This window comes from Oryza sativa, chromosome 3 (assembly GCF_034140825.1).
Source record: "Oryza sativa Japonica Group chromosome 3, ASM3414082v1".
Taxonomy (NCBI): Eukaryota; Viridiplantae; Streptophyta; class Magnoliopsida; order Poales; family Poaceae; genus Oryza; species Oryza sativa.
In genome coordinates this window covers 33,613,082-33,744,972 of record NC_089037.1, presented here as the reverse complement: position 1 = coordinate 33,744,972, position 131,891 = coordinate 33,613,082, and the positions used below count along the sequence as shown (strand labels likewise).

The 131,891-nt window shown below is 45.6% G+C and overlaps 13 protein-coding genes, 2 long non-coding RNA genes and 1 pseudogene across 19 annotated transcripts; 7 read left to right on the top strand and 9 right to left on the bottom strand.

Annotated features, from left to right (window-relative positions):
* The first annotated feature begins 12,816 nt into the window (after positions 1 to 12,816).
* Positions 12,817 to 16,251, top strand: LOC4334367 (fasciclin-like arabinogalactan protein 16). The gene is made up of 2 exons (XM_015774940.3): positions 12,817 to 14,298; positions 15,867 to 16,251. Exons 1-2 carry the CDS (start codon positions 12,948 to 12,950, stop codon positions 15,938 to 15,940), a joined length of 1,425 nt encoding a protein of 474 aa, XP_015630426.1. The 5' UTR covers positions 12,817 to 12,947; the 3' UTR covers positions 15,941 to 16,251.
* Positions 16,252 to 17,678: 1,427 nt separating this feature from the next.
* LOC4334364 (uncharacterized) lies at positions 17,679 to 29,901 on the bottom strand (annotated as a pseudogene).
* A 1,137-nt stretch (positions 29,902 to 31,038) lies between these two features.
* On the bottom strand, positions 31,039 to 33,575 carry LOC4334363 (MD-2-related lipid-recognition protein ROSY1). The gene is made up of 4 exons (XM_015773113.3): positions 33,408 to 33,575; positions 33,205 to 33,306; positions 31,479 to 31,636; positions 31,039 to 31,322 (listed from the first exon to the last, which is right to left on the bottom strand). The coding sequence occupies exons 1-4, from the start codon at positions 33,508 to 33,510 to the stop codon at positions 31,215 to 31,217; spliced, it is 471 nt and encodes a 156-aa protein (XP_015628599.1). The 5' UTR covers positions 33,511 to 33,575; the 3' UTR covers positions 31,039 to 31,214.
* A 2,336-nt stretch (positions 33,576 to 35,911) lies between these two features.
* LOC4334362 (putative RING-H2 finger protein ATL71) lies at positions 35,912 to 37,230 on the bottom strand. The gene has a single exon (XM_015774618.3). The coding sequence runs from the start codon at positions 37,021 to 37,023 to the stop codon at positions 36,397 to 36,399; it is 627 nt and encodes a 208-aa protein (XP_015630104.1). The 5' UTR covers positions 37,024 to 37,230; the 3' UTR covers positions 35,912 to 36,396.
* Positions 37,231 to 40,273: 3,043 nt separating this feature from the next.
* Positions 40,274 to 41,426, top strand: LOC107276028 (uncharacterized). Its single transcript, XM_015774709.3, has 2 exons — positions 40,274 to 40,620; positions 40,778 to 41,426. Exons 1-2 carry the CDS (start codon positions 40,332 to 40,334, stop codon positions 41,170 to 41,172), a joined length of 684 nt encoding a protein of 227 aa, XP_015630195.1. The 5' UTR covers positions 40,274 to 40,331; the 3' UTR covers positions 41,173 to 41,426.
* A 19,638-nt stretch (positions 41,427 to 61,064) lies between these two features.
* Positions 61,065 to 62,247, top strand: LOC136355746 (uncharacterized). Its single transcript, XR_010740072.1, has 2 exons — positions 61,065 to 61,448; positions 61,839 to 62,247. It is a non-coding gene; the product is annotated as an uncharacterized lncRNA (long non-coding RNA).
* LOC4334359 (dnaJ protein homolog) lies at positions 62,025 to 64,922 on the bottom strand. Its single transcript, XM_015776635.3, has 6 exons — positions 64,685 to 64,922; positions 63,571 to 63,733; positions 63,346 to 63,484; positions 62,977 to 63,253; positions 62,673 to 62,871; positions 62,025 to 62,543 (listed from the first exon to the last, which is right to left on the bottom strand). The coding sequence occupies exons 1-6, from the start codon at positions 64,832 to 64,834 to the stop codon at positions 62,218 to 62,220; spliced, it is 1,254 nt and encodes a 417-aa protein (XP_015632121.1). The 5' UTR covers positions 64,835 to 64,922; the 3' UTR covers positions 62,025 to 62,217.
* Positions 64,923 to 69,026: 4,104 nt separating this feature from the next.
* Positions 69,027 to 76,885, top strand: LOC4334358 (protein IQ-DOMAIN 5). 2 transcript variants are annotated; one of them, XM_015776916.3, is made up of 9 exons: positions 69,027 to 69,198; positions 69,298 to 69,432; positions 69,913 to 70,149; positions 70,320 to 70,547; positions 70,685 to 70,798; positions 71,597 to 72,062; positions 72,212 to 72,249; positions 76,050 to 76,157; positions 76,251 to 76,885. In XM_015776916.3, exons 2-9 carry the CDS (start codon positions 69,328 to 69,330, stop codon positions 76,557 to 76,559), a joined length of 1,605 nt encoding a protein of 534 aa, XP_015632402.2. In that variant the 5' UTR covers positions 69,027 to 69,198; positions 69,298 to 69,327; the 3' UTR covers positions 76,560 to 76,885. The 2 variants fall into 2 exon arrangements, with proteins under 2 accessions (XP_015632402.2, XP_015632403.1); XM_015776917.3 differs by lacking the exons at positions 69,027 to 69,198; positions 69,298 to 69,432; positions 69,913 to 70,149; ... (2 more) ...; positions 71,597 to 72,062; positions 72,212 to 72,249 and adding an exon at positions 74,534 to 74,965.
* Positions 76,886 to 77,341: 456 nt separating this feature from the next.
* On the bottom strand, positions 77,342 to 78,845 carry LOC4334356 (syntaxin-121-like). Its single transcript, XM_015772952.3, has one exon. It carries the CDS (start codon positions 78,476 to 78,478, stop codon positions 77,486 to 77,488), a length of 993 nt encoding a protein of 330 aa, XP_015628438.1. The 5' UTR covers positions 78,479 to 78,845; the 3' UTR covers positions 77,342 to 77,485.
* Positions 78,846 to 82,351: 3,506 nt separating this feature from the next.
* LOC4334355 (uncharacterized) lies at positions 82,352 to 93,788 on the bottom strand. Of its 3 annotated transcripts, none has more exons than XM_066308635.1 (28): positions 93,384 to 93,788; positions 93,181 to 93,275; positions 92,974 to 93,073; positions 92,375 to 92,479; positions 92,133 to 92,295; positions 91,807 to 91,927; positions 91,646 to 91,730; positions 91,217 to 91,297; positions 91,018 to 91,109; positions 90,785 to 90,935; positions 90,359 to 90,445; positions 89,513 to 89,632; positions 89,277 to 89,408; positions 89,082 to 89,179; positions 88,880 to 89,003; positions 88,689 to 88,796; positions 87,965 to 88,100; positions 87,061 to 87,171; positions 86,896 to 86,959; positions 86,717 to 86,789; positions 85,984 to 86,160; positions 85,800 to 85,910; positions 84,941 to 85,111; positions 84,694 to 84,849; positions 84,099 to 84,332; positions 83,819 to 83,986; positions 83,497 to 83,606; positions 82,352 to 83,409 (listed from the first exon to the last, which is right to left on the bottom strand). In XM_066308635.1, the coding sequence occupies exons 6-28, from the start codon at positions 91,881 to 91,883 to the stop codon at positions 82,881 to 82,883; spliced, it is 3,195 nt and encodes a 1,064-aa protein (XP_066164732.1). In that variant the 5' UTR covers positions 91,884 to 91,927; positions 92,133 to 92,295; positions 92,375 to 92,479; positions 92,974 to 93,073; positions 93,181 to 93,275; positions 93,384 to 93,788; the 3' UTR covers positions 82,352 to 82,880. The 3 variants fall into 3 exon arrangements, with proteins under 3 accessions (XP_066164732.1, XP_015631968.1, XP_015631969.1); XM_015776482.3 differs by having other exon boundaries at positions 91,646 to 91,708; XM_015776483.3 differs by lacking the exons at positions 93,181 to 93,275; positions 93,384 to 93,788 and having other exon boundaries at positions 91,646 to 91,708; positions 92,984 to 93,073.
* Positions 93,789 to 94,321: 533 nt separating this feature from the next.
* Positions 94,322 to 101,311, bottom strand: LOC4334354 (cullin-4). Its single transcript, XM_015776935.3, has 17 exons — positions 100,773 to 101,311; positions 99,536 to 99,651; positions 99,115 to 99,461; positions 98,511 to 98,691; positions 98,293 to 98,415; positions 97,807 to 98,094; positions 97,234 to 97,359; positions 96,753 to 96,854; positions 96,609 to 96,662; positions 96,298 to 96,404; positions 95,995 to 96,055; positions 95,772 to 95,903; positions 95,540 to 95,677; positions 95,383 to 95,463; positions 95,207 to 95,287; positions 94,709 to 94,789; positions 94,322 to 94,622 (listed from the first exon to the last, which is right to left on the bottom strand). The coding sequence occupies exons 1-17, from the start codon at positions 101,149 to 101,151 to the stop codon at positions 94,509 to 94,511; spliced, it is 2,511 nt and encodes an 836-aa protein (XP_015632421.1). The 5' UTR covers positions 101,152 to 101,311; the 3' UTR covers positions 94,322 to 94,508.
* Positions 101,312 to 102,250: 939 nt separating this feature from the next.
* LOC4334353 (tRNA (guanine(26)-N(2))-dimethyltransferase 1) lies at positions 102,251 to 107,330 on the bottom strand. Its single transcript, XM_015772335.3, has 13 exons — positions 107,221 to 107,330; positions 106,978 to 107,139; positions 106,011 to 106,304; positions 105,419 to 105,506; positions 105,205 to 105,326; positions 104,798 to 104,937; positions 104,649 to 104,721; positions 104,282 to 104,370; positions 104,064 to 104,169; positions 103,743 to 103,955; positions 103,002 to 103,196; positions 102,794 to 102,871; positions 102,251 to 102,713 (listed from the first exon to the last, which is right to left on the bottom strand). The coding sequence occupies exons 2-13, from the start codon at positions 107,089 to 107,091 to the stop codon at positions 102,399 to 102,401; spliced, it is 1,827 nt and encodes a 608-aa protein (XP_015627821.1). The 5' UTR covers positions 107,092 to 107,139; positions 107,221 to 107,330; the 3' UTR covers positions 102,251 to 102,398.
* Positions 107,331 to 109,538: 2,208 nt separating this feature from the next.
* Positions 109,539 to 111,078, top strand: LOC4334352 (protein WHAT'S THIS FACTOR 9, mitochondrial). Its single transcript, XM_015772554.3, has one exon. It carries the CDS (start codon positions 109,675 to 109,677, stop codon positions 110,890 to 110,892), a length of 1,218 nt encoding a protein of 405 aa, XP_015628040.1. The 5' UTR covers positions 109,539 to 109,674; the 3' UTR covers positions 110,893 to 111,078.
* Positions 111,079 to 112,644: 1,566 nt separating this feature from the next.
* Positions 112,645 to 120,701, top strand: LOC4334351 (uncharacterized). 2 transcript variants are annotated; one of them, XR_001544070.3, is made up of 4 exons: positions 112,645 to 113,338; positions 115,296 to 115,496; positions 116,622 to 117,086; positions 120,293 to 120,701. XR_001544070.3 is itself a non-coding variant. In XM_015772557.3 (3 exons), exons 1-3 carry the CDS (start codon positions 112,766 to 112,768, stop codon positions 117,000 to 117,002), a joined length of 1,155 nt encoding a protein of 384 aa, XP_015628043.1. In that variant the 5' UTR covers positions 112,645 to 112,765; the 3' UTR covers positions 117,003 to 117,282. The 2 variants fall into 2 exon arrangements, 1 of the variants encoding a protein (XP_015628043.1); XM_015772557.3 differs by lacking the exon at positions 120,293 to 120,701 and having other exon boundaries at positions 116,622 to 117,282.
* LOC136355744 (uncharacterized) lies at positions 118,491 to 119,200 on the bottom strand. The gene is made up of 2 exons (XR_010740070.1): positions 119,024 to 119,200; positions 118,491 to 118,919 (listed from the first exon to the last, which is right to left on the bottom strand). It is a non-coding gene; the product is annotated as an uncharacterized lncRNA (long non-coding RNA).
* Positions 120,702 to 126,375: 5,674 nt separating the features above from the next.
* Positions 126,376 to 127,642, top strand: LOC4334350 (zinc finger protein GIS3). Its single transcript, XM_015773316.3, has one exon. It carries the CDS (start codon positions 126,428 to 126,430, stop codon positions 127,331 to 127,333), a length of 906 nt encoding a protein of 301 aa, XP_015628802.1. The 5' UTR covers positions 126,376 to 126,427; the 3' UTR covers positions 127,334 to 127,642.
* Positions 127,643 to 131,891: the final 4,249 nt, after the last annotated feature.

Sequence of the window (131,891 nt, the reverse complement as noted above, 5' to 3'; positions counted from 1 at the left end):
CACAGGAGTAGGGTATTACGCTTCTCAGCGGCCCGAACCTGTATACATCGCCCGTGTCTTGTGCTTTTTCCATTCTCGCGAACTTTCCACAGACTAGGAGCTTAGAATCTCACCCAGGGCCCCCGGCCGAACCGGCAAAGGGGGGCCTGCGCGGTCTCCCGGTGAGGAGCCCCACGCTCCGTCATCTGGCGCGCCAGGTAGGGGGCTCTGCGTGTGTTTTTCTAAGCTCTCGCATTCTTTCGTGTGCGCCAAGCTTTTCCTGTTCAGCCCAATGGCCGAACAAGCAAAGGCGCACAACCTCTCTCCGAGTGTTAGCGGTGACGACGGGGAGCCGAACCCACGCCGTCGAGCTCGTACTCCACCGCCCCCTCCACGCCAAAGTCCTAGGCGGGAGGAGGCGCTCGAGAGGGTCGAAGGATCCGCGACTTCGACATCCACGGGTGATGGGGAAGGGCGGCGAGATGGGGAGCGTCGCCTCCTCGTCTACGGCGACGGCAGCACGCCCCAGGGCGCGCTCCTACGTCACCCGCCCATTGTCCCTGACCCGGAGTCTCCAGCCCAACGTTGGCTGGACGACATGGCCAACTTGGTCATGACGGCGCAGCAGCGCCTAGATGCTGGTGGGCGGTCCTCCGCCACCAAGACCTCTGGTACTGCTACCACCGGCTCCGCGTCGTCAAGACGGAGGGCGCGGCGAGCAGCGGCCGCTGTTCGCTATTCGGCCGTCACTCCTTCGTCAGCGCCTCCGACCCGGGAAGATCTTCGTGGGGGGCCGGATGCCCGCATCAGTATCGAGCGCCGGCATAATGGCCGACGTGCTGCCCACGCAACGGAGGGCGCCTCCTCGTCCGGAGTGTCACCTCAACACGGACGCGGGGATCAGCCCTCCGTGCCCCCGGTTGGTGGTGTCGGCTGTAGAGCCTTTGTGGCGAGCCTTCGGAACGTCCGTTGGCCCCCAAGGTTCCGGCCCACCATCGCCGAAAAATATGACGGGAGCGTCAACCCCGCCGAGTTTCTCCAGGTCTACACGACCGGGATCGAGGCCGCCGGGGGTGACGACAGGGTCATGGCGAATTTCTTTCCCATGGCCCTGAAGGGACAGGCGCGGGGTTGGCTAATGAACTTGCCACCCGCGTCCGTCCACTCTTGGGAGGACTTGTGCCAACAGTTCACCATGAACTTTCAAGGCACATATCCGCGTCCAGGTGAGGAAGCGGACTTGCACGCAGTACAGCGAAGGGATGATGAGTCACTTCGCTCATATATTCAGCGGTTCTGTCAAGTCCGCAACACCATACCATGCATCCCTGCACACGCGGTGATCTACGCGTTTAGGGGGGGTGTGCGGCACAACCGCATGCTCGAAAAGATCGCCTCCAAGGAGCCCCAGACTACCGCAGAGCTTTTTCAGCTCGCGGACCGAGTGGCTCGTAAGGAGGAGTCATGGACCTGGAACCCCTCCGGTTCCGGTGTGGCAGCTTCGGCCGCCCCCGGATCCGCTGCTCGGACAGGGCGGCGTGACAGGAGGAGGAAGAAAAGGTCAGCCCATTCCGACGACGAGGGTCATGTCCTCGCCGTCGAGGGTGCTTCGCGGGCCACCCGAAAGGGGAGGCCTGCGAGCGACAAAAAGGAGGCCAGCGCTCCCAGCAGGGAGCGCCCAACCGGCAAGTGGTGCACCGTCCACAACACCTCCCTTCACGACCTCGCGGACTGCCGTGTAGTCAAAAGTTTGGCTGAGCGGACGAGGAAGTGGGAGGAGGAGAGGAGGCAGGAGCGCCGAGAGGGCAAGTCCTCGGCGGTTCCTTCCGGCAATCGGCGAAGAGAGGCCAAACAGAAGGCCCCCGCCGAGGACATCGATGACGGCGATGATGACCTGGGTTTCCAAGAGCCTGGGGCCACCATTGCCACTGTCGATGGGGGAGCGTGTGCTCACGTTTCTCGCCGGAGCCTCAAGGCCATGAAGCGAGAGCTTCTGGCCGCGGCCCCTACTCATGAGGCGACGCGCCGGGCGCGGTGGTCGGAGGTTGCCCTCACCTTCGACCAGACCGACCACCCATCGTGCGTTGCCCGGGGAGGACAGGTCGCAATGGTGGTTTCCCCCACTGTTTGCAACGTGAAGCTGGGGCGTGTCCTCATTGATGGGGGAGCAGCCCTCAACATCCTTTCCCCCGCAGCCTTTGATGCCATCAAGGCCCCGGGGATGGTGCTCCGGCCGTCCCAGCCGATTATCGGTGTGACGCCGGGGCACACTTGGCCGCTAGGTCATATCGACCTCCCGGTCACCTTCGGTGGATCCGCCAACTTCCGCACGGAACGGGTGAACTTTGATGTGGCGGACCTCAGTCTGCCCTACAACGCGGTCCTAGGGAGGCCCGCGTTGGTGAAGTTCATGGCGGCAGTCCATTACGCCTACCTCCAGATGAAGATGCCGGGCCCCGGTGGCCCCATCTCTGTCCATGGCGACCTCAAAGTCGCGCTCGCTTGTATGGAGCAGCGCGCGGACCACCTCGCCGCTGCGTCCAAGCCCGAGGATGGCGACGAGAGGCTTGGCACCTCCGTCCCCGCCGCCCTGAGGCAGCGGATAGTCACGTGCGATGAGGTCCCGGTCAAGGAGGTTGCCCTGGGCGACGGCCCGTCCAAGACCACACGAATCGGTGGTCTTCTGGATGGCAAATAGGAAGACGCGCTCGTCTCCTTCCTGCGGGCAAACGCTGACGTCTTCACATGGAGACCGGCGGATATGCCCGGGGTCCCCAGGGAGGTGATTGAGCACCGTCTCGCCGTGCGGCCGGGCGCAAAGCCGGTCCGGCAGAAAGTGCGCCGGCAGGCCCCGGAACGTCAAGCTTTCATCCGCGAGGAGGTGGCGCGACTTCTGGAGGCCGGATTCATCCGCGAGGTCATCCATCCGGAGTGGCTGGCGAACCCGGTGGTCGTTCCCAAGGCGAACGGCAAGCTTCGGATGTGCATCGACTACACCGACCTTAACAAGGCATGTCCTAAGGACCCTTACCCCCTTCCTCGCATAGATCAGATTGTCGACTCCACAGCGGGGTGTGACCTTTTGTGTTTTCTAGATGCATACTCTGGTTACCATCAGATTCGCATGGCTAGGGAGGATGAGGAAAAAACTGCGTTCATTACCCCCATAGGAACTTATTGTTATACGACAATGCCATTCGGGTTAAAGAATGCAGGTCCTACTTTTCAACGTACTACTCGAATTTCTTTGGGTAGCCAAATAGGACGTAATGTTGAGGCTTATGTCGATGACTTGGTTGTGAAGACCCGCGACCGAGAAACTTTACTTTCAGATCTGGCGGAAACTTTCGAGAGTCTCCGCTCCACCCGCATAAAGCTGAACCCCGATAAGTGCGTGTTCGGTGTACCTGCGGGCAAGCTTCTCGGGTTCTTGGTCTCTGCCCGAGGCATTGAGGCCAACCCCGAGAAGATACGAGCTATAGAACGGATGCGCCCCCCCCAGCAAGCTTAGGGATGTGCAATGCGTCACCGGTTGCATGGCCGCCCTAAGTCTGTTCATATCGAGGCTGGGAGAGAAGGCGCTACCCTTATTTAAGCTCCTCAAACGCTCCGGGCCGTTTACCTGGACGGAGGAAGCTGAACGTGCCCTCACTCAGTTGAAGGCGTATCTTAGCTCTCCCCCAGTTCTGGTCGCCCCGGAGCCAGGTGAACCCTTGCTACTCTACTTAGCGGCGACCCCGCAGGTAGTTAGTGCGGCGTTAGTTGTGGAGCGCGATGAGGACAACCCTCATTCCGCGCATCCCCACCCTGTGTTGGCTTGGCCCGGGAGAGAGCAGGGAGGAGAGGCTCCCGAGCCGAACGGTGGCCCAAGGCCCCCGACGACCGGAGCTGGCCCTCTGCCCGCTTGTCAGACGGTGCCAGGTGCCCCCGACCCCCAGGATGGCCCGGGGGCCACTGCGGGAAGGCCGCACCTATCGCCCTCTGACCCCGAGGTTAACCCTGTGCCGACTCGACCCGGGAGAGAGCAGGGAGAAGAGGCCCCCGAGCCGAACGGTGGCCTAAGGCTCCCGATGACCGGGGTTGACCCTTTGCCCGCTTGTCCGACGACGCCAGGAGCCCCCGACCCCCAGGACGGCCCTGAGGCCACTGTGGGAAGGCCGCACCTGTCGTCCTCCGACCCCGAGGTCGTCAGCACAGAAGACAAGTGCGCCCCGCGAGGCCGCTTGGACGAAGAGCGCCCCAGGGATGCGGCCCCTGGCGAAGAGGATCGACCCCACCGAAAGGTGCAGCGGCCCGTCTACTTTGTTAGTGAGGCCCTCCGGGACGCCAAGACCCGATACCCTCAGGCCCAGAAGATGCTTTACGCTATTCTGATGGCTTCGAGGAAACTGCGCCATTATTTCCAGGCGCATCGGGTCACGGTGGTTACGTCTTACCCCCTCGCCCAAATCTTGCATAATCGAGAGGGTACAGGACGGGTGGTGAAATGGACAATTGAACTTTCTGAGTTCGATTTGCACTTTGAACCACGTCACGCTATCAAGAGCCAGGCCCTCGCCGATTTTGTGGCAGAATGGACCCCGGCTCCCGAGCCCGTCTCAGTCCCCGAGGCCAGCTCGGGCCCCTCGCAGCTGCCTCACACCGCCCACTGGGTGATGCAGTTCGACGGCTCCCTGACTCTTCAGGGCGCCGGTGCGGGGGTCATATTGACCTCGCCGAGCGGAGACGTCCTCAGATACCTGGTTCGCCTTGACTTTCGGGCGACCAATAATATGGCAGAGTACGAGGGACTCCTTGCGGGACTCAGGGTGGCAGCTGGACTGGGGATCCGCCGCCTCCTGGTGTTAGGCGACTCCCAGCTAGTGGTTAACCAGATCTGTAAGGAATACCGGTGCTCTGACCCACAGATGGATGCTTACGTACGCCAAGTACGGCGTATGGAGCGCCATTTCGACGGGATAGAGCTTCGGCACGTGCCCAGACGGGATAACACGATTGCCGACGAACTCTCACGGCTCGCTTCCTCGCGAGCCCAGACCCCACCGGGCGCCTTTGAAGAAAGGCTTGCCCAGCCGTCGGCGCGACCTGACCCCTTAGGGGAGACGGACGCGCCTGACCGGCCCCCGAGGCCCGTCGGAGTCCAGGCCTCGGGACCCGAGGGGAGCGCTCCCAGCTCCCTTAGATTGATTGCTTGGATCATTGAGATCCAAGCATACCTCACAGATAAGACTCTACCCGAGGACCGCGAAGGAAGTGAACGCGTCCAGCGCATCTCCAAACGCTACGTGCTGATAGAAGGGACCCTCTATCGGCGCGCGGCTAACGGAATCCTCCTGAAGTGCATTCCTCGGGAACAAGGCGTCGAGCTTCTTGCTGATATCCATGAAGGCGAATGCGGAGCCCACTCCGCCTCGCGCGCCTTGGTTGGCAAAGCCTTTCGTCAAGGTTTCTATTGGCCAACAGCTCTCAATGATGCGGTTGACCTGGTCCGGCGATGCAGAGCGTGTCAGTTCCACGCCAAGCAAATCCATCAGCTGGCCCAGGCACTGCAGATCATACCACTTTCATGGCCGTTTGCTGTCTGGGGACTCGATATCCTGGGACCGTTTAGGCGGGCCCCGGGCGGGTTTGAGTATCTGTATGTCGCGATCGACAAGTTCACTAAGTGGCCCGAGGCTTATCCGGTCGTCAAGATCGATAAGCACTCCGCACTTAAATTCATTAAGGGCATCACAGCCCGGTTTGGGGTGCCTAACCGTATTATTACGGATAACGGCACCCAATTCACTAGTGAGCTTTTCGGTGACTACTGCGAAGACATGGGCATTAAACTCTGCTTCGCCTCACCCGCCCACCCCAGAAGCAATGGCCAAGTGGAGCGCGCCAATGCGGAAATCCTCAAAGGCCTTAAAACCAAGACCTTCAACATCCTCAAGAAGCACGGCGATTCGTGGATCGAGGAGTTGCCAGTAGTGCTCTGGGCAAACCGAACCACACCAAGCCGAGCAACCGGGGAAACGCCTTTTTTCCTCGTCTACGGCGCGGAGGCGGTTCTCCCATCCGAGCTCACCCTGAAGTCCCCTCGGGCCACCATGTACTGCGAGGCTGATCAAGATCAGCTTCGCAGAGATGACCTCGACTACTTGGAAGAGGCGGCGCGCGGCCCTCCGAGCCGCACGCTACCAGCAGAGCCTGCGGCGCTACCATCAGCGCCACGTCCGGGCACGATCACTCTGCGTCGACGACCTCGTCCTACGCCGCGTCCAAACACGTGCTGGATTGAGCAAGCTCTCACCAATGTGGGAGGGTCCGTATCGAGTGATCGGCGTCCCCCGACCGGGCTCCGTTCGGCTGGCCACGGGCGACGGCACAGAGCTGCCTAACCCGTGGAACATCGAACACCTTCGTCGCTTCTACCCCTAATGGAGTTCGGGTGTCAGGTTTCGGGCTCGGGCCAACCACGCACCCCCTTCAGGCGTGCAGGGTTGGCCGGGGGCTACCACATATGCATATTTTTTCTTCTATCTGTATTTCAATAAAAGCATTTTCGATTTCCTAAAGGCTGTATTTGTGCTGTTGTTTCCTTTTGAAGAATCTTGACTTGAAATATGTCACTTGTGCTCAATCCTGCCCTCGGGGGCTCGGGTCGGCTAAAATCGCCAAAAGGGGCCAGAACCGAGCCGTGCCCCGGGGCGTGGTGAACTCCGGGGGGAAATCGGCAAAAACCCACAATCGGGTCACCCATAACCCTCGGTCACCACGCTCCCGGCCTGGCCAGTCTCGACACGTGGATCTCCCCAGGCACTAGCCCCGACCCGCGCCTTTTGAGGACTGGGACCTGGGCACGAGCCCTTAATCAAGTTAAGACATAAAAGGACCACGGCACAGATCATCCTCATCTCATACACATAGCAAAATGAAATTGACACAGAAATTTCTTTATTTTGATTGCAGATTAAGTTAATCTATACAAAAAGGAGGCCCGAAGGCCTTGAAAGAAAGAAAAGAAGAAAAAACTGAGGATTGGCGGGGGCCTGGGGGCTCACTCCGATGCACCCGGGTCGCCAGCCTCGTCGCCACTGTCGCCCACACCGCCGTCATCGCCCTCCTCGTCGGAGTTGAGGGCGAACGCGAGCCGAGGGGCCGAACCCTCGAAGCTGTGGACGATATGGTCGGCGGCATCCCGGACCTGCGCGCGCGCGCCGTCCTCGGTCCCGGGAGGGAACTCGTCCAGCGCCGTCCATGGGGAGAAATCGGGGTCCCTGGCCTGGTAACTCGCCAGTACGAGCTCCACCGCTCCTCGGGCGAGGTCCCTCGAGGATGACTTAATCGTCCCCTCGAGCTCCTCGGGGAGCCGCTGGAGAGTCCCGGCCATCTCCGAGAGGCGCTGGGCGAGGCCCCCCTGGTTGGCGGCGTACTTCACAGTCCGCCCGCCCCAGAGACCCGCCTGCCGCCCGGCGCGGTCTAAACGGGACACGGCGTCGCGAAGCATGCTGGGCCCTATCTCGCCTGCCAGGTGAAGGGCCTCGACCTCCCCGGTGGACGAATCCAGCGCGCCCTGCAGATCCGCGATGGTGTGTTCGGCAACTGCGAGGCGGGCGGCTAAGTCGCTGTCGCCCGTGGCCGCCCCGCCGCTACGCGCCCTTGCATCCAGCTCCCTTGCCTGCGCCTCGAGTTCAGCGGCCCGCTGGTTCAATGCGGCCCTCTCGGCGCGGGCACTTTCCAGATTGCGACGCGCTTGTTCCTCTTGCGCAGCTTCGCGGAGGGACGCGCTCTCCGCTAGCCTCTGTGCTGCGGCCTCGGCCTCCTCGAGGGCTCGCTCCCGCTCGGTGAGCGTATCCTCGCGGAGGCGGAGTGCGGACTCTTCTTCGGCACAGGCAGCTTCGTGCACCGCCAGTGTGACCTCCCGAATAGCAACGGCGGCCTCGCGGTCCGCCAGGTCCCTCTCCACGACGCAGGCACGCTCTTCCAGCGCCATGGCACGGGCCTCAAGGGTTTCTTCGCGCCGCCGGGATGCCACCTCGGTCTCCGCCGCCCGCCGTTCTCGGGCAGCGGCAGCATCAAGGACCCCCCGGGCGGCATTGAGCTTCTTCCCTAGCTCCGCCTCCCAGCTCCCGTATTGAAGGCGGAGGTCGTCTTGCGCCTCGTTCATCACGGTAGTAGCGATGAGGGCAGCCCCCCTCTCCTCCTCCACCTCCCTGGCGATCTCCCCCAGCATCTTCCGACGGGCTTCGAGCTCTGAGACGTGCCGGCGGTGTGCCTTGCGGCCCACCTCCACCATGGCCTCCACCGAGCGACGCCCCTCTTCGACACGTGCCCATGCGGCGTCGAGCTCCACCCGCTCTGCTTGCAAGGCCTCCATCTGGGCACTTAACCCGTCCAACACCGTGGTGTTAGCAACGGCCAAGGCCTGCAGAAGAGGCTCTGCGCTCAGTGGGGCAGCAGAAGGCGTGGGGGAGAGCCGCCTCGGTGAGGATGCCGCGCGGCTCGGCCCGCCGATGGACGTGCCGGACTCAGGGATGTCCCCCGGACCTGGCTTGTCCTGAGCGTCGCCCGAGGGAGTGGGCCCAAGCGATGCGCCCGCGGCCTCGTCGCGAGCTGCCTCGGAAGTCGTCGCCGCCTCGGCCTGGCGAAGTTTGGCCTCCTCCCGAGCGGCTTCTTCAGCTTGGCGAGCTCGGATGGCCACCTGGGCGGCCTCCTCGGCTTCCCGTAGGCGATCCGCGGCTTCTCGCCGGTCAGATTCCCGCCTCCGAGCCTCCGTGGTCGCCGCATTCTCGGCCTCAGATTGGCCGGACTTGAATTGGCAAGAAGGACGCGACGGGATCTCGCTGAAGCAGAAGAAAAGCCAGAAGACAAACAAGATGGGTGAATGAAAACTTGTGTTGGAAGAATGAATATAGCCACAATGGGCGTGGGACGAACCTGCGAGGGGGTCGGTTAAACGACCACCTTGGAGGGGAAATGAGGTTTCCCCGGGATGGTTCTGTCCCCCCATCTTGCGGAGCCGTTTCTTCTTCCGCTCCCCCTCGGGCTGCGGCGTCGGCGCGGCCCCCTCCGGGCGCCTGCTGCTGACACGTGCCGCCCCGCCCCCTCGGGGAGGAGATGGGGAGGAAGTACCCTCTTGCTTTCTCTTCCCTCGGGCGTCGGCAGGGCGGCTGCCCCCCGAGCCCCCATCACGGGGACCGGAAGCACAACCCCCTCCTGGGGTAGATTGATCTCCCTTGCGGCTCCCGCTCGCACTGTCATGGCCCTTAGGAGCTCGTTCCTCTGAGGCCCCGACCGCCATCATGATGGACAGGATGTTGGCGCGATCTGGATCGCTGCAGAGGGGGAGGACTCCTTGGGGGATGAGGGATGCCTCCGCGGAGCTGAGATTCAGCACCCGTTGGATCATTACCTTGAAGTCTTCGGGGACCCAGTCCCATTTGACCCCCCGGTGGGTCCTCATACAGTCCTCGGACCCGGTGTACTCCCAGGCGCCCCGGGCGCGCCGCTGGAGTGGCGCGATCCGGCGACGAAGATAGTCACCGAACACCATGGCCCCTGTGAGCCCCTGGGATCGCAGGCCCGCCAGGCGGTCGAGGACGGCGTCGTAGCCATCTCCCAGATCTACCGGCGCCCGCCAGTTGGAGGCCTGCGCTGGAGGCTGGCTCGGAAGTCGGAGGCGCGCTTCGTCGGCGAGGGGGGTGTAGAACCAGTCGCTCTTCCAGTCATCCCACTTCTTGCGGAGGACGCAGGGAATGTAGCGGTTCAGCACCGGCCCCCGCGGCTGGAAGTAGCAACCACCAACCACCGATGGCGGCGACACCGGCTGTACGGTGAAGAACCACCGGAACAGCCGAAGGGATGGGCGCACCCCGATGAACATCTCGCACAGGTGCGCGAAGATGGCCAATGTCATTACCGCGTTGGGGGTGAGGTGCGCCATCTGGAGATCGTAAAACTCCAGAACATCCATGAAGAAAGAAGAAAATGGCGGAACCAGCCCTGCCATAGCAAAAGGGAGGAAGAAGACGGACCGCCCCGGGTAGCGTGGTGCCGGGCATCCCTCGCCCAGCGAGACTATCTCCCGGCCGGTGGCAAATTCCGGCATGAAGCGGCGCGGCAGCCCGGCCTGTCTCTCGCTCACGATGCGGGAAGGCGGCAGCACGCTACCGTCAAGCGGAGCGGAGCCCCGTGCCATGACGCCGGAAGAAGAGATGTTTGAGAGCGAGCGCGTGTGGCGAAGGTAGGGCACAGGAAACAAGGAGTTAGGGCGCAAGCGGCGAAGACAAGGGGAATAATGGCGAGAGGAAGGAAGCAAATCTCTTCCTCGGCGACTTTATACCCTTGCCAACGCTGTGCCCGGCTCCTCGTTTCTCGCGCCCACTATCTTGCCCCCTCGTTTCTCGCGCCCACGCTTCCACTAATCCCATTCGCCCGTTTGCGGTGCATGAGGTGGATATGCGGCTGTGGCAGTCGAGATGGAACATATCGTGCGCGCGTTAATTACGCTCGCCGACCGAAGCGCCATCACCATATCTCCAGGAAAAATGAACCGGCTTGTCCCGATTTTTAGACCGGCCCCACCTGTCACCAGGCCTTAGGAAGTGGCGTCACGCCCGACCGCTTCCCTCGAGGAGGGCGATCGCCCTGGCATAACGCCGGGGGCTACTGTCGGTGACATGGGACCGGGAGTATCATGACTTAGAGACTTGAGGCAGACACGATCACCCACGTGGCCTAACCCCCTCGGGGGGGGGGTCGGGCCCGAGGGTGATACGGCCGCCCTTCTCTTTGTCTCCCCGAGGGGTCGGACCGCTCCCGTCTCGGCCCCGAGGGCCGAGGCGCCCCGACCCCTTGTGGGTTTTGCGCCGCGTATATGGGGTAGGTGAGCATAGCGGGGCTCACCTAACCGCATTTATTGCGGTTTGGACGAGCGCGTCACGCCACATGTAGCGCAGTATGACACGCTCATTTATCCGGTCTGTGACCGGTCACAGATCGGTCAGATTGCGGGTTAGGAGGCAACAGGCGATCTGACACACGCCTCGCCCCGTCCCGTCAGGATGAGAGTCTCTAGGCACTCGTCCCTAGCCGGAGCCAGCGTGCTAGCTCCTGGAGATGGCACGTTGGTCCTGGTCAGATATATGCTAGGCTTTATCCCAACCATTATAAGCAAGACGTTGTATGAAGAAGGGCGAACATGCAGATTGCTAAACTGACACGTGGTGGACAAAGGTGACCGGTCTGTGACTGGTCTGACACTGGTTATGTCGCCGGAAGACAACCGTGTTCCCACGTTGCACCTGCTTCCGGCGGAGTGGAGGTAGGTATGGGCCGTCCCATCAGAAGGGTCACTCGGGCAGCAGCCGTTGCAAATCTCCGCCCATTTATGAAGGGATGACAGGGTGATCCCCGAGGTCAGACGAACGAGGACGCGTGGCCACACTCAAAAACAGGTAGTGTTTCAGCTTCCAAGAGAAGGCAAGCCAAGTTTTACTATAGATAGGATGGGCCCCCACCCAAAAAGAGAGAGGGAGAAGTGGTGCATGTGGTATCCCCTTGAGATATAAAAGGAGGACCTTGCCCACTTAAGAGGAGAGGCTGGAAGGGGGGATGATCTGGAGAGGAGATCCCACGAGAAAAAAAAAAAAGGAGAAGAGGGTTTTTAGAATAAGAGCTCTCTGGCTCTCCAGCTCTTGGTAGCTTCTTCATACACAGATCCACCAGAACACAGGAGCAGGGTATTACGCTTCTCAGCGGCCCGAACCTGTATACATCGCCCGTGTCTTGTGCTTTTTCCATTCTCGCGAACTTTCCACAGACTAGGAGCTTAGAATCTCACCCAGGGCCCCCGGCTGAACCGACAAAGGGGGGCCTGCGCGGTCTCCCGGTGAGGAGCCCCACGCTCCGTCACACATATTTCGTCATTTAAGTTTTTTCTTTCTATGGTTGGTTCTTATATGTTTCTAAATGTGAAAAAAAAATTGTTGGACATCTCTTCCCTCTACACTATAGAGGAGAAGAGAGGAAAAATGATGGGGGAGGGGGGGCGCCACCCGCCCTCCCCCACCACTTTAGCACCGTCCCACCACGTCGGCAGGAGGACGGCGCTAGAGTGGCTGGCGCTGTCCAGTTGGATCACGGCGCCAGCCATTCTGACGCCAAAAAGGACCATTTTAAGTTTTTTTAGGTCTATTTACGAAATAAGTTTTTTAAAAGGACTAAATTATGAAAAATCCAGGCACGCCTGCACTGTGTCTCCGTGCAAGGCAGCGCGCGCGGCAGAAAGCGGGCGAAACCCGCGGAAATATTCGCGGCTCGGCTTCGCGCTGCGCTGCTGGGCGTCTGGGCGGGGCACGGCGAAATGTTGCATACGCCGCGCGCGCGCGCGCGAGCCGCGAGACAAGGCGCGAGCGGCGGGCGACCGAATGCCCCCACTGCCCACACTTTCCTTGCTTACGGCAGGCGAACCTTGTGCGCGCGCACGCACGCACAGCTGCACACCGACACTTGTTGCTGCTGGCCCCTCTCCACGGCTCCACCCGCCAGCCTGTGCCGCCGCTGCACGCTGCCCCCACCAACCACGGACTCTGCGTCGTCTTCTCCTCTCCTTCCTCGTCTCGCGGTCTCGCCTCGGCCTCGCATCCACTATTCCACTTCGACAACCCTTCTCACTCTCTCTCTCTTCACTTATAAGCAAGCTCACACACACCTCACTCTCTCTCTCTCTCTCTCTCTCTCTCTCTTCCGTTGGAGTAAAAAAGGAGGGGAAAGTGAGAAAAAGAGGAGAAAAGCTCACACCACCCACCTCCTCCATTACTAGTTTACTTCTCTTCTCCTCCTTTCTCCCCCATTCCCCCAATTCATTCCTTCGCCGAACCACCAGAGTGGTGGAGAGTAGCTAGCAGAGTAGCAGAGCGGTGGGAGCAGCAGCAGCCGTAGCCGCATCCGGAGAGATTCGGGCAGGAGAAGCCGCCGCAGCGATGGGCGCGCCGGTGCGCGGCGCCCTCGTCTTCTTGCTTCTTCTCGCCGGCGCGGCCGCGGAGACGGCGCCGGAGGAACCCACATTGCCCTCCGCCGCCGCCGATGGGGCGGCTAGTAGCGGGACAACATCTGGCGCTGGTGCTGGAACGGGAATCAACTCGAACTCGGTGCTGGTGGCGCTGCTGGACTCGCATTACACGGAGCTGGCGGAGCTGGTGGAGAAGGCCCTGCTGCTCCAGACGCTGGAGGACGCCGTCGGCAAGCACAACGTCACCATCTTCGCGCCGCGGAACGAGGCGCTGGAGCGTGACCTCGACCCGGAGTTCAAGCGCTTCCTGCTCGAGCCGAGGAACCTCAAGTCGCTCCAGTCGCTGCTCCTCTTCCACGTCCTCCCCGCCCGCCTCCCCTCCGGGTCCTGGTCCGCCGTCTCCCACCCCACGCTCTCCGGCGAGGAGGTTGAGCTCGCCGCCGCCGCCAACGACGGCGCGATGCGCGTCGCCCACGCCGCCGTCACCCGCCCGGACGCCGTGCTCAGGCCGGACGGTGTCATCCACGGGATCGAGCGCCTCCTCGTGCCGCGCTCTGTCCAGGAGGACTTCAACCGCCGCCGCAGCCTCGCCGACATCTCCGCCGTGCTGCCAACTGGCGCGCCCGAGGTTGACCCGAGGACGCACCGCCTCAAGAAGCCGGCGCCGCCCGTGCCACCCGGCGCGCCCCCGGTGCTTCCGATCTGGGACGCCATGGCCCCCGGCCCATCCATCGCGCCGGCGCCTGCCCCTGGACCGGGCTCCGGGAAGCACCACTTCGACGGCCACAGCCAGGTGAAGGACTTCATCCAGACCCTCCTCCTGTACGGCGGCTACAACGAGCTCGCCGACATCCTCGTCAACCTCACCTCGCTCGCCACCGAGATGGGCCGGCTCGTCTCCGAGGGGTACGTGCTCACCGTGCTCGCGCCCAACGACGAGGCCATGGCGCGCCTCACCACCGACCAGCTCAGCGAGCCCGGCTCGCCGGAGAACATCCTGTACTACCACATGATCCCGGAGTACCAGACCGAGGAGAGCATGTACAACGCGGTGCGGCGGTTCGGCAAGGTGCGCTACGACACGCTGCGGCTGCCGCACAAGGTGGTGGCGCGCGAGGCCGACGGCTCAGTCAAGTTCGGCCATGGCGAGGGCTCGGCGTATCTCTTCGACCCGGACATCTACACGGATGGCAGGATCGCAGTGCAGGGCATTGACGCCGTGCTGTTCCCGCCGGATGACACCAAGACGGCGCCGGACACGGCGCCGGTCAGGAGGGCGCCCGCCGTCACCGGCACTCGCAAGAAGAACAAACTCCGGAGAGGTCAGCCATTCTCTTCAGATCTGAACTTGCATTTTCTACTCAATTATTAATCGTGCAAATCCGCCATAGAAATTTACAGTTCACAACCTAGATTGGGGAGGTTAGGAGATGATTTTGTTTATGCAATTGCTTAAGTCAATGCGGGTTGATGCTAGTAATGTTGCCAGTGTGAGGGTTTACTCTTCACCGGTAGGAACAGGTAAGTGCTACCGGTAAGTGTTCTGATCGTAGCGGCGGGGATTAATTAATTAATCGATTGGTGGGTGGTGTGTACTGGGCGGAATAAAGACGAAGGCTTAGGCATAAAATAGAAGCAATTAGGGTTATTGCCGTTCTGAATGGCATATGGCCTGTCGGTGCCCGTTTGGGCACTTGCTACTATGTGGTCAGTAATACTACCAAAGTTGCAGTCATTCTCTTTGGTGTCTATGCACTTATACATTTTATTCAGGCCATTACACATAGCTGGCTGGTCTGTGATATTAGCACTGGATTGTGTACTGAAACATTAGAATTGTGCGTGTGCTGGTGGGTTACTGTCTTTACCATCTCTTGATACTGTACCTGGGACTGCAAGCAAGAATTGTGCTCTGCCCGTGACACATGAGCAACAGCTTTTCTTTCCCCCAAAGCATCAAAAGGCTCATGCTTAAGCCTTTGCCACATCTTGTTACTAGAGTTTGGTGGAATGGTAGTAGCCTGATTGGATTGGTTATGGGTTGAGGGATGGCAATTGCTAAACTGTGTGCCTTTGTATGCGAATGCTGCTGATGTTAGAGCGAGCTATTTTTGGACTATGATTGGTGAAAACAAAGACAGAAGTAGAAAACCTACATATGTATGTTAAAGATAAAATTTTGTCTTAGATGTATTTTTCTATGATCTAGGTCATATATAGATAGTTAAGATCAATCTAAATCCCCTCGATTTTCCTAGACCTGTGCTCAAAAAGTATGCCAAGCATCTATAAGTTGTCATGATCTGAAGAAAACTTATGTTGATTTTAATCTCAAGAATTAGATGATAGTGAGCAGCAATATATATACTGCTCCATAGAAATGGTTGGGTGGCCACGGATTGTGGATTCGTGAGTAAGATAAACTACCCTGGTGCCTGTGAACCTTGATCACTTGGTGATATTCCTTTTGTTGATTAGTTCATTTAGGTGTGCAACGTGGTGTGATGCTGATTATAGAACTATATGGCAGTATATTTCTTGGGTATTCATGACCTAAATTTTCAGTTGTCTTGTGATTTCGACATTAGATATTGCTATTGCCTGGTCTAGATTATTTGAGCTTATTGCTTACTACTTGTATCCTTTGAGTCCAAGCTACATGAAGCCATTGCCACATCTTGAGAACAACAAAAATGCCAAAAATTTTATAGGCACCCAATGTTGAATTGACAGGGTATCTAATGATACATAATCTAACATTAATCGTCTGACTCCCCAGCCTCATATTCTTCTAGCTTTTTTTCCCTTCAGTATAACACCAGTGTCGTTATGTGTTAATCACACATTGATAATAATAATCTTATGCTTTGTTCATTTTAAAATACTGCAGGCAAGTTGTTAGAAGCAACGTGCCAAATGGCTGGCATCCTTGGTCAGCGATTGCGATTCGCAAGCTGCCAGTAGACGGCGAAAGATTGATCTCATGATACCGAAACACGAACTAGAATGAGGTGATGGACTGTGCTGGAGCCGTCCACATTACCATTTGTTTTTTTTTATTTTTATTTTTGTTTATTATTACGAATAATAAATCAGGTGGGGAATGTAATCTGGTGGCTGTTGGTGTCTGAAAAAAAAAAAGGCAGGAAAATGTTCATACTTGAAGACCGAGATCTTCTGTGTATAGGAGCGTTTTTTTTTATATTTTTTTCCGTCATTTTTTCTTCTTTTTCTGTTTTGACAGAATGCCGAGTAAACAATTAAACATCACAGCATCCTTGGTGTTAAAGCTAGTAGTAATCAATTCTGCATCTTCTATAGATCTAATCATTTATGCGAATCTTATTCTCTGAAGATTATTAGGCTATGATTTGTCATTTGGACGTACAGGCCTGCATTATTCGTTCGGGACAGCGGACTAATCAGCGTGAGAACATGAATACACGATGTACCTGCTGAACTATAAACTATAGATGCTCCAACTAAGAAGCAACGACGTCGTTATTAATGAAATAAAGTGACAGCTAATGTGAATCGTCTTCGCCTAAGAGCACCCGCAATGATAAAGTAAGGTGCTCTCTATAAAATATAAAACATGTACATCTCAGCAATAGACTAGATTAATAGTAAACCACCTCAATAGTATGTCTACATGGGTATCTATAGCTCTCTAATCTATTGCTTCGTTTTTCTCTATAGACTATCTCCAGTTTAGTAGATAGCTTTGCTCTCTCTCTTCATTTAATCTTTTTCAAGTAGGAAAATATGCTGACATATATATCTTATACAGAGCCTATAGATAACCATTGCGGGTGTCCTATTACCACAGCATCTCTACTACTCCCTCCGTCCAAAAGAAAAAGACAAACCCTGGGTTTCCGTATCCAATGTTTGACAAAAGAAAAAGACAAACCCTGTGTTTCTGTATCCAATGTTTGAATGTCCGTCTTATATGGAATTTTTTTATAATTAGTATTTTCATTATTTAATACTTTATACGTGTTGTCTTTTTAATTTTTTTCATAATTTTTTAAATAAAACGGACGGACAAACGTTGGACACGGAAACTCAGGTTTTGTTTTTTTTGGACGGAGGGAGTAGTGGCCTACTACAACTTATATGAGGTTGCAGGTTGCTATAATACTGTACTAGCAAGGAAGCATAACTTGCCCACCACTGCATCAGGTGATCGCCTTGTAGTGGTAGATTCATCTTCAGAGAGTTACAGTAAACGCTAAACACTACTACAACGTGCAGAAGGTCAGAGTCTGGTGGTGGTCCCGGCAGGACGTGCAGCGCAACGGGTACTAGTCGTAGCAGTCCAGTAGTATCTCTGCATCTGCGCCCGTGGGCGGGCGGATTGATGGGCAAAGCGACAGTGCCACGGCCTCCGAAACCAACGTGCCGCTCCGCTGGGAGAAAGAAGTGGAAGTAATAACCCAGGAAGGACAAAAAACGGCTTCATTTCACGTGTCTGCCCTTGTCCCCCACACGGCGTTTGCCCTCGCGATCGGAGCTCCGTTTTATTACGAGCGATTGCGCGCTTTGCAGCACACGCCGCGCGGTTGGACGGTACAGCGCGTTCGTCCGCTCCGCCCGCCGAAAACACGGTAGCACACGGCGAAATCACGCACCAGAATGGCATCGCGCGCAGGGGATCGAGGGGGCCAAGGATTATCACATGAACGACGGTGGCGGCGAGGAACGAAAAACCTCTCTTGTATTTTTAACGTCAGAAGAAAACAATCGAACCAATGACCCAAGAGTGACCCACCCCCCTCTACGCCTGTACGTACACGCACATCTCCTCCAGCCATTTTTTTCCCCGTTTCGAAATTACCAGCCCTATGGAAGACAACATATCGATCTCGTTGTCGTCGCCTCTACAAGTGTGTGACTGACTCTAGTGGCTGTTTCTCAAGACATCCTCAAGGCCTCCCTGAAGCCGATGCTGAAACTGTTCTGCAGCCCGCCGGACTTCTTCGCCGGGAGCCCCATCGTCGGCTTCTGCATCATCGCCACGAACTCGTTGTAATCTATGCGACCATCCTGCAAACACAAGGCACGAAAAAGAACAGCGAAAGTTCCGTCAGATCAAGCATTTCAGGCAATGTGATTAGCTAGCTTCGATCAGAATGGAATGGAAAAGTAGGTTCTTTTTTTTTTTTACTGACGTTGTCTTCGTCGACTTCTCTGATCATCTCCTCGAGCTGAACGTCTCCCAAGCCGAACTCCTCGCAGGCGAGCTGCAGCTCATCGGCCGTGATGTAGCCGCTGCCGTCCTTGTCGAAGTATTGGAACGCCGCGAACAGGTGATCCTCCCGCTCGATCTTGTTCATATGCAGAGTTGCAGCGATGAACTCACCGTAATCTATCGTGCCGCTGTTATCTACATCTGCCTGTAATAATACCATTTCAGAATTCAGATACAAATGCAATTTTGATGTTTTCGACCAGTAGAGACCACCGTAAAAGTACTCGACGGAATTGGTAGATTGCTTAAGAACTTACGGCTTGCATGAGTGCGTAGATCTCGGATTCTTGGAGGTTAGCACCGACTTTTTTCAGACCAACCTTGAGTTCTTCGAAGGTGATCTGTCCACTGTTGTCTGTGTCGATCATCTTGAACATTTCTTTCAGGCCGGCGATTTCGTCTTCAGATAGGTTCTCTGCAATGACCTGGAATCAACAAAGGTATCAGGACATGCAGGTAAGTATGATTGAACCATTCAAGATGAACAACATTCTCCAACTAATACAACATTGGATACTTATTTTTTAAAATGATTATGTACTGTATCTTGCATGAGCTAAACTCCAAACAGATTTTCCTTTGGTGCATGAGGACAAAAGGCCAACGACAAGATGGTGCTATCCTAATATTGGGAAAATATTTCATAGAGAAATCAGAAATATAGTAACAATTTGTGTCCAAGTCATACTTACCCTAAGAGCCATCTTTTTCAGCTTATTCATAGCTGAGAATTGCTTCATACGAGATAGAACAGCAGAATCCAGGGGCTTGTCAGGAGCCAAACCACCAACCTGGACCCATGGATGCCCTGAAAAGATGATAATGCCAAGTAAATCAGACTGCACTGTTCATGGCCTGCAGCCCTGCACTACTAAAATAGCTAGAAAAATACATTTAGGAATATATCATGAAAATTAATCAAGTAACTTACTTAAAACTTCATGAGCTGTCAATCTCTTCTTCGGGTCCCTAACAAGCATTCTCCTTACGAGATCTTTGGCACCTTCAGAGATGCTAGGCCATGGTTCTGACTGAAAGTCAAGTCTACCATGCAAAACCTCTTCAAATATACCCTGCTCGTTCTCTGATTCACAACAATGGAGAGCTTAATTAGTACAAGAGTTCGGATCAAAATACATCACATTTTGTCACGAAAGTTAGTATAATTGTTTTGTGATTGACTGAAAAATCAGCAAAATTCTTACCTGCCCAAAATGGCGGCACACCACACAACAAGATGTAAATTATCACACCAGCGCTCCAGACATCTGCCTCTTGACCATATTTCTTTTTCAGAACTTCTGGCGCGACATAGTAAGGGCTACCAACAACATCAGTGAATACTTGACCTGGAATAAGAATGGCATATGAGTAGAAACCCAATGGAGAATGAATTCATCTGAATGATATGGTAGCAGACTGCAGAATGGTAAAGATATGCAGCCAAACTTTTTGCAGAACTTATGCAGAAACAAATGGTGTTGAAAACTTTGAAATGTAGGTAAAGGAAATTAAGTTCTGAAGCATAAAATCTCACAGCAGTATTAGTACTATCATAAGCACAATAATGCAGTTGTCCCAAAAACAAATGCTGAAACTCAAGAACTTCAGATTCACTAAAGATCAAATCAGTACATGAAAGATTAGGCCATATTCATTCTCTACTTATCCATAGATGCAGTGTGATTTCTTGAATGGATTGGAAATCTTGTTTGTTATAACAGTTATAGATACTAAATTCAATGCGCCATTCTGGAAAAGAAAAAAGGAAAAGAAAATGTGATTCGCTCACCTGGGCGAAAGAAAATGGAGAGACCAAAGTCAATGGTCTTGAGAGCGGCCTCCTCCGTCTGGTCGGCGAAGAGGAAGTTCTCGGGCTTGAGATCACGGTGCATCACGCCCATGGAGTGGCACACCTCGACGACGCCGACGATGACCCTGGCGAGCTCCGCCGCCTTCCGCTCGGTGTAGTGCCCCTTCTGGACGATCCGGTCGAACAGCTCGCCGCCGGCGCAGAGCTCCATGACGAGGTGCACGGCGACGGCGTCCTCGTAGGCGCCCCTGATGGAGATCACGTTGGGGTGGCCGGCGAGGTGGTACATTATCTGGATCTCGCGGCGGACGTCCTCGACGTCGTCGTCGGTGACCAGCTTCCGCTTCAGGATGGACTTGCAGGCGAACTCCTTGCCGGTGGCGCGCTCCACGCACAGGTACGTCGTCCCGAACTGCCCCTGCCCGAGCTTCCGCCCCAGGCTGTACTTGTCCTTGAGACTCTCCGTCTTGCGCTTCAGCACCGAGCCGACGAGCAGCCCGGCGCTGGAGACGCGCTTCACCGGCGGCACCCTCGGCCGCGGCCTGGCGGCCTCGCCGGAGTCCGAGCCGGCGCTCGACTTGGAGGCGTCCTGCTCGGCGGAGGCGGTGTCCGTGGTCGAGACGATCTTGACGTGCTCGGGGGGCTTGTTTTGGACGGCGAGCGGCGCGTCGGAAGTCGGCGGCGGCGGCGCCGGCAACCGGCCCTGGCCGCCGCCGTCAGGGGCGCCATTGGCGCCGGGCAGCGCGTCGTCGCCGTCCTGGCGCGCCTTCCAGAGCACCGTGGAGACGGACTGGAAGAAGCCGTTCTTGCTGATGCTGGGGCCGACGCACGTGTTCCCCATTGCCGCCGCTCCGAATCTTTCTCGGACACCACGCCTCGATCCAACAAACACCTTCGGATTACGCCGCGAATGTCTCTCCCTCCGCGCGGCGAAGCGCAACCGCGCCAAGAGACGATCTCCCCTCCCGCTCGGAGTAATCACCGATCACCCCCGGATCACGCGACCAAATCAGAATCGGCGATCGAACGCGATGCACCCATCGAAGTCAACGCTAAGCTCTCAGCACAACCGAGATCGTTCGCAAATTACAATCTCAAAAACTCAAAATCGCAATGCGGAGATGGCAGATTGGGGGCAGGAGCTAGCTGCTAACTACGCATCAAGGATCACGCATTCACGCTAGCTCTAGTGCTTCTAGTAATGGAGCTGGGAGCGAGGCGGAATGGTTCAATGAGGACGAAAGGGTTGGTACGATGGACCACTTCTAGCTGCCGGCGGCAAGTGGAAGAAGAAGAAGCAGTCAAAGGCTAATTGCAAGAAACCAAGATCGCTCAAGGCTAAAGAGAGAACAAGAAACTCCCAATCCAACCAAATTAACACAAAGGCGAGCAGCTAGGGGTATACCACCAAGTACAAGAACCGATGGAAAGGAAGGATAAGAGGAGAAGAAACCTGTGACACCTAATGGAAAGAGTAAACAAGAACTACGTGACAGGGGGTACGAAGAGAGGAGAGGAGAAAGAAAGGAACAAAAAGAAATCCACGAGTAGGAGAGGTGGTTAAGGAAGGAGCAAATGATTTAGACAGGTTTTCATTTCCATGGATCATGCGGTGACTTGGACGTGGCACGGGAAGAAGGGGAAGGAAGAGGGCGCGAAGTGGGGGCGCCGAACGCGGCGCGGGGGGGGGGGGGGGGGGGGGGGGGGGGGGGGGGCGGGGTAGTTTTTTTTTTTTTGCGTACTCTTGTGTCGTGTTGTTTCCATGTTTCTTCTTCCTTGCCCAACTACTTGCCTAACGCGAATGTGATCGCGAAAAAAGAAATGGCAAATGCGAGAGCGTAGAAGGGGAAAGCGCGTGTGGCATGGTGGCCGACCAGGTCGTGCTCCTGTGCAAAAGTCCAAATCGCATCATCACCACCATCCAAGAAGCAGTGTAGGTAGAGAGGGAGAGAGCATCACTTCACACGCGGCAGGTGGCCGGTAACGTCCCAGTCACACAACGGCCTGCGACATGCAACGCTGATTCTACTAGTTGATTATGGTTTGTAAATTCAACGTTTGTGTTGATAGGTTTTCTGAAAGAACTGGTCAGGCACATTGGATAAAAAGAAGTCGTTTCTAATGGAGACAAGACAGCGTGGAGTTAGATATCACGGAACAGCTCATATAATACCACACTAAACAATAGAAGAAAACTAAACTACATTGAAATGTAAAGCACGCAGGATGTAAAACTCAGTGGGATTCGAAGATTGATAAACTAGGGAGATTCTATACTAGGGAGTTCTGGGCATGTCGGATGTAAACAAAAAGAACAAATACAACAGTGTACATTACACTCCGAGCCAAATATATCGGAGGCAAATAAGACAGCAGATGCGCAGGGAAAAGAGAACAAAATTACACCTCGGGATACACTTCTTTTTTGTTCTATTTTACACTCCAATAGCACAGGCATACAACAACATGCAATCCGGCTTTGCCAATGAAAGGAATAATTGAGTGGTAATACACTACTGACCTTGGGGTTTACAAGCCAGCCGGGTGATGCTGCGAAAACTGTGCTGACGCTGGAAAATTTGTATGACCATACGAACCATGGTCGTAGTCCCGCTCTGATGATCACGACATGTTGCCAGGCAGATCCAAAATGGCACCATGAAATGCACATTTGAACAGAGCGTCTTATCTTTTCTTTGGGTTCCTTTTGACCTTGATCACCCTTCTGCTAGATTTGTCGCCGCCTCCGCCACCACTTCCCAAAGAGAAGTTCCCACCCTGAAACTCTAGGCTACCACCGGCAGGCGGGAATGCCGCATTCTGCTGCATGGAACCTTGTTGGCCCCCGAACTGGAAAACTCCGGCGGACGGGACTGCTGGAGCACCAAATACTGGAGCAGCGGGTGAACTAGCAGGCTGCCCAAATGGTGAGGAACCAAATATCGGTGCTGGTGCTGGTGCTGCTTGGTTAGTGTCATCTGCCATGCTGTCTTCGACATTCATCTGATCATTTCCAGGAGATCCCATGCCGAAGGATGTGTTGGCATTTGTCATCCCAAAAGCAGGCTGCGGAGTAGATGAATTCATGCTTGCTGAGGTAAATGAAAAAACTGGAGCTTGTGAGGAGAAAGCTGGAGATGACTGTGCTCCAAATGAAAAACCTCCTCCTGAAGAAGCCGATTGGCCAAATGTAAACATGCTGGGAGGTGATGAACTTGAACCGAATGGGTTACTGAAAGCAGGGGATGATGAAGCCGTAGAACTGGTGCTGAACATACTTGTGCTGGCCATAGTTAAAGATGACCCAGCAGAAGAGCTAGGAGATGAAAATGCGAATCCACTTCCAGGGCCAGAGAAAGTAGTTCCTGATCCAAATGGTGAATTACCAAACAAAGACCCGGATGAGGAAGTTGTCACTCCAAAAGACACAGTTCCAGGCCCAGACGAGGTTCCAGCTCCAAAAGACACAGTTCCAGGCCCAGATGAGGAGGTTCCTGCTCCTGCTCCAAAAGATAAAGCCCCAGTTCCAGATGAGGAAGCTCCCGCTCCGAAAGGCAGAGCCCCAGTTCCAGATGAGGAAGCCCCCGCTCCAAATAACAGAGCACCAGTTCCAGATGAGGAAGCTCCTAATCCGAAAGACACTGTGCTAGGCCAAGATGAGGATGCTCCGGTTCCAAAAGATGTGATCCCAGAACCAGTTGAGGCTGTTCCTACTCCGAAAGCTACAGATCCAGACCCAGACGAGGAAGCTCCTGTGGTAGTGGTCACAGTTTGAAACGGTGAACTAAACTGAACAGGTGAACTCTTCGATGGCTGCGACATTGTGCCCTCTGACTGTGGCAGTTTGCTACCAAAGATCGTGCTGGTGGCAGATGGTTGGGTGGTACTGCCATCAACAGATGTACTGAAACCAGCAGGTTGAGCTGGGGAATTGAACCCAAAAGTGTTGTTTCCTGAGCTCGAAAATGTAAAAGGTGCTGTTGAGGCAGAAGTAGTTGAGGCAATTCCATCATTTGAAGCTGCAACCATAGAAGATGAAAATGTTGCTATGCTTGAGAAAGCAGAAGAGGATGTGACTGGAGAACTTGAAATATTTGAAGAAATAGGAGTGGTACTTAGATTTGATGATGCCTTGTTGGCTGTATCCTGGGCAGTAGATTTGGCTTCAGCTATAGCATCCCCAGTACCGAACAATAAACTGCTAGCTGGCTTTGCCACTGTATTTGTACTATCTGATTTAGTTGCTGCCACCATTGAAGTGCTTGAACCAAAATTGAATGTCGGAATTGCAGGGATTGGAGATGAAACAGGTGGGCTGGTACTGGATGGAGCAAATGTGGTCGATACAGTGGATGGAGCCAAGCTAACTTCAGGCTTATCAATTGGTGTTACATTTGATAACTTTGATGATGATGGCAGTGAGAAACCATTGCTCAGGCTTGCTGTAGTTGATGCAGCAGATGCAAAGTGGAAAGGAGCAGCCGAGGGTAATACCTTATCTGATGATTTATGGACATCTTCTGTTCTTTCTCTTTCATTACCTCCCTCCAAATTAGTGATGTCCAATGTTGTGGGCTTGGTGACACTAGAAACATAAATAGCAGAAAACATAAGCGGTTACTCCATAGATAGAAAGCAATTCTACACTACAAAAGGGATATCCTATTTTAAAGCCCTGTTATGTTATTTTCCAAAAAATTCCTCCAAACAGCAAATAAGTAATCAAAGATTGAAAAAAAAAAGGAATATCCTGATAGGCTGTACATGCATTTCAATTACATATTTACGATCCATCCTACTAAAATAACCCTTGGAATAAAATGTACCATCTCTTAACATGTATATACAAATTATGACCGAGTTAAACAAGAGTACTGTACAGGATCTTCAGCCTTTACATACATGTCATGTCATTGTGAGAAAAAAAACCATAAGGGACTTCTCAAGTCAATAGCTAGAATGAACATTCTTTTTAGTAGGTTATGTGTTAGTAACAAATGAATTTGCAAGCACTTGAAGAAAAACGAATTTGCAAATACTGGGTTGTCTTTGTTTTATAGTTTTTACTCTTCCTCCTTCCAGAAGATGACCAGTGCAAACAATTAATAAGGAGAAAAAGGGAAATAGGGAGTGCCAAGAAAATCACCTCTCCCCAAGTCTTGCTTCTGTTTTTACATCAGCAGTGTTTGTTTGTTCTGAATCTGGTGTACTGGACTGCTTGAGACCAAATATAGAAGATGATGCACTGATCAGCTTATCGTCTTTATTTGAAGCAAGTGGCAATTGTGACACAGAACTCTCCAGAAGGGTGCCAGAAGGTACATGTGGAAATTTGAAACCATTGTTGTTGTCTGAAGGAACATCATGAGTAGCCCTGTTTTCAGGGTCATTAGGTGAAAATAAGCCTAATGGACGGGCATCTTTCAATGCGGATGCTATAGGCTTTTCACTAACTGGAGAACTGACAGCCTTCTGCACTGAATTTGACTCAACTTTTTGTTTGAATAAAATTGGTTCAACTTTCTGCTCCTTCTTCAGATCAATTTTTTTATCAGTTGTCTTCACCTCAGTCTTGCCCATTGAATTTTTCGATGGGATAGGAGCCTCCTGGTCATCATCAAACTCTGGTAGATCCTGCAACAAAAAAAGGTGATAAAGAATAATCTCAGGACATGAGTGAGCGTTTAATATAATTCGAGGAACCAAGAGTAAACTTTCCCCATACCTCAAAAACAGCCATTTTAAAGCCCGGTTTGCTTGATGTAGTAGCGGCAACTGAAGATAGAGCAACATTATCAGACCTAATGTCTTTGTTGCCTAAATCCTTAAATGAATGTGACAGAAGTTTTGATGATCCATCTTTTCTCAGCTTGTCTTTACTCGATGGTGAACCATTCAGTTCTGGATCAAGGGAATGCTTAACACTATCCATAGGTTGAAATTTCTGGGAACTACTAGGGTCACTCGTCCCGTTTGGCTCATTGCCTTGCCTAACAGGTTGTTTTGACATGGAGCAACTTGCATTCCCAGCAGCAAATTGTGGAAGAGACAGCTTCTCTTTTGGTGATGGGACTATTATATTAAGCTGCTCAAATATCTTTTCAGCCATCTTGTTTGATTGAGGTGACGCAGCAAGAACATTATCACTTGAAATTTTACCATCTTCATCATTCCTACGTGCTTCTGCAGGTTCCACAGATTGACCCGTCCCCAGCAATAGTCTTTTCGAACTAGGTGAATCCCGAATGGGTGAACCGCCATCGGTCAAATCTGAACCAATTGTACGGCTGGGAAGAAAGTTTCCTCGCGGGCTCGAGCGAGCATCTCTAAAAGTAGACATCATATTTGACTTTTGGCGAATCCTGCGTATGGGACCAATAGATCCAAGCTCATTCTCCAATTCGGCACCTCTTCGTTTCAAGACCTGTTAGGGAGACATAGGAATAAGAGAAGCTCTGGTATGTCTAGTTTAGATCATATATCATGGAGAATGTTCTCAGTGGTGCAAACCCTGCAAGTCTAAAGATGTTGCCACGACACAACACACTATCAAGTCCATGATGACCAGCACTTTATACCACATATATGCTTTGCATTTGCAACGATACAGACATATATAAGAAAAAGAAAAGAACCTCAATAGCTAGACAGTTTATTCAACCGTAACACCTTCTCAGTAACATGAACTTGTTCAACTAAGTGTATAGCAAATTTAAAATATATACTGTATATAATGCAGTATATGTTTCCATAAAGTGCTAATAAATTACCTGCCTGCAGCCAGAAACCAAACTATTAGCCCGTGTCTGAGATGATGAAAATGGTGACATATTTATATCATTGGAAGAGCTTGGTCCCTGTGAGATCATTGTTAGAGCATCATTATACTGAACAAGAAAAAAATTCGAGCGCCAGTAATCAGTATGGCATGTTGAGAACACATGAAAACATGGCTGAGAATGATTTGACATTATGTGCAGTAAACACAATACCTTAAAGAATGGGGAACAGGACATTCTATATATTGCTGACCGCCCATGTAATCCTGGAGTTACATAGCCATTCACAGGAAGCTCAGAGTTTTCATTGCTAAATTGACTCAGTTCTTGCACAAATGGTCCTCCAGGTCTCCTTCTATCATAGGCAATGTTGCTTGCTTCTGCCTTGTTCTTCAGGAGTACTTGGCTCCGCAAACTGTTTGGTCGGTTTTCTTTCGAATAACGGGAATTCATATATTGCTTTGCGAGCTCTGCGGGTGAACTAGCACCACAAACCGGATCCTACAAAATAAACAGAAATAAAATTAAACACAGACTAAAGTTCCAAAGGAAGTTGAATAAAAGGACACACTTGCTTGCTTTTTTCCTAAATAAAAACACTGAAAAACCTAAGTAGCAAAGCTGCAATATGGTAGTTGGATGGAGCATGGAAACGAAAGGTAAAATCCACTGCCTTTTATGCATGTAACATGGGAATTTGTAGGAATTGAATCCAACAATCATATGGCATACCAACACTGCAAAAAGGGCCGTTTAGCTGCACATATCCTATATAGCTAGCACTTAAACATATTAAAAGGTCAGTAAAGAGCTTTGATGCACAATCAAGCCTAAAAAAAATGACAGATCCAACAAATCCAAATCAGCATTTCTCAGCAATTAATGCAGCATCTAACATGTGTGCACCCGAAAAATATTTTTGCACTCACGAGTTCAAGTAACAAGAAGGCTACTTTAGGAACTACAGCCTACCTTGCATTAAAAGAATCAGACAATAAAAGGATTAAAAGAATCAGACAATAAAAGGAGCTTCCATAATGGGAAGATGGCAAAAAGGGTAATACAGTATATCAGTTGGCATTAGAAACAAACCAAACCAGCAGACTACAGATGCCTCAGTACCAACAACATAAACTTTCAGTGTTTGCCAGGTATGATTAAATTTTCTTTGTTGGCTCGAGGAGATTTATCCAATATCCAGAATTCATGGACTAGCATTTAGAATAAAAAATATTCATGACCAAAAGAACTACTTACATCAGCAGCAATAGAATGATCTGCAGCCATCCCATGTGATGTGGAGCCTCCTATACCATCCATTGTATTCCTTGCTTCATTCTTATTATCAAGGTTATCTGCCGGTGCAGACAAATCAGACTCCACAGTTCTTGCACGCAGTAAGTCTGTAAGGCGGTCAAACTCAACCCTGCTGATACAAAATCACATTGTCATTGGCAGCTTAAAAAGCACGGGACAGAAGAGATGCTGTCGTTTAGAATTTTAAGAGGACCCCCAAAAAGTTGACACCAGCAAAAAAGGAAAGAGAACAACAATGTTTGATCCTCCAACGATTGTCAACAGAAGAGTTGAACATCACAAAACCAATATAGCCATTACACTGGGGGTAAATCAACATTGTTTGATACCTCACTGGTTAACTAAAAAATCAGTTATCATGGAAGTACCACTTCAAGAAGATTAATATGAAAAATACTTTCCTTGTGAATGTTTTCCTCATTAACAAGTGCTCTACTTCAGACAATGCCTTATTGTCCGATGCACCAGTGGGGTTCTTCCCTTTCTCGAGGATTGGTTTTGAACCCTGCATCAGATTTTGTTATATAAATATAAAGGAATAAAGGGTAAAAAAACACCAAGCGGAATATAATAGGTTAACCAAAAGTATAAAGCACAATTTGCCAAACAATACAACCGATTTTTTTTTTTTGCAAGCACTTGGTTATAACTTACAGTTTGTGTTGACTCAGGTAAGCCTTGGTTTGGCTCATTATTGCTTCCTGCATGCATGAAGCGACTATAAAATTAGTAACGTACTGCAGCACCAAGCACAAAATTATCAATAGGTAATACTACAGGCAGACAAAATAAGACCATATCATACTGTATTCTTTCCATATGGTTTTAAATAAAAATAAAAAGACCGGATATTACACTGAATTAAGATTGTTTTAAGTGGCATAAATACATTCATCATACTACACTTGATGTTTTTACCTTGGAGCATCAAATCCTTCTAGTCTTTGGGACAGACAAGCAAATAGTACACTGCTATGGTTTTAAATAAGAGAATGGGACACTCTGGTATGATTTAAAGTTAAAACACACAAATAGGAGGTGATGAAACTCCACACTAAACTTCCATTGTAGAACAGCGTCATTTTCATCACGAGTCTACTGCTCCATATCAAGGAGGATAGCAATTTTATAGCTAAAATCAATCAGACTAGAAGTAGGAACCAGCTAATCTGAGCTAAACCCTAGAACGCCCTGGATGATTGAAACCCTAGCGCAAAGCTAACGAGCACGAACCGCGGGAGCAAGCACGAGTCTTCCCAGATGGGAGCGTACAGGAACCACAGGCTCACCGGGAGGCGTGGACTTCGGCGGGGCCGGAGCCGGCGCAGGGTCGAGGCGCTTGCGGAACACCGTCGAGAACAGCCGCGCCGCGCCACCGGCGATGAGGCGGGACGCCGGGTCCACCAGCCTCGACACCCACCCACCACCACCACCACCACCCTGCGGCGGGTACGCGTCCTCCGCCTCCGCCGCCGCCGCGGCCGCCGCGGCGGCGAGGCGGCGCGCGGCGGCCGCGGCCGGTGGGCGTTCGTAGGGGGTCGCGGCGGCGCGGGACGCCGGGCGGCGCCGGATCTTCCCCCCGACGCCTCCGTACGGGCTCGGCTCCATCCCCCCGCGGAGGCAGAGGCGGTGTCGCGGCGCGGCGCGGCGCGGAGGCGAGGAAGCGAGAGAGAGAGAGGAGGCGCGCGGCGCGGAGAGGGAGGCGGGTTGGAGAGGGGAAAGAGAGAGGAGGGGTGGAAGGCTAGGGCTCTCGCGACTCGCGAGGAGGCCCGTGTACCTCGCAGCCCTTCCCTTTTGGTGCTAGCCGTAGGCGCGGGGCGCGTGCTGACAACGAATACGTATTTCGTACGCCCGCCTTCGGTTTCCTCAAGCTTAACTAACCGCCGCCCCCGGTTAACGTTCGAGTTCGAGTCGGGGCCGGCTAGGCTAGAGCCGTTACGCCCCACCAGGATTTTAGCGGGAAATTATGTGTTACTATTAAGTCGTCTCATTTAAGACGGAGAAATTTGAAGAAATTTTATGTACGAAAATCCTGTAAAATTCATATGTTCGAGAAAAACACTATATTTGTAGCATGTGTAACACTCCATCCGTCCTAAAATATAAACAATTTTGTATTTTTTATGGTGATTAAGATGGTCTTGATTGGTCAAGTTAAAAAAAGTGCGTGTAAGATGGTTATAATTGGTTAAGATAATAAGACTGGTGGAGAAGTTATATTTTAAGATAAATTTTAGAGATTAAGATGGCTAGTTGTTGTACTTTAGGATAAATTTTTAAAAATAGAACCGGTTTTACCTTATCGATTACAATTATTAGCTATTAGCTAGTAGGAGTTATTGTTACGCGTTGAGAACCGTTATCGACAATTTTTGAAGAAATTTGTTATAGGTGCCCATTGATAACACCGGGTATCGCGATAACGCAAAAACCCTGATAAGAACACATAAGTCTCATAAGATTCCAAGCATGTATGCACTCGCATTCACAAATAGTGTCTGTGTTATATCCGACGTCCTTACATGTATAAAAAACAGGTCAAATATCCAGAGGTGACCTGTAAATGCCGAGTTGCATGAAACAAAAACCATTCGACGCACGCGGAGCGGTCTACCTAAAATTTGCTTGGTAGAGCTAATAAGCATGGGCAAGTGCATGCTCCACAACAACCGCATGTCCGCATCCACCATGATCAAACGGCTGCCGGTTTTGTGCTTGTGCATTAGGGTGATAATGGCTAGTCAGCAAGCAATAACCTTGTCTAGCTGATTGGGTTTAGTCCCAACCATGACAGGTGATCGACGCTGACAAGCCATCAAGGAAATGAAGCAATGGTCCCATTTCAATTCTTCCATGAAAGCGACCGGACTCCACAGCCAGAGCAGAGAGACAGATCAACGACAGGGCAATGTCCAATCAAGTATACTGAACATAAGCGGCAATTGACTATAGTTATTGCATAACACCAGAAGTAGTAAGATGTTCAACTCAGGGAGATTAAACCGGCTTTAGTGGAACATGTTGTGGTAGGACTATGGGAGTTCTGCAAGTACATTGCTGTGACTCCAGCTGAATTTAGATGAGAGCAAGAGGTGAAATGAACCCGATGCTGAACCCAAACGAGATGCAGGTCAGTTCCTTGTTGCCGTCATCTAGTAGCCTCATGGTGAGAGTGTAAGAACCCTGCAACACAATATTATGTTAGAATGTCATACAGAAAGTTAGAAGTCATATAAGGACATGTTCTCTATCCCCTCTTCTTGGGTAGTTAGGAAATTCATTAACAAAAGAATATCTTCTTCACCAACAGAACTAAAAGCATGCTGCAGCTATGCTTACTGGTGGGGTGATTGATGGTAAAGTCTGTTCGTGCGCAAGCACGAATTCACCAGTTACTGGGCAAGAGGTCTCCTCACAAAGGTTGTGACTTTCTGAATGGACATGGAAAAAGAAGTACTTGACATCTATCACGAGCTTCCCCTTAGTGATGCTTTTATCTGGCAGCAGTCATGAAAAAGTCCCCAGTCAGTACTCAAAGGCAAGAATCTACTGGCGTAAAACTTTATAGTAGTAGCTTTTAAAAATCAAATATCATCATAAGAAAAGTGAGCTAGGAAGCATATATTTGTAATGTATCTTTGTATTAATTGAATACTCATCATTAACTTCAAATTATATGCTATGTTTGCTTTCCTCAAACAAATTACTGAATGAATACAGCCTCAACAACTCCTCAATTTTGTTTGGCACATAATGTCATGAAATATGAGCAAAACTCAAATATTCCCTATAAAGAAAGAATCCACGCATCTACCGAAATATAGAAACAACACATGGGAAAAGACAGTGACAGCAGCTGTGCTGCCAGAGCTTCATACATTCAAATATCCAAGCCTATGTACTGTAGTCATGCTTAAGCCATACACACACTTGACAACCATACCAAGAACTTTTGATGAATCAGTACTTCACTGAGTGTTAAGTGAGCAGTGCCATGATACTTGTCATGCAACAAACAAAGTTAGTAAAATACACAAAAGTAACCGACATGTCAAGTGGAAAGAATGCACACAACTTTATCGACTTATTGTTGGTTGATCTTTTTCAACTATAAACGGAGGTATTCTAGCTTTCCTCACAAGTTATCTAAATTAAGTAGACAGAATAACAACTAGAAACTTCTAATGTGTCAAATAGTCCCAGAATATTAACGGTTAATGCTACACTATGTCTAATGAGATGAATAAGTATTATGATGTTTACAGAAAACACGTGTTAATACTTTTGTTTTACTTAGTATGAAGTGAGAGGCCGCATCATATTTGTATTGAGCAGGATGTTGGACAAACAATATAAAGCTAATTAAACTAAGCTAATTAAACTAGGTGGACGGAAATTCCCTTGTTCTGTTGCTGAATTTAGACTTGTAGCTCAAATGTACTCTACAGAAAGGGATGCTTCTTGAATAAAATCGAAACAGTTAGCTTATCCTTATTTGTAGAAATTCTCTCCCCTTTGCTATCAGAGCAATTTAAGCGGGATCACAATGAACACGTGTCATAACAGTGCACAGATGATGAACTCCAGGGCACCCAGTCATAGTAAGCTCAAACACGGGCATCAACAAACAAGGAATGGGCATGAAACTATGGCAAACTACACTAAATCCAGCATGCATATACAGATGCACGCATTGTCACAATTTGCAAGTTGCAACCAACAAACATTAGGTGCTCCATCTGCAAGTAGCATCGCAATGAAAAATGCCTTGTGAAGGGCAGTCTTAACAGAAACACCTGCAGGCTGCAGCGCAATATTTCCATGTTCTAAGTTTCTAACAGCCAGCAGTTTGTTCTTTACTTCCTTACAACAAAAATTCCATCGCATGGTTGTACTGTTCTGCAAATTGGACCAATTCAATAATGCCAGTGAATGGACAGCGCTACAAAACCCACACTAATTTGACTCCCGATCCGACTACTGCATATGCCCAGTAAATCCCCCAACCGCATGACCGCACTAAACTGCAACCCGCCGCAGTAACAGATCGGTGCTTGGTGCTTACCCGTGGATGCGGAGATCTTGAAGGTGGCCGGCTGCCCGCTGACGACGGGGTCAGGGACGATCTCCACTCCGCTCACCTTCACAGGATAATCCCGCCCCTGCCCTGCAGCAACAAACCCCACCCCACCAAAAGCGGAAACGTAAGCTTGACACGAGACGGGAGGCGAGCGAAGCTGCGGACGGGAAGGGCCTCGAAGCACTCACTGCAGTACTCGACGTCGGTGGCCGCGGCGGAGGCCGGGAGGAGGAGGAGGGTGAGCAGCGCCGCGGCGAGGAAGACGGGGAAGCGGCGGTGGTCGGTCGCCATCGCTGCAGGTGCCAAAGCTCCGCGTGTCGCGACTCGCGAGGACTAGAGGATTCGCAGGTGGACACGACGCGACGCGACGCGACGAGGACTCAAATCATCAGGTCTCAGGTGCGTGCTGAAATGCTGATGGATGCGGCCTTCTCATGCCTGCCTATGGGCCTTTTAATGGGCCTAGTTGCTCAGGTCTACTCCTTGCCTATTAATTCCTAGTATATACTTATGAAATTTTATCAGATGTAAATACAGTACAATCATATTATAACTGTATCGTAACTTGCATGTAAATGCAGTACAATTCGTAATTTGCAAAGCGGACGCCGTGGGACTAAATATCCTCACTCGTGTGTGCACTATGATTTTTTTTCTTCCCAACTTGCAACTATTATTTTTTTTCTTCCCAACTTGCATAGAAATTGAAGTAATCAAACTAATGGTTCAAGATTATGTAAAGGTAACATATAAGTTATAGTTATACAAGTTCGAATGTAATTGTACTGTAATTATACAGTATTTACATTTTCTTCATGGAACATCGGGGGGGAAGACCCCACCTGAATTGGATTAAAACAGTATTTACATTTGATAAATATTTGGAAGAAAATTTGTCAATATATATAGCAAAATAGTGTTCCCGACTTACAAAAAAAAAAGTTTTGTTTTAGTTCTTGGCTGCTAGTTTCTTGTTGATCTCTTTTATTTTATGATTACATGGAAGATACATATGCTTATATTGGTGACTCGTGAGTGTCTTCAATACACATGTAAGAAATGGAGACCACTGATGAATCTGTGATCTCACTGGAATTTACTAAACTGTATCTACATGTCCGTAATTCTTCGTGATCTCTTTCATTTTTCCTTGGATGAAAACTAAATCCCCTGAGCTAGATTTTAATTTACTAATATTTCCTATTAGTTTCTTGTTTGAGTTAGTTCGATCATAAAGAATGGAAGAGAAGACTGTACACCAACGTTCAATTGTTTAATGTGATGTTACTTGTATTTTTGTATACACTGGGCTAACTAGATTTTCCTTCCTTCAGACTGATTGCTATTTTTTTAATATGTTAGATCTTGGGATCAGTTGGTCATTGTGAGGGAACTTTGGAGTAAATGGAGTTAGTTTTGTATTTCTCTTCTCTTGCTTGATTGGCCAGCTTGAAGCTGAATTGGATCCCGAAGTCACATGGACCTGTACTAGAATAATACAATGCGAGTGCACTAGTGCTACTGTGCTAGATTATTTGTTAATTATGTTTTACTCTTAACTCACATGTCATGAAAGCTTGAAAGGGACTAAATGATCATTATCAACCAAAGCCCGGTGCCATTGATGCAGGAATTGACACCGACGAAGATTGTAAGGGCGACTAGGTGCTTTTTTGGAATACGCAAGGAGCGCATTTTGTATTAAGAGAAATAAAAGTTATTTACAGTCAAAAACAAAGCAGCAGGGGAGCGACTAGGTGCTTCATGAATCATGAACAAAAATAAGATGGCTTCTGCAGAGAGCTGTATGAATTATGCATTCTGAACCACTCTGTCTGACATAACCAGGCTGCAATATTTTTCCTACAGGGAATGGCAGGATTTCCACCTGATGCTTCGATTTTTTTTTAGAATTTATTTCGTTTGCAAAGATTTAGTTTGTAATCTGCATCACAACGTGCAGACATTCCTTTAAGCTCTTGTTCTCCATGTGATCAGAGATGAACCTGAAAATGATCACAATCACATTCTAATTTATTCAGATATTCACAATATATATTCGACTATTCCGGTCTTCCGGACCAAATCTTTGCAAATAGATCTGTCTGTTCAAATGATGTCATGGAGTTTGGTGTCCAGATTTTTGCCCATGCCTAATTGTCTATCATACCAAAGAGCGGCACAGTGAGTCTTTTATATCATAGAAAGACTCTGCAGTGTGCAACATAGCTGAAAATGATTCCATAGCTTCTGTGGCAGGACACTGCAGATGTGAAGGTAATTTGCCTAATTAAGTTCTCCTTTTCTTTTCCTAGAAATTGTAAAAGAAACATCTGTTGTTGTCACTTGTTAGCAGAAAAAGGCTTGATGTAGATACGTCTTGCACTCTTGCCTTGTTTAGGCCAAATTAGCATTTTTCACTTTTGCTCTCTTTTCTTGAAGAGCATGCATCATGATTGGTATATCCGTTACTTCAAAGCACAAAGTAATGATTTTGGCGTAAACTGATTGACCCAGCAAAAACCTGGGGGAAGGAGCAATGTATCTAGGGGACGGCCGTATATAGGTTGCTGATGTCATCATTTGATATGCACCTAGTAGATCTTTGAATTAATTCATCAAGAGTACAATGCATGAGTGTTTGAACTGAGGTTAATCTGTTTACTGCATTCCATATCCTCATCAACCTCAATTTCTAGATAATATGCAAGAGCATTAATTAAAAGGATCTATTCCTTTTGAAATGTGCATCTTCAATTTTACAGATATTCATGATAGAATTTTACATATATAAAGCATTCTGCAAATATGTTCCTACTTCTTACTTTGTTTACACTCATCTTCGTTCTTCTGCACTAAGCTTGATGATATAAAAATTAGATCTCTAGAAGGTTCATCCAAATTTGTAATCCATACATAATCTCCCTCCAAAAATCCAAAGTGAATCCTAATTCCAAAGAGAATCCTATGCCAAACTTTGTTTATATCAGAAAAGAAAATCTACTCTGAACCCAAATTTACACCCAATTACCAAGAGGAAATTTCTAGTCCCTATCTTGAGGAATTCTTTTATGCATTCCATTTTGCAGAATACACAAATTTCATCCTCAAGTTTAGTTTTATATGAATAAGAAAAAAATTTTAAAAAATGAAAACCAAGCAAAGAACCTCCACGTGTCATGACGGCCTCGCCATTGCCAGCGGCGTGACCTCGGCGAGCGGCGTCGGCAAGGGGCTCGGCAGCGGCGACGTCCGGCAGACGGGGCAGGTCGGATGCTGCCGGAGCCACGGGTCGACGCACTCCCGGTGGAACAGGTGGCCGCACTCCGGCAGCATCCGGAGCACGTCGCCGTCGCCGTAGTTGTCGAGGCAGATCGAGCAGCAGCTGCACGTGGTTGCGCCGCCCTTCTTCGTCGCCGCCGCCGACGCCGCCTTCGCCGCCTCCTTCCTCGGCTGGCCGTACACCACCTCCGGGTACCCCTTGAGCGTCGCCTCGTCGATGCCGAGCTCGACGTCGTCGTGTTCGTGCCCGGCCCCGCCGCCGCCGCCGCCGCCGCCCCCACCCCCACCGCGGTGCCGCCGCGACGATCCCGCCGCCGCCGCTGCATCGGCCGCGGTGACGGGCGCGCGCGTGCAGAAGTAGGACGCGAGCGTGATGGTGGTGATGAGGAGGAGGATCCCGACGGACACGCCGACGCCGTAGCCGAACCCGCCGATGCGGTCGGAGCTGAACATGCCGACGGAGTTGCCGTCGCCCGGCGTCATCATCCCCGGCGCCCCAGGCGGCGCGCCGCCGCCGCTCATCGCGATCGAGCTTGATCAAGCAATGGCGATCGACGCCGAGCCAGCGAGTTGGTGGTGTCGCCGCGCGCGCGCCGCGGCTGAGCTCGATGGTTTGGTGCGGTTTTTGTTTGGATCCAAAGCGAGGGAGGGGGAGGTTGCGAGTGCGACGTCAACGCTTTTGCATGTTGCAAACACACAACTTGGACAGAGAGAGAAGGAGACGATGAGGTTGTGCAATGGTTTCGAGGTCAATGGCATATGGGCATATGGCCATGGTTTTTTTTATTTTTGAAAAAAAGATTCAAATATGTTTAAAATAAGATGAGTTTGTGTGTGATTTGCTGTGGCTTTGTTTGTCCTTGCGTAGCTTACTATCTGTCGAATTGTTTGGTTTGTAATGGTCAATGCAATCATGTGTGTGTTTGGGATTTGACTTTGCTTCGACAGGTTGTATTTCTCTTACGGTTTTTATTATATTCCAAAGTCGTGTGAAGCATACCGGCCATTTTGAGGAGTTTCGAGTCCAGTTTCTGCATTGCAAGCCAAGGTTTTATTTCAGTTGCAATTATAGTAGTCCTTTCAGTGCCTTGAGAACAAGGAATTTCTCAAGGTGGCATGTGAAGTACTATTTTCACTTTTTTTTTTGGTGAACGGTACTACTCCTGCTTCACATTACAACGACTTTGATCTAAGGCTTGGCCTTGATCGCCCTCGACATCCTTCACGTCGATGTAACAAACTCCGTAATTGGCTATTTATTTTTTCCCCTCTCTTAATGAAATTGGTCAATCATCCTTTGGCCGGCCCAGAAAAAAAAAAAGAGACAACTTTGATCTAAGGCCTGGCCTTGATCGCCCTCGACATCCTTCATGTCGATGTAACAAACTTCGTAATTGGCTATTTATTTTTTTCCCCTCTCTTAATGAAATTGGTCGGCCATCCTTTGGCCGGCCCAGCAAAAAAAAAAAAGAAGAGATTTTCTTGCTTGACCTGTTTGCAAATCGTTGCTTCCTTTGCATTCTAGAAGAATAGAAGTCACCTCTTGTATTGTCCAAAAAATAGTTTGTTTACTTATGAATACTATAGCGAGCACTTCTTTACAACTGAATATCTGATTCATCGCTAAATAACATCTTTTTCGCCGGGTTGAGTGAAACCACAGATGCTTATAAATGGTTTTGATCAGATACAGCGTAAACATGGGCAAAGATACCGACTTCAAATTTAGCAGGTTTCAGAAGTGAAGTTCAATGACAGCTACATATATACAAAGTCATCCAAATTGACACGAGGTTTTGCTTCACACCTACTCAAATCAAGATCAAGAGAAATGGACTGCTACTGCAGCAACCTTATTCCATCTGACCAACCGACTGGTACTTGAGAGCCGAACAATGGTTGCTCAGAGACAGATGTGTTACATCCTTCTTCTTTTTCTTTTTTCTGAATCTTTCTCCTCTGTTCTGTCTCGATGCAGATTCTGAAAAATAAGTTGAACCGCCGGCTAGTCAGGATGGAAGGTCAACTGCCAGAAGTATATAGGCATCATTTTATTTTGGGTTAGGTTTGGTTGGGTTGAATCGAATATGGATAATGCATTACTTGAGCAGCCTGCCTCCAGTGATGCCTTCCCTAAATGCGCCCCCGTGTTTTGGATCAAGCAAAGAACACTCATGAAAAGGTAAAAAGAAAAAAAATAGTAGTCACTCTCTCTCATGAGTCATGACACAGAGGCACTGCATTTCCATGGATAGTTTGCTTGATGGTACAAGAGTGCTTTACTCGGGGGGTGTTTAGATCTAGGGTTGTAAAGTTTTGGCGTGTCACATCAGGTATTATATAGGGTGTCGCATAGAGTGTTCGGGCACTAATAAAAAAAACTAATTACAGAATCCGTCATTAAACCGCGAGACGAATTTATTAAGCCTAATTAATCTGTTATTAGCAAATGTTTACTTTAGTACCACATTGTCAAATCATGGAGTAATTAGGCTTAAAAGATTCGTCTCGTAAATTAGTCGCAAAGTATTTAATACTTCATGCATGTGTTCAAATGTTCAATGTGACAGGGTGAAAAATTTTAGGGAGGGATCTAAACAGGGCCTCAGTAGATTTTCAGCAAATTTAATTTAAAATTATTTATCGATTTTACAAGAACAATAGCACTAAAAAATTATGTAAACCATCCAAATTAATTATCGCTCTTGTTTTGATATTCCACCACATAACCTATTTTGTTGCAAAAGCCCACTCACTCAGCACTGCCAAGTCCATCCCCTTCACAAACATTTGATTCAACCCATTTCTTCTGACATGGATTCGCAGCGGACCATATCAGTGTGGATAGTTATATGGCTAGCTATGAGGTTAGTTTGACTCAAGCTCGTCCTTAGGTTAGTTGACTCTAACCCGATTTCACCTCACAACCACATTTTATGAGACGATATGGCTGATAAGTACCACTATAAATCCACGTATGAAGAAAAAGCCGAATAGATATTCATGTATGTAGAGAGGCAGAGATAATTTTGACGTGGCAATGTTGGTTGGATAGGCTTTTACAATAAAATAGGTATTTTGGGATGGGGGAGTAATTTGCTATGGCAAAATTGTTTCAAGCATTGAAACGATGTTTAGCTGTCTCCCAAGTCCCAACTTGTACACTACAAAGAAAACTCACGATAGGGCAGCAGCATATCAGAAACCATTTGATTGTTTAAGCAGCATTATATATAGAAACCATTTTATTGTTTACTCATATCGCCCGTCATCTTGTTGCAGATTCATAGCCGCATATATCAAAAACCATATGATTGTTTAAGCATATTTTAGAAACCATTTTATTGTTTACTCATATCGCCTGTCATCTTGTTGCAGATTCATTCAAGGCTGTCAACGACGATCGAGGGCGTGCCGATGTACCAGCGGCCATTCATGAAGGGGAAGCTAGCTAGCTCTACATCCACTTCTCCTTGGAAATCCCTGACTCGTTGAAACAAAATCTCTTTCTGCTCTTCCTCCTGTGTGGTGGTGCTGCGTTCTTGACTGCTGTGTGAGACATTGTTGCTTCCTTGAGATGACGAGCCGTATGCCGTAGCAGATGGCACCACGAATGGAGCTGTCAATGCGCAATTGACTCGGCCGTGTAAGCATCGCGTCTTGGCCCCCCGGTGTCGCGATCAGAATAGCAAAAGCGTTAAATTAGACTTGGCAAGTGAACTTATTCCTGTTCTATATATACTCCAATCGGAGCAGCTAGTCGGCCGGGACGGGTGGGGAGAACTAGGGTTTTACTGTTCCTCTTCGATCGATCATCACTCGCCTCGCCCATGTCAACGGCGGCGCTGGTGGCGCGGCTCGCCCGCGACGTATCGGCCGCGCGAGACGCCGCCCGCTTGGCCGCGGCCGCCGCATCCCGCGCCGCGCGCTCCTCGGCGGTCGCGTCGTCCAGTCCTTGCGCACGCTCGGCGGCCGTCGTCGCAGCACGTCGCGCGGCACGCTCAGCCGCCGCCGCCGCATCTCGCGCCGCGCGCGCGGTGTCACGCATCCCGTCTTATAACCTCGACGACTACAGCGACTACGAGCCAACTCCTGCTCCTCCCAGCCCATTGCCATCATGTAAGCCAATCCTCCCCCATCTTATTACGGGCCTTCTGATCCGATTGCCATAATCAGGTTAGGGGCATATTAGGCAGGATAACTTTAAGGAACCAAATTGAAACTTGCAAGCCAATTCGCTGTTCTTGACAGTATTAATGTTGTGCTGTTGTGATAGATGGTCCTGAGCCAGCTGACGATGAGACGGACAAGGATTTTGAGACTGATCTAGTTGACAGTGTGACGGACAAGGATTTTGAATCTGATGAAGCCATTTGGGCCTTCTATGAGCGCTGGTGCAAGGCTTACGATAAGGAGCGTGACCATGCTGAGATGGCTCACCGGTTCAAGATATTCAAGGAAACTGCAGAGCTTGTTCATAGATCCAACAAGGATGCTCCAGAAGAAGAGAAACTATGTTTTGGCCCATACTGCGATGGGTTCGATGAGCAACAGAGGGCTGAATTTCTGCTTAAGTTTGGCCATTTTCACGGGATTCACGAATTTGTAGAGCAGTGGAAGATCGACTTCCCAAAGCCGCGGAAGATTGACTCCCCAAATCAATCCCCATGAATCACCAAATCTATCCTAATACGGGTAGACGGACCAAGTTCTACTTCTCTATCTTTATCTTTATCTCAACTATTATAAAAAATAAAGATGTTTTTGTCGGTATTTTGGCACGTGATCCGTATTTGAGTCGGTTTTTAAGTTCGTTTGCTTTTGGAAATACAGTTCTGTGTTTGAGTCAGTTTTTAAGTTCGTTTATACTTCTAAAAATACAAAAGAAGTCGTATAAGAAATTTCTTTTAAAAAAATGCTAACTTGAAATGAAAGTCAAACTCCTAGAAAAATGCTAACTTGAGATGCTCGACGCCTTCGCCACCGCCAAACCCGCTGGCACGAGCAGGAGCACGGGCTAAGGATTGGAGAGAGGGGAGGAAGAAGAAAGAGGAGGAGAATGACAGGCGGAATCCATTGGTTAATAGAGTGGAATGTGAATAGTATGTTGGAATAGAAGATAAATTTGACTCTCTAAATTTTTATCAGCCTGGCAATATAGATATTTAGAGAGTCAAAAATAACCACTCCGTTAGAGGCATCTCTAACAGCCCACAAACAGCTAGGGTTGAGTTGAGGGAGCCTGGAGCGCTTCCACCTCCAGCATCTATTCCCTTCGTGCCCGATGCCCGCTTCCACGCCGCCACTGACCGCTGTCCGCGCCGGCGCCACGCCGCGTCCGCTGTTAGCGCCGGCGCAGCCCAGTGCCGAGCCACACCACAGCGCCGACGCCCGTGGGTCCGCCGTCCGCGCCATCGCGGCGCCGAGCTGGGGGCCGACGACGTTACAACTTCTCCTTGTATCGCCAGTCGCCGCCTTGCTGCGGGACGTCGGCCGGTTGCCGTCTTGTCGCAGAGCCGCCGCCCGCTGTCTCCCGTCTGGCGTGGCGTCTACCGGTGCCCGTCTCCAGCTCTCCGCTCCCGGCTGCTTCATAAATCGATTTGTGATTCATGAATCTGAGAATGATTGAGTATGCACTTTGTAAATTGTGGTTGTTGAATGTTGATTTTTATCGCATTTATATTAAATTTGTACTTGTGTATCGGTTTTTTGGTGTTAGAAAATTTTAGCATGTGTTGTGAACCTACGAACTGAACTTACCCAAGGAAAAAAATTCATGGCTACTACACTGGCAGTCAAGAACGCAGCATCACCACATAAGAGGAAGAGCAGAAAGAGATTTTGTTTCATGGACCAGTCGGCGCAGAAAGATTGCTATATATCCACTGCTCCAATTTTGTTCATCTACTGGTCCTCTTCGATGAAGCAGTAGTATCCATGAAACAAAATCGGAGCAGCAGAAAGATTGTTATATATCCACTGTTCCGTCTCGGCCGATACTACTGCATATTAATGATATATATATATATATACTCCAATCGGATCAGTCGGCCGGGACGGGTGGGGAGAACTAGGGTTTACCGTTCCTCTTCAATCGATTATCCCTCGCCCATGTCAACGGCGGCGCTGGTGGCGTCGCTCGCCCGCGACGTATCGGCCGCGCGAGCCGCCGCCCGCTTAGCTGCGGCCGCCGCATCCCGTGCCGCGCGCTCCTCGGCGGTCGCGTCGTCTAGTCCTTGTGCACGCTCGGTGTCGAAACAAGATTTCGGCAATAATAAAAGGGGGTGGCTATCAAGCTAGGAAAGTGAATGGGTTTGGAGAAAAAGAATTTTATACAGGTTTAGGCCTTCTTATTCAAGAAGTAATACCTTACTCCTGTCCGGGGATGATTCCGCCGAGTATGTTATTGATTGTATGATTGGGAGAAAAAAGAAATCGTCCCGAGAGGAACCCGGACCCCTCCTTATATAGGGGAAGGGATCCGTAATACAAAATACAGTCCATATCCTAACGGAATATGGGATTACAGATAAAATACAATCGTAACCGACTAGAATCCTGGGTATTTTCTTGACATACAAGTTTAGAATCTAACCCGAGTCCTCATAAAGATATTCTATCTATATTTGGTACCATATATCCAGCTGGAATATAACCGCCATGTAGATATGGGGTAACCATAATCTCCACAGTAGCCCCCGAGACCTTCGCAGTTGACCAAAATAGTCTTCTCGAAACAAAAAACAATAATCTGAGTGCTTCAATTCAACTTGCTCCGGCTTACCGAGTGCTAGAAGACTGTGAAGGGCGAAAATAAAACATGGTGCATCGAGTAGATGCACCTAATTAGGTGTAACCCCCGACTATGTGATTAGTTGAAAAATTAAACATATAGTCAAGAACCGAGTGATCTTATATCGAAGCATGCATGGTACTCAATAAAATACCCAGCCGACTGCTTCTCACTTGAATATATCAAGGACAAAAAATATGAAAAGGGCCGAGTGATAAACACTCAAAGGTCCAAAAATAGACATGTTTGATAGGAATCCGAGTAAGAATCTCATAAAATGACCCATCAAACATGATAGAAAATCATGGTAATTAATGAGTCTAATAGCCTAGGCTGTGACCCTTACCATAACCAAAATAAGCATATAACATGCTGGGAGAATGACTACTAACAAACCAGTCATCTCAAATTAACCCAACAGCTTTCGTAGCCTAAAAAAGCTTACAAAAATGGTATAATACCTTTATGTTGGGCACCTTTTCATGTGCATCATAATAATTCCAAAGAATTATTGAATCGCGTTAAAAAGGATTTCAACAGCATCGGGCCGCATCATTGTGAGCACATATTGCCAAAGCAAAAAGCGCCTAAGTCCCTAGGGATCACAACGGGCCACGCTGAAAACATAATTGGGCTGAAGTACTGTACAGGCCAGGGCCCATTAGTACTCCCGATACCCTAAAAACACCGAAGTCCAAACGTCGTTTCGTCTTCCCCGCTGAGACTCTCGCCATTTTCCCCATTTCCTGCTACAGTACAAAATTGCGCCGGGCAAACTAGGGTTCATCAATCCGCTCCAATCCACCCTTAAAAAACTTCACGAAATCTCTTCCCGCATCCACCGCTCCGATTCCCCATCCCTTTCCAGCCGTATCTCGAACTAAATCAAATCATCAGTTCTCATTCATGGCGGAAGAAAGAGAAAGCTTCGAGAGTCAGTGGGCGCCCTCCGATGTGACGGAAGACAATCTGAAGGAGATGGTGGCGCACGACGTTCTTCCAGCAAAAGAGATCATCGGGTGGCGACCGGCATTTGGTGAGGCATTCCCGACCCCCGATACACACGAAATCGTGGTATTTGCTCATTTCTTCTATGGCGGATTTTCTCTTCCAACCTCAAGATTTTTCCGGGGTATTCTGAACTTCTACGGGATTAGCTTGCATCATCTGAATCCAAATTCCATAGTGCATATTGCCAATTTTATCCATGCCTGCGAAGCTTTTCTGGGCATTAGGCCTCATTTCGCCTTATTCCGCCGCATTTTCTTCCTCAAGCCCCAGCCAAATAAGAGCAAACCATGCGTCGTTGGGGGTGCTGGTTTCCAACTCAGGGGAACACTAAGCCAAAAATACTTCTCCATGCCCTTCAAGACCTCAAATAAAGGCTGGCACGCAAACTGGTTTTATGTTCAAAACCCCGAGCCTGTTCTTCCCGAGTACTCCTGTCTTCCTCCAGTTTATCGGGATACTTGGAACTCACTGCTAATGGGAGACGAAGCTGCACAAGCAGTAGAACTGATGGAGAGGATGATAAAGCTAAAAGAACAGGGCCTTCAAGGAGAACAGATCACCCGGCACTTTATCAAATGTCGGTTAGCTCCAATCAAAGAAAGATCTCGCACAGCCTTCGAATTTGACGGCAAGCATGACCCAAACCGTGAAGATCCAGATTCTCTTGACTTCAAGGTCATGAAGGAAAGGATGTATAAGCTCTTCTCAAACGCCATCGTTGTCAGCTACTCACACTTGCTGCCAGTCGTACCGTTCAATGCATTCAATCCTCCTCCACCAGTACGTATTCATACACTTCAATCTTTCTCAAAATATGATCTTGTTTTCTTGTTGAATCAGCTAACAATGAAGGATATTACATCCAGGAATTTGCTTTGATGCAGTCGGATCCCCCAATCGCTCAACGCCGATCTCCCCACCACCAAACTGGGCAAGGGAGCGGAGGACCAAGAATTCGGTCTGAAACTCAACCTAGTGCTTCTGATCCAGTCGGCCAGTCAGATTATCGAAAGAGGAAGTTGGTTCTAAGTGACGACGAAGCCGATGATACCACCAGGAGGCCTGAAGACCGAGAGACGACCAAGAAACTACCAAAACAAGCTACTCCAAGGAAGAAAACATCCAGTCGCCATGTGCCAAAGATCAGGAAGTCTTCTAGGTGCAACTCATATAACGATCTCTCTTGTATTGATACGCACCCATTGCGGCAATAATACTGATAATCAAATTTGCAGGAAACCATCTGATATAGACCCGTCTGGAAAAGACTCTGACCCGACTAACATGGGCACGAATTCTTCCAAAGAAACCGGGCCAACTGTTGGGGATCACCCGAGTGACAATCATCCGGCAACTGATAATGTAGAATTCGGTGATCAACCCCCAACTGGAAACCAGTCGGCCGAAGCCGAAGCCGGAGTTAATCAGGAGCCCCCGACTGGAAACCAGTCGGACGCAGGGCCAAGCCAAGAGATTCTAGAAGTCGAAACCCAAGCAGACAGCCCTCGCAGACAAAACGCGGACAATAACCAGAGATCTGGATCTCCTTTAAAGGCATCCGAATCCGCTCGTCCTCGTCCAGAAATCATCACGGGTAAACACTTTGTCTGAAACCATGTTGACCCAAATAACTCTGATCGATTGTCTAACCTTTGTCAGTGAATACATTAGGACCAATGATTGGTGATGAAGAAGAAATCCCCCGTATACAAGCAGCTGAGGATTCATGCCCTCCGATTCTGGTCAAGTGGTGGGATGACAACATGCAGCCTCAAGGGATCGTGATAAATAAGCAAAAAGAGGACGAAGAGTTATGCCTACTGAAGAAGGCACTTGGTCAGGCAACCCGCATTGTAAATGTAAGCCCTCTGGTACCTGATTTCAACCATCTTGTTTGCCATTTAATTCACGCGCTAATTAAACTATCTTGCAGAGGATTCATCTTAGGAACGAAGCCAAAACAGTAACCTTAGAGAGGTTAGTCCCTCATCTCGGAACCCTCGAAGCCACCAGGAATCAACTGCACGAAGTGAAAGAACTTGCTAGGAAGAATGAACATGATCTGAGGGATCGGATCGCTGAGCTCCAGGAATCAAATTTTGAACTGAGTGGCTCATCAAAAGGTACGCACAAACTCTGCTCAACTGACTCATACTGTTATCTTTGCAATCTTGATTAACCGTGATCAATGTAGTGCAAGCTGCCAAGATATCTCAGTTGGAGAACCAGATTCAAATTCTGGAAAGTGACAAGGCAGAACTGGCAAGACAAAGAGACCTGGCTTTAAAGGAAGTTGAAGGTATCAACAATGAATACCTCAAAAGCCATTATCCTCCATATGCTAACTTATTAATGTGAATCTGTTGATGCAGACCGCAAGATCAATCTCAAGCTCAATTCGACGTCCTGGTTGGCAAGATCAAAAAACTCGAAGGAACCCGGGATGAGGTTGCTAACGCTGCTGCCCCAATTGTTCAAGCGATGTTCTTCAATAACAACGGCCCGAGTGTACTTGATGCTTCTGAAATTTTCGACAAGCTGAGAGTTGCTCCGGATACATATTTCAAGAACATCAAAGAAGCTGGAAGTATGGGAGCAAGTCTGGCGTTGGCGATGACCAAATCTCTTTATTCGAGGGTTGACGTTGATGCCATTGATGGCTTTGCAGACGGGACGAGCGAAGAAGCTGCTCTTGACCTCATCAGCAATGCACAAAAAGCCGCTGACAAGATTGCTGCTGATGTAGTTGAGAGATTTCAGGACACCGATCTTCGACCGACTGGTCCTGATAATTCTGATGATGAAAAGACTGATACTGATTACTGTACCAATGATTTTGATGATTAATGATGATGGAGGCACAATTTGTACAATACTGATGAATTTATGCTATGCTTGATATCTTAACTTAGTTCCTGATTTCTTAAAAGTTTTTGCCAAACCTTGTTGAGCCTAAAACCCGCAAAAGTTGTTAAAAAACTTTCAGTCCTCATTGACTAAGCCAAGAAATCAAACAGGGCAATGATACATCAAGTAAGCAAATTGAATTGATAAAAATCACACTCCATTATTATTATAGTAGCCCCCTGACTGAAAACTTCAAGGAAAAACTTGAAGTTAGCAGTCAAAGAGGAGAGATACAAACGAAATGCCTAAGCGTAAAATCGACGAAGGTGTTCAATATTCCAAGAATTGTTGATAAGAGTACCGTCTTCGCGCTTGAGTCGATAGGAACCCGGCCGAGTGACTTCAGCAATTATGAACGGTCCTTCCCATAAGGGAGATAATTTATGCCGATCCTGTATTGTTTGAATTTTCCTCATAACCAGGTCACCGACTAAAAAGGCTCGCGATCGAACATTCCGATTATGATAACGGCGCAACCCTTGCAAATATCGAGTCGACTGAATTAAAGCTGCTTCTCGGGCTTCTTCTAGTCGATTGATGTCGTCTACTCGGCCCTCTTCATAGCCCTCCTCGTTGAAGTTCCGAAATCGTAGCGATTCAAATTCCACTTCACTCGGCAACATTGCTTCTGCACCGTAAACCAAAAAGAACGGCGACTGGCCGGTAGCCCGACTAGGAGTAGTGCGTAAAGACCAGAGTACGGACGACAGCTGATCTACCCACTTACCAGCATAGGGACGTAGCCGGTCAAAAACTCGTGCTTTGATCCCTTGAAGTATCATGCCGTTAGCGCGCTCGACTTGTCCGTTACTCATAGGGTGTGCCACGGAGGCGTAACAAATTTTAATACTGAAGTCTTCACAAAAGTCTTGAAATGCTCCGCCAGTGAATTGAGTGCCATTATCAGTGATGATCCGATTAGGTACCCCAAACCGATGCACAATGTTGATGAAAAAATCTCTAGCTTTATCTGCTGTGATCGTGATGACTGGTTTAGCCTCAATCCACTTGGAGAATTTGTCGATAGCCACAAAGAGATGCGTGTAACCGCCGACTGCCCTTTTAAACGGGCCGACCATGTCAAGCCCACAGACCGCAAACGGCTAGGACAACGGGATGGTTTGTAACTCTTGGGCTGGCAAATGAGTTTGTCTGGCAAAGAATTGACAACCTTCGCATGTCCGCACAATCTTGTCCGCATCGGACACAGCTGTAGGCCAGAAAAAACCTTGCCGGTAAGCTTTGCCGACAATGGTCCGTGCAGCAGCATGATTACCACAAATACCAGAATGAATATCCTTCAACAACTGTCTCCCTTCTTCCAAAGACACACAGCGCTGCAGTATTCCTGATGGACTTTTCTTGTACAGCTCAGTCTCATGAATAATGTAAAGCCTGCTGCGCCTGGAAATCCTCTCGGCTTCATTTTTGTCTTGAGGGAGTTCTTGTTTGCTCAAAAATTTTATAAACGGTTCTCTCCAGTCAGCTTCAATCATGCTTACGCCTTGAGCATCCATGGCTTCGACTGTCTCTTTTCTGGGCACGGTCGGTTTATAAAGATGTTCGACGAACACATCTGAAGGAGCTGCTTCCCGTTTTGAACCAAAATTGGCCAGTCTGTCGGCTGCCTCATTGTTATGTCGGAGGACATGGGTGAGCTCGAGTCCATCGAATTTATTTTCCAACTTGCGTACCTCTTGTCGATAAGCAGTCATATTATCATCTAGACATGACCACTCTTTCATGACTTGATTAACAACTAACTGAGAGTCTCCACGGACGATTAATCGGCGAATGCCTAAAGAGATTGCAATCCTTAATCCATGGAGTAGCGCCTCGTATTCCGCCACGTTATGGGACGCAGAAAAATGTATCCACAATACGTAGCTCAATCTTTCTCCAGTCGGGGAAATCAAGACGACCCCAGCTCCAGTGCCTGTAAGCCTCTTCGACCCATCGAAATGCATAGTCCAATATTCCATCTTTTCCTCTGGCATGTTTTCTTGGCACTCGGTCCACTCGGCAAGGAAATCAGCTAAAGCTTGTGACTTGATCGAAGTTCGTGGCTTGAATGATATGTTCAAAGACATCAACTCTAAGGCCCACTTCGCAATCCGTCCATTTGCTTCGTGATTGTGAAGTATATCTCCGAGTGGAAACGATGTGACTACCGTGACCGAGTGACTTTGAAAATAGTGAGATAATTTTCTGACGGTAATTAAGACACCATATAATAACTTTTGAACCTGAGGATACCTTGTCTTGGAGTCGGCTAAAACCTCACTGACAAAATAAATTGGTCGTTGGACTTTTTGAATATGGCCTTCCTCTTCACGCTCAACAACCAGGACCGTGCTCACAACCTGAGAGGTCACCGACACATATAACAGTAGCGGCTCTTGTGGATGCGGCGAGGCCAAAACTGGTGGAGTAGTGAGAAGTCTCTTGAACTTTTCAAAGGCTTTTTATGCTTCGGGTCCCCACTGAAAATTGTCAGTCTTTTTCAGCAGCTTGAAGAAGGGCATCCCCCGTTCGCCGAGTCGTGAGACGAACCGGCTGAGCGCCGCCATGCAACCAGTCAGCTTTTGGACGTCTTTTTGGAAGCTTGGCGGTTTCATGTTGAGGATGGCGTTGATTTTCTCCGGGTTGGCCTATATGCCTCTTTGAGATACCATAAATCCGAGCAACTTTCCTGACGGTACTCTGAAGATGCACTTTTCCGGGTTTAGTTTCATCCTGAAAGCACGAATGCTTGTAAAAGTTTCTTCTAAATCCGCGATCAGGTCATCCTTCTGCTTGGTCTTGACAACTACATCATCAACATAAGCTTCAACATTGCGACCGATCTGAGTTGAAAAACATCAATGAATCATGCGTTGATAGGTTGCTCCTGCGTTCTTCAATCCAAAGGGCATGGTGATGTAGCATTAGGCTCCAAAGGGCGTAATAAACGAGGTCTTCAAGCAGTCGGATTCTTTTAGTCGGATCTAATGATATCCCAAGTAACAGTCCAAGAAGCTGAGTAACTCGCAGCCGGCTGTTGAGTCAACCACCTGGTCAATGCGAGGTAACCCAAAAGGGTCTTTGGGACAAGATTTGTTGAGGTCGGTATAATCGACACACATACGCCATTGCCCCGTCTTTTTCCGAACCAGGACTGGGTTAGCCAGCCAGTCGGGATGAAGGACTTCCTTAATGAAGCCTGCTGCTAACAGCTTGGTTAATTCCTCCTTGATCGCATCCTTTCTGTCCTGTGCAAAACGGCGGAGTCGTTGCTTGATGGGTTTGGCGTCTTCCTTAACATGTAAAGAGTGCTCAATCACCTCTCTGGGGATACCAGGCATATCGGATGGTTTCCACGCAAAAATATCTTTATTATTTTGAAGAAAGGTGATGAGCGCGCTTTCCTATTTACAATCTAACTCAGCGCCTATTACAGCAGTCTTATCAGGATCGGAGGGATCTAAGGGAATCTTTTTCGTCTTGGCATCGCTTTCTTCGGTCTTCGTCAGCTTGGTTGCAGGCACTTCTCCCTCGCTTGTCGTGGTCGCAGCCAGTCGGATCTCTTCGCGGGCGAGAATAGTCTCGTGGGTTTGGGCGATCTCGCAACTTTCTTTGTCGCATGTGACGGCCTGCTTGATGTCACTTCGTAGTGATATGACTCCTCGAGGACCAGGCATCTTCATCATCATGTAGGTGTAGTGTGGGACGGCCATAAATTTAGCTAAAGCTGGTCGTCCAAGTATAGCATGATATGCTGTCTCGAAATCAGCAACTTCGAAACAGACATTTTTTGTGCGAAAATTTTCCCCCGTGCCGAAGGTAACTAGAAGAGTGATCTGGCCGAGTGGTGTAGCTGACAGTCCTGGGATAACACCGTGGAAGGGTGCATTACTCGGCTTTAACTCCGTGCGAGGAATCTGCATATCGTCCAGGGTCTTACGAAAAGGATGTTGAGTGCGTTGCCACCGTCGATGAGAGTTCGTCGGAGCTTGACATTGCGAACCACTGGGTCTAGTACCAGGGGGTACCGCCCCTGGTGGACCACTCAGTCGGGATGATCCGAGCGGTCGAACTTAATTGCTATCTCCGACCACCGAAGATATTGGGGCGTGTTAGGCTGAACCGCATTGATCTCCCGTTCTGTTAGCTTCTGTTTTCTCTTAGACTCATAAGCCAGGGGTCCGCCGAAGATGTGGTTAAGTTCTTTGCGATGATCTTGGAAACCAGTCGGGGCATCGTCTTCATCATCTTTGTTCTTTGATGTGCCTTGATCTCCGTCTGAAGGTTTACGTGCGTTCTTGACGTATTGCTCCGCGAACTGTTTGTAGACGAAGCAATCTTTGGCCACGTGGTTGGAGTTGGGATGATGCGGACATTGGGAGTTCTTTATCTTGTCGAAGGTGTTGACGCGGGAACGTTGTCAGGATGATGGAGAGGTGGTCGCCACAAGTTCTTCAGGCTTACGCTTGCGATCCTTGTGGTTGTTACTTCCACTCCCTCCTGCGGTCGGCGTGTCCTTCTTTGGCTTCCAAGTGGTGCCCGACTGTTTGGACGCGGTAATAGCATCTTCGGCTTTGGCATACTCGTTGGCTTTTTCAAACATCTGCTTAACCGTCCTGGGGGGTTTACATCCGAACTTGCCGACTAGGTCCTCGTGGCGAATGCCTTTAGTGAAGGCGGCGATGATGACGTCGTCGGTGATGTCGGAGATCTTGTTGCGTTGTTCGGAGAAGCGCCGGATGTAATCTCGAAGGGATTCTCCAGACTTCTGAACAACGTTGTAGAGATCAAATTGTGTGCCGGGGCGTTCAAAGGTGCCCTGGAAGTTGGCAATGAAGTGATCACGAAGTTCCGCCCATGATCCGATCGTGCCACGGGGTAGTCCGTTGAGCCAGGATTGGGCGGAGTCCGCTAGGGCCACAGGTAGATAGTTTGCCATGGCCTTGCTGTCTCCTCCTGCTGCGCGGATTGCGAGTCCGTAGACGGTGAGCCAAGACTCCGGATTAGTGGTGCCGTCATACTTCTCAATTCCAGTCGGCTTAAAGCTGGCTGGCCAATCCACTCGACGCAGGTCATTAGTGAAGGCAGCTACTCCATCCACGTCGTCGTCGTAGCGATTTGGTGAATGGCGGTGACCTCGCGCTGCACGGCGCTGGTTGATCATGTCGCGAAGGTCGACGGGACGCTGGTGAGGTGGAGAGTGAGGCCGTTTAGCTCGGCGCTCCCTGTGACGTTCGGGAGGCGAGTGAAAAGATCGTTCGTCGTGACCCCTGCTCCTGCGACTAGATCCTGTGCCGATGATGCTGAGGCTTGGCTGATGATAATCATGAGATCGGAAGTGAGGGACTCGGCTACTAGTCGGGGTACGGGTGCTTGCGGAGTTGGCTGGAACCGAGGCAGCGATCATGGTCTTCGTCTGATTCAAGATGTTGACAACATGATCAGCTTGGTTGAGTGTGTCTTCCTTGAGGAGGGTGTCGAGGAGAGTGATTGCTGCAACCGCGTTCTGCTGGGGGGTGCGAAAGACCGCTGTTCCATCGACGTCTTGTTGCCCAATGAGCTCTCTCGCTCGGCGCCCAGATTCCAAGGCGCGTTGCCGTCGATCTTTAGCCTCCTTTGCAACCCGTTCGCGATCTTGTTGCTAACGCTGTAGTCGTTCTCGCTCCTGTCACTGTCGCTCTTCCTCCAGTCGGCGACGTTCAGCTTCTTGCCTTGCGCGATCTTGGTCCGCTTCTCGGGCTTGGCGCTGTTCCTCCATTTCGTTGTCAGCCATGAATACGCCGAAGAAGAGGGGCGTGTAGTTATCCTCAGAGCTGTCATCGAAGTTGTCGAGGTCGCCATGGTCATAGTGGTAGCCGAAATCGTTGTAGTCGAGGATCTCGGTTGGTCGAGAACTGACGCCGGGGGAGCTAAGGTAACCATCCAACTCTTCCGTCGAGACTGTCCCAAGAGGTTGGAGTATAACGCCAACCTCTCTGGATCTAGATTGGATCGGGGCCGAAGCCGGAGCTCTCCTAGATCTTCGAGTGGGAGATGTCTTGACAGTGAAAACAGCGGCCAAATCATCAGGAAGTTTCATCAGGATTGAGGGATAGGACCCGTCGTCTTGATCTGGTCGCGGAAGAGTAGATTGGATCTCGTCCGAGTGGTTTGAAGCCGACTTGGGAGAGATGATCTTGGAGTAGGCCTCGGCCGAGTTCGGAATACCGAATGGCACGAGGACCTGGTCTCTCCCCAACTGGTTTGAATCCGAGTCAAGGAGAGAGATCTTGCCGAAGTCGTTGGTGATGAAGTTGAGGCTGCCGAACCGGAACGCCTGCCCAGGAAGGAAGGCGCAGTCGTCGATGCCAGAAACGAAACCCATCGCACTTAGTCGGCGAGAACTTGACGCAACCCCTACCTGGCGCGCCAACTGTCAAAACAAGATTTCGGCAATAATAAAAGGGGGTGGCTATCAAGCTAGGAAAGTGGATGGGTTTGGAGAAAAAGAATTTTATACAGGTTCAGGCCTTCTTATTCAAGAAGTAATACCCTACTCCTATCCGGGGATGATTCCGCCGAGTATGTTATTGATTGTATGATTGAGAGAAAAAAGAAATCGTCCCGAGAGGAACCCGGACCCCTCCTTATATAGGGGAAGGGATCCGTAATACAAAATACAGTCCATATCCTAACGGAATATGGGATTACAGATAAAATACAATCGTAACCGACTAGAATCCTGGGTATTTTCTTGACATACAAGTTTAGAATCTAACCCGAGTCCTCATAAAGATATTCTATCTATATTTGGTACCATATATCCAGCTGGAATATAACCGCTATGTAGATATGGGGTAACCATAATCTCCACACTCGGCGGCCATCGCAGCACGTCGCGCAGCACGCCAAGCCGCCGTCGCCGCATGTCACGCTGCACGCGCGGTATGTTACCTCGACGATTACGATCCATCAGGTAAGCTAATCCCCCCAATCTTATTAGAGCAAGTTTAATAGTATAGCCAACTACTAACTACAAATCATCTATAGCTAATGTAATAGCCAATTCATATAATAGTTGCTTACTATACTATTAATACTCGGTTCTACCTGTCATACGCACATTACGTCTTGGAGTCCGTGCTGCAGCTGGCTACAGATCTATAGCCCGCTGCTCTTCTCTCTCTTCGTTTATCTCTTTAAAATATGTTTATAGCTGGCTTATAGCCTGCTATTGTACCTGCTCTTACGGGCCTTCTGATTGCCATCATCAGGGCATGGGCATATTAGGCAGGATAGTTTTCTTTAGACTAGAAAAAGTGTGCGTTGTAACAGGTGAAGCTATTTTAATCTTATTATTGTTCATTGAAATTCACCGTGAGAATTGTTTAGATATATATTTTTCTAGAAAATCATATCAAGTTAGCATGCGAATCTTTTTTTTAAAGAATTTCTTATACGACTCATTTTGTATTTCCAAAAGTGAACGAGATTAAAACCGAACTTAAATATGGATATGTATTTCCAAAAGTGAACGAACTTAAAATCCAACTCATACACGGATAACGTACCAAAGTACCGACAAAAACATCTTTAATGTTTACAATAGTAGACATTTATGCTCGCAAATTAGGAACCAAATTGAAACTTGCAAGCCAACTCGCTGTTCTTGACAGTATTAATGTTGTTCCATTGTGATAGATGATGGTCATGAGCCAGGTGCCTTTTTGACGAATTTTGATGAGTCTGCTGACGATTTTACGGACAAGGATTTTGAGTCTGATGAAGCCATAGGGGCCATGTATGAGCGCTGGTGCAAGGCTTACGATAAGAAGCGTGACCTTGCTGAGATGACTCACCGGTTCAAGATATTCAAGAAAAATGCAGAGGCTCTTCACAGATCCAACGAGGGTGCTTCAAAATATGAGAAAATATATTGTGGCCCATACTGCGATGGGTTCGATGAGCAAGAGAAGGCTGAAGCTCTGCTTAAGTTTCGCCATTTTCCCAGGGTTTGCGAATATGTAGAGTCGTTTAAGATCGACTTCCCAAAGTCGCGGGAGATTGACTCCCCAAATCAATCCCCATGAATATCCTAATAAGGGTAGACGGACGGACCAAGTTCTACTTCTCTAGCTATCTTTATCTATATCTCTATTATTACTAGCAAAAATGCCCGTGCGTTGCAACGGAATGAAAAAAAAGAAGAAAATTGAATTAAAACATATTAAATTCTAATTTAATGAAATATAAATTTTCTGCAATATTAATTACACTATTTGAAATTATAGCAAAATTGGTCGTGCGTTGAAACGAAAAGAAAAAAATAAAATTGAATTAGAAAAATATTAAATTATAATTAAATGAAACACAAAATTTCTGAAATATTTGGGTATTTTTTAAGTAGGTAGGTATATAATTAAATTAATTTATAAGTAAAGTAAGTGTGAGAAATAAAATGTTATGGTTGGATTTATTTTTTATTAAATTTTCTATATTAATTACACTCATTGAAATTTTCTTGAAATTTACATAGCTTAATTGCTATTTTTATAATACAAACATCATTTCAGCATTTATTGAAATAAAAATCTAAATAAAAATCCCTTTATCTCTATGGGCCTTTTTCAGCCCACTTTCTTCTTCAGCCCTCAAGCGACCAAAGTCTAATTAATATCCCCATACTCCTCCTCTCGCTTGCTGGACCACCGGCCCGCGTACGGCCCAAGTGGTTTGGCCCAACGCTCGATCGATCTGAGCCGTTCGTTTTAATGGACGGCTCGGATAAGTTCCAAATTGATGAGAACCCTAACCCTCCCCCTCCCCCCGCCAAGCCGGCCACCTCCCCCGCCCCCGATGCCGCCTCTCCCCTCCCCCTCTCCCCATTGGCGTGCTTCCCCTCCCCTACCCTCCAGCGGACCCCTCCCTCCCAGCCGAGCCAGCCGCCTCGCCCGCCCCCGATGCCGCCTCTCCCCCTCCCCCTTTCCCCACCGGCGCCGCTTCCCTCCCCTCCCCTCCAGCGGCGCCGCTCCCTCTCCTCTCCCCCCGTCTCACCGGCACGGCGCGGCGATGGCAGGATGCGGCGGAGACGGCAGACCGCTCCCTCTCCCCCTCTCCCTCCCGTCTCACGGCGTGGCGCGGCGACGGCGGAGACGGCGGAGATGGCCGTCCCTCCCCCTCTTCCTCTTCCTCTCCCTGTCGGCCTCGACGGCCATCCCTCCCTCCCTACCTCTCGGTGACGGTGCCCTCCCAACGGCGGCATCCGCGCTCCCTCGGCGACGGCCGTCCCTAAGGCAAGCGTCGACGGCGACGATGGCGTCTGCAGCGTCCGCGGGTGGATCCGTTAGCAGTGGCGGCGACCGCGGGCGGATCCGGCAGCGGCGGCTTCCTCCGGCGGCGGCATCTGCGGCCACCATTTTTTTCTTTTGCAATTTTTTTCCATCGTTATTGCTAACCAAATCGGATTGCATACAGATGAAAACACGGACGAAAATTAGATGTGACGAAAGGAAAAATACGAATATTTATATTAGTTATTAGTTATAGATATAGATTAAATGATAAAATATGAATAATACTTTATGCGTAACTTATTTTTTAAAATTTTTTCATATATATTTTAAATAAAACGGATTGTCAAAGATTGTACACGGAAACCCATGAATCAACTTATTTTGGGACAGCATGTGTGTGTATTTTTTTTTAAGAAAAAATTGAAGCTCCTACTTTAATAAGAAGGGAAAATATCGTGAGTTCGTGACTTGTTGCCTGGTGGCCCTGGTCACAGTCACAGAGCTAGCCTTATCTCTATCTTCTTCTCTTTTTTTTTTGGTGAGAACAGCCTTATCTCTATCGCTTTACTCTCTCTGTCCCTGGCTTTCTTCGTCTCTCTTCATGTCGCCGGCACATATCCACCACCGGCTCCAACCCTCCCCAACCGTGGCGGAGCCCCCTCCCTCTACCCCGGCGCCCGTCCCTCCGGGCTCCGGCATCCTCCTGCCTATGCCGCTCGGCCCGTGCTTCGTCGCACCGCTGCCAGGGCTCTCCTCCTCCTGCTCAGAGGCAGTTCGGTGACGAGCGGGTTGGAGCAGCCTCGCCCCTCCTCGTCTGGATCCAGCCGCAGGCATGGCCACATCGCCGGCTCCTCTACTGCTCCTCTCCTCCATCTCCCTGCGCTCACCGTTCCTGATGAGGGCACGGCGACTCGAGGCGACGGCTGCGGCGACTCGGTCTTCCAGACTCGTCCCGCCACCGGCTACGGCCTCAACGGGCGATGACGGGCGACCTAGCCGACGGATCCATCGGCGTGGAGGTCTGGGGCCGTCAGATTTAGCCGCATCCGACCTCCATGGTGACGGGCTGACGGCGACAGCGGGTTGCAGGTGCGACAAATGCCCCTCCTCTCCTCTACTTTCCCTCGGTGGCTTGGCCGGTGGATCCATCGGTGTGGAGGTCGGAGACAGGCGGATCTGGGAGATGCGATGGTGACGCCACCCCGTCCCGTTCTTCCTCCCACACCAGAAGAAGGAGCAGTGATGATAATGAATTACTCTTGTGCTTTGTTGATGTTTATTCATGCTTTTTTTTCTAATCTTGAGGATCTGGGTTGTTCATATGTTAAAATAAGGATATGGGGATTATTGTTTGTTGTTAATATTTTCACCTTCAATTTGAGGATCTGGGGCATTGTATTGGGGGATTGGGGCATTGAGGAGTCAATGAAGAGAATCGGGCTCAATAAAATGGCTCAATTCGAGCCAGTCAAGGTTTTTTCTGTGTGATTTTTATTTTTATTATTCTTCCTGTTTGTAGTTTTCTCTTCCTCTGTGTTCTGTGTCCGATTGGATTTTGTACCGATCTTTAAACTTGTGCAATATCGCTTGTGTTCATGGCGCGTGGGAACACAGGCCTCGCTCGATCGGACATACGAACGAGAAATTAATGTGACGAAAGGAAAAATCCAAATCTTTTAATTAGTTAAGATAAAAAGAAATGAAGAGGTTTTTGTCGGTATTTTGGTTCGCCACCGCTAGCCAATGAATAAAATGAATAATATGTTTTGGTGGTCCATTAGTCTAGCACACGCGTGCGTACGTCGTCTATCATCCGCATTCCACGCGCGTCGTCGTCCGAGCGAAACCAGATAGGTTTCCACTTCCCAATCGGCTGCCTGTAGCACACGATCGCAAATTTGATTCAGATCAGAATTCTCCCACGCACGTTTGTGCCGTTACCACGTCAGCAGGCCAGCACGCGCGCGATCGTAGTTTTGGTTGGAATCACGATGGATTTTTCTCGATCACCTAATCCCATATATTAGGAGAAGTGTAATGCCGGTCTTTGTCGTCCATCGGCTCTGGACACGGCCCACGTACGGGTGCTGATCGCGTCGGGGCCGTCTGGCTCGACGTCAATGGCGATTGGCGAGATCGGCAGCTGACTAGGCTGTGTTCGGATACCCCTTCTCCTAACCTATCGTTTTTCGCGTGCACGTTTTTCAAACTACTAAACGACATGTTTTTTTAAAAAAAGTTTCTATACGAAAGTTACTTAAACAAAATTAAATTCATTCATTTTTTTAAAAAAACTAATACTTTATTAATAACGTGCTAATAGATCACTCCGTTTTCTGTACGTAGTTGCGAACAACCCACCCCGCCACACCGGTCTCGACAGGATGTACCGCGTTGTTGTTCACGACATGCTCGTGTTCTCCTTTGACCCGTCCGTACCGTTTCCCCCGCAGATGCTGATGTGCCTAAGGATGTGTTTGGATAATGAGAAATGGGGGGTGGGATTGGGATTGAAAAATTAATGAAGAGTTAGGATTAAATGAAACATGGAGAATAAATGGTTAGGATTTAAAGATAGGTGGGAAATCATTTCTCTTTCTCATTTGCCAAACACTTCTAAGTGTAATGATTAACAGTTCGATGCATGGATATGTCCATGTGAACATCGGAGAGGACGAAGTTTATCCACGAGGAGGTGTCGCCCGAGCTGCAAGCACGAGCTAGCAGCCTTTGTTCTGCAGAAGTTTCAGCCGCGGTGGCGAGAGGATGGTGCCGATCGATTCTAACTTTCTAGGATTACCTGGTGTGTGCAGTGTCCGTCTAGGAGCCTAAGCGCTCTCTCTCTCTCTCTCTCTCTGTCTGTGTGCAAACGGTTGGCATGCTCATAGTTCGCGTGCAGGGCAATACCGATGGACATGAAGAGGCAACAGAATTCACTTAGAAAAATGCTTTGCATGCAGCATCAAAACTGGAGCAGCTAACATCCAGGGTCTGTTTGCATTTCGATATTTTCTCCTGGAAAAATTTGATCTAGGCTACGATCACATCTTACATTTATCGTTAATTAGGATCAAATTTAAATTAAAAAAAATGTCCATTGGCTATAAAAAGTTGTAGATAATTCCATGTTAATCTAAATCCATTGGCTATATGCTAAAATCCTTACAATCCACAATTATATGCTAATTTTGTACCAAGTCTTACTCTGCTTCTATTTCCGCTTTCCTCACCTCCCCACACTACATAAGCCAGGCCAACCAATAGCAAAAAGATTCACCTCTGTCTCTTTAAAATCCCCACAGCCACGCTAGCTTTCGCCGTTACAATTACTTTTGTCTTCTCGTGGTAGGGTCTAACTATATCCGTCTTCCTACATAGTTGGTACCCACTACATCATTAATTCCTATAAAACTTGCTCCAGGTTGGTCCACGTCATCAGTTTTTTTGAAGCCGTCCGATCAAATCCAATGTTCCAGCATCAAATGCTATTTGCTCCCAAGCAAGACCTAGGCGGCTAGGCCCATGCCGTTTGGCCTTCCACCTTCCCCTTCCGTCTCCACACGGACCACACAACATCCAACAAGAATACAAGTGATCGCGCGACCCATCGTCGTCTATCCCCTAACCTAGCCAAATGATAGATACGCAAGCACCTGACAACCGCAGCATGACAAGCTTTCCCATGATCACCCGATGCGACATGCCCATGCAAGCCAATGCGAGGAACTGATGAGACATGACCGAGCACTCTGTTTCGCCTCAATATATACTGACTTCATGCGTGAGCCCTAGATGATTAGTTTAATGTAGATGGGTAAAAGAGTTAGAGTATGGTCTCATAAAGGTAAGATATCTTTTTTAAAATGAAGATACCATGTTTAAAGTGAAATTGATTAAAGGGTGATTTAAAATGGAACACCGGTAATAAAGGTAATCCCAAAGTGAAATTTAATGTTATGGTAGTGTAGGTGCTAGTGCCGCCTTCCATCTCTAAGACGGAGGGAGGGTGTTGCATCCTTTTGAACCAGGTTGCCGCGTCATCCACCTCAATGCTGGAAGTTGTAGGGACTAGGAGGTTGTCACCGCCGTCCACCTCAATGTTGAAAGTCCACCGTCAAGCCTAAGTTGTAGGGACTAGGGAGGTTGTCACCGCCGTCCACCTCAATGTTGAAAGTCCACCGTCAAGCCTAAGAGCCGTTCCACGGGAGGCTGCGGTGTTGTCCCTCCCGAGAATTTGGGAGAGCCAAATAATAGTTGTTCACATTACCATTACTTTTCCATGATCCTTCTTTTGCTTTATGGTGGATCCTTAATTTGCTGGATGGTACATGAGTGCTTTATTCAGTAGATGTTCAGCGAAATTAATTTGAAATAATTTTCTTTATCCATTTTACAAGAATAAACGATTGTTATCCCATTCTTAAAAAAATAGCTATTATCTCTGTGATAAAGCTCCATATCTATCGTCCGATACAACTAAAAAAGATCAGATGTTGCGATGCTAGCAGTAGGCCCACCTCCACTTTATAACTATACCGAGCCTTCTAGTCCCCCCTTATCCACTCTCTCACTCCTTTATCCGCTCGTTCTATGCATCTTTCTTTCTCTCTCGATGATCCTTGCAGGGGATCAAGCGAAATAGCTCACCATTCGACAGCAACGAGGCGTCCTCCCCATGCGACTATCTGGCGGGCGGAGTTTTTGTTCATCCGAATGATGACGATGACTCGGGACCAGCAACGGCAGGGTGACTAAGATGGCTCGGGACCGGCAACGGCGGGGTGAGTAAGCCTCGGGGTCTCCGTGGAGCGGCGGCTACGGCACCTCGGCGGAATAGAAGAGCCTCGCATGTCCCGGTCTAGATCTGCAGCGGAGACCAAAGGAAAATGTGATCACTGGAGAAGAGGAAGGAACCCAATCTAGACTAGTGCATTTTTCTGATTTTCAATGTTTCAACCAATGTAAGTATGATGTTTCTTGGGGAATCAAAATGTTTCGCTGAGTAGTTTGAATCTTGTTTCATCAATTCTTGCATATTCGTTGCTGTTTTAGCAGCTGAAGCTCGATGTTCCGTTTGTTACAACGGATTGTTTCTATCATCATTCACAAATGTTTTATTTAGTGATGAAACTTTTTTCTGCTATCATGATTCACAACATTTAATAGATTGGAACTTTTTTATTTAGTGGTGAAACTTTTTTCTGCTAGAAATGAAACAACGCACGATTTTGTTCCTTTTAGGAACAAATTGGGCGTCTGATTTGTAGTCTCTCACTATCTTTGCAGTTGTAGTTCAATTTAGTTTACCATTGCTAAGCAGGAGCCTCTTCTTTCATGTTCCATGTTGTTAGATCCCGACACCGGGGGCCCTGACACAGTGCATGACCGAGCCTCAACGAGTTGCACCGAGTCAAATTGCGCATTGACAGTTCCATTCGCGGTGCCATCTGCTACTGCTCATCTCGAGGAAGCAGCAAATCCTACACATGGGAAGAACGCAGCGCACTAACACACACAGGAAGGAGAAGCAGTAGAGATTTTGTTTCATGGACCAGTAGGTCCGGTTGATGTACGTCATTAATACGCAGTATAAAAGACCAAAAGTAGTATCACATCATCATATGCCTAACATGGAAAACTTGATAGTATTATCGCCCCTAGAGCGGAAAGAAACAATTTGTCGCCGCCGTCAAAGCCGTGCAGATATGTATGCACGGCGCTGCTTGCTGCTTACTGCTGCGCGCACTGCACGCGCTGGGCGCCGCCGCCGTGCATGTCCTCGTCCTCGTCGTATGCCTCCTGCTGCTGCTGTTGCTGCCGCCTCCTCATCTCCTCCTCGATGTTCACGTCGTACGGCATGGTCTCCTCGCACTCGTCGAGCTCCATGTCGGTGTACTGCGACACCGGCCTTGGCGGGAGGACGGTCTCCAGGGCCTTGCACTGGTCAGGGTTCAAAGAGTCGGGGAATTCCACGGAGAAGTGGATGTAGAGCTTCCCCTTCATGAATGGCCGCTGGTACATCGGCATGCCCTCGTCGTTGACAGCCTTGAATGAATCTGCGACAAGATGACGGCCGATATGAGTAAACAATAAAATAGTTTCTAAAATGAATGCTTAAAAAAACAATCAGATGGTTTCCAAAATGCTGCTACTCTATGGTGATCTTTCTTTGAAGGGAGACTCACCAGGCTTGACAACTTCACCGGGCTTGGACTTGATAAGCAGCTGCCTGTTGTCCAAGTGAGTGAGAACAAACTGGAAGCCACAAAGGGCCTCAGTGAGGTTCAGGGTGTGCTCGTAGAAGAGGTCATCTCCCTTTCTCTTGAACTTGGGATGCTCCTTCTGCTGGAGGACGAAGATAATGTCTCCAGTGACAGTATCGGGCTGCACAAAGCACAGGTTGGTCAGTAACAGTGTTGACAAGCACATGGAGTACTACACCTTAGAACCATGTACTGTACAATGCGAGGAGTCAGAACACAGACATACCGCTTCATCAGCCTCACCAGGGAAGGTGATCTTCTGTCCATTCTGCATGCCCTTCTCGACCACCACCTCAAGAACCTTCTTCTCCTGCGCCACCTTCTCACCCTTGCAGCCTGGGCATCTATCCTTGTCGCTGATGGTCTCACCAGTTCCCTTGCACTCATTGCAGGGATGTTGCATTTGCTGAATCATTCCTGGCCCCAACTGGCGAATTTGGACCTTCATACCAGAACCTTGACAACCAGAGCACTTCATGGAAGCACCAGATTTCGAGCCCTTGCTGCAAGATGAGCACAGAACAGTGTGAGATATCAGAATAGTCAAACAGTTTATGCAATATTTAGGACCCACAAAAGGAAGCTGATGACATACCCATTGCACTTGGAGCAGAGCACATTGCGAGAAAGGGAGAGCTTCTTTGATGTGCCATTGTACAATTCCTCCAGAGAAACCTTCAGAGGGTGAACCACATCCTCTCCCCTACGCTGTCTCCTGCCCCTACTGCTACCACCTGCAGACCACAATGAGAGCCAGTCAAAATCTAAGCAAACCACAATCACCAGGAGGTTGAATTGAGCTGCTTCTCATGTCTCGTACCTCCAAAGCCACCTCCAAAGAATGAGGAAAAAATGTCAAATGGGTCATGCATCCCACCACCAGGACCCATCCCCTCCTTGAGAGCATCTTCACCGTACTGATCATAGATTTCACGCTTCTCAGGGTCACTCAGGACTTCATAAGCCTGAGCCAATTCCTTGAACTGAAATGAAGGCAAGAATTTTAGTTTGCCATCTCATCAAGAAAGCTATTGTCCCCATCATACAGCTTAACCAGATAAAGCATTGGCAATTCAGTACTCATAAAGCTTAACCAGTTTACTCATAAGATATCAGCGATAATTATGAGGTAAAACAATATATATAATAGAACACACCAGCCTGTATGCCACAGTAACTAGGCTCCTAACTATGACAATGCAGGATAGATAGTACACATGGTCACAAACTCGCAATACAAAATCAGGTTGGCACTTGGCAGGTGACGATGTAATGTTTGCATCAGCCAAATGAACAATATCTCACATCATTCTCAATACTACTTATCACTAGAATTGGCTATCAATTAGCTGAATTAACAAGAATGTTCCAAGACCCTAATCTGTCATAATCATCAGCAAAGCCCCTAAATGTGCATATCAATAGTTAATGAATAGTACAGTTAAAAACATACAAAAAATAGATGATCTCAATATATGAACAAGTAATGGAATTGCATCTAAGGTTCACATGGTTTTGGTTGATTGGCAAGCAATTGAGGAAGGGCAACTTATCATCAACAGCTAATGAATAGTACAGTTCAAACCATAGATGATTTCGATATATGAACCAGTAATGGAATTGCATCTAAACGTTCACATGGTTTTCGTTGATTGGCAAGCAATTGGGGAAGGGCGACTTATCGTGCTCTGAATCCAACACATTTCCACAACCAAATCTACTTCCCCCCACCTAAATCCATCATTCCCGGAGCACACGCAAGCGCTACTCCAAACCCTCCTAAACCCATCGAATTCTTCAACCCTATCACAGATCCAAAACTCCCCAACGCCCCCCTCAAATCCCCCACCTCCATCCAAACCGGCTACGCCCCTCACCGCCGCCGCAGACAGATCGAAACGAAAAAACAAGAGACGAATCGCTCGCGAGCTCACCTTCTCGGGGTCTCCGCCCTTGTCGGGGTGGTTCTTGATGGCGGCCTTGCGGTACGCCTTCTTGAGGTCATCCTGGGACGCATCCTTGGGCACCCCAAGCACCTCGTAGTACCGCGTGTTGTCGCTCTTCTTCGGCGCGCGCCCGAACATCTCGTCGCCCTCCTGGTGGGAAAAAAAAAGGTCGAAACCCTAGCTGCTCGATCCGGCGGGGAGCGTGGTCTCGGGTTGGAAGCGGTTTGTGAGGAGGAGAGAGGAGGGGTGTAGTTATAGCGGAGGAAGAAACGGGTGGCGGAGGAGTGAATGCTCTGGAAGCTGCGTGAAGCGGATGCGGCGGGCGTGGGGCCGTCGGATCTGGATCGGACGGTGGGGGTTGCAGCTTCCAGATCCTTCCGGGGTCTTCCTGCGAGAGGGTGGGGGAGAGGCAATGCGGGTTCCGGGGAAGGGAAGCGCGTGTGTCCGCGCGTGTTGACTTGACTCCGGTTTCGGGTTGCGTTTGTCGGGTCCGGTGCGACGGGAGCAACCCGGTAAGGAGATTCCCTCTCTTCAGAGAGATTCCTTTTTTCTTGCCTTGGCGATGCTTGCTTACCTTGCGCTGTCGAGAAAAGGCAAGGAAAGTATACTACTAATATGGTTGGTTTGTTTTTTTATTTTTATCAAGTTTCCCTGGATTTAAATTGTTTTCGAATACTCCTATAGGATTTTTTTTCCTCACTTTTTTGTGATTATTATTTGTGCATTATGTGAAAAACGTTTATATTCATTTTTTCATGTTTTTTTTAGAAACATGGAATAAACACGGACACTCACAACGCGCGCACAATTTCCCCTATACACGCACACTCTATCTCTAAGAACACCTATAAAATATTGAGATTGACGAAGTCACTATATGCGCCTCACCGTCAACGGTAACATTGCTTAGCACTGAAATAATAAATAATAGATAGCCGTAAATACGATCACCCATATCAAATCTAGGACTTGAACCAAACTAATAGAGCTACACTCACTTCGTATCTTTTTCATGGTTATTATATGTGCATCATGCAAAAATGGTGGCTGTGTTTTTTCTGTTTTTAAATTCTTTACAAGAAACTTTATGCTTCATAAGCGACGAGATAATTTTCTCCATTGAAGAGAGATTTGTGACGCTTTTTTTCATTTGCACATAGAAGACGGAGATAGCGACAAATGCCTCACCCCACTAAACACATGTTCATAAGTGTGTAATACTCATGGACACGAGAATTTAAACCATGATGGTTAGATTATAATCATCCTCCCTCGACCCCACTTGCATACCACCAATTTTTTTTTCCTGTTTGAGTCACTGGCCTTCTATTCGACCTCACTGAATAAATGGAACCTTTTCTAATCACACAATTAAATGCAACTTTTCATTTTAAATCCAATATTTTCACTTTTGGCTTGGTAAATTCGCATTTGTTTCGCTTTGTACCACCATAACTCTGTTCTCGAGTCGCATATAGTCTCTCATATGATAAAGGGTTGCTTGCATGGAAATTACCGACATGTAGCCGCCAATACGCTTAAAGGCATTGATGCGCTCGAGAAGAAAGTTCAAGATAGTTCGGAGTGTAAGAAAGGAAAAATTACATATCTCAAGTGTAAAGATCAAATATAGGGTGATCCAAAGCGAATTTTTTGCGGGTAAAAGGTGACTCACACTGTAAAAATTACCCAATCTTATTTCATATAAGTGAAAGAGCAGATTGTTATTCGAGCTACTTTCCTCATACTTTAGGTTCTTATTGGTTGCCCATATTTACTAATAAGCCAAAATGGCTCATTAGAAAATAAAAATTAGTTTTTAGGTAAAACTTTTATATATGTGCTCTTATTGACTTAAAAGTTAAATAACACTATAAAAGAAACTAAGTTGAAAATATCTTAAAATCAATTTTAAAATTAAGTTTGGAAATTTAAATTTTAGTTTTGGCTTTGACTTATTAAGGCAACCAATGAGGCTCTTAACTTAGTACAGTACATAGTTAAACCAGACGGAGTACGATCAGGATGGTCATTCTAGCAAAATAAATATACTATGGTCCACCACGTGTAAAAGAGGAAGTTCTACGGTTATACCTCAAGGGACAATGCACATTGGATTAACAAAATGGAAAAAATATGGAGTTTATACTGTTTAAGTTACCACACTTTACAGTGTTATTTGTTACTCTGGGTGTGTTTAGTTCACGCTAAAATTAAAAGTTTGATTGAAATTGGAAAGATGTGATGGAAAAGTTAAAAGTTTATATGTGTAGGAAAGTTTTGATGTGATGGAAAAGTTAGAAGTTTGAAGAAAAAGTTAGGAACTAAACCAGGCCTCTAGATCAATTGTCGTAGAAAAGCCTAAGCATTGGACAAGAAAAGTGACACATGACATTGAGCTCTAGTTTTTTTTTTCTGCAAAAGGCGCTGTGGTTTATACACTTTTCATGTCACTTAAAACGGGTGTGTTTGGTTGCAAGCCACACTTTGCCACAGTTTGCCACGCCTAAGGTTAGGCAAATTTGACAGGTGTTTGGTTGTAGTTACAGTTGTGGCAAGATTCCCCTCCAACAAATTGGGTCCCACATGTCAATGGCTCAAAAAAGTGTGGCAAGATTCCCTTAGGCTTAGTAAGTTGTGGCTAACAATTTGATCACCTCACCTTAGGCAAGGTGTGGCAACTTTTGTTGGCAAGTAATGGTAAAGTGTGGCTGAGAACCAAACAGCCCCAACATCTCACGGTTAAAAGACATCCCTCTGTTGATAGCCTTTTCTTAAAGCTTGTTAGTCCCGTACGATATCCGAGCGCAATCAGCTCGTTTTGCCTTAAAAGTGTCTAGTTGGCCCGTTTGTCATGTCATGGATTTGAATTTGACACCCTCCAAAATCCAAATTCTAAAGTACTCCCGTACATTTTATCTTAGAATATCTCAGAAAAAACTGAAAGGAAAAACTTAGGAGTATGTTTTTCAGTGAGGAAGAAACAAAGGAAAAGATTCGGTGGATAAACTAATAGCTTGTCATGGTATAGGACAGGTAACATGACACTCAATCAAGATCCTTGTTCTGTAGAAACTAGAGAATCTCTGTTCATTTCTGAACACCGGCTATTAATCTGAGTTCTAATGCCAACATTTCCAATTTAATCACGTGATTACTTATGCAAACCACCCGAAAACAGAGTTCAGCACGGCATTATGAACATCCCATCCATAACCATCATGCGCCCTGTCACTGGTGTCATGTCAGTTTTCGGTGGTGACTCGCATGTAGATATCCCATTTTATTGCCAACTGAACCCATCTACTTCTAATAAATTCGCATTTTGCCAAACAACCTGAAATCTTCTCATTTTAAGTGACTTTAATTCGAGGCAGATAAACGGATTTAATTAGAGATATTGAGCTTAAGATCACAATCTCTGAACTTTCTGAACTCTGAAGTGGTCCTGCGGCCTCTGCCTGTGTAGGGAAGCAGTGGTAGCAGTTGATGATTCAGCTCTCGGCTTCCTATGAGGTAGCAAAAGACATTATTGAAAAGAAGTGATACTAAATGCCATGACATGTTTAATTGATGGAGCGGTAATGGTAATAGTTCTTCACTCAGAGTTGAACAGTTATAAACCGGTGGCACTCGTAAAAACCTACTAGTAGTAAATGTAGAAAACAATAAATGTGAATAATTGTAGCAGCAGCACGAACGTAGAACTACATGTTTCAGATCTTTAACCTGACAAAGCAAATCCATCTTGCACAGTGCACACTTCGGTAGTAAAATAGTAAAAATTCGTAGTTTGCACTAGTCTGAATGACTCAATTAGTCCGAATGACTGAAATTCCACGGGGAAATCTCCGAATTTGCAGCTTTCAGCTCGAACAGTGCGAGCACATCGCTAATTGCTGAAATTCCATTGTTGCGAGTACTATACTACCAAAGAATTTCTTTCTCTTTCAGATCATAAAGATCACTTTGTCCGAAAGCCAGGCAAAGATGCAGTGAAAAACTAGAGGGTAAACAAAAGAGAACAACAGCAATGGCTTGGCTTTCCCGACAACGGGGGGCGCGGAAAGTGAAACGCAAGAAAAGCGCGGTGCTTTCTTGCTTATTTTTATACTAGTACTACTACTAATCAGCTAATCAATCTCATCCTCCTCTCTGCAGCAGCAGCAGCAGAGCGTGCCACACTGCCACGCACACAAGCACAAGCCCACCGATGGCAGCAATAATGCGCACGCAGTGGTGGCAGCTGCAGCTGCGGCAGTAATGGCCGGGTTCCCGGGTGTTGGTGGTGGTGGCCACTACTAGTAGAGTAGAGTAGTAGCGAGGTGGCGTGATGATCCGGGACCGGGAGGAGTAGAGTAGACCACCCTTGATCTGCAAGGCGCGCCGCTCATTGGGTGGCCAGCGTCGACCACCGTTTTCTTGGCCCCGTCTCGCCGCGATCTGGTGGTGTGCGGGCACGGCTCTTCTTGCCAAGAAGAACACGCACCTAGAAGTTCTTGGTGCGTGTTCTTTGGGTGATTTTGTTTTGCTTCTTTTTTGTGGAGAGATTTTTGAGGTTTGGATTGGTTGGTTGCTGATGAGAAAGATTGCGGCTTTAGGTTTTTGTCTCGGTTGAGGGGCGCGGCGCCATGGGCATCTCGGCGAGGTGGCTCAAGTCGTTGGTTGGGATGAGGAAGGTGGAGAAGCAGCAGCAGCAGAGCAAGGAGGATGGAGATGGTGGGCGAGTAGCACAGGTTCTCTCATCCATTGTTCTGCTCCTTGTCCTTCTATTTTTCTTGGCATTTTTGGTTGATTTTGATGGGGGTAGCCGGGAATTCGACTAGTTAGTTCGTGTTAAAATTCGACAACAATTTGCTGAAAAGAAATGGGGAAGTGAATCTTGATCATGTCATGGGGAATTCTTTGTTGTAGTGATCAACCTGGGGTATTCGTTCTCCGCTAAATTAAGACTACAGTTGGTACTTCTTGCATTGCTTGTTTGCCTTGTGTAAATTTATGAAGTTACTGCAGATCTGGATGATAATATCTGCATCATTTTTTTTTGGCTTCTATGCCACTGACAAAAATGTTGAAAGATGGAAACCACTATGTCTTTTTTTTTTTTAAAGAAATGGAAACCATCGTGTTAACAATTTAGCATTGCATTGTTCGTATATAATAACTTTTTTTTATTTGGCTGGGTTTGTAATAACTTGTGAACTGTGAAATTGCAGAAAAGGGACGGTGCTAACCATTTTCACTGCCAAAATCAGCACGGTCAAGACCATGATAACCTTGGAGCACCAGAAGAGTTTCCTGATGAAAATGGTCCATCAGAAGGTGATAGCAATGCACTTTCGTGCTCGGAACCCGCTTTTAGTTCACCTAACGTGCCTGTGCCTCAGACTGAAGAAGAACTCAAGGAGATCTGGGCTGCTACAGTTATTCAGACTGTGTTTAGAGCCTTCCTGGTATTGATGCTCTCTCTCTTTCTCTCTCTGCCAATTTAGTAACTAGTCCAAGTCCAATGCAAAGTATATGCAAACATAGAATTGCTGAAATGGAATTATGGATTTTCCCATGATTCCCAAATGTTTGGTTCTTCAGGCTTTACTACAAGTTTAACTTGAATTCTCTTCAGGCTAGGAGAGCCCGTCGGGCTTTAAAAGGACTAGTTAGGCTTCAAGCCCTTGTAAGGGGTCATATAGTGAGAAAGCAAGCTGCTATAACACTCAGGTGTATGCAAGCTTTGGTGAGGGTTCAAGCCCGTGTTAGAGCAAGGCGAGTGCGCATTGCTTTGGAAAGCCAGACGGATCAGCAAGCTATTCTACAAGAGAAAATAAATGAGACACATGTGCGGGAAATCGAGGTGAGTCGCACTTTCAGTAGTTTTCCAGGTAGGCTTGCATGCATGCTCTTCTCAATTTTCACAAGGAAATAACTGGCATGAAAGTGCAGTGATTTGGCTTGAGTTGTTTACTTATGCTATTTACCTTAAAAATGCAGGATGGTTGGTGTGATAGCATAGGATCTGTGGAAGATATCCAAGCAAAACTATTAAAGAGGCAGGAGGCAGCAGCCAAACGCGAACGAGCCATGGCCTATGCTCTAACTCACCAGGTAACTTTATCAAACATTTTACACCAGGACAATACTCAGCTATGATTATCCAATTAATCATATGAACCATGGATTATAGCGTATACTGTAGTGCACCAATCAAATTGGTCTGCATCCAAGTATAGCTTCTTGATATCATGAAAGTAATCGACTCACTGTCATCTCCAGCATGTAACAACAAGCATGCTTGCTAAGTTGCTATTGCTGGATTCCAAACGTTGCTTTCATGGATAACAGATGATGTTGTCTCTCCCTCCAAGTTAGCCTAATAATTAGGCTGCTTGTTGTTTCCGACTTTCTGTACTGTTCTGCTTCTGTTGGTTAGCGTTTAATTGTAATTTCAGTATGTAGCTAAGATGAGACCTATTTGCATGCTCCTTCTGGAGAAAAAGAATCCAATCATGATAAATGAAATTATTTAGACAGTTCACCGTATGTTGGAGAAGTAAGAAAAGGGAGCCTTTTTCCAGTATGTGGTTGAGGTCAAATAATTTTTTCATGCAGTAACCCCTTCCAGAAATAAGATGAATTCATATCTCTAAAAGTTTTCATTGGTTCAGGTAGTAGATTAAGAATTTTTCTAGTCCTTCCCATCATTGATGTCAGATACACTGTCCCAATGACTCTGTAAGAACTGATCTCTCATCAGTTGTGGCCACATCTCAAGTCACTTTGTGTTGGTCTTTGGTGTGCTTCCATACTTTTTGAGGGCTTAATTCCATTTCTGATAATAAAATAAGACTTAAAGGGAGGTCATTAAAAAACTTGACACCTGAACCTATTTTCCTCCTTTCGCAGTGGCAAGCAAGGCAACATGCAGCCATTACAGCATTTCAACCTGACAAGAACAGCTGGGGCTGGAATTGGCTAGAGAGATGGATGGCTGTTCGTCCATGGGAGAGCCGATTCCTGGGCTCTTATGCAGCAGATGGAATTCCTGTTAGTAGTGGAGCAATGCAAGACGAGGAAAATGCTGTCTATACTCCACATAAGAAACATGTTAGAAGACAAACTTCAACACTTCATTCAAACATACTGAACCAGAAGACCTGCCTACCAAACTCAGAGGGCGGTGGTTCCTCATCGAACCGGTCTGGTGGTTCGGCATCGGCTAAGTCAAAACTGAAACTGTCATCCAGAGAAGGATGTGATGAAATTTCGTCTCGTCCTTCGGGACTTGGAACTAGGTCGAGTAGTAATCCTAAGGAGAGGACTGGGCATTTAGATCCTCAAGGAAATAAGAGATTCTCCTTACCTGCCAGCTGTGAGTAAAAATCTCGCATCATCTGCATGTGTTCATGTTAAGCCTTTTCTCCTCCTTGTGACATAACTGACCTTATCTAGTATACAATGTTTCTTAAGGCTCAAACTCATACACTTGCAATTTTCTAACCAAATTTCCCTAACTCTCAGGTGTCGAAGCAGGCAAGCGCATGACGAATAAATCTGCGGTTAACCGGTCCCTAAAGGTCACTAAACATCATCTTGCCAGTTCAATTGAGTTGCCTAGAAGAGTTGAGCTGCAGACTTGACAGCCAATCCAATTATCCAAAGAGCATCCATAGTCATTGGCAACATTTTCACCTGAGATATCGTTCATGGATATATTGGCAGCCTTGGACTGTGATGATCTATCCAATATTTCAAGAAATTTGCTTTGCATTCATCGCAGCTTTTCTTGGCCATATAGATATGCAGGCTCAACTGACCATCTCATGAGAGATGAGACCAGTTGGTAGAAGTACAAATATGTGTCTGAGAGGAGGGAACCGTACATATAGAGTTTTACTATTTGTTTAGTGTTGTAGTACTTGTAAGGTGTAACTAAGACTATGTAATAGTAACAACTTTGTGTTTTTGATTGGTGTACCTATGAATCGTGTTGGTCCATGCCATGCTACTGGTACAGTTTTTATTTGAGAAACGATTTTGCTATATCTCACTCGAAAGATTTTTTCTTATCTCTCACTCGATTTTCTCACTCAAATTTACAGTGCATTTTCTTGTAAGTTACAGTGTAATTTATGAAACTTACACGGTAACTTTTGTAAGTTACACTGTAATTTTTGAATCTTCACATGTAAATTTTAAATTTTGTATTGGATTTGGTCTTTTTCTTGAGGATATGGTAATTTAATGTTCATTATGGTGTTTCTTAATTGCTTTTTGCTTTTTATTATATCTATCGGATTTTAATACAAAGATTAAAAATCTGTGTGATACGATTATAAAAATCTTTCGAAAGATGTATAGGTACTCCCTTTGAGAAATTCTATTGTTTTGCCATTGAAAAGTTATCCGTTCTAAGAGCAACTCATAGAATGGCCAAATGGCTGGCCAAGTTAAAATTTAGCAAGTATGGAGAAAAAATACCCTCCAACAACCTCCAAATTGCACCTCTCACTAACTTGGAGAGTCAAGAGTCACTCTGCCTGGCTATTCGTGGGCCCCACCACTCTCCCTCCCACCCCATCTCTCTCTCCCCGTCGCACCCGCAAGAAGGCAGCGACGGGAACCGCACGACGACGACGGCACGGAGGAGCGAGGCGCCGGAGCCAACCGCACCGGCCGCCGCCGGCCGCGCCCGCCGCCGTCGTCCGCGACGGCTAGGAACCGCACGACGGCGACGGCATGGAGGAGCGAGGCGCCGGAGCCAACCGCGCCGGCCGCCGCCGTCGCCTGCGTCGTCCCCAGCCGCGCCCGCCGCCGCCGTCTGCGCCTACCGCCGCCCGCGCTGTCCCCAGCCGCGCCCACTGCCGCCGTCCCCGCCGCCGCTGTCCGCCGCCGCCGCCGTCTGCGCCTACCGCCGCGCGCCCGCGCTGTCCCCAGCCGCGCCCGCCGCCGCCATCCCTAGCCGCGACTGCCGCCGCTGTCTGCGCCGACCGCCGCCACTGTCCCCAGCCGTCTCGGGAGTGTATAGAGGGAGAGAGAGAGGAAGAGGAAGAGGGGGAGAAAGATGAGGAAGAATGGGTATAGAGGCTGATGCATGGGTACTGCTGTCATAGACTCAAAATAGAGAGGATGGATGAAGAAGCTGTTGGAGTAAATAACAAATTTGACTTGATAAATGAGATGGAGAGTTGGCCAAATAGATATTTGGAGAGTCGAATTTAGAGAGAGTGTTGGAGATGCTCTAACAAATTACAACATCAATTACAAAAGGGTTTTCTCTATCTAATAATTGAAATATTCTAGTAGCAAAAATATACTACCACCGCTTCATCTAGTATAATTTTTTTTAGGAAGAACAACTTCAATTTATATTATCCAGAATCTTGAAAGTGTTTGATTCAGCTCTAACTCTATGGAACAAGAATCTTGAAGTAAGAGTCTGTTTGGCATGGCTCCAGCTGTACCTCTTCTGGAGCTAGAATCCAGTCAAATAGTTTCAACTCTACCTAAAATAGGAGTGGAGTTGGTTGGAGCGCTATCACAAAATGAACTAGAGATGTGAAGCTAGGTTTAGACTGCTCCATAACTTTACAGATCTATCTTCTAAAATTAAATTTAAGAGTTAGAGCTTTACCAAACGGGTCATACAAGCTTTACCAAGCCCTTAAAAATAATTCTTTTTTTCCCCAAAGTAGTACTAATACTAATAATTAGTTTTATCTCCGAACAGATAGAAGTACACAAGGCCCATGAGGACTACGGGGCCTAAGAAGCAGCGAGCCCAACAAGCAAGCAACCGCCTTTTTAGCCTTTATTCCTTGCCTCCCCACGACGCGTTTCTTCGTGAGCTGTAGTAACTAGCAACAGCAAAGCCAAAGCCCCTCTCGTCAACGACCTCGTCGCGCCCGAGGCACCCAATTCGCGCCGGCCATGGCGGTGGCGACGCTGTCGTCGAGGTCGAGGCGCGCGTGCGCGGAGGCGGCGTCCGTGCTCCTCGTCCTCCTCGTCATCGCGCCGTCGGTGGCAGCCGGGGGCGACACCAACGGCGTGTACGAGCCGTGCGCGGACGCGGCGGTGCAGCGCGGGGACGGGTTCACCTTCGGCGTGGCCTTCGCGGCGCGCGGCGACTTCTTCTCCGGCGGCGTGCAGCTCTCCCCCTGCGACGGAAGGCTGTCGCTGGCGTCCAAGGGCGCCAAGCTCGCGGTGTTCCGCCCCGAGGTCGACGAGATTTCGCTCCTCACCGTCAACACCTCCGCCGCCGGTGGCTTCGACCCGGTAACTAAGGCCCTGGTCGACTTTTCACCTCTAGAAGCTTCGTGTTTTCATGCTTAATGTCGATTTTTATGTCAGATGGTGTATACACACGAGGAACCCTAACTGACTGCACGGTTGCGTATATCAGGAACCCGAAGTTTGGCATAAACGCATAAAGAACTAGTCCTCTAGTTTCTTCTTTTTTATCTAATTTTATATAGACACAATTCCTTTTCAATAAAGAATTTATGCTGTCAGTTTCGTCATGCAATAGGTTTTAGTTAGAATCAAACACCCTAATTGCCTAGTGAGAAACAGAGAAACGAAGAACTTGCCGGTGAATTGTCAATTTGTCATGAACATTGGCAATCACGACCTGCTTGGGGAGGATGAAGACAAAAGTTGGGGGGAGCTGGATTATGTGTCCCATATGGATTGATACAGCACCATTTTTTGGACTCTTTGTAGGAGCTCTAGTAACACAGATGGAAATGGTCCCATGAACATGCTTCTCTGTTTTTCTGTGGGCCAAGTGTCGGTTTATCTGCTTTGATGATGAAATTATTCAATGGGTTGTGCTCTATGGTTTGGAAATTTTTATTCTAATTGATTGAACATAGAGAAGCTACAGTACTACCGATTGTTTAATTACCAACATGTGTTAAAATGGTTTAGCTGTGCTTGACATTTTAGATAAGGGCTAATCATCACGATGGAGGCCATCATTTTCTGTTTTCTACCTGATTTGTTGATCGCAGTTTTGTTCATATTACACTACGAAAGTTACTCCTATTGATTGGCCATAGCATGTCAAATTCTCAATTGCAAGAATAAGCAGTGCTATTGCGTAAGAATGGTTTTTGTTGTACTGTTAGAAGATTACTGTGGTAACCTGCGGTTAATGGCAAACTGTTGCGCACATTTTTCACTGTTTCGGCCAGCAAACCACACACCATCTTTTGAAGCATTTAGCATTGTTGTAGTGGTACTTTCTTACCCATAAGTGATTGGTCTTCATATGATTGTCCTTTTTTTTAACTGTTTTTAGCTCAATATAATGAAGCCACTTGTGTTTCTAATTGGCCACTATTTTGCTATGTGCCAGGCAACTTCTGGTGGCTACATGGTAGCTTTTGCTGGGAGGAAATATGCAGCAAGATCACCTCCGGTTTTCGTCAGTAACAGCTCATACACCGTGACCAGCTTTACCCTGGTGCGATCCATAACCCGCACCCTGCATTCTGAACATTCTATCTTCACCTATTTCTCCAACTGATCATTCGACCAACTGAATTCTGTTTCTTAGGTGTTTGAGTTCAACAAAGGCACACTTCAGAACCTGTACTGGAAAGCCAACGGCTGCTCTGCTTGCTCCGGGCAACCCTCCTTCACCTGCGTCGATCAGAACTGCGCGATCAGCACGGCGAACTGCACGGGCAAGGGCGGCAGCGTGGATTGCAGCCCCGGGATTCAGCTCGCCTTCTCCGGCACTGACAAGCACGAAGCCGTCCTCAACTCGTGGTATGAGGTGTCCAAGCTCCGGCAGTACTCCCTGGTTGGGCTCTTCTCCAACCTCAAGGACTCACTCACCAGCCAGTTCAGCATCTTCTTCTAGCTCCAGCATGTTCTTCTAGCTTTTTCGAGCTCGCATTTCTCTTCGGCCATCTTGGTGTATATGTCAGTTTCGTGTTAAGGTAATAATGTTATCTATTTATATATAGTCCAGTGGTTGCTGTTTGTAAAGAAAAAAAAGACGACAAATTTTGTAAATCAGCTCTCTGTGTATGTACCTGGTTTTATATGAGACGATATATCAGTTAGGGCGTGTTCTAACGGAATGATTGGACTTCTTAGCTACAATTACTTGTAAGGATGAACTAAATATTTTATAGTACTCCCTTCGTTTTTTAATAGATGACACCGTTAACTTTTGGCATGTTATTTAACCGTTTGTTTTATTAAAAAGAATTATATAAATGTCATTTATTTTGTTGTGATTTGTTTTATTATGAAAGAACTTTAAGTATGTTTTATACTTTAACATGTTTATACTATTTATTTTGAATAAGACGAATTGTTAAACGTTATTCTAAAAGGCATCAACATTATCTCTTATAAATTTGTGCGTTCGCGAAAAAATTATCTCTTATATAAAACGGAGTTAGTATAATGCTAAAAAAATAGCTAGAACAAGTTGTATAAGCAATGCTGATGCAGAATTTTCTCTGAGAAAATCGTTTGAGCATAACACAAATAATCCATATCTTTCATAAGTTCTTTTAGAACACGCCTTAAATTTTCGCCTATGACTTTACTGCTTTTCTGGAGAATGAATTGCATCGCACATAGTCGAATGCTCGAATAAAAGGATAAAATGCAGTTTCAAATGCAATGATATTTAGAAGAATCAGATATGTATAATAATCAAGACGATCAACTAATCATACAGAAGTAATTACAATCACGAAAGAAAAAACCCGACAAAAAAATAGAAATCTCTCACTATGAAGTATGAACTCAACATGGACTATCATACGACCATCATGCCGTTGGCGGCGGCGGCGACGGCGTCGCCGGCGCCGGCGAGCTGCTGCTGCTCTTGTTGTTGTTGACGAACTTGAGCACGATGGGGAGGACGACGACGAGGATGAGGACGAGCAGGATGATGATGGCGATGCAGGTCCACTTGCGGGTGCTCTTCTGATGCTTCCGCGCCACCACCAGCTGCTCGCGGCCGCGGTCGACGAAGGAGCGCGCGCGGCCGACATGGGTCTCGATGTCGTCGAGCTGCTCCCCCTGCGCCGCCACCAGCACGGCCATGTCGTTGAACACCTGGTGGAGCTCGAGCAGCGAGCGTTCCAGCTCCGCCACGGCGCCGTGCCGCTCCTGGATCTCGGCGACCACGCCGAGCACCTCGCCGCGGCCCTGCTCGGCGATCGCGCGCTGCAGGAACCGCTCCCCTTCCCCGGTCTCGGCGAGGTTGTCGAGCGTCGCCTCGTCGGGCTGCTCGCCGGTGACGGTGTAGTACCGCCGCGCCACGGTCTCCCGGTACTCGGAGGAGATGCGGGCGCGGAGGGAGGAGAAGGATTCCATGGAGTCGCGGAGCTTCTTGCGGAGGCCGGCGACGACGGAGGTGCGGGTGCGGTCGGTGGAGGAGCCCGGGCCGCACCCGGGGACGGAGCGGTTGGCGGCGTTGGCGCGGTCGAGCGACTCGAGGCGGAGCTTCACCACCTTGGCCTTCTTGATGGCGGCGGCGACGTCGGCGTCCATGCGCGCCCGCAGCGCGCGCACCGCCGCCGCGTCGTGCAGCGACTTGCCCCCCTCGTTGGCGTCGTGGAGCGACCGCTGGATCCGCTCCAGGTCGCGGAGCTCGTCCTTGATCGACTCCACGTCCTCGAAGAACCTATCAAGGCTCGCCCCCGCCGCCGCCCCCGGCGGCGGCGCCATCTCCACGCCGCCGCCCGATTCAATATCCCCGTCGCCGCCGCCGCCGCCGCCGGTGCGCTTCCACGAGCTAGAGAAGAGATTGTTCATGGCTGCAGCAACTCACTAGAACACAAGATCGGCCACGATTTGCTCCGGTTTCTTGGATCGGGAGGAGGGAGGAGTTAAGAGGGGGGAGGAGGAGGAGACGCGGAGTTGAAGGGGTCGGAGGGGTCTCGTCTCGTTCACGCGAGGATGGAGTTGAAATGGCGACGTGAGGTGGCGCGGGGGGGAGGGATTGGGAAGGTGGGAGGAAGGAGGGAGATGAGATGGCCGCGGCGCGGGCGGGTGGCGTCGCGACTCGCGAGCGCCGCCCAGTCCAGGCCTCCCTCGTGTGCACTGCCCGCGCGGCGCTTGATCACGCGGTGGCGTGTGGTGGCGCGCCGGGGGCGTCCAGATTGTGCTTTGTTTCAAACCTAACCACGCAACCTCAGAGGGGCCGGTGCATTTAACTTTTTTTTACCACTTTAAAGATGCGATAATTAAGAATTTACGTCTCACGATTTTTTATATGGATCCGGTGACAAACCCTTAATTAACCATTTATAAGACTGACAAATAGTTAAATATCTTTCTATGAAACGGAGCACGGATTTCATTTTATTTTGTGAAAAAAAATAGGTCATGTTTTGCACAACTCCAGATCCACGACATATTTGAACTTTGTACGTTACATTAAATCATAATGGTTTAAATTTTAAAATTAATTTAAAATAGAAATAAAATGATATATCTAAATATTAGCAATGTAATGGTTGATTTATTAGATCATAAATTTGTAAAACTAGAAATTACCGGTTCCGAAAAATCTTGGAACCCGAACCGTATAAAAAGGGCCTTATGAAAGCTTATCAGGTAACTGTAAACTTCAAATCATGCCAATAAATTTGTCAAGAGTAAAAAAAAAAAAGCTACTGGTAGTATTATAAAACTGCTACTGGAGTTTGTAAGACTGGAGAATGGAGATGCATGGCATCAGGATCAGCCATAAGCCGTAGGCGATCATTCAGCTGGTCGTTTTTGACCGGATCAACCAGAGCGAGCAAGGGCACCTGTGCATGCAAGTGTGCAGCTTGACTTGACCACGACAATATAAAAAGGACAGAGAACAAAAGACCGAAAATAAAACCAAGTATGGGTGTGTTTAGTTCACGCTAAAATTAGAAGTTTGGTTGAAATTGAAACGATGTGATGGAAAAGTTGAAAGTTTATGTGTGCAGAAAAGTTTTGATGTGATGAAAAAGTTAAAAGTTTGAAGAAAAAGTTTGGAAGTAAACTCGGCCTATATACATAATAATTCCATCAGTTGCAGAGTTCGGTCCCTTTGATTCAAAGGAAATTCATAGGAATTTTCTTTTAGAGGATTTCATTCCTATAGGAATTTTTCCTACAAAGCCCTTTGAATCAAAGGAATGAACCCTATGAAATCCTATAAAATTCCTATGGAATGCCTCTTCCCATATAAGTTTTGGAGGAATTTTAACAAGAGGTAGAACCTTATGGAAAAAATCCTTCGAGTCTTTATCTCTCCTCAAATTCCTGTGTTTTTCCTGTGGTCCAATTAAACGGTCATTTCTATGTTTTTCTTGTGTTTTGCAATCCTCTGTTTTACACTTACATTACATTTCTGTTAGAATCCTATATTTTTTTTATTTACACTTACATTACATTTCTATTAGAATCCTATATTTTTTTATTCCTTCATTTTTTTATTCCCGTGATTTAAAGGGGCCCTTCGTTTATACAACTTGCTGGGTTGGTAGTTGGTACTGGTCGTCATCCACCGTTGGATGTCTCAGTTATCACATGCCAAACTGCCAATCATGGATGAACCCTCGCAATTCTGCTTGCTATGCTATGTTACCACGCTACAAACCAAACCGGGTCAGGCCAACCCAAGGCGGCAACGCTGACCGTCTCAATCGATCACAAGGACGTGAACGTGACGCCTTTTGATTGATTGCCCCACCTCACATGTACTATAATACTCCTTTTATTTTTCCATTTCAATATAAGAATTATGAATATAAACGACATGTTCAGATTTATAATACTAAGATATAATAAATTTAAAAGCTGTTACATATTATAACAGAGAAAGTAACACATTTGGATGTCGACGGCGTTGACGTCTTATTTGTTTCGTACTACTAACTTCTTTTAATTTTTTATAAGGCGTTGCTTTCTTCAGCAGAGGGAGTACTAATGACACTATTATTATTGCTAGTACTACTCACTCTGGGATTACCATAGTGATGCGTTGATGTGCTCTCTCCGTTGACCTCTCCTTGTTTTGCTTTACGAGCTTTGCATGCTGTTGAGGATTCTAGCAACTGACGCACATGTGCATGCGCAAATTTCACTTAAAGCACCCGCAATGGTTATCTATAGACTCTCTATAAGAGATCCACGTCAGTATATTTTTCTATTTGCAAGATATTAAATGAAGAGATAGAGCAAAACTATCTACTAAACTAGAGATAGTCTATAGAGAAAAACGAGACAATACATGAGAGAGCTATAGATACCCATGTAGACATACTATTGAGGTGGTTTACTATTAATCTAGTCTATTGCTGAGATGTACATGTTTTATAGAGAGCACCTTACTTTACCATTGCGGGTGCTCTTATCCAACCCTCATAGATTGTACAGAGTTGCAAGGAACACTTCAGGGGGCAGCACTGAATTGCACAGACACAACAATATATAGAAAATTGACGGATAATATGATTTTTGCGATATAAACGAATGAAAATTAACTACTACTACAGAGTTGAAATTTTGTTTTAGAAAAGTATTTCAAGAAAATTTTATATAGAATTTCTTTTGGCATCAAATACTCCGTTTAGTAGGGAAACATGCAAACAAAAATCTAAAATCTAAATAATACTCCCTCCGTTTCAAAATGTTTAACACCGTTGACTTTTTAACACATGTTTGACCATTCGTCTTATTCAAAAAAAATTTCTGAAATATGTAAAACTATATGTGTACATGAAAGTATATTTAACAATGAATCAAATGATATGAAAAAAAATAAATAATTACTTAAATTTTTTGAATAAGACGAACGGTCAAATATGTGTTAAAAAATCAACGGTGTTAAATATTTTGAAACGGAGGGAGTAATAATAAAAACAACATGGCCGATGTAAATGCACGGAGTCTTACCTGTTCAAGCAGAGGTGAAGCATAATGGAGGTACGGGTGGATTTTGCATTCATGGCTATGTTTAGATTTAAACTTTTTTCTTCAAACTTTCAACTTTTCCGTCACATCAAATGTTTAGATACATGCATGAAATATTAAATATGGACGAAAAAAAATCAATTGCACAGTTTGCATGTAAATCACGAGACGAATTTTTTGAGCCTAATTATGCCATGATTTAACAATGTGGTGCTACAGTAAACATTTGCTAATGACAGATTAATTAGGCTTAACAGATTCATCTCACAGTTAACATACGGAATCTATAATTTATTTTATTATTAGTATACAGTTTAATACTTTAAATATGTGTCTATATACTTACAAAAAATTTTGGCACACGAAAACACAGCACAAGACAAAAAATCTCTGCATTTGGTAGGACTTCCACTGCATCAGCTGAACACGAGGATACATTTTGTTGGTACAAGTACTTGGCTGCAAAAAAGCTGGACTTCTAGAGGCAAGGCTACAAGAGGCTGTCGATTCATAAATACACAAATAAAACAAGATGCTATTTTGTCAAAGGTACAGTCACGATTAGCTGAACTACTTCTGGAACGTGCAAGAGTCACGAACTTGCATTTTCCGGTTTCAGCTTGGAGACTGTTAGTAGATGAAAGTATCAAACAAGACAACCGCAAATCATTTTCTATTATATAGAATCTTATAAAAACATCACAAGATAATCCGGCAAACAAACTAAGCCAATGGAAATAAAATAACTTCGTATGATCTGGGATTCAAAGCAACACTATATGATGAACATCACAATTAGCCAGGCAAAACTGCCGCCCTTGGAGCGTCTCAAGTATCTAATTTCCTCAAAAGTACAATATGACTGAAAACTATGGACAGATACTGCATCTGCGAGTTGTCTCAAAGTTGACAAGGATTTACAAGAACAATGTAAGAACCTATAGGCTACAGCAACAATCGGCAAACCAAAGCTTTTGTTGTCTGCATCCTTCCTAGCACCAAAATTTCACCGACAATGGTATACATCTAATCGCCAGAATTACCCTTGAAAAGAACTTGTATAACTGTGCTAGTATTGAAACTGGAATCCATGTATATTCATTCTATACTCAACCGTGAACTTACAGGTACACATCTTCACCAGTCACCACTCCACTGGTTTGGGTTGGTCAGATTGTATATCTTTACCCAGCATCCAAGGAACGAGTTTCTTCATGAGAAGGTTGTCTCACTGTCTCACACCATCCTTCCTTGCAGTTCATCAAGCATCCTGAAGAACAGTGACATAAAAAGGATGCCCTTGGCCACCACCGGATCTTTGATTTTCATCCACCTGTCCTACCTCGGATGAATGCACTTTCCATTGTAGCTGATAATTCGAAAGATTGTATGTTCCAGGCATAAATATGCACACTTTTAGAGGAACTTTAGTGGAAGTGTCAGGTTTCAGGTCAACTTGAGCAGAACTCAATGAACACCAAACAAAAGGTGAAATGCTCTCTGATGGCTGTTTCTGATAATGTGTCCCCTTGGCAGTAGAGATAGCTTTAATGTCATTTTCCAGCGATACATCATACCATCCACCCTGATTACTATTAGAATCTTGCAAATTGACAGTTTGGCTTTTATCTGGCACGCTGTCATAGGTAACTACTCTCGCTGAAATATTATGTTGCACAGTATTATGAATTACCAACTGGATGTTTGCTTCACAGTAAGACTTTGAGAAATCATGAGTAACTGTTCTAGGCCCTTCCATAAACCACCATATAGGACTCTGGTCGATAGCACTGAGAAACAGCAGATGGTATCAGCACATTAAAGTCCAGAGCCCAACAGAATTTGTCGTAACAAAGGTTCTACAATCTAGCACTTACCTGCAATGGCACACATGATGAGAGAGTAGTTGAACGTCTGGATCTGACTTGGAATAGTTACCACCTACTGCTTTCGAGATCAGAATAAAATCAAGAAGGTCCCGTGGTCCCTGGACAGTGATGGCACCAATATATATGTCATCATTTGACTAAGTGATGGTAAACTGTATGAAAACAAAAACATATGCATCCAATTTCTCATCATTTTTCGAGCCAAATTTTGTTGATTCCAACTTGAAGATTAGGGTAACAAATCCTTGACAGCTGGAAAAAGTACCACCAAGTGGGTGCAAATGCCTTTATAGTCTTTAACAGAACTCACCTTAGCCAACCTTCCCTGTTGGTATCTCTCTTGATAGTGGAAATTGGTAATAGGAGATTGGGAAACATCAAACTCCTCAGTATTGCTGTTGCCCTCACGAGATAAAAAAAGCATATCACTTCTACAAGAACTGTTTTCAGCTTCTTTACAAGAATTTGTACCTAAATCCTGAAAAAAAGAGATGCATTTTAAAAAATATAATACAGTTTTAAACTCTACAATGTAATGGGCAAAAAAAGAATATATAGATTTGGAAGACATGGTATGCTACAAGTATTACCTTTATCTTGAAGAAGCACGACACAGACTGATTTGCTGATACTGTTTCAATAGAGCGGATAGAATCGCACAAAGGCAACGATGAAATTGCCCATTTACTGTCATTGCATGACAACTGATGAAGAATAAATGACTCTGAGGGAGTCCTGTTCAGGATGTCCATGCGCACAATATACTCTTTCAATCTTGATGAGCACATTCTTATAGCAAAGGACACATTAAGTGATGGAAAAACCTGCAGAGAATTGTTTAGAGATAAAAACTCACACCAGAGTAGGAAATGCTGACTATAAAAACACAGATGCTGATTAAACAAAAAAAGACACTCAAAAGCTAAAAAGGAATAAACCCATCACCTCCTTTCGAGTATTTTAATTGGTCCACTCCGTTGTGGAGCATGACAACCCTGTTTTACAGTTAGTTTCATGCAATTAAAAATATTTCCAGTTTTAAGGAATATGTTCATTTACCACCCCCTCTACCACCTTGAACTTTGCTAAGAACCCACTTACAACCCTTAACAACAAATTTAGGTGTTTAATCCACCAAATTTGCAACAAATCATGTATTATTTAAATACAAGCACAAGTCATTACCTCAATATTGTAGTGCATGCGCAATGTTCTATAAGTTATCTCACTTGGGCTCTCCATTTCATAATACAGAGATATATAAAGAGAAAAGTTCCCAGGAGTTGCAGCATGGAACCAAATAGGCCAGGAGAACGTGGCTCCTTCTTGAATTTTAATATCCTGGCAAGAGAGTACGGTGAATATTTGCAAAGAAACAGAGACCATGCATGATTTTTGCAGCATACAAGGGGGCATGCTTGAACCAACTCACTTGAGAAAATGTAAAGAGCAAACCCTTGGCATCTCCCTGAGTACGTTTTGTCGATACAGTACTAATTTCTGATTGTACATGCTTTCTTAAGCATTGGGGAAACTCGAAATCAACTTCTGATAAATCACCAGGAATTACAAATCTTGGATGGCTAAGCTTCATCTTAATATTCTGCACAACAAGATTGGGAATTATTACTACAAAACAAGCTGCTGAAAAATTACATAAAGGACAAAATTAGTGTAAATGTCATAGAACTTCAACTAAACTTAGACCATCATAAAATCCACACTTTCAATAAAAAGTTCTCACAAAAACTTGACGTCCTTTAAGACCATCATAGAACTCTCAACAAATTATGACCAACTAGGCCCATATGAAAGTAACATATGGTAACATCTGATATTATTCCAACTATACGGTGACTAAGACAGTTTCTATGCAGGCCAAGTACTGCCTTGTGAATTGTCATCCTGATGGCATAGCACCAAGGGGACTATAGGCTTTGGGCTACTCCACTCATCCACTGTACCTTTGCCACATTAACCAGAAGGTCATCCATGGACCATGAACGTGTGTGTGGTCCATATGGCACACAGATTACCACGTATACCTTACTAATGGTCTCAGTCAGAAGTCTGACTAGTGTAAATTCATAAAAAAAGTAGTTTTGTGGTTCTGAAGAACGTGTAGTTTTCTGAAAGCCTTCTTTGAAAGTGTGGTTTGTGGTAGTTGGTTCAAATTGTGTAGTACCATTAAATTTGCTCCAAAAGTTATGCTCATTTGAGCAAACCTCGTTAAATCATTTCAAATTACTGAAAAAGAAGGGAAGAGAGTTGCAAAAATATATAGTTTGGACCTTCACAGCATATTCTGACTGGTTCCTCAGATTCAGCTTGAGTAGCCGTAAATCTCCAGCAAACGCATTTGTTGGCAAGTGATCAATACACCCCGTAAGTTTAGGTAAACCCTGGAAATAAATTAAAGTTACTCACTTATCTCAGAACAAATTATGTGAAAGAGAGCACTGGACAAGTCCGAACCTTGATTACAATCAGGGTGTTGCTCAAAGTACGACGAGGTCCCTTTTTCCCTTTCTTAGTTTTCCTTTTTGTGTCAAATTCAAAGTATTGATAGCCAACTAATAAATCTGAGAGCGTCCACCTTATCCCATGTAACTTCAGAATACCTTCAACTTTTGGAGTAACTTCAAGTTGTACCTAATAGAATTGGAAAGGAAACTGGTTATTATAATGCCTACCAAAACATTATCAGCTAAATTATGTATAACTACACATTAGTCAATTAAGTATCGCCTCTTGTCATTACAGGTATTATTATAATTTATAACATCAGACTTAATAATTGAAGCAAATGAAAATTAAATTGAGGAAAGCCACAAGTATGAATAGTTTGAAGCAATATCAGGCCAAAAGATAAAATGCAGATCGTCCTGAATGGAAATACTATTGGCTTTACAAGAGAACTTCTATTATATCTTTTTTGGATACAATAACCACTCGGTAAGGAGTAATTGAAACAGCAAAGAAGACAAATGACAAAGTGACACATAAAGCTTTCCTCCTTTTTGTTTGATCGCCTAATATACCATTGATCAATATGGTTACAAATAGAAATAGTTGAAACAGTATTTGCTAGCGCCAAATCATTTTACCAAGGGTAGAAATTAGATTTACTAGGAAAATGGGAAGCAACCTAACAGAACTTTTGTAAGGCGATAATACTGAGTAAAGTGGAATGACAAAGAAGGCATACACTTTTAGTTTCACTTCCTCCTAACACAATGTCCAGCTTTGAAACTGTGAAATTATTTCCATCATCCTCAAATCTGTAGTGTTAAACCAGAAACATCATCGGTACCCATGAGAATTAAGGTTGGGATCCAAAGACATACATAAATAAAGCCTCAATAATTAGCAAAAAAGAAATATTACGTTGATATCGCAGGCTTTGTGTTAGCTATATCTTCCCCAGCACCTGTGGTCAGCACACTATTGACTGCACAGTAATGTGATCCATTAAAGAAATCAATGATCAACATAATTTTCTGGATATGGGGTTCTTAAGATAAAATTTTAGATCAGAGAAAAAAGAAGTACCAGCACTTGAAGCATCCAAACTGGTGGAAAGCTGACATATTAGAGAGATGCAAGAAACAACAACAGGAATTTGTAGAGGATTCCTAAGCTCAATCCTCACTTTTACTGCTTCTGCAATTGACAAAAAAGCAATAATTGAAACACTATATAAGAGATGCATCCATATTTCCCTCTATTGTCCGTTGACGTTTCTATTTTGATAAATAAATTATTTTCCTTAATCCTTTAAAGTGACTTGGGGCAGATCGAGTTTGAACTCATATTTGGCTGCAATCACACAAACCTCCATTTGGACTGTTGGATGTGATATGGATGGATCAGATTCTTCTGGGTCATGAGAAGGTAGGCCTAATCTTTATACTCTTTTAAAAGGAGAAGCTGGATGATGGCACTCTCTACACCTACCACTCAACTCAAGATCATTTGGGGCTGCATAAATGTAGACATAAGTGTTCTTTGCAATATCCATTTCTTAGGAAACATTACATTCTTTGCACATGTGCATATGTAATTGATTGTGCCTTATGAAATAGTGTATCTAATTTTTAGTTTTAATCAATATTATTGCTTGTTTTAACTCTACATCATATAGCATATATATTTGTATCTCTCGAAAGTCGAAATGCATGGGCATGGATGCTTGGAATTAATATTTCCAACCGACAAAGGGGATACGAGTCACCCAAACTAGTCTGTTCATCTCATCGAGTGGTCCACGTGGAAAGCTTCCACAATTACACTCAAGCTGCGCTAGATATGCCCCATGAGTCCATTGCTAATAATGTTGGATTTACTTTGCCATTTTGCTGGTTTCCAGCTGAAAGCAGCTTAACTCCAGGAAAATTCAGATGAAGTTAAGTTGATCCACTTAGGAGCAGATTTATGGATATTGAAGATGTATTACCTCCCACAACACAAACACAGGAATCCTTGTATTTTCTCAAGTCAGGAGATTTTTCAAGCCAGTTAGTTCTAACAATAGATGATGATGGGATCATTTCTTCCTCCAGCTCCTGCCAAATGCTTTCACTAACATTAACCTGTTATTGAAGGCAACTTATACAAGTTAGAATTAGACTGCTTTAATTTCTAGATCACAAAGACAGATACATTTATTGTTAGAGAAACAAAAGGAGTGGTTGAATCTCATAGTTATTATTTAATTGTCTATCATCAGAAATGCTCAATACATCGATTCATTTTGGTGTTCTTTTATTTCAGTTTCAGTAGCCCCACAAGAAATAAGATATATTCTACACCCTCCGTCCCAAAATATAACAACCGAGTCCAAATTTTGTCCCAAATATAGCAACAGTACTTGTAAAATGTAAATTTTACCGCTAAACTACCCACAGTACCCCTTGGCTTTATTATAGTCCAACTTGTCCGGACCTATACCTCACCAATCCCAAGGAGACAACCAAGTCTTATTCCCCCTCGCTTTAATACCCGTGCCAAAGACTAAAAACTTGATATATTTTGGGACGAAGGGAGTATTAGAGGAAATATCATAAATTCAATGTCTGATTACTCCGGAAAACTCAATGGTAAATAAAATGTCTGATTACTCTGGAAAACTGAATGGTAAATAAACTAGATATAGTCCTACAGCAGTGGAAAGTACTTACATCTGCATCTGATGCATAAGTACGATGATCTTCATATATAACTCTGAGTGATGGCATGTTGATAACAGGAAGTTGAAGCTTGTAGACATCAAATTTCTTCCCCATACTCTGTTGGTACAAAACACAAGATGAACATTGCAATAGAAGTTTGGTTCACCAAAATGAGAGCACAAATGGAGCTGGTCAAGAACCTGAACAAAATGGAAAAAATCATTGAGGAACATGCTTTGCGTTGTCAGGGACTGATGGCTGCAAGCAATGACCTCCAGCAAGTGCTTTATGGCTACATCAAATATCCCAAGGACTCCATACCACCTAGTTTACAGTCACCAGAGTTAATAATAGTTTATAGACAAGAAAAATATATGGATAGGAGCTAAAACACACAACTACCTTCCAACATTAAAATGTACATGATCATTGATATAACTCCAAGGATGTTGTTTGTAAACAAACAGAGCATTTCTGTATGCCCGAACAGCATGTTGCTTCTGCACTCAAAGATTGAATTTTCAGACTCAACAAAGATATAATATACTTCTAAAGCATTAATTAAATATCACAGCAGTAAATATAATTATAGTACACCTGATCGGATATGTAATAACTATTTCCAGCTAACACTAGGTGAAATCCATACTTCCGAAGCATAGGTGGTTTAGATAACACATAGCAACAAGCGGCTTGCTCAAGCAGTACAGCAGAATGCAATGAAGGTTCCTGAACATTAGAAAATTCCATCAATGTTGTGTAATAAACTAAAAATTCTTCCTGCAAAAAATATGAGTAAAATTTTATCAATGTATGCTTGATGCTAGATCTACCTCATTAGAAACGCGGTAGTATACACTTGATGCCTCCCTATACTGTCCTCTTGTTTTAAGCATTTCTGCCCACCAAATGCCACATCTAGTAGCATTTCTCTTCCCAGAAGATCCAATTCTCTACAAATATGAATAGAATAAACGAGAGCAATATCAAGAAAGAACAGAGAAGCACGAAGGATATCAATCATTCCAAATTTAATTAACTTCAAAAGTTGAAATTACACATAAGAGTAGCATTAATTATTTGGAATCATCCTGCCCCTTTATAGCCCTTAATCGCAAATTATGAATTCTTCAATTCTTGATATCTAGTTTCACGCATTCTTTATTATATGCCACAAAGCACACCCAACTATCAGCTCCCAAAAATAATGGGAATAAAGGAAGTCATCTATCCTAGAGATGCCACCAATGACAACTTGGATTAGAACAGTGCTAGGTGAAGCATGGCACTAATTCGGGTAAGAACAGAGCACACAGGAATTTAATGACTGGGGAACTCCATAAAATTAACTGAGTCTACTGTTGATATCATATGAATGACTATAAAACAATGCAACAGACTAGCATTTGCGCAGTAAGATCAATGACATATGATCACTCCTTGCTAAGTCAATGTTAATATCAATAGTCCTGAAAATCAGATGCAACTGTATTTAATAGACATGGAAAACTGCTTCATACAAAACTAAATAGGAACTCCTTTTCTCTTTGTGTATGACATATTGGACAGTACACAGAACACAAATTTATATCGATGGAGCTAGCATGTTAGGTTACAATTTAGAAAGAGAACCATTTAATTTAGTCTGAGAAACTAGAAGTGGACATAGAGATGAATACCAGATATGTACTAAAGGCACTGTCCAGGCAATATTCAGCATCCTTCCTTGACTGGTCCAACATGAAATAGCACAGTCCACTCATTTCCTGCAAAAGACACAGACATTATCATGAAGTGACTACCTACTTGAATATTTGGCCACTGCACTCAAGCTTGATTCAGTACTCAATCAATCATCAAAACAAATTCAGGAACCATGTGCTTTAAATTTGGAAGCATACAGTATGATTCTGATATGGTGTACAAGTAAGAAGGTCTAAACTCGTGTTTGAGGTGAAAAGTATGTTAGGCTGTTAACGTAGCTGGTCCCAGGATATTCCTTAAGAATCGCCACCTTGATTGCTACTTTATTTCAAACTCAACAACACTACATAAGTAATGTCATATGTAAATCAAGGCAAGAAGTTAAAACAAGTATAAAGCACCTGCACACCAGCAAAGCGCTTCCAAGCTTTGTCAAGCTTATAATCTGTTGAGAGTAATCTATAATTGGACAAAGCAAGCTCATAGTCCCGTAACATGAAAGCATAGTCACCTAGAACTCTAATCTGTGACTCTATGGAGGTGAACGTATACCTGTTGAAGAAAAAAAAAAGTGTTACAGCAAACTACAGAATTTTTATATAGGGAAAAGGGCAAGATGTAAGTAACCACTTGCATTGGGCCATTTGCAGCTTCTGGAACATCATCTCTTTTTCTCCACCACAAGTTCTTTATTTGATTCCTAAAGCCCTTCCTTGTTGTGGCTACCTAGAAAAATGCTTAATATTATTATTATTATTATTATTATTTTCAAAAACAGAATGGTTAATCTTGTTGAGAGAGGTAAAAAAAAAGTAATGGAATAAAGAAAATACCTGCTGATTGAGGACACGGATCTTTTGCTCCATGTAGGGAATTATATGATTAGAAGCCAAATCTTGCATGAAGTCCTTTATCTGAAAAAAAACGGCTTATCTAGTAAGTATCTTGTATGGGTTGGCTCTCAGAAATCAATAATTGCATGTGACACTGGATACTACAGAGGAATAACTAAAGTTCATTGATCTAATACCATACATCTGCGAGAAATATTCATTTTGTATTCTTAGCATCGATACCCATGAAAACCTTGCATACACTGAGTAAAAACTACCAAGTAGGCTACTAATCTTCCCAACAATACCTACCAGGGAACAGATGAATCATTAGGTGCTACAAAATGTTGGACAATGGTTTCATGACATTCAATATGCCCAAGAAGACGGATAAGCAGATGACATGATATTCATCAAATGGGGCAATACCTCATTCAAATCATCCGTGTTAAGCCAACAAGCTCCGTCTTGGTTGTGCAAACCATGAGATTTCTGTAGTTTAGTCAAGAAAATACTGTAACTAGATTGCATATCGGCTGCACTACGTAAACACTAATGCAATTTAATCTGAAGTAGTTCTCTGTACTTACATAAGGTAACCATGAATTCTCAGCATCTGCACCATCTGCTTCTGTAGAAGAATTAATACACAACAATTTACAATCATTCAAACCAAGAGTGCTCTTCATTTCCGCTAAAATGTTCATAGCTCTTCACCAAAAGAAAAAAGAAGGTCAGCAAAAAAGAAGGGGAAAATTGCATACATGACACTGTAAAATGTTGGCATTTGGCATATGACATTATATCATTGTTTGGCTAGAGAACACTATAAAACTGAGAGAACATGTTCATTAGTAACAGGTTGCTAGGCTATGCAAGAACTAATGTAAACATAATAACTGAGTGAAGAATATACATCTCTTGTGGTCCATCTTGTTGATCATGAAGTATAAGATAGTGCTTAAGAATCTGGGGATCCATTATGCCTTCATTTAAAAGAGAAGGTAACTGATTTGTGTTGAAGAGATCAACAAACTTGCTGATTGGTTCATTGTCCTTTGATGATACAACTAACAGACCTGTTAACAATAGTCAAAGCATGAGCAAGAACATATCCTTAAAAAAAACACCAAATAAGACGAAAGTTCCAAATCTCACATGCCACAGGGTGGTCGAATGTTTCATGCTCTGAAAATGAGAGTGTACGCATCAGAGCTCTGTTGAATTTCTTAATCCACAAAGGGCACAGTTCAGCTTCAGGCTCTGGAATCAAGAGCAAAGAAAGAACCATATGTAAGATGCACCGAACAAACAGCAAACAATAATACTATTATTTCAGTTTCATATCAACTCTAAGACATGACGAAGGCAAAGAAACACTATGTTTGTAACCACCCAAATATCCCTTGTTATTTACACTCACAGCCACTGAGAAACACATCGCATATTCACACCATTTACAGGAACTTTGAGCTATCCAAAATATAATGCACACGCTCGTTTGGTATGATCACTTTGTAAAGATACTTCCACTACCAGCGCAAAATTATAACCTAAAATTATTCTGCAAATTAAACAATCTGAATAGAAGATTATTGCTGCTCATAGTAAGTCACAGTTTGCTTCTAATGTCAAGGTGATCGGATTACGCTACTTTAAGTGATCCATAGAATTCCAACTACGGCTCCATAATTTTGCTCAAAGTAAATATGCCCACAGGTGAGAACATAACAAAATGAAGCAGTAAGGGATCTCACTGCTAAGTACATCTTCTAGCTGTGGTGGGTCTGAAAGCAGATCTGGAAGAGCACTCTCATTGGCCTCAGAAACTACTGGCTTGATCCTCTGATCCGCCACCTGCTCCAAAACAGCCAATGTCCATCAAGAGATTCATAAACCATAGGCATCCATACTGAACAAGCCCACAGCACAACCCAGAAGCTTCCAGAAAGTTCGAGAATCACCTCGTAGTCCTGCTTCCGGACGTCGGAAGCGTAGACCATCCGAATCTTAAACATCTGCAGCCTGTAAGGCTGGTCACTCGCCGTCCGCACGGGCACTGCATACAGGGGATTCCCCATGAGGTCACAGAACCCAATCGAATGAAATGCGACAAGCGTCATACACACAATTATCGGAAGCGGAGAGCATCGGGGAGGTGAATCACCGTCGATTTTTTTGAAGAGGGAGAACGGCGAGAGCATGTCGACGACGCTGAGGCCGCTCTTGCGGCAGGCGGCCTCGGCGAGCGGGGTGGTGAGCACCATCACCACCGGGGTGATCTCCTCGAGGAGGAGCCTCCCGAGGTAGCTCCTGAGCGGATCCATCGCGCCAAAAACCCAAGCCGGTGTGGCAGGCGCGCGCGCAGGCGAAGCGTAATCGCAGGAGCGCGATCTAGGGCGGGTATAGAGGTATTCCCCCACCTTCGCCGGTGCCTGCGGCGAAGGGGGTCGCCGGAGAGGGGTCCCCCGGCGACGGGGCGAGGCGGCGGTGGAAGCGGGCGCCGGTGGTGATCTGATCTGGGAGGAGGAGGGCGCCCAGAGACAGGGGAGGAGACGGCGACTAGAGGCGTACCGTGTAGCTGGCTCGACTGCGTCTGCTCGACTGTGTGGAGGGGGAGGGGAGACTGGGCTTGGGTGGGCCCGTTTAATGGGCTGCAAACTTGAAGCCCAAAGTATGAAGCCCAATTAAGCCTAGTTTGGGTAGGCTTAAACATGGGGATGGGCTGGGCTATATCTGGGCATGTATATTGGGTGGAAAATTCGTAAGGCCGAGCCATATAGCTTTAAATTGTTGGAATTTTAAGGCATGTTCACTTTGTTACCAAATTTTGGCAAGATTTCTTATATAGCTATCAAAATTTGATAACAAACTAAATGTAGCCACTTTTTTAGCAACATTACCAAAATTTGGTAAGATTGAAAATAACATCAAAGTGAACAGGTCCTTACATAAACTTTATCAGATTTTCCCGAAATTCGATTCAACTTTCACAGGGTTCAAGAAAAATTCCTCGTTTCAACGATGTTTTTTTTTCTGGCAGGGCCCCAAAACAGACCCTGGCATAAAATATTGGCTGTTCATCACTCATCAGGAACACATGTATGCATGATGCATGGCTGATATTATCGAAAATTCATTTTTCTTGTATACAGAAATGTTGCGATTGCTACAGCTTCCAAGGAGAAAAAGGTCGGAAAAACAAGAGGTAGACATATTCAATTACTACTTTACAATGTCTCTGACAATGAAATGAAGACGACGAGCTTTCATGTTATGATGGCAAGCGCTGTCAAGCCAGGTAATTGTAGATCTGGGGGTTACTCCTGTCTCTCTCCAGGTACTCCCTGTCGATTAGGCTCTCTATTCTTTTCTTGATATCCGATGGCTTGATTGGGAACTTGAGCTGAAAGAAAAGAAAACGATATATTTTAAGATATCAAAATTGTGGAGTGCGCAAAATGGAATGCATGCGTTGAAAACATGTCTAACCTGCTGAAAAAGCTCAGTTATTAGAAGCGTGTGGCTGAGGGTTTTACGTGTCTTCATTATTCGAACTATGGCAGCATCCACCTGCACGGAACAAGAAAAGGAACTTGTGGCATTACTCTCCCGTGATTGAATTCATCATTAGATTTGCACCAAAAACATTCCAGAATAAATTTGTTTGGAATGGTGACGTTAAACCTAAAAGATGCAGACATTAATTAAGCAAGAAAAATAGCATGTAAGATAACAATATGAACTAACAATAATGTGTTGCTTCAATGAATAAAAAGCATGTGAGATTAGAAACTAGCTACCATGTGCTGAGTGCAAATAGAGGGTAAAACTTCTACGGCGTCACATAAGAACCAGAGGAAGCATAAGCACAGCATACTAGTTTAGCTAACATCTTATACCAAAAATCGAGGATAACTAAACGGGGACAAGTGTAACTAGAAGTCCTCAAAGGATGTTCTTGTTTGCAAGTTTAGATGGTTAATGCACCTGATACTGTCTGTCCTGGAATACTCTCTCAGTTGTGCTTGTGTTTTCTTCAACCGTCTCCTTCATCTGAATAGCATTCACCTGGAAACACACAGCATTACCTTAGTTAAGCCTGATGACACACCCAAACTCGACGTACCCACCCCACCCCACACAAATTAGATGACGAATATTACCTTTATGCGATAGAGAGGGGCACTAAATTCTTCATTAAATACAAATTCGTCCTTATCTTCTACGTCTCGCCCTTTTGGCATCTGAAAATAAAAGTGACAACTGAACAAGCTGCTACTGAAAATTAGTTAGACATTTGGATAAAATAAAGAGCCACACCTTTTGGAGAACCCGAACTTTACCGCATGCAAGTGATTGCAGCGTTCTTCGCAATTCTTTATCCTCAATACCAGTCGATTCCTTGATATCGAGGAAGCTTAGTTTTTGTGCATCATTGAACAACATCAAAACCACACTCTGAAAAACAGAATAAATCAGTGATTTTCTAATTATTGATCAGACAGTTACAGCTACAATAAACCACCAAAGAAATTGGGAAAAATAACCCTACCTGAAATAGTGACACCGCAAGTTCCTTTTTACCTTTTGGGAACTCTGCTTTTAATACACAGTGACCCAATGAGTTTTGCCACATCAAACGCCTTCCACTATACTTGCTCAAATAGAATTCTTTAAATATATCCTATCAGAAAAATAGAAAACTAAATTAATTTCCAGGCAGTTAATATAAATATTTACTGCCAACAAACATAGTTTTGAGAACATGGCCTGACCTGATAGACATTAAGTTCATGGGGGAGTTTCACATCCATTGGTGGATATGTTGGCCAATAGCTGCAATGCAACATATTTAATCAGAAATGCACATTTATGATAGAAAATATCAAGTTGCATGTTAACATGCTCAGCAAACGCCTATTATAAAGTTATATAATCCATTGCCCATATTCCAGCTACATGTCATGGACTAAGAAGCCTATCTATCAGTATTAGGTTTAGACAAGTGTTGTGTAAACAGAACATGCTACTCAGTAAACCAGCACACATGTAAAAATGGCAAGGCACATGTTACCTACCCTGTTGTAAGCACGTGAACACTCATTTCAATGCCAGATGGAAGCTTTGTCCTTGCTTGAGATGATTGCTTGAAAGACTCATTTATTTCTTTGGATAATTCAATGTCCTGAGAACAGCACCAAAGTCATTTTATTTTACAAGAGTATTAAATCCAAATAAAAGAAATTGATGATATCGTGTACGCCACCAATGGATAGAGGCATAGAGCATATATAAGTTAGCAACATTTGAGCTAAATATACATAGGGCAAGAGTTCGCAAAAAGGCTAGTATACTAGCAAAAGTCATTTCTTCTATAGCAAATTGCTACCTTGAACATTCCCTCCAGCTTGTTGGTAAATTGACTTCCACACTCAGTTTTGAGCTGCAAACAGAAAAAAAAAAACTCAAGTATGTCAGCAAGTTGGATGGCATGTAAAATATTATTTTAAACCATCAGCAAATAAATAATTACCTTTGTTATCATTGATTTTTCAGCATCTATCGATGCACTCTTCCCCAGCAGCAACCTCTTAGCCAGATCCTTCTTGTAGAATGCCTCAAATACATCTTTTCCCTGAACATAATTAAGAATATTAACCTTCTTCAATCTTTTATTTGTTACTACGTACTAGTAAATTTTATGTGCATTAGCTTCTCCCAGAAGCTTCATACAGAGGACTATAGGTCTATAGGACTCTATAAGAATGACATATTATAACCATGTTTGTGAAGGACCAGACCTATAGCATCATCTTCAATGCAATGCTTAAACCATCCGCCCACATGCTCATGGAAATTGTTTTTCTTTAATATGATCACCATATAGGGAGTTTTACTATTTTATACAGTTGACTAGTTGAAAAAGGAGGTGTCCCACATGTATAACTGAAATTGAAAGAACAAGATGCTGACAAAGAAGAAACTTAGTGATATAAAATAACCTAGTGACTTACTTGTATAAATCGGAACAGAACCAAAACTTTATCCAATATTCCCTCCAGCTCTTCTTCGGAGGTACCTTTATTTCCAGCTCGAAGTTTCTCATCAAGAAACTTCGCAATCAATTCAGCAGGTCGATTCTGTTGGAAAAAAGGGCTTGAGCTGATCTTTCATAAAATAAAACATAGTACAAAGAAAGAAAATGCAGGATAAATTACACATCTACTTAAGTACAAAAAAGCAACTAGATAACAATGAACATCAGAAACAAAATGTATTGGTACCAGCATATCTCAAATCTAAGAATTGAGCTTTCTGTTTATCAAGTATCACAGCCAAACTGGACTGCGATAGGAAACCAACATAAAGCAATATGTACAAGGACAGCACAGTTCTTAAACAAATGGCCAATATCAACATGTCCCAGCAAGTCAAAAATCAAAGAATCAAACAGTTTAGCAGGCTATAAAAGGGAAGACTGACTGTAGTAGGAAAGCAAATTACAAAATATTGTGATATAAGATATGAACTCAGTACACAAGAAAGGAAAAAAAATATTGTCAAGCAGAATCATAAATATGGCCTACCTGGCGTAAATTGATAAGATGTTCGAATGACTCTTTTATTGTATTGGAGAAAGCCTCATTTTTGGCAAAACTTTCCTCCAATATTCTATCAAGCGATGCCTTAAATTCCAGAAGAAAGGGCACCAGTTCTTTGTCCTTTTCTTCATCCATGATAATGCCCTGGCCTGTGCCCCGAATATATGAACTAAGTGCTTGCTTTAGCAACTCAATGGCATCAACCCTCTGGAAGAGTGTGTACATCCTCGAGAGGTCTTTTACACGATTTGCTTCCATAAGCATTGTGAATCCCTGAACAGTAAAACATCATATGCCAGGTCATGAATGAGACAGTGGCTAAACTAAATTAGTGGCCAACAAATATAATATATTGATAAAGTAAACACCTCTTTTCTATATATTGATCTAATGGGTCAACTAGAAAATGCACCATCACATTCTTATTCTGGCCAGATAACAAATCCTACAGTTGTAAGAGCAGATAATCACCTTCTCAAGAATTGCAGATGTGTGCCGCTGCAATAATTGCTTTTCTGTAGCTGTTATAAGCGGCTTCCTAGTGTTAGCTTCCAAATATAGAATACACCTTTCATGTTCTTCTTGCAACCTTGTCTGAATAATTCATGTGAAATACCACCAATTGCATAAGTATACCTGAATTTTGTGTGAACAAAATGCAAGGGGAAATACAAGAGGTTTATCAATACCTCCACATGCTTGAGATAGTCTGGAATATCAGACTGCTGCAAATATTTAACACCTTCAGTAGCATAAAATTCAGATGTACACTCCAGAAAGGGCTTTTCAAAACTCTCAGAATACATTCCAAGAGCAGTAAACATCTTCAGAAGATGACTAAGTAATGTCCTGTCTATTGCTTCACCAAGCCTGATAAGGAAGAGATGGTTAATGAATAATCAGTTACATAGAAGAATATAAAATAAATTGACCCTTCAAGTCCACAATTTTAATAATTTAAAATGGACCCAATACATACACTATGATCGCCAGCTACATCACACAAGGTAAATGCAATGACAAAACTTTTCTCAAGTAAACTGATTACTCTTTGATATGTAATGGAGTATACAATACATTGCACTAAGTCTGATAAGGGTACTTTTTACAGTTGACCATTCAACCCAGATCTCTGAACAATTCCCAAGTGAATCAGAACATGCATTACAAATTTTCATCATTCCATGTTTACGCCCACCCCCACCCCCCCCCCCAAAAAAAAAACACACACACACACACACAATAAGACAGGTAATGCACACAACATGGCTCAGTACAGCAGAGTAGGCATACCTCTCACTCTCAATTAATCTTAGAAGACCAGTAACAGTTTTGTGTTCAATCTCCGGAGACAGTGAAAGATGCTTGCGGAATAGCTTCAACCCCATGTCCCACACTGAACAAATGTTTGCAACATTCTTGACATATTTTACATCAAGAAGTAAAGCAATACCACGAATAATCAACATCTGATCGCAAAAATCTTGCCATGTTCTTTGCACCAGAGACAAAAATACTACTAAATCTGGACTTTGACCCACTAATGCTGATATTTTTGCCGATATGTGTACTTCACATTCTTTCTTTATGCGTTCGTATAGATTTGCGCCTAGCTTGTGTAGACAAAGGTCACCTGCAGCCTATAGTGAAGAAAACAAGTTCTAAATAACTAAAGTGGGATCATCAAATAGAATAGAAGCAATATAAAAATTACCTGGTAAAGTTTTTCAACATCGCACGAAAGTTTCTGTTTTAGAAATATAGCTGTAATAGCATCTTTCAAAATAGCCCATGTATCCTCCTCAAAGTTTGTTGGCAATTTTGGCTGACCTGATACATGAAAAACAGATGGGATATAATGAACAAAACAGAAAAGGGATGCAACAAGAGACGAATTCCGGGGTGGGAGTAAATCTTTAGTTCTTGTTCGGCAAATGGGTTATGAGAGGTGGGATCGGGAAAGGGAAATGAGTGAAGGGCTACAATGAAATGGAGTGGTTAGAATGGATGGCTAGGATGCAGTGTTGCATTTTTTATGGGTGGATATTATTTCCCAATCTCATTTGCCAATCACGCCAAAGGGTTGCAAAAAATACATCCAGAAGATCCCAGGGGTCTATTATCTAAGAAAGAACATATGGCCTTCTGAATTTTCTTATACAGGTTACTAGTTAGTTATGGTGGGTACTGATTAGTGAATAGTGACTGGTGCAGGGATTATTATTATATATGACTCAGAAATGAATAGATATTAAAGGTTAGAGCCACTGCAACATCCATTGCACAGAAACGGATTTTCAGCTTTCTCCTGAAGACTAGAGAAGGTCACATACTGGAGATGCGAAGCAAAGCTTCCAATAAATACCGACAGTTACACCCAATAAAGAGACAAAAGAGTGTCAACTTTTAAGCAATCTAGCTAGAAGCCAGCTCATATGGTGCAATACGACCAAATGGGGAGCAGGAAGTCAGAAGAACCATACAACTATGCCCAAGCTCACTTGTCAACTGCATTAAAAAAGGCAGAAATCCTTGATGCATATTCACGCCCAACAAAGCAAGCCAAGATAAACAAGCAATTACAAGGAATTGAACATACATATATATCTCAAGAGAAACTAGACGGATTGTTGCTGACGAAATCATTAGTTACCCTAGCAATTATCAATTTCCCCCAAAATAGTCCAAGTGTCTAGCCAAATTCCTCTTTACAAATAGACACGCCAATTAGTAAATAGAAAACAGAAGTGTGTGACGAAGCGATCCATTTGACGAAAGGGCTAACGAACACCACCTCAATCCCTCCCTATTATTGGAATTTAAGTTAACGACGCAAGCGGGCAAGTGAACACACTGAGAGGAACAATAGAATTCCCCTCAATTTACCCCCGAAACCCCTCGATGATGTATTCTCACATGGAAAACGTGCAATTACAGTGAAAGAGAGGGACCTATTTTGATTCGGAGGGGCTTGCGGGCGGCGGATGGCTGGGGGAGTGTGGCCTTCTTCCGGAAGAGGTTGGCGGCGACCCCCGCCGGGGCCGATGCGCTCGGAGCGGCGAGCTCCTCCTGGTCGGCGAGCACCATCTCCGCATCCTCCTCGCCGTTGGTGCGCCCACCGGTCCGGGCGGCGGCGGCCGTGGGATCGACGTGGAGCCCGTTCTTCTCGGTGACCCCGGGGGCGGCGGCGGAGGAGGAGGAGGAGGAGGAGCCGGGGAACTTGGCCTTCTTCATGTGCGGCTGCGCGGGGGAGGTCGGGGAGGAGGCGGCGGCGGAGGAGGAGGAGAAGTGGCCGGGGCGCTTGGGGGCGGTGGCGTGGGGGTGAGACATGAATCAGATGCCGAAGCGCATGGCGCGGCCGCACCGGCGGCGGCGGCGAGGCCCGGGGTAGGATGGGTGGTAGGTGGCGGCGCGCCGGGGTTTTGGGGGTGAGGCCGCCGCACGCCGGCGAGGAGGAGGTGGGGGAGTGGAGACTAGAGAGAGAGAGATCGGGTTGGGGGAGGAAGGGTTTCCCCTTTTCTTTTCTTTTTTTTCTTTTTTTTCCTTTTTCTTTTTCTTTTTTTTATTTTTTATTAGGTGGGATTTGCGAGGCCGTAGCGGCCCAAATTAAGAGTGAGAATGTGGGCCTGGAGTTCCACGCGGCCCAGTTTCCTTTTGTTCTCATTAGCCCAATTCTGTTGCCGCCGCCTTGCCCTCGCCGCCTCTGCCTTCTGTCGAGAACTCGAGATCGAGAATTCGAGATATCCACGCGCAGTCAGATATGGAGAACTATAATCTTCATCCCTTTGACGGGATCTTCTTTCGTTTGTTCAAAAAATTCATCCAAACGGTTATAAAAAAATTAGCAACACTTGTACTACATGCCTACTGTACAACCTCACAAAATCTCACGTACAGACTCAACTCACGCATCGAAATGTTAAAAAAAAAACTCAACTCACGCATCAAAATGTTAAAAAAAAAAGACAAATTCAGGTATGACTAATAGCTATTGTTTACATCTGATCGAATTTAAACTTAATTTTTATACCCATAGACACCGTTATGTATGTTGTTAATTCCTTTTAGAATTTTTTGTAACTATCTACATTAAATTTGGAAGAGAGAAGAGAAAGATATAAATTAAGTTGTGTTCAGGGATTAGAATCCATTCACACGCAAATACCCTACCTGTCTTCGTCGTCTTTCTGTCTGATTCGCCGGATTCGCGATCATTGCCTCAGCCTTTGGTACAGGGAAGGAATGCACCCACAGAAGTTACAAAAAGGTTCAGGCAGAAGAATAATACAAAATGAAACCCGTCCAATTTAAGCGCACAAAAAAAAAACAATTGCATTGCATCCCATAGTCTTCACCCGTTTCCTCACCATTTCTCGCTCAGCAGGCACACTGAATAAGCTTGGCCAGAAGCGCAAAATATGACAACAGATTTTTCGCGATCAAAATTCATTGCTAAAAACCGTTTAGCAACACAGCTGATAGATATACCCATCAGTCACACCCTCAAGAAAAGTGAAGCATTACAAACATGGAAGAATTGAGTGGTGAAAGCGAAACGTGCTCAGGTTCAGTGACAATTAAGGTTCGGTTGCCAATCCAACATCGCCGTTTTTTTGGCGCTTTGTTGAAGGTTCATCCTCTTCATTCGTTGCATCTCCTCCGGTTTCTGTCGTTGGATTATTTGGCTCGGCCACCTTTTCATCTTCGGTGCTGGCAGCACCGTTGATAACACGGTTGACAACGTCTGGACCTAACAGAGAAGCATGTTTACTTGTAATCTTCCGACCAGCTCTGATTTTGGGACCCCAATGACGTTCTGGGTTCGGAAGGAACCGCTTGACCTTCTTTGCTTGAGCCCTGCTGAGGGCAGCAGCCGCTCTAGAGAAATTTGCCTATGAAAACACAAAGGAAGTTAGAATGCCATCTAACTGAAAGGCATAAAAGGACTGCTGCACGTTCAAGAAATGCATACTTCAAGCTTGGGTGATTTTGAAAGGATCGCTGTCCCTACAGAGTCATGTGGTTGTTCCTTTACAGGATGATTCTTCACCTGTATGCGAATGTCACAATATTAGTCAGAATACTAAAAAAAAACAGCATTTCTAGTAAACTACCCACAATTTATACTAGCAAACACAATATGTTAGGAAAGTTATGGCAAAAGGAATAAATGAATGTACCCAGCAGCGCATGATGTCCCAAATAACATCCCAAGGGGCATCAGTTTTTAGTCCAAGTGGATTCACATGTGTGCTAGAAATCCGATAACCCGCATTTAGGACTGCAGATCGGAACAATACTGCAGATGGAGATGTGCATTTAACATTAGCACATATGTTGTGGAGACTGAAGAACAATGGGATGTCATGTAACTCCTGCATCACAATAATAACAAAATGAAGTTTAAAGAAAATTTTAAAGAGTTCGTAAACTATAAATAATTTCTCAAGAGTAAATGAGTGAGCCATGACAAACAAATGCAGAACTAGATGGCCAACTAATTTATTACTTGTACATGGTTTAACTAAATTACTGCACATTTGGGCAATAATTTTCCTGTTGAAGTGCTTTACATATCTATGTTCTAGTGAGAAATGGATTACCAAAAAGTCGTATTCCTTTCTGCCATTATTTATTTCCATCAGTTGCATGCCATGATTAACAGGTCCACATATCGAGGTTGTATTGATAAAATGGATTAGCAAAAGTCGTATTCCTAGCCACCATTATTTATTCTCTTCAGTTGCATGCAAATCGTGCTTTAGGTCAATATTCTAAAAAGAAAATTATTTAATGTGATGTTAAGAATAGGCAACAGTTTCACTTCATAGCAAATGCACCAAAACAGGCCATTTTAACTTCATCACAAATGCACCAACAATGACAACTTGATAAAACACAGATAACAGTCATAGCAATACCTCTGATATGGTAGTCAGAACTGAAGTTATCTTATCATATGCAGGATATCTATCCTTCATTGACTTAACTTCTGTCAAAGTAGACACTACCCACTCTTGGTCATGTATAGGAGCAGACCATATTGGCCCTCCTATAGTAAATTTCTTCCCACAGGCACTGCACTCTTGAGGAACAACAGGCCCAATGGCAGGCGCATTCTTCACACTGTTGTTCTTCAGTTCGGAGAGGACGCACAAGGAAAAGGGAAAGCTTCAGACTCAGCACAGATAGAATTGAGGTTGTGTGTGTTTGGGGGCTTGGGGGGGGGGGGGCAAGCATACCTTAGTTATGGTCCTACCAAGACACTGAAGATGAAATGAATCGCAACCAACACATTGATATACATAAGAAAGCTTTTGAGGAGTCTTCTTTACTTCGTTTGCAGAACTGCATAAGATTTCATTGTGTCAAATTTAGAAAGAATATTTCAACCAAGTACTGCACAAAAGAACATAGTCCTGTTGCATAAAGGAAAAGATGAGGGGAAAAAGGAACTCACGTAAATACTCGGACAAAAACACGGATGTAGAAATCCATAGACACAGAGAGAACAGGCACAATATATCGTTTGTATCGATTTGCATGACTCTGGTATTGAGAAATGGAAAAGATAACAAGAATCAAGATACATGAAGGATGAAGCAATGGAACTTCAGAGTTTATGGGTCATTTAGCAAAGCAAATAATTCAAACTTAACACAGTTCTCCTGCGTTTTCGAGAAAACTTCTAAAAACAGATTCTTAAATAGGTATTGAAATTTGCACATCCTTTAATAGGAATATACTTCATCTTATGCAGTTTTTTAAACCAATTATCCAGTTATATATTGATCCAAACTAATAAGTTAACTGAGTGATATAGGTACCTCAATACTGGCAAGGAGGATTCGCAAAGCCATTTCATGGTTATACTTCCCTTTGGTTGGATAGGAACCATACCTACAAGACCGACTTGATGGTTAGAACAAAAAACTAGATTTAGATTTTTGCTTCAAACCAGTAGTAATGTCCATACTTGGAGTGGCAAACTTCACCATTTGGCCCACATAGAACCGCCATATCAGTGGCAGTGCACATTAATAGCCCACCATCAGCAACAGCCTGTACAGCCGAATCAAGGAAAATAGAAGGTGCTCCATAGGGGTCAATATCAACCTGAAAATGAGGCAGGTGTAAGTTGACATAGAAAGATACAAATGGAGTAACTGTAGTATTCATCACTTTCTAATGATTAAAATTCATTTCTTTCAACTTAATAACATACAATTGACTGTTTGGCACAATCAACAGTTTGTCAATAGGGGAAACAAATCGATTAAAAGGGTAAAGCATGAAAATCTACCATTTTTATATAGTAAAATGTTGCTACCAAAAACAATGCTATAAAGATATCCTCGTAACTACCAGAAGAGAAAGGCTTACCACATCAAACTCTTTTGGATGTGTGAGCATATAAACTCGAGCATCAGTCAAATGAGGCTCGATCTTACTCATAGCAGAAGCACCATTAAACTTTATATTCCGCTTGCAAGCTTCAATACAAGCTGAAAAGGAAGAACCCACACAGTATAATGAATACAAGCAGAGAAGCATCATTATTTAGAAAGGAAACCAGTTCAGAAAATTGGGCCATTACCTTTATCAATGTCCAGAGCGACCACCTTTTCTAACACGTCTATTTCACGAGCATAACGGATAGATCTCAACCCAGAAGCAGCCAAAGCCTGCATTTAGTTTTGTTAGCCGGTAAAAACTGAAAAACTATTACATATCAGGTCAGGCAACATTAGTATGGAACCGTAAAACTGATGTAAACATAACACAGTAATGATTTTTTTATTGTCAAAACTGCATAACGTATTATGACTTGCAGCACATAGAACCAAATATTATGGTCCTCAGGTTGCAAAATATCCCAGCCCTATTTAAAATTCGAACAATATAACATTCAGAGTACATATTTAACTAAAAGTCCAAACTTTCATGTCAGAGTGTTTTATGTATTTTTTTAAATATTGAATTCTTGATTAAGATGATTAATTTAACTCTTAATTAATTTGCTAAAATTAACTGAGATTTGAACGAAGGGTGGGGCTCTATGAAACCCGTAGACCATAAACCTGGGATTATGTGCCACAACTCATAATATCCTTGTTTTTCTGGAATGTCAACCATTAAACCTGCATTTTTTTAGATTTACTCTATACTATTCATACTATATGTCTCACCTCAAGAACAACTGGTGCCTTAAGCTCTCTGGCTACTTTCCGCGAAGGTGTCTTTGTTGCTTCTGTTGACAGATCTTCTGTTTCATCCGCAACTTTATTTGTTTCCTTTTCAGCATCAACATCCATTTCATCATGCTGTCCTGTTGACCCATTCTCTCCATTTGGACCAGATGATTTACTCTGGCTCACTTTGTTATGCGCCTTGTCCCTCTTATCCATCATTGCCTTATGTTCTTCCTCACGCTTGGCAATGAAAGTCCTTAAAAGAGCAACTGACATATCTCTATTGTGGACCTAATCAAGCAATAAAATTGAATTACAGAAAAGCACAGTAGCTGATAGGAGATTAGACATAATTTTAGGCCAAATATAATTACTCTGCAACTTTTAAAAGCGATAGATACAGGAAATATTAACTATGAATAAACTCATAGTAATTTGCCGATGATATCACATTCCCATAACCACCCTTTACTCAATTCCTCCATAGCAAAAGTTCAGGCTGTTAGTGACTTGAAAAAGTTATGGCTAGAGATACTAATTGTTGAGAATGCAGCATAAACAAGCCCGAGTGGCTGTTTTGAAGCTTCACATATATTCTCCTAGCAACTGCAAGTCTACAACCTTAAACTGATTATAACGTGTCGTGATGCGCTAACACAAATGACCAACACAATGCAAACAAGTCGTAAAGAAAAGCAAAGCAACTAGTACTCTAGTGGCTACACCAGAGACCACTCACTTGAAACGACCCAATCACATACAAATCAAATAGCCAAAACCCAAACTTATAGTCCTACCTATGCACGATTGGTGAAGCTCGCAGCTCACACCATTCGATCAATTCGAAACAAACCAACCACTAATGATGCACGTATTCTAAGAAGATAGAGGAGCCGACAAATCCATCATACAGCATCAAATAACCCCCAAAAAAATCGCATACAGAACATATACACAACAATACCTGCACGGGATTGTAGAACACTTCATTTGCTGCTATTTTCTTGTTGATGATGATCTCCGCCTCGCCTTCCCTCACAATCTCATAGTCCTTTAGCTTGTTCTCCACATCCTCCATCTCTCCGAATCCAATCCAATCCAACAAAAACCTCCCGATTCAAGCGACCTAACGAGAGACGCAGACCGTAAAGCATAAGGCGTGGGCAGAGATAGATGAGGAAGGAGGAGCGTGAGAACGGATGCTCACCACCAGATAGACCTCTGATGCAGCGGGAGGACGCCGGCGAAGATAGGCGGTGCTCGGCGCAGAAGGCGGGGCGAGCTCGCGAAGAAGAGACGGGGAGGGGAGTCTATGCCGAGGCGACGGCGGCGTCGAACTAGGGTATAGGGTAGAGAGGAAGGAAGGAGACAGGATGGGCCCAATTATGATGTGCCGTGATCACTATGGGCTTTTTGTATGAATTAAGTTCACTTTAGGTCCCTTCGTTTATCGCCTAGTCTAAAATTCATCCCACATGTCAATGGTCAGCACTTTCTTCCTCCTCTCTTGCCACCTATCTTCCTCTCTCTTTCCATCTTCAGGACGCCGCCTAGCAAGTGGCGTGGAGAGCGCGTGGTGGACGACGTGGAGAGGGGCTGCGAGAGCGCCACCCCTGCTCCACCTTCCTTTCTGGCTTGCACACGACTGGTGTTCGACTGGTTTGCTATGATAGGCTCTCCTAGCTTGCACTTCGCCCCAATAGCACGGACATGTTGCCAAATGCTATAATCAGCATAACCAGCACCCCACACATACATCACACAATCAAAGACGCGTACTTTTTGGGAATAAATCAGAAGGATCACTCGGATCACAACGTTTCAACTAGTAGTAAACAAGAGGAGGAGGAGAGATATAAAAGGCACACCTTTAGGACGGAGGTTGGCCTTATTCCCTCGGGACTTGAACACGGGGCGATGATTTTGGGAAGCAAGTCTCCGTGAGCCTGCTAAAGATGGCTAGTCCCCAGGGCCGCTGCTCGCGAGGTGGCGGCGGTGGCGGTGGAGAATGGGCGAAGCCCGATCAAATCTATTACTTGATAAATAGCTATGCAAGGACAAAGAGAGAGAGGAGAAGCATGACGTGTGGCGCCTCGGAGGAGAACCCCCCACCGTCACCGAAGTCATCGAGGATAGTGGCAATATAATACGGCTCGTCGGAGAGCTTCGAGGAACACCATGGGGGAAAAGATCCTACAAGGTTTGGGTGGTCTAGGGTTTTTTTGGAAGAGTGAGAAGAAAAATGAGCTAAAGTGGGGGCAGCCTGCGCCCCTATCCTGGCAATCGCCACCACCACCACCGCCGTATCTACTAGCCTGCGCGGTCACCTCGCTCTAGCTGTTCCTCTCCGCTCCTCCTACCCCTCGGACGGATGCCTTGGGGCTCGGGCTTAGGGCTGTCAACGAGCCGAGCTCGAGCGAGCTCGTCTGCCCAAGCTCGAGCTCGAACGAGCTCGAGCCGAGCTTGTCTAAAAGCTCAAAGGTAGAATAGGCTCAGCTCGAGCTCGGCTCGAGCTCGGCTCGAGCTCGTGTACCTGCTGGAACTGGTCGCCGTGGACCTGGAGCTGTGCCTTCAGTGAGTCTATCTCACTGCATAAACCCTAAACCCTACAACTTTTAGACCTATTCTACCTTTGAGCTCGTTCTACCTATTCTACCATAACCTAGAGCTCGGCTCGAGCCGAGCCTATTCTACCTTTGAGCTTTTAGACAAGCTCGGCTCGAGCTCGGCTACCGAGCTCGGTCATAAGTAGTATAATATATATTTTAATGATAATTTTTTGATAAGTATAATTATTTTCTAGTTAATCACACTAATAAAAGAGTAGAAAATGATTAAAATAAATATATTATGCTAACACATGCTAATTTATTGTGTAAATAGATACTAATATATATATATATTTACCTATTAGTTTATTATATCAATAAGGTGAACATGCAATATGAACTATAAATAGTCAAGCTCGGCCAGGCTCGGCAAAAGCTCGAGCTCGGCTCGGTAAAGCTCGCGAGCTTTTGCTCAGGCTCGGGTTCGGCTCGTTTGAAGCTCGAGCCGAGCTCGAATCGAGCCTAGGACGAGCCAAGCTCGAGCTGCTCGCGAGCCTCGAGCTTTTTTGACAGCCCTCCCGGGCTCTCCTCGAGCGGGGGTCGCTACCAGCACCGTTGTTGAGAGGGGAGAAGGACGAGGAAGAGAGGGAAGAGGTGGATGCTGATACGTGGGGCTCACAGGGGTCCCACGTTGACTTAGCATAGCTAATTGGAGTCAAAGCGCCAAGTAGGACGAAATCAAGAACTATATTGCCTTGGGACGAAAGTTGATACGGATTTGCGAGTTCGGGACGGTCTATACATGCTACTGTGGTTTAAGACGAATTTTAGTCTGGGCGACAAATTAGGGGACCAAAAGTGAACTTATTTCTCTTTAGCCGTCAGAATTGACTACGGCCCAATAGACCCAATAGCCCAACAGGAAACACATTCTGAACAGCCCGTTAACCCCTAACCCTTCCACGCTGTCTTCTCCACTCCCACCGCCGGCCTCCCAACCCGCCGCCGGCGACGATTCCGGCGAGATACCTGGTCGGCGGACACCGGCTCCCGCGGGTACGAGCCTTCTCTAGACGGGCTGCGTCTCTGTCCATCTCTTCTTCTTCTCCAACATGAGGCCCCTCGCGATACGGCGGCGGGAGGCGCGGCTCCTCCCACCCCTCGCCGTCCTCGTCCGGTCCATGGCGTACGTGGACGTGAAGATGCGATGGAAGAAGGACGCCTCCTTCGACGCCGTCCCCGTGCTGTCCCAGGCGCGGGACCTCCGCCCGCTCGTGTCCCTCGCCGGCCTCCTCTCGCCGTCGCCGACCCCCGTCTCCGCGGTCTCCAAGCTTCGCATCCCGCTCGAGGTCCCCGACCGCCGCGTCATCTCCTTCCTGCGGCGGTTCCCCGCCGCCTTCGTGGAGTCCGTCGGGCCGGAGCACAACCACCCCTGGTTCCGCCTCTCGGGCTCCGCCGCCGGCCTCCTGCAGGAGGAGCGGGAGGTCTTCGCCGCGCGGCGCGCGGACATCACCTCCCGCCTCGGCCGCCTCCTCCTCATGGCCCCGCGCCGCCGCCTCCCGCTCCGCGCCGCGCAGGGCATGCTCTGGCACCTCGGCCTCCCGGAGGACTACTTCAGATGCCGGGACTATGACATCGCGCAAGACGGATTCCGGATTCTCACCATTGGAGACAGTGTTTGCCGTGAGGAGGAGGAGGATGATGGGAGGGAGCTTGTGCTCATTGATAATGGGGAACACCAAGAAATGCCAAAATCAGTGCTCCAAATGGATGCCATAAGGAGATTTGGGTCCATGGAGACGGTGCCGATCCCCCTCTTCCAGTCAAAGGGGCTCCGGCTGAAGCAGAAGATCGAGGCATGGCTGGAGGGGTTTCAGAAGCTGCCTTATGTCTCTCCCTATGAGGATTTCAGCGGCATTTATCGCGACAGCGATGTTTCGGAGAAGCGGGTGGTCGGGGTGCTTCATGAGCTTCTTAGTCTGTTCGTGACATGCTCTGCCGAGAGGAGGCGGTTACTTTGCCTCAGGCAGCACCTGGGGCTGCCACAGAAGTTTCACCGTGTGTTTGAGCGGCATCCGCATGTTTTCTACTTGTTGTTGAAGGAGAAAACATGCTTTGTTGTCCTCAAAGAGGCATACCTGGCTCGGGGAGACACTGCAATTGAAGAACATCCCATGCTGGTGGTGCGGAGGAAGTATGCAGGGTTGATGGAGGAGTCGCGGGAGATCATAAGGTGCCGGCGGAGTGGGAAACCTTTTCCGTCGAAGCATAAAGATCATGAGCAGATTGAGGATTCTGAGGGTGCAAATTCTGCTCCAATTTTGTCATAGAAAGCTAGAACTTTGCCTGGTCAGAAAAAATGAGGGCATATGCAGTATGATTTTCGTGATAATACCAAGGGGGATTCTACTCTTGGAAGTATATGGCTGCTTGTTAGGAATATTTGTGTAGAAAGACAGGAGGGTGTACAAACAGGTTGGTGACTGATGAAATTAAATTGCATTATCATTTTATCTGATCTCTGCAAGTCATTTTGGTTTGTGCACAGTAGTACGCACTGGCGGCACTGCAAAGCCACATTTACATCAAGCCTTTGTAAAGTCCAACTATATCATTTAGCCACCACTTACTCACAATCTTTTCATCAAATCATTGCAAATCTCAATCACCTTTCTTAAAAGGGCATAGATTGCTGAATTTGATTTTGTCCATACTTTTTACATATAAAATTCACCAAGTATGCTGCAACTTGTTGCTGATTTGAATTTTAATTGTCAATGGCTCCTGTATTTATGTCCATGCTTATGCCTCATGGTTGGTATTGCACTTTTACAGTTGTCGTAACTCAGTATCTCCCTTTTTATGGCATGGAGATAACTGGATGCACTACATTTCCTTAGGCTGAGGTCTTCACTTCTTGGCTGGCAAATGTTTTATGGTGTTTGTTTGGTTAATGTGGTAGAGTTACAAAACAGATAACATGATTTCCATTGCTGGAAACTTTTTGTGTAACATTATGCGTGCAATTGTCAGTTTCCAGAATGAGAATCAAGCTTTCGTTTGCATGCACCAGTGGATTATTTAACTTAAATTTCTCTGTTGAAGTACTTGTCCTGTTTTAACATCTACACAATCGGATGAACATTAGTTGTTTATATTGCGCCTTAACTAATTTAGATAATCCTAGCTTTTTTGTTTGTTTGTTTTTGTTTTTTTTCCTTGGCAGGGAGATCATAGTTTGTTTTGGTGCTGTCTGTCTTGGTAGTAAGCAGTATGACAATCGATCAATTGCGAGAAATTAGATAGTTGTGATTGGCAGATGCCATAGTCAGGGCATTAGCTCTTTGTGCTATTCTGTTTGTTGTGATTGCTGAATTAGATCAAGACCACATTCAGTTATGTCAACCAGGGAAGAGTGTTCGTTGTTGTCAATGTTTCTGTAACTTGATTTTCTTGTATAAATTTTCTCCAACTACTGATTAGCACTCTCTCCACTCGCTTGCAAAAGGTACAGTGTGAGATTTTCTGATATCACATCTTCTCCTTCACATTTTCTAAATTTAAAGCTAACAATAATTTCTTCATTTCTTGCTTTTGCAGAGATTAGTATATCACTATTCCCAAACTGGTGTCTACTCTTTACCGTCTTTCCTGGAGAATAATTGCTGCAAGCTTTGGAATGTGTAGTTTTTTTTTCATCGAGTAATTCATCCACATTTTCAAAAGCGCGGTGCTTCTCTTCTTTGAACTGGATTATCGAGTTAGCTTGTGAACTTGTCAGAATCTTGTATACGTTCCAATCATGGGACACAGATCTATGTGAAATCGTAAATTCTGAATGTACACATTTCCAAGCTATCTCGACATTTTCACTTTGAAATCTTAAACCAAATCATTTGACCAACTTCACAAAATTCTACAGAAAAGATAGGAGAATTTGCACGCCTTCATAGATGGGCCGATAGCCCATCTGTATTGCAGCCCACTACACCGGAAAAAAGAAAGAAAAGAAAAAAAAAAGAATGGAAAGGCAACACCGCCTATCCCTCCATTTCCCAAGGCGGCAACGCGCGTCGCACGCCACGCGGCACCATTTCGCTTCGCCTTCCCCGGCAAAATCTCCCCAAAAAAATTCGAAACCGCGCCGACGCCTCCGCTTCACGAAACCCCAACCGGCGACGCGGCGCGCTCGCTCCGACGACCATGTCCTTCCCCGACGAGGAGGAGGACGAGGCCTTCCTCCTCGCCGTAGCGGCCACGGAGGAAGCGGCGCTGGCCTCCTCCGACTCCTCCAAGCGCCGCCGCCTCTCCATGACCTCGTCGACCTCCTCGTCACCGACTTCGGCCACTCCTCCCCCCGCCGCCGTCCCCGAGGGGCCCTACCTGGCCGCGCTCAAGGGAAGCCACAGCTCCGCCTGGAAGCAGCAGCAGGAGACGCTGAGCCAGGCGCGCAAGCGTCCCGGTGGGTCCCAAACCCTAGCCACCCCAGGTAGCGGCAGCGGCAGCGGCGGCGCGCAGGTCGCGAGGGGCGGCGCGTGCTTCAAGTGCGGGGACTCTTGCCACTGGGCAAGAGAATGCCCGCAATCCGTGCCAGCTACTGGCGGCGGAGGAGGAGGCGGGGCCTTTGGTGGAAGCGGAGGAGGGGGTGGTGGGTATGGGGACGCGGGTGGGGCGGTGGAGGAGAAGGCTTGCCCCTGCGGCGCCGGGAGTTGCCTAGTGCTCACATCCAACACGCCCAGGAATCCGGGCCGCAAGTTCTACAGGTGCCCCATGCGGGTGAGCATTACGAATCCCATCACCCTGTACTGTAATTGGGTAGTATCGCTTCAAATCTATGTGGTCTGATAACGATGGTTCGCAACACATTGGATCCCACTTAATAAAAACATAGAGCCTAGACACACTTGCAATTATGTAGAGGGGATATGAGACCTCTAGGGGGTTTAGTTTTTCATGATGTTGTGCCAAATTGTCAAAGTGATAAACTGATTATACCGTTGCCGTTAGTGAGGCTTGCTGGCTTATTGGTCGGTGTTCCCCACTCTAGTGATCTTTATTTATCGTGGCACATCTGTATATGATTGAAATCATACTTTAAAATATCTTAGCACACCTCAGACTTCTAATCAGAATGGTGATACATATTTGCGATATGAAACCATAAACATGATAACTATTAAAAAAACCATAAACATGGTATGTGTCTCTGCCTTAGTATAATTTCCCATTCTGTTGTCTTAAGGCCAGTTCAGCGTGGTACTGTTGTTTTGTGGAGTGTAATCTAATTAGAGAGACCGGTCAACCAATTGTACTAGGACTAGACAAATTTCCTGTGCAACTGAGTGGAGTTTGATTGTAATTTATTGAAAGTAGAATTGTGTTTGCTATAGAACACCTGTTTATTTATTCTGAAAATACAATTGTATATATTATACAGTTAACATCTGTAGCAGTGATCTAATATATCATGTCAATCTACACCATTAATACAGACCCACCAAGATTAGTAGCATAGGTTTTTCTTATTTTCTATGATTAGCGTGTAAATTCTAGCCGCTGAGAATGAACGTTGTGGCTTCTTTTGAGTTAGTTTTAATAGTATAATAACTACCTGGGTCTTATACAGCCAGCTTATATCCATTTACTTTATGTTATATCTATTACGAATTATAGTCATACCTAGACTGAATTTGACATGGACTCTTATTCTTAGATCTGAAAATTCAATTATTTTGAAATTTTATTTTTGGCACGATTCATTTTTTTTTTCAACCTAAACTGTTATAATTTGGACTAACCACAAAACTAATGGTGTATATTTTATTCCTTTTCTCCTATCAACTGATAAGTTTTAGACCTTGAGAGCAAGTGTATATTATTTGTTACTATTTTTATGAGACAAGCCTGTTGTGCTCTAAACAAGAGGTTATGAATTTGATTGCATATCGAAGGCAGTAAACAAAAATGTTGATCTAAAGCCACCAGGCCATTCTAAAATACTCCCTCCATACTCGTAAAGGAAGTCGTTTAGGACAATGTTTAAGTCAAACCTTGGGAATATAAATCATAAATAACTCTCAAGTTATTGAGTTTGAAAAGGCAAAAGTTATATGAATAGATTTGTCTTGAAAAATACTTTCATAAAAGTATACATATATCACTTTTAAATAAATATTTTTATAGAAATAAGAAGTCAAAGTTGTGTTTTGGAGACCGTGTCGCTGTCCTAAACGACTTCCTTTATGAGTACGGAGGGAGTATTGATTTGGAGAGGCTATGAAGTTCTGTTTCACCAATCACTACTTGACCACATTATTACTCGATCATCTGTCTTGATGGGGGAACTTCTATTCAGTTGGAACATGGGATGCACATCAGCTCCACATGCATTCATGCATAACTACTTTGTATCCTTAATACGTAATCATTGTTTAATATTTCTGATGTGTATGCATGTACCGTTGCACCTCCAAAGCCTTACACTGCATGATCATACTCTGGTGTTCATGTGGCTGATGCCTTGTGTAACCTTTGGTAGAATATGCCAGCCAATAAAGGATTTATGTCGTGTCGGCTGATACAGTGTGCTTGGAATTACATGTGGTTAATCTAAACCGGTCATTTTATTTCTTAGGCCAGATAACTAGTTGTCTAGTTACTTTTTCTCCTTTACTTTTTTGCTTTTCCTATTTTTTTTGATTTATTTCTTTTATGTTATTTTTATTGCCATTAGGACAATGGAGGTTGCAACTACTTTGAGTGGTGTGATAACCCATCTCCAGGTCCTGCAAATGTCAGTGGCAATACTGTTTTTCAGTCAGATACATCAGTTGCGCATATGCTTTGCCCCTGTGGTGCTGGAGCTTGCTTAATTCTCACCACAAAGACAGGAAAGAATGTTGGAAGGCAGTTTTATCGTTGCCCAGCTAATCAGGTTCATTCATGACCCTGTTTATCCTCCCACCCTCTCTCTTCCTCTCTTCTTTCCTCACCCAACAAAGCAGGGAAAGTTGTTTTACTGTACAATATTATGCTGATATCCCCTATAAAATGAGTTCTGGTACTGTGTTGATTATCTACAGCTGTCTCATTCTTGCTAAATGAGTGCGTCATTTGCTAGGCCCAGTATGATTATCATCAATAACTATAGTACCTACAGATGGAAGTTACTTTAGTGCTTTGGATTGTACCATGGGAATTTTGAACTGTTTATCTTGTGAATAGGACCAAGATACTGCTCACCTTATGTTAGTCTAGAAGATGTGGACAGTATGATGGTTACAGTTGCACAGTGCATTCGTGAACTAAGATTTTTTGGATCAGTTTGCCGCTGTTGTGTTGTGTGCTGCCATGCTTAGTATGAAGGTGTTGCTGAAAAGCAGTTGTGAGTAACATTGAGCCGTCTTATAATATTTATTACATTATACAAACTGTTATCCAACTGCTTGTTTCTCCACCTGTTCTGCCATTTGAAATACCCAAATACGTCCATTTAAGACTTGGTTTAGAAGACAGCAGCTAGCCAGCTGATTTAGTTTTGGTTCAACTTGGTTCCAGGGCTGGTTAACACGATTATTCTTGATGATGATGATAGTTTGCTTACTAGTTTAAATACGCTCAATATAAATTCTCCCCAGTTTCCATTGATTGGTTGATGCATTTGGTGTGACCCCATAGCTGGACTCAATGTCCTACTTTTAATGCTTTATGTCCAAAACCCGTAGTACTTCTAATGTTAACAGTGCGTTCTTCTTACCCTTGCAACTTCGTATTTTATTGTTACAATTCTATGTCTTGTTTGCTCTTCATACCAAAATGTTCTTTTGCATTTGCTTTAAGAGATATAGTGGTAAGTTCCTATGTGTAGTTAAATCCTTTTGTTCTAGTGGAGCACTTATTTCTATCTGCACCTTTCTGGATAGCAATTGATGCTAGGATATGATATCATCACTTGTTCTGTTTTACCTTTTTCATTATTGTTATATTCTTGTATGCATTTTTTTCGAAACTAGGGCATTTCATATCTCTTTCTTAATGTACGATCGGGACATATCTCCAGGGAGGTAGCTCTTGTGGCTATTTCAAGTGGTGTGATGAACAACAGCTTAGGACAGCTGCTCCACTGCAAGCTTCAACACAATATCATACTGATGTTGCTTCAAGTGGCCAAATTCCCAGCAAGAGGAGCTCCTCCGCCTGCTTCAAATGCGGGCAAGAGAACCATTGGGCAAAGGACTGCCCAAATCAATCTTCAGATCCTTATCCTGACAAAGGTGGGAGAACATTTACTTCTGCAAGCTCTCCCGATGCGTGTTTCAAGTGTGGTAAGAGCGGGCACTGGTCCCGTGATTGCCCCACCGCAAATTGTGGTTCTAGTACCGTCTCCAGCCATGTCAAGTCCTCTTCTACTTTGGGCTCATGGAACAGCCACAGATACTGATAGCCGGTACCTGTGAACTCAATTGAACTGACATGGACATGCTGTACGAAACTTGGACAAATGCACATGACACGTGTTGCTTAGGTACGCATTCTTGCCAAATTCCTTTTGCTACTTTTAAGTTTGGTAATGAGTTTTTACTGAGGACATTTCCGTCTTCATGCTGGTTGCTCTGGGAATCTTTTGTCATCTGCTCTAGACATTTCCACTGATGTAGATATAAGAAAAATCAGCACTATGTTCAATTCTATGCTCTGTTTTCGTACTGATTTCATGTTCATTTTCGTGCTCCTTTTGAAAGCTTTATTTGGATATTTACATGAGTTAGATTGAATGCCCATTTAAAAGTTTAGACCCTGGGACCTGTAGGGTAGTTAATAGATGAGGTAGATATGGTGCCCTTAAAACTTTAGGGCCTGGACCCTGAACTACACTTTAATATACAACCTTACCTTCTGACAAGGCTAAGTGAAACACCCACAAAAAGATTGGGAACAGTTGTTCTGTTGGGTTGGATAAACTTAATACTATCACCCACTGTGCCATTCATAGGACCCGTCTATTAAAGGATAGGAACAAAGGCTGACCATTCACTCACTGCGCCAAGTGGGGAGAATGCTATTCACTCAAGGCCACAGAAGCTCACATGGTCATGAGCTCGTGAGGGCAAGGAATCTCCTCTCCCCTGGATATTAGTTATCATCAGTAGTAGCAGCAGCAGCAGCAGTAGTAGTAGACAGCCGTAGTAATCATCTTTGCACAAGGATGTGGTCCTGGTTGCTGGTGCCCAGCCAATTGAACTGCAGGATGGTTGGTGCCATGACATGTGCTTATTGTTTGCCCCTGCAAGGCTTTGAATAGTCACTGGCCAACACTACCTGCCATCACAGGTCGGTTTCCCTCAGCGATCTTGGGGTCCCCTATGCGTAGATCTGAGATGCCTCCACTAACCTCGCTGGGAGCTTGATTTGCTGTTTATTTGTTTGCTGTCTGTTCGGTCGGTCTTTTGCAGTTGTTACTTTGCACTCAGTGCTTCGCCTCTAGGCTCAAGGGAGGGCCTGATTTAGTTACTCCATAGTCAACTAGATAGAAAATTTTAAACATCTCTCTGGTAATTTATATATGCCCCTATAACATACTCAGTGCTTCCGTATAGTCTGGTAATTTTTGCTTGGTCTTTGACTAGAACATGAATCCAACGGTTTATACTAGTTGCCTGCATCCAACGGTGCTTGATTTGTGGCCTACGTGGCTCAACCAAGATCCGAGAAAGATTTTATTCTTTCACTACTTTAGATCAGATAGAGTTCCTCCAAGGAAATCTTTCAGAGTCACTAGACAAAGTGTTGTCATGATTCTTGATTAGTCCCCATAGCCTGCACTTAGCGGTAGTGAACCTCTTGAAATTCTTTATGGCCCCTTGGGAGCACATGAATTAGTTCAATTCCTACGAACTTCCTCTTCCCCCCCCCCCCACCCCAAAAAAAAAATGCCTATATCCTGACTGTAACAGTCAGTTGTTGCTACAAATCCTCCCCGGTGTGACTGTAACAGTTCGTTGCTGAGTTGCATGGTTGCATGCATGCATCAACTCATGAGTCAGTCATTACACGATGGGAAGCATTTAGGAGTACTTTCGTGGCACCCAGCAAAACATGACAAGCAGCCGAGGACGCTGGGCCTGCCTGTTCGAGCTGCCACTGCCGCCTGCATCATCCCAAGGAGGACCACCACCCGGGAGAAGTGGAACTGGATCGATTGGCAAGAACACGAGGCCGCGGGGGCCACAGCCGTGAAGCGCAGCGAGACAAATCCCATGGGGCCTCTCCTGCCTCTCCCCTCTCTTAAATGCCCCTTTGGCCTCGGCCTCCCCGGACCCCGGTGGTGGATTTCGCTAAGGCCTTCTTCGGTCAATCCCTACGAGATCTTATTCGGTTAATCCCTGTGAACAATCCCCTCTAAACCGAACAAAAGCGAACAAAAGGCCTAAGTTTGAAAAGGAGAGAAGAGTAGTACAGTACTGTAGCAAAGATGCCGGCGAGCGACACGCTCACCCACCCTCCTCTGCGCCGGCCCCCAGCCTACAGGGGCATATGGCTCCAGCACGGCGTGTACAACAACGTAGTGCTCGGGGCATCCACTGTGCGTGCCGGCCCGCCCCTCCCTGTCCCTGTGGATGTGGCCTCCAGCTGATTGATGCCTTTGCTTGTTATTATTGCTGCTGGTAGGAGAAGTAGTGCATCCCGTTATTTTCAGCCACTTCACTCTATTATTGCCGTGGATTTTTTTTACCTCTATTTTTTTTTCTATTGCATAGCTTAGCCCCCTTTCCTAAGCTACTCCCTCCGTCCCATAATAAGTTACATTGGGACGAAGGGAATAATTGTTTACTTTATTTCTTAAAATAGTTAATTTATCCTTACAATTAAGTAGATAATTTGTATCAATAATCTAGTAAAAAAATCAACAAAATTTTGAGATGTGGTCTATGAGTGATCAGTCAGTGAGAATATGAAGAAGCTAGAGTTAACTGGCTCCTGAATACCGATATGAGTAAGAATATGGATTATTTGGGGATAATTGGAGATTATAGGGATAACTTTTGCTGTCACAAGTTCCCCATAACATGGGTTTAGACTTTAGAGTAGCATGGTTTGGCCATTTAGGGTCTCTTGCCTGCTACTCCTTCGGTATTATTATTGCTGTTGACTTGGTGCTTCTGCTGTTGCCGACTTTGCCATGAGCCATGATGATTGTGCTCTCATACATGGGGTGGCCGGGTGGGCACTCATCAGGGGGAGGAGGCATCCTTCCATCTTGTCACGCCAAATGGGGTTAACCCCGGGGAATTTTTTCCCCTTCTCTCATCACTCACCTCTCTGAAGCCGATCCACATCGGTGTGTATGTCACATCTGCCGATGGTCTCTTCGCTCCCTTTCTCCCCGTCACACTTTGCTTCTCCCTCACTCACTCACAACCTCTTCTTCAAATGCCTCTGTTCTTTTTGCGACTTCTACTACTGTTGCGTAATAATTGTAGTACTAGTAATTCAATGGTCGATTTGGCCACAGTAATTCCTCTTTAATTTAATGGACTAGACATCTGTTACTATCATCAGTGAACTGTAGTACTCCCTTTCAGAATATAAGGATTTTTTTTCTTGCGCTGATTCTCATCATTTCGATTTTTGCAAAGCCAATTAAATATTTGGAAAGGCAATCTAAATAATTCAACAATTGACAATTGAAATGAAACATTACTGTTTGCTAAGGGCCCCTTTGAATTGCAGGGTAGAAAAAACGGAGGAATAGGAAAAACATAGGATTCTGACAGGAATTGAAGTGTAAAACAGAGGATTGCAAAACACAGGAAAAACACAGGAATGGTCGTTTGATTCGAGTGCAGGAAAAACGCAGGAATCGGATGAGAGAGATAGACTCAAAGGAAATTTTCCAAGAGGTTGGAGCTCTTGCTAAATTTCCTCCAAAATCTACATGCAATGTGTCATTCCATAGGAATTTTATAGGATTTGGAAAGCTTCAATCCTTTAAATCAAAGGGCCAAATAGGAAAATTTCCTATAGGATTTGAATCCTATGAAATTCCTACATAAATCCTTTGATTTAAAGGGGCCCTAAACAATGTAGAAACTCTTATATTTTCGAACGGAGGGGTTTACGATTTTTTTGAGCTCCAATCCAGACAGTGTGAGGATTGGATTGGGGCGTGATGAATTATCAATCAGCTTGTGGAGCACAGTTGAAGGAATGGTACAAGGAGAGATGGCATGGACCACTACTCCTTTCATCCTTTGGCCATTGAAAGGTGAAGTGTTGGGAGATTGAGAGAGATGGGGTAAGCTGTAATAACAAGTGAGGGAGGCCAAGACAAAACAAGCCGAGACGCGCACATAAACAAAATTTCCTTTCGCTTTGAGTTGGAAACACGTCCTTTTTGGACTGAAACTTGATGGATGTGTCCCTGTTCGGGACAAACTCGTAAGGTGGACGTGACAGCGCGACGTGCCCATCCAGATCTGCCGAGATTTTACTACTACCATCACTCGTGAGGGAGAAACAAACCTTTCTCCCTATTGCTTCAGATCATACTAAGGGCCCCTTTGATTTGTAGGAAAAATGTAGGAATTTTGGAGGATTTCAATCCTATGGAAAAAAAATCTTATGAAGGCCTTTGAGACAAAGGATTGAATCCTATCCAATCCTTTAAAATTCCTATGGAATGGGTAATCCTATGCATATTTTGGAGGAAAGTTAGCAAGAGGTCTAACCTCTTGGAACATTTCCTCTGAGTCTATCTCTCTCATCTGATTCCTGCGTTTTTCCTGTGGTCCAATCAAACAGCTATTCCTGTGTTTTTCCTGTGTTTTGCAATCCTCTGTTTTACAATTGTATTCCTGTCAGAATCCTGTGTTTTTCCTATTCCTCTGTTTTTTCATTCCTACGATTCAAAGGGGCCCTAAGATTTTACTACTACCATCACTACAACACCAACCTATTGTACTACTACTAATGAATTCCACTTGGAGCCAATAGTATTCCTCCCTTCTCCTGCACTTTAGGAGGTAATAATGAGTTGCTAACTAATTAATCCAAGGCCTCCATGGCTCCAACTAACTAGTAATAATCTTTTGCAAGAGTCTTTTTTTAATATATATATAGCGGATAAAATTTGGTCTTTGCTTCGTAATACTCCCTCAGTTCCAAAATATAAATTTTTTTTGACCTCAACGCAGTTTTCTTGATACTACTTTGAACAATAATATCTATAAAAGTAATATATTTTAAATAAAATGAGTGGCATATGTTGATAGTTTGTTGAATGATAAATCTACTAGTAACATCAAAGTTGCATGATTGATGTTTTTTATTTTTATATGATATTAATAGTCAAAGTTAAAAATGTTTGATTTGTCGCTATTCTAAAAATCCTTACATTTTGGGATGGAGAAAGTACTTATTATGGTCTGTTTGGTACAACTCTAGAGATGGAGCTGAGTCTATCCAAATAGTTTCAGCTTCGTCTAAAATGGAAGCAGAGCTAGGGTTTACAAAACCGCACGGTTACCATGCGGTTATCGCGGTTACCATGCACGGTAACCTTTTTAGTTTTTGAAACCACGGTATGTCTCGCGGTTACCACGCGGTAACCGCGCGGTTACCGTGGGGGTGCAGCAACCACGCCAAAAAGAGGGTTACTGTGGGGGTGCAGTAACCGCGCCAAAAAGGGTAAGGGGAACCCTGAGTAGAGCTAGGTGGAGCGCTCTCATAATGTGAACCGGGGTTTAGGCTGCTCCACAATTCTATTCCAGACTCAACTCCTAGAGTAAATTTAGGAGTTGAAGCTCTACCAAATAGACTCTTATAAAGTACTTAGCTCCAGACAAGTATAAAAGATTAAAAGTATCTTAACTAGTTATCCTCTGTGTCTTGAGTGCTAAAAGAGTTTATACTGCAAGTAGCGTTTAGATTAGCAGTCTCACGTGGTGGCCTCTCTGAACTCTCACACCCTAGAGGTTCTGCTGCCAAATTGTTTTACTTGCAGCTTTCTACAAAGGGTAACTAGCAGATGTTATGCGACCAGGAAGGACAGGTCACATTTGGCATCTTGCGAGGGATAGTTTTGTGGGTCTGCTTTGGGGACCCATCTAGGTATCCCCTGTTAATGACCAGCTTAGAGAATCCCTTTTGGTGCTGAATTAGTTAGCTACTTGTTGTAGATGCTCCTGTTGGAATATGTGTCCAGATCTTTATATGATGCATACTCCACGACTAGACTAAAGATAACCAGTAAAGGCTTTTGTTTGGATTGATGCCCAAAAGAACCTTTTATAACAAAATTAAGAATACTACAAGCGTTCAAGTAAACCCAATCATGCAAAATACGCTAGCTATCCTGCTAGTGTTGGTAATGATTGTAGAATTTATCCTTAGCTACCAGAAACTTGGTATGGAAACAACTTTAATGTAAAAAAAAAAAATCAGCCCTAGCAACTTTCAAAATTCTGACTTTAATTTGTCAGCAAAATTGTTCAACTTTATTAACCTTTTTTGGTAATGGTCAACAGATCAAATCAAACAACCCATAAAATCTCTCAAAATTGGGTATTTTCTACTACTGATGTGTGTTCGTGGAGGAGTGCATGCGTGCGTATAGCACATGACCTTCGCGTCCATTTATTATTATTATTGTCCTGGCTGTTGGATGCTACCAAGATCGCGGCAGCAGAACAGCTAAGCGAGCTCCTGTAGCTGGATAACACCTCTCGGGCCAGTTGCCGCGAACGCATCTCCTTTTATCTGGTGAAATAATTAGGTAATCAGAGTACAAATAAATTTGATGTGAATCGTTTTATCCCCTTGCACTTAACATCACTTAGGAGCACATATAGTAGCTTTTTTTTTTGTTGTTTCTCTCTTTAAAACGTGCATTAGTAATAGCAAAAAAAAAAACGACTTGCATGAAAGGTTAATAAAACTCTGCTGTTACTCGACTCTGTTGGGTGTGAGTGTGACTTTTGTGTTGAATTCCTTTGGTTTTTAAGGCATTTACGTTCTTGGTAAACGAGTTTTACTTTAATATATGTTGCAAAAGATAATATTATTGTTTAGAAAATAAAAATAATCAGGAGAGGCATAACATTTGAATACATTCTTTTTTTGTATAATCTTAGATTGATATGTAAAACAAGCTATAGCAATTACTCCCTTCGTCCTATAATATAACAACATCCTGGATACATCCTAAAACAAACTATGAATCCTCATAGCCCCTGTTCAAATCGATAGCAGTAGGATATGTTATTTTAGATGTTACTGTCTCTCCATTTTGTATTATAAAACTACGAATCTCGATAGCCCTCCTGTTCAGATTGATACTAGTATGATATTTCATCCGATTCTAGTTTACTCCGTTTAGTATTATAAGTTGTTTGACTTTTTTCCTAATCAAACTAAATTTATTTAATTTTGACTAAATTTATATAAAAAATATAATATTACTTTCAAAACAAAACCTTCCATTTTGTGAAGTTAGTAGAAGAGGATAGATCCAGTAAATTGTAGTACATACGAATGTCAATCTTAATTATTGTAGATTAATACACTGGTAAGGGTCGATCAGGCAAATACCAAAGCTGACTCCCGAACAAAACAAACATATTATCAAACTATATTCAATGGTAAATTTAATGAAACTAATTTCATATTTTAGATGTTGAGATTTTTCTACAAACTTGATCAAACTTAACAAAGTTTGACTAGAAAAAGTCAAACGATTTATGATATGAATCGGATGGAGTATATTTTGGGACGGAGGGATTACAATCAAGGCCCCCCCCCCCCCCCCACACGCACACACGCGCACACAAAAGCATGGTGCACGAAATCAATTATAAAATGAGTTCGTACTCTTGCACGTGTTGTATGTACGACTTCGGTACAGAATCACCAAGTCGTTACAGTAGACCAAATTCATTTCACTATGCACACAGCTCTCCTGTGTGTTCCTGCTAATGATTCAGATCCACTTAATTCTGTTGCAGCAGTTGGCTAGGCAAAAAAGGTAGTGGGCACCTCTCGTACCACATTTACCAAAAATCACATGCAAATGCGGGCAATGTATCAAGTACTAACATTATATGGGAGATGCCGATAGTTGCAGCTTCAAGAATCTCTAGCTTACTTAAACAATTCAGATTTTCATTTAAATTTTGAGAACTGTAGTTATTGAATTTAGAAAATGAATTAAATTTGGTTGTGTGTCTAAAAGTGGAGGCCGAAATGTAAATAATTTTCACTATCTAAAGGAGAAAATAAACTAGAAACAAAAAATTAGAAAACTTATTTTCTAGATTTTCATCAGCTAGCTACTTGGCTGTTTTACCAGATTGTTGGTTATGAGTGAGGGAACTCCAACTCGAATAATTATATGCTTGGTTTATCAAGCTTGATTTTTTTTTCTAAATTAGAACTAGCATAGATTAATCTTGTTGGCACGCTTTTTAAATTGTTAAATGCGTTTTTTTTAAGTAAGAGGTTGTAGGGTTGAGAGTGTCCTACCTCGTTTTAGGTGTGTCTGAAAAAGCTAAGCCATCGTAGTCAAACTCCATACACCATTCTTAGACCAGGTTTTAAATACTGTATTTTAGACCATAAACTCAATATATAATGATGAGCTAAAAAAGAGTTTGGGCATGTCAGTAGAGGACCCAAGCACAAGCTCTGTTTGGCGTGCAAGTTGGCACCAGTCCTACATACTGTAGTACTCCAACGTACACGCCCACATTGCTGCCATCCACTGCGGCAGTGCTGCTTCTGCTGGTGGGCCCCACCTCGCTCCGCTGTGGGGCCCACTTCCGGTGGGGGCCAGAAATTATTGCGCACAAGACCCGCAGGCCCAATGGCGAGCCGCCACGTGTACCCGCGCCTCCCCTCCCCGGCCAATCGGGAGGCCTCGTCCCTCTGGGATCCACCTGTCGGTGGCACAGAGACCTCCCCACACACGCTCGTCTCCCACTACACGCCCCCCCGCATATATTCCCGTCGCCACCACGGCGCAACTGCGCGACCGGACCGACCGAGACCGCCTTGTCTCCTCCTTTTCTTTCCCTACTTTTTTTTCTCCACTCGTGTGTAGTGAAAAAAAAATCGCCCACTTTAATCATATTCCCTCTGTCTCAAAATATGACTGACGATTAATTTTAGCAAGGTCTCAAAATTAAAGTGTAGTATTTTTATCGACAAAATCATTTTTCATATATTCAAATGTTAAAAATCTAATGGTAGGAGTACTAATTAAATTGACATTAACCTAATTGCCGGTCAAATTCTGCAACAGTAGAATCGCACCTTTTTTAAAAAAAATTTAGCACGGAAGAAACTAATATGATTAATTAAATTTTGCATAGTACCGGTACTGTGTTGGATAGTTGTACGGAAAAGGCTATACGTACTAACTTTTTCTTACTAAATTCTTACTAACACTGATGTGTCATGCTATGAGTGCATCTAGATTTTTTTTTAACCTCCATCTACTTAAATCAAATGGTTGAGATGATTGTTATAAAAGTTTAGTAAGAAAAATTTAGTACATTTAGCATTGCTCAGTACTAGTGTTGTGACTCGACTCCAATAATAAAATAATAATATTACTATTCCATCTATTCATGTCCTTGCGAAGCCAAATAGCGCTGAGGCTACTGCTTGCAGCAACAATTCTTCCTTTTCTATTTCCATATATAGAAACACCAACCTCCTCATTTCCCCCCTGACCCCAACCCCAAACCCACTCTACTCTACTGTGCCTCACCTCTTGCCACTACTATTTCTAGTAGTCGTGTATCATCATTTCAGATATCATATCGCCACCTCTCGTTTTTTTAATAATATCAGCGGCGAGCGAGCGAGATGGACTCCCCGTCGCCTATGGCGGCGCAGGCGGCCGACCTGTCGCTGACGCTGGCGCCGTCGGGAGGGGGTGGTGGGGGAGGAGGAGGCGGCGGCGGTGGTGGGTCGTCGTCGGCGTGCATCGACGGCAAGGACGTGCGGCTGTTCCCGTGCTTGTTCTGCAACAAGAAGTTCTTGAAGTCGCAGGCGCTGGGCGGGCACCAGAACGCGCACAAGAAGGAGCGGAGCATCGGGTGGAATCCCTACTTCTACATGCCGCCGACGCCGCACCCCGCCGGCAATGCCGCCGCCGCCGCCGCGGCGGCGACGCCCGGTGGGATGTCGTCCGTCACGACGCCATCCGGGAGCTACGGCGTCGTCGGTGGTGCCGCCGTCGGGGCTACTGCTGGCGTTGGGGGCGGAGGTGGAGTGGGAGGGGGGCTTCTCCCGGCGCACGCGTACGCCGGGCACGGGTACGCCGCGGTGCCGACGTCGTTCCCCATCGCGTCGCACAGCTCGAGCGTGGTTGGCTCCGGTGGGCTGCAGTACTACGCTGGTACCGACTGCGGCGCGGCGGCGGCGGGTGCGGCGAAGACGACGACGACGGCGGCGGCGGCGGCGACGGCCGTGGCGGGGAGCGAGAGCGGCGTGCAGGTGCCCCGGTTCGCGACGCACCAGCACCATCTCCTGGCGGTGGTGAGCAGCGGGCGCGCGATGCTGGCGGCGCCCGACCAGCCGGGCGCCGGGCGCGACGACATGATCGACATGCTCAACTGGAGGCGAGGCTCCCACGGCCCCACCGCCTCCGCCGCCGCCACCACGCCCTCCCCGGCAAGCACCACCACCACGCTCACCACCTTCGCCAGCGCCGACGGCAGCAACAACGGCGAGGAGAACGAGGAGCTCGACCTCAACTTGAGCCTCTAGCTCCCACCACCACCACCTCCTCCTCCGCCGCCGCCGCCGCCGCCGCGCAATCCAAGAAGGCAAGGTCAATCAATCGCCATGTTCTTCTTCTCCAAGCTCCACCTACTCCTCTTCCAATTCCTCCTCGTGTGTGATTAATCCCCCTCTTCTTGCTGCCTGCGTACGTACTCCTTAATTAATTAGCTCTTAGGGACGTTAATTAATCTCAGTTCTTGGCTCTCTTCTCCTCTCCTCTCCTCTCCTCTCATCTCACTTGTATGTTAATGTTAGTACTCCTTGTAATCGATCAATCAGTCCTCTTTTTTTGCATCCTTTTTTGTCTTCTTTTTCATTTTGCCGTCGATTTCTTGGCTTCTCTCTTCATTTTACCTTTCATGTTTGCCTCTGCTGCTGTATATATCTGTGACTGTCTCTGTAGTCTGTACTTGGATGGCACTTGCAACCAACCGCATTGCAATGGCCTGCAGAGGCTCGATGGTCACACTGTTCATCTCATGCTCGAATCGCCATTGACATGTCCATCTACTTCTACTTCTTCTCATCGTATCAAAGCGTTTTCTTTTCTTTTCTTCTCTGAAGCCGTGAGTTTTCTCTGGTTGCAGCTGCATCTACGTGCCTGTCAATCCATTCAACTACGTTCATATATTCTCCTCGTTGCAATTTTTTTAATACGTTTTCTCATACTGTTCATGGACCTGGATAGATTAATATCCGTATACATATACTGTACATATTTGGTGGTACTAGTGTATCTATCTATCGTCTGCTGCACTAATTCATCATATCCAACGGCTGTGACTGCTAGTACTAGCTCTTGTTTGTTTGTTCGATTCTGTGGCTGCAGAATAGTAGCAGAAGGATATTAGACAAGAAGTTTTCAATTTTTTTTTACATACGTCATGCAAGGTGAACGTGCATACTACTACGGTGTATGGTAAAGAAGGTGAAGTAGTTGCTGGTTTTTACTACTACTGTACTATTTTAATCCTTGTGTGTCCCAAAACTGTTGCTGCTGTTTGGCGTACGTGTGCATGTTGCGTTTTGGTGACATGAGATGAGATGCAGGTTTGGGAGCGGTGGGTGTTGAACAGTGATGCAATCAATCTCGCTATGTATATACTCCTTCTCGTGCTACTGACATGTGGGGACATGGCATGAGTATACAGTAGTAGTATACTCCATGTGTGTGAATGTTCAGGTCGGTGTCCCATCGCGTCGGATCGTGTTTCACAGTTGCGAGAGCTTTTTCTTTATTTTTGGCTACTGCAACGCTTTCTCTCTTCTTCCTCTTTTCTGCCATGAAAGCCTACTATACGACTAGTCATCTCCTGACTTGAAAAAAAAAACCAGAAGAAAAGGCGAGAGAGAGAGAGAGAGAGAGCTCCTGTTTCGAGTTATGGTGAGAGGTGACGCGACTCACGCACCGGACGGACAAATCCGCGCCGTCCAATAGCCAGCCAGCCAGACCCTCTTTGCGGGCCCCACCTGTCAGCGCCACGGTCCAATCCCCGTGCCCCGGCCCGAGCCGGATCGTCTGCGCGCCAAAGCCCAAAACGACCCTTGGGTGGTTCGACCGGTCGGGTCGGGTCGGCAAACTCCCACGTGAGCCGTTAGATCGGGTTGTCAGGCGATCACGACCGTCCATCGCGAGGGCTCTCTGTTCTTTCCGGCGGTTAACAGTAGCCATCCGGGAAAGCTACGTCGACGTGGAGGAGGAGGAACATGTCGACACTTGCATATTCCGAGACTCGTACTCGCGTACTAGTACCGAGTACAGTACTAATTTTTGTTCGTACGTACACGTGGGCGATACGGCCAGCTATACGTACACTCGTACCGCCGCACCGCGCCAATACGTAGACGTACGGAGTGCCGGGCCCACCGGTCGGCGTGTGTGTGTGACTGCGGCTGTTTCCGGCTGGGGGCAGGAAGCAGCAGACAGCGGCAACCGATCTGGTTCCTCGCCGTCTGCACAACTGGCGGGGACGACGACAGCGTGGACACGACACGCGCATGTGACCGCGCCCCACCCTCTGGGGCGGCGGGCCCACCTGTCAGTGCCTCCTGCTGTTGCGAGCGCGCGTATAATTAACTTCGGTACTCCTCCGAGCCAATGCTAAAAACTCGTCCGTTAACTTTTTACATCATGTTTAAACTATAAACAAAATTTTATGAATATTATTTATTTTGTTGTGATATATTTTACTATTGAAGAAACTAGTATGGCGTATTTTAATACACTTATTCTATTTATTTAAATAATATAAATGATCAAAGTTGTTTCACAAGTTAAGATTTTTGTCGTGTACTAAAATCTGGAGGTAGTACTAGTAAAATTATGGCGCTGATGAATGGTGATGACTGCCGGAGCCACAGCTCAGAGCTACTGCCACCAGCAGCCATTTTCAACTCAGCCGCAGCCAAAGCGAACAGCCCGTACATTAGGAACTTTAAATTAAATCATAAAGTTTAAGGGCCTACTATTTGTTTGGGAGGAAAACCAAGGGACTCAGGGGCTGTTTAGGATCCCTCCTATCCAAACACCACCTCATATTTCTATGGATTAATATCTACTAGTGTCATTTGGTTCATAGGAATGTAGATATAGGAAAACCAAATAAAAATTTTCTTTCCTACAAGTTGTAAAGAGAAAACATAGGAAATTTTCCATTCACTCAAACCTATTGAAAAATTCCTATATATTGAAGTGTGCATGTTTTCCTATTCCTATATATTAATTCCTCCAAAACAGATAAGTCTTAAATGTTGGCTATTGCTAATAATAATCTACTACTCCCTCCGTCTTAGAATATAGTAGTAATATAGTACCGAATATGATGTACCCTACTACTACGGATACGGATATAGGCCAGAATACGTCTAATCCGATACTAGATTGCTATACTCTGAAAATTTTATTTTTGATAATAATATTTCAATCCAACAATCTATCATCTTAATGACTTTCTCGGATTTAATGTATGACTCTTCATTCTTCCACATAAGATTGGCTATACGGGCATCGAGAAATGTAAATATTAATGAATCGCTTGTTCACGAGGAATGACTAGTAGCATGTTTAAATGGATGATAAGTAGAATTGCTTATCCTTGGTCTGTGTGGCAAGATGAAATTTAACCATGAGCTTTTGTTTTCGTGTCCAACTTTAATCGTCCGTCTTATATAAATTTTTTACGGTTTATATTTTTATTGTTATTAGATGATAAAATATGAATATTACTTTACACATGACTTTTTTTTAACTTTTAAAAAATCAAGATGATTAAAGTTTGACATGAAAACTGATGACCACACTTAGGCCCCCTTTGAATCACAGGAATGAAAAAACGGGGGAATAGGAAAAACATAGGATTCTGATAGGAATACAAGTGTAAAACAGAGGATTACAAAATACAGGAAAAACATAGAAATGACCGTTTGATTGAGCCGCATGAAAAACACAGGAATTTGAGGAGAGAGAAAGACTCAAAGGATTCTTAACATGAGGTAGAACCTCATGTTAAATTTCCTTCAAAATTTGCATGGGAAGAGGCATTCCATAGGAATTTTATAGGATTCCATAGGATTCATTCCTTTGATTCAAAGGGCTATATAGGAAAAATTCCTATAGGAATTAAATCCTTTAAAATTCCTATGAATTTACTTTGAATCAAAGGGGGCCTTAAAATGGGACCGGAGGGAGTAAAATGCAGACGATGAGACTGACGGTCACAGGACCAGCCGCGGCGGTCCCGGCTGCGGCAGCCGTGTTGTCTCTATGCGTGCGTAGCTGTGTGTTGGAACAGCCGCCCTGATGATTCTCTGTGGCGCAACATCTGTGCCACCCAACTCCCTCATTGGCCGCCTCAGTTATCTCTTGTCGCCTAGCGTCCTCGGGAAAGGACAGGGATGAACAGTCGATCCAACTAACAACTGTTTCAAAATTATGTATGTACAAATAAATAAATAAATTTGTTCTTTTTTTTAATCAAAGAAGCAGATAATTTAGCCCACTGGATTTGGTAAAAACAAATATGGGAAAATAATATATGTATCCGTTCGTATCTGAGACGATTGCAACAGCAGCTCTGGTCTGATACACTGATGTGCCATCTGTGTGTGTGTGTGTGTTTTTCTTGGATTGTTGCTTGACTGGCACGGGGCAGCTACTTGCTTTAACTTAATTAAGCAGGACCATTTCTGGATAAACTCGTAATTTAGCAAACCGGTCTTACTTCTTTTTGTGATTGCCGTGCTTGTGTGTGGTCATCAACTCATCACGAGTGCACAACAAGTTACATGAGTATAAATACAAGTTGTAACATCTGTATTAAAAAATGTCATTATTAATTTATTGGTAGGTCAACTTACACGCAGTGAAGAAAATGAGAGAGAGAGAGAGAGAGAGAGAGAGAGAGAGGGGCTGCGTGGTCTTAAAATAATTTGTCAGTTTACGGAAATAAATAAATAAATGATGAGCATGCAGCGTTGGTCGTATGTACTGGTTAATTGCAATTATACAAATGGTATAATCACTATAGCATGGCATAAGAAGAAA

What these genes read in the sequence shown, in the direction of transcription:
- LOC4334367 (XM_015774940.3), top strand. Translation starts at nt 12,948, where the DNA reads ATGGGCGCGCCGGTGCGCGGCGCCCTCGTCTTCTTGCTTCTTCTCGCC. An exon ending in GAAGAACAAACTCCGGAGAG is followed by an intron (nt 14,299 to 15,866) that starts GTCAGCCATTCT and finishes AAAATACTGCAG; the next exon opens with GCAAGTTGTTAGAAGCAACG.
- LOC4334363 (XM_015773113.3), bottom strand. Translation starts at nt 33,510, where the DNA reads ATGGCGACCGACCACCGCCGCTTCCCCGTCTTCCTCGCCGCGGCGCTG. An exon ending in CAAGATCTCCGCATCCACGG is followed by an intron (nt 31,637 to 33,204) that starts GTAAGCACCAAG and finishes GACTGCTGCCAG; the next exon opens with ATAAAAGCATCACTAAGGGG. An exon ending in TACCATCAATCACCCCACCA is followed by an intron (nt 31,323 to 31,478) that starts GTAAGCATAGCT and finishes ATTGTGTTGCAG; the next exon opens with GGTTCTTACACTCTCACCAT.
- LOC4334362 (XM_015774618.3), bottom strand. Translation starts at nt 37,023, where the DNA reads ATGAGCGGCGGCGGCGCGCCGCCTGGGGCGCCGGGGATGATGACGCCG.
- LOC107276028 (XM_015774709.3), top strand. Translation starts at nt 40,332, where the DNA reads ATGTCAACGGCGGCGCTGGTGGCGCGGCTCGCCCGCGACGTATCGGCC. An exon ending in TCCCAGCCCATTGCCATCAT is followed by an intron (nt 40,621 to 40,777) that starts GTAAGCCAATCC and finishes CTGTTGTGATAG; the next exon opens with ATGGTCCTGAGCCAGCTGAC.
- LOC4334359 (XM_015776635.3), bottom strand. Translation starts at nt 64,834, where the DNA reads ATGTTCGGGCGCGCGCCGAAGAAGAGCGACAACACGCGGTACTACGAG. An exon ending in AGGGCGGAGACCCCGAGAAG is followed by an intron (nt 63,734 to 64,684) that starts GTGAGCTCGCGA and finishes CCTTCATTTCAG; the next exon opens with TTCAAGGAATTGGCTCAGGC. An exon ending in CTCTGCTCCAAGTGCAATGG is followed by an intron (nt 63,254 to 63,345) that starts GTATGTCATCAG and finishes CTCATCTTGCAG; the next exon opens with CAAGGGCTCGAAATCTGGTG.
- LOC4334358 (XM_015776916.3), top strand. Translation starts at nt 69,328, where the DNA reads ATGGGCATCTCGGCGAGGTGGCTCAAGTCGTTGGTTGGGATGAGGAAG. An exon ending in CACATGTGCGGGAAATCGAG is followed by an intron (nt 70,548 to 70,684) that starts GTGAGTCGCACT and finishes TTAAAAATGCAG; the next exon opens with GATGGTTGGTGTGATAGCAT. An exon ending in CCGTGACCAGCTTTACCCTG is followed by an intron (nt 76,158 to 76,250) that starts GTGCGATCCATA and finishes TCTGTTTCTTAG; the next exon opens with GTGTTTGAGTTCAACAAAGG.
- LOC4334356 (XM_015772952.3), bottom strand. Translation starts at nt 78,478, where the DNA reads ATGAACAATCTCTTCTCTAGCTCGTGGAAGCGCACCGGCGGCGGCGGC.
- LOC4334355 (XM_015776482.3), bottom strand. Translation starts at nt 93,543, where the DNA reads ATGGATCCGCTCAGGAGCTACCTCGGGAGGCTCCTCCTCGAGGAGATC. An exon ending in GAAGCTGCAAATGGCCCAAT is followed by an intron (nt 90,936 to 91,017) that starts GCAAGTGGTTAC and finishes TTTCTTCAACAG; the next exon opens with GTATACGTTCACCTCCATAG. An exon ending in GTTATTACATATCCGATCAG is followed by an intron (nt 89,180 to 89,276) that starts GTGTACTATAAT and finishes CTTTGAGTGCAG; the next exon opens with AAGCAACATGCTGTTCGGGC.
- LOC4334354 (XM_015776935.3), bottom strand. Translation starts at nt 101,151, where the DNA reads ATGTCTCACCCCCACGCCACCGCCCCCAAGCGCCCCGGCCACTTCTCC. An exon ending in AGATTAATTGAGAGTGAGAG is followed by an intron (nt 98,692 to 99,114) that starts GTATGCCTACTC and finishes CTTCCTTATCAG; the next exon opens with GCTTGGTGAAGCAATAGACA. An exon ending in AGCTGGAGGGAATGTTCAAG is followed by an intron (nt 96,405 to 96,608) that starts GTAGCAATTTGC and finishes TGCTGTTCTCAG; the next exon opens with GACATTGAATTATCCAAAGA.
- LOC4334353 (XM_015772335.3), bottom strand. Translation starts at nt 107,091, where the DNA reads ATGGAGGATGTGGAGAACAAGCTAAAGGACTATGAGATTGTGAGGGAA. An exon ending in TCCTCCTTGCCAGTATTGAG is followed by an intron (nt 104,371 to 104,648) that starts GTACCTATATCA and finishes TCTCAATACCAG; the next exon opens with AGTCATGCAAATCGATACAA. An exon ending in GGGACATCATGCGCTGCTGG is followed by an intron (nt 102,872 to 103,001) that starts GTACATTCATTT and finishes ATTCGCATACAG; the next exon opens with GTGAAGAATCATCCTGTAAA.
- LOC4334352 (XM_015772554.3), top strand. Translation starts at nt 109,675, where the DNA reads ATGAGGCCCCTCGCGATACGGCGGCGGGAGGCGCGGCTCCTCCCACCC.
- LOC4334351 (XM_015772557.3), top strand. Translation starts at nt 112,766, where the DNA reads ATGTCCTTCCCCGACGAGGAGGAGGACGAGGCCTTCCTCCTCGCCGTA. An exon ending in TCTACAGGTGCCCCATGCGG is followed by an intron (nt 113,339 to 115,295) that starts GTGAGCATTACG and finishes TATTGCCATTAG; the next exon opens with GACAATGGAGGTTGCAACTA. An exon ending in ATCGTTGCCCAGCTAATCAG is followed by an intron (nt 115,497 to 116,621) that starts GTTCATTCATGA and finishes ACATATCTCCAG; the next exon opens with GGAGGTAGCTCTTGTGGCTA.
- LOC4334350 (XM_015773316.3), top strand. Translation starts at nt 126,428, where the DNA reads ATGGACTCCCCGTCGCCTATGGCGGCGCAGGCGGCCGACCTGTCGCTG.